We start from the raw sequence: 107,689 nt of genomic DNA, 5'->3' as shown, positions 1-107,689 counted from the left end.
TATTGGGCCCATCTTTGCATGAAAAGTTCCCTTGGTATCTTTAATTTTCTTGAAGAGATCTCTAGTCTTTCCCATTCTGTTGTGTGATACGCCACTCAGTTGTGTAGGCTCTTTGCAACTCCATGGACTGTAACCCGCCAGGCTCCTCTGCCCATGGGGATTCTCCAGGCAAGAATGCTGAAGTGGGTTGCATATCCTCCTCCAAGCCCATTCTATTGTTTTCCTCTATTTCTTTGCATGATCGCTGAGGAAGGCTTTCTTATCTCTCCTTGCTATTCTTTGGAACTCTGCATTCAGATGGATATATCTTTTCTTTTCTCTTTGTCTTTCACTTCTCTTCTTTTCACAGCCTCCTAAGACAACTGTTTTGCCTTTTTTGTATTTCTTTTTCTTGGGGATGGTCTTGATCACTGCCTCCTGTACAATGTCATGAACCTTCATCCATAGTTCTTCATGTCCTCTGTCTATCAGATCTAATCCCTTGAATCGATTTGTCACTTCCACTGTATAAACCATAAGGGATTTGATTTAGGCCGTAAATATAAATATAAATATAAACCACTGAATGGTCTAGTGGTTTTCCCTACTTTCTTCAATTTAAGTCTGAATTTGGCAATAAGGAGTTCATGATCTGAGCCACAGTCAGGTTCCAGTCTTGTTTTTGCTGACTGTATAGAGCTTCTCCATCTTTGGCTGCAAAGAATATAATCAATCTAATTTTGGTATTGACCATCTGGTGATGTCCATATGTAGAGTCTTCTCTTCTGTTGTTGGAAGAGGGTGTTTGCTGTGACCAGTGCATTCTCTTGGCAAAACTCTGTTAGCCTTTACCCTGCTTCATTCTGTACTCCAAGGCCAAATTTGCATGTTACTCCAGGTATCTCTTGACTTCCTATTTTTGCATTCCAGTCCCCTATAATGAAAAGAACAATTTTGGGGGGTGTTAGTTCTAGAAGGTCTTGTAGATTTTCATAGAACCATTCAACTTCAGCTTCTTCAACATTACTGGTTGGGGCATAGACTTGGATTACTGTGATATTGAATGGTTTGCCATGGAAATGAACAGAAATCATTCTGTCATTTTTGAGATGGCACCCAAGTACTGCATTTTGGACTCTTTTGTTGATTATGAGGGCTACTCCATTTCTTCTAAGGGATTCCTGCCCACAGTAGTAGATACAATCATTATCTGAGTTAAATTCACCCATTCCAGTCCACTTTAGTTCACTGATTCCTAAAATGTCAATGTTCACTCTTGCCATCTCCTGTTTGACCTTCCATTTTACCTTGATTCATGGGCCTAACATTCCAGGTTCCTATGCAATATTGTTCTTTGCAGCATCGGACTTTACTTCCATCACCAGTCAAGTCCACAACTGGGTGTTGTTTTTGCTTTGGCTCCGTCTCTTCGTTCTTTCTGGAGTCATTTCTCCCTCTTATCCAGTAGCATATTGGTCACCTACCAACCTGGGGAGTTCATCTTTCAGTGTCATATCTTTTCGCCTTTTCATACTGTTCATGGGGTTCTCAAGGCAGAAATACTGAAGTGGTTTGCCATTCCCTTCTCCAGTGGACCACAATTTGTCAGAACTCTCCACCGTGACCCATCCTTCTGGGGCAGCCCTACATGTCATGGCTCATAGTTTCCTTGAGTTAGACAAGGCTGTGGTCCATGTGATCAGTTTGATTAGTTTTCTGTGATTGTGGTTTTCATTCTGTCTGCCCTCTGATAAGGATAAGAGGCTTCTGGAAGCTTCCTGATGGGAGGGACTGACAATGGGGGAAACTAGGCCTTGTTCTGATGGGCGGGGCATGCTCAGTAAATCTTTAATCCAATTTTCTGTTGGTGGGCGGGGCCGTGTTCCCTCCCTGTTATTTGACCTGAGACCAAACCATGGTGGGGGGAAAGAAGATAATGGCCTCCTTCAAAAGGTCCCATGCAAGCACTGCTGCATTCAGTGCCCCTGACCCTGTGGCAGGCCACCGCTGACCCACACCTCTGCCAGAGACTCCTGGACACTCACAGGCAAGTCTGGGTCAGTCTCTTGTGGGGTCCCTGCTCCTTTCTCCTGGGTCCTGGTGCACACAAGGTGGTGTTTGTACCCTCTGAGAGTCTGTTTCCCCAGTCCTGGGTAAGTTCTGTAATCAGATCCCACTGGCCTCCAAAGTCAAATTCCCTGGGGGTTCTCAGTCCCTTTGCCAGATCCCCAGGTTGGGAAATCTGTTGTGGGTCCTAGAACTTTCCTAACAGTGTGAGAATTTATTTTGTATAACTGTTCTGCAGTTTGTGGGTCTCTGGGGGCTCTGGGTCCTGGTGCACACAAGGTTTTGTTTGAGACCTCTGAGCGTCTCTGGCGGGTATGGGGTTTGATTCTAAATGCGATTTTGCCCCTCCTACCACCTTGCTGGGGCTTAACCTTCGCCCTTGGACATGGAGTGTCTTTTTGCGGTTGCATCCAACATTCTCCTGTCAATGGTTGTTCAGCAGCAAGTTGTAATTTTGGAGTTCTCACAGGAGAAGATGAGCGCATGTACTTCTACTCTGCCGTCTCGTGTGTGCCCTCCATCCTTATAGACAGTTTATTTATTATACACCGTATTTGGATGTGTTTACATTTCAAGAAGTTGGCTCAGAGTTTGGGATTAATATGCAGCCTTATATAATTTTCATAATTTAAAATAATGTGAAATACATTTCCTATGCATGTTCTTGTATTAATACCATAAAGTCTGATTTTCAGAAATGAAATTATTGGAATTAAGTGGTAAATGCCTAGCGATGCATAGGAAGTAAAATCAGAAAGAGAGCTAAATTAGCACTCCTGCCCAGACAAAGAAGTCCGACCAACTTGAGCTCTCCTCTGAAGCAGTTTAGGTTGTCTCAATTGAGGAGTGTAGCTAGCGTCTAGTGGGTGGAAGCCAAGGATGCTGCTGAACACCTGATAGGCACGGAACAGCCCTTGCAGCAGAGAATTACCTGGCCCCCGATGTCAATATAATATAGAGCTCTTACAAAGAAAAATTTTTGCAAGAAAACATTCACAAGTCCTTTTCATAATACAATTACTCAAAATGACTTCAAAGTGGCTCTGCACTTAAAATATCTTCTTTTTAAGTGAGAATAGTAAATTCTACCCTGACATCCAGCTGCAAACTCTAAATCTCCTTCAATGTTGTCATATTCTACTGGCTGAAAAGAGTATGGATTTTAAAACTGAGCTGAAAATTAATAACTTGAGCTCAGTGAAAACAGCTACCCAGCCATGCCCTGGTAGTAATAGATTAAACTGTAAAGCTGTGAGAAATAACTCACATTAGCTTTTATCAGCTGTCTTGCATTCAGCTACATTGGACGTGAAAGAAAATATCTTTGCTTTATGGCTTTATATGCTAAGTCGCTAAGTCATGTCCGACTCTTCGAGATCCCATGGATTTGCAGGCCACCTGGCCCCTCTGTCCGTGAGATTTCCCAGGCAAGAAGACTGGAGTGGGCTGTCACTTTCTCCTCCAGGATTTCTGGACATATTTAGCGCTTTATGGCTCTGTTGTGTTGCCGCAAACCACCACTAGAGGGCGGTAGTATTACCTTCTCTTTCACTCTGGCCACTCGGCCTTTCAGAAGCAGGATAAATTTTGGATACATGTTCTGGACGGAGGAGTAGAGATTCATACTCACGTCTATATGTAAAATACTTCTTGTTCCAGTATTTGCCTCCAAATGTAAAATGAAAACCCATCTGATCTAGGGCCTGATCCCTTAAAATAACAGTTTGCAGACTTTTTACGATCGTCAGAATAAACGGAAGGGCTTATAAAAACCAGATTCTGAGTCATGCTCTTAGAGATTTAACAGGCTTAGTTTAGAATCCGCACTTTCACAAATATTCCATGTGTGCGTTAAACGATTCAACTGTTTCACATACGCATGTGCATGCACACACACACACACATACACAATTCTCCATTTTGTTAACCTAACAGAAGTCTGCAGTAATACATTACATTAAAGACCCTAATTCTTTGCTTCTGCCCTCACCTCTGGATTCCTTTCCCTGAAGGAGGGAGCTGATTTCACCTCCTATGAACCTGGGTAAGATTTGTAACCTGCTTGGCCGATAGAAGGCAGAGAATAATGGTATCTTAATTGCAAGCTTAAGAGGCTTTATGTGGCCACTTGCTCTCCTGCATCTCTGCCATCACATGAGATGATACCTGAGTCAGTCTGATACAGGACAGGAGACAGGAAGGAGGTTGAGCCACCCCAGTCACTTCACCCAAGGGCATCACCAGCCAACACCTAGACCTGTGAGCATATCCAGCCAAGGTCAGCATACCCACCCATCCAAACCCTAGCTGGTCCCGGACGTGTGAACAATGAACACTGATTGTCGTATGCATTGTGGCTGTGGTTGCACGGCAGTAGCTAACTCACCCGCTATCTTGCAAGCATCCCCCGTCAATCAAGGGCTTCCCTGGTGTCTCAGACTGTACAGAATCCGCCTGCAAATGCAGGAGACCCGGGTTCGATCCCTGGGTCAGGAAGATCCCCCGAAGAAAGAAAAGGCAACCCATTCAAGTATTCTTGCCTGGAGAATCTCATGGACAGAGGAGTCTACAGTCCATGGGGGTCACAAAGAGTCAGATACGACTGAGCGACTAAGCACGCATGGACTGTCAATCAAAGCAGGCGACTTTTGGGGAGATCAGAGACAAAGGGAAAGGCTTTGCCTCCTTGCTGTACTTAACTGCTCTTCCCATCACTTTCCCACCAATCAAATGGGCACACCAGGGTCTGCCCTCTCTATTGGGTGGGTGGTCACAAGAATCAAATGGTACAGTTCATACGAAGGCACTTTGTAAGCTGCAGTTCTGGGTTGGTCTGGAAGCACAATGCCCCACATGGTGACACGGCCGGGGTGAACACTGCTGCACCATCTGTTTCATCCTCGTGCCCCTGTATACAGACTGGCCCATGCCTTCCCGCCCTCAGCTCTCCTGGTCTTAGCTTCAGAGTCATCTCATCACTGAGTCCTCACCTAGCCCAGGTTGCTCTCTTTATAATACACTGTTTCCCTCACAGATTATATCCCAATGTGTAGCTTTTTCCTGTTTTCAAACTTCTTGAAAATTTATTTCAATTGGAGGATATTTGCTTTACAATGTGGTGTTGGTTTCTGCTGCCGACTTGTAATTTTACTTATCCTTTTTCTCGTTTATTGTCTGCCCCCCTCCCCCACGACCATGTAGGCTCCATGAGTGCATGGGGCTATCCTGTGTGATACAACCTGTCTCGGTGCCTAGCTCAATGTGTGGCACATGGTACCTGCTCCACAAATATTCAGGGGAGGAGAGACCCTGCGACTAAGTATCATTCTGGCTTTGCAGATTAGGACATGAGGTTTAAAGAGTCTAAGTAGCTGACTCAAGCCTCTTGGCTCCTAATTGCCCAGTCGGGTCGGAACTCTGGTTTACACTCCCTCCCAGGGAGGGTTTGGTTGGTCACAGAAGTCCCAGGCCATGGCCTTCGATGGGGGGCAAGGAAAGCAATGATCAGAACAGAAAAAGGCAAATGAAGGCTCCTGCCCCACGGGTGATGAGTCAGAAACCTCAGCTTCCTAAAGCCAGAGAGGCTCTGTAATTAGTGAGCTCCGGACACCTGGCAGGGCTGCCTCTCCCGCAGGCCATCTGTGCAGGGCTGCACAACGCGATTCCTCCAGCCCCTTCCACCCGGAGCCCAAGCCCAGAAGCTCGAGGGAGAACTGTGCTTAGAGGAGGGAGAGAGGACAGGCTTTCTTGGAAGCTGGAAGCATCTGATCATACACCCAAGTGTGGCTAAACACTTGCTTCTTTTCTTTTTCTCTTTTTTCGGCCATGCAGTGTGGCAGGTAGGATCTCAGCTCCCTGACCAGGATGGAACCTACTCCCTCTGCAGTGGAAGCGGGAGTCTTAACCACTGGACTGCCAGGAAGTTCCCAAAATATATATTTCTAATTTCCTGTTGGATTGGGAGGTCCTACAAGGTCAGCTTGAGAGAGGAAACCCAGTTCAGACAGAGGAGACGGAGGAAATCCAACAAGGGAGAAACAAATCACACGTGTGAATTCCCTTACACCAGTGAGGACATCAGAGTTCACGCTTTCTTGTATTACACATGTCCTCCCCCAATGCAGGGCCTCCCTGGTGCTCAGATGTTAAAGAATGCGCCTGTAATGTAGGAGACCCAGGTTCAATCCCTGGGTCGGGAAGATCCCCTGGAGAAGGAAATGGCAACCCACTCCAGTATTCTTGCCTGGAGAATCCCATGGACAGAGGAGCCTGGCCGGCTACAGTCCATGGGGTTGCAGACACGACTGAGCAACTAGCACACTCTTCCAATGGATCCATATAAGAAAGACGAGATTGGAGGGGTTGAGGTAGGTGAATCATGCCCCTCCCAAAAGATGTCCACTTTCTAGTTCCAGAAGCTGTGATGTATTACTTTACATAGCAAAGGGACTTTGAAGATGTGATTAAGTTAAGAATCTTGAGATGGGAAGTTTATCCTGGCTTATCAGGGCGAGCCCAGTGTGATCACAGGGTCCTAGGAGGTCAGAGAGAAGAGAAGATGCTTTGAAGATGGAGGGAGGGACCATACACCAAGGAACGCAGGTGGATTTAGACACAAAGGGAAGATATGAATTCTTCTCCTGGACCTTCTAGAAGAAATCAGCCCTGCCAACACCCAACGAAACTAATTTGAGACTTCTGACCTGCAGTAATGTGAGATAATAAATTTATGTTGTTTTAAAGCCACTAAGGTTGTGGTGATCTCTTAAAGCAACACCAGGAAACTATGACAGGTTTGAAAGTAAACTACCAGGCAAATACTCCCAGTGGCAGCGAACAGATTCACCTGGTACCTGAAGTCACATCACAAAAGAGGAAGTGATCCTCTTCTGTTCACTTACTGAGTAGATCAAGTAGGTATGGTCCTGATCATTTTTAACACCTGCGCTTCTGTTACTAACCTCTTTTCTTATATATATATATATATATTTTTTTTTTTTTTCCTAATTTGGCATCACTCAGTCTTACTTGTGGCACACAGGACCTTCAATCTTTAGTCACGGTATGTGAACTCCAAGTTGTGGCATGAAATCTAGTTCCCTGACCAGGAATCGAACCTGGCCCCCCTGCATTGGCAGCACAGTCTCAGCCCCTGGACCACCAGGGAAGTCTCTAACCTCCTTTCTTAGTTAAGTAAGAGCAAGGGGACTTCCCTGGTGGCCCAGGGGCTAAGATTCCACACTGCCAATGCAGGGGGCCCTGGTTTGATCCCTGGTCAGGGAACTAGATCCTCCATGCCACAACTCTGACCTGGTTCAGCCAAATAAATAAATATTAAAACTATATATTCTTTAAGAAAAAGAGAAAGAGTGGTCCTCAGACTCAAAACCTTCTACTAACAACCACTTGAAATATGCATTTAATAACATTCTTGGTTTTAATTGTATCTCATTTTTATTGCTCAGTTGTGTCCAACCCCTAGGAGCCCCATGGACTGTGTAGCAGGCTCCTCTGCCCATGGAATTTTCCAGGCAAGAATACTGGAGTGGGTTGCCATTTCCTACTCCAGAAAATCTTCCCAACCCAGGAATCAAACCCACATCTCTTGCATCTCCTGCATTCGCAGATGGATTCTTTACCACTAGTGCCACCTGGGAAGCCCATCTCATTTCTAACTGGGTGACTAATGACAACTGATGTTGGTCTCCAACTTTATGAATTTGGAATAAATTATAAATTTAGTTTTTCTTCTGAATAAATGCATTTATATAAAAGAGAGTTGATTTAAGGGGGAAAAAACGTCCAGTCAATGATAGCACAGAATGTACATACCTACGGGCAAAGAGCATGCAGATGGCATATGGATTAATAACGTTTGGTAAACACTAGCTTAGCTGTGGGACAATAAGGAACTGAGCTTCTGATGGGGTTTAGCAGGCACCAGCCTTTCTGCCTGCCCAGTGTCTGAGTTTCCCTCTTTTGTTGGGGGCATTCCCTTCTTTCTGAGTCTTTGTGGGCTGCAGAACTTACCTCCCACTGTAGAAACGGAAGATGCTTGATAAGCATTTCCCAGCCTCCCTTGCAGCAAGGCCATGGTCACGTGACCCAGTCTTCACCAATCAGATGCACCGTGCCCAGCTCTGAATCTAAAGCAGTCAGGGTAGCACAGATGCTTTCCATAAGATCAAGTTCTCGGTGCAAGCAGCATCATGTTGTGATGACAGCAGTGGTTTCCTTAGAAAACTGAGTTCTGTGGAACCATCCAATGTGGTGTGGGGAGTTGGGGGTGGCTACCTGACTTCCTTTTAATAGATTTATGATTTAACTTTTTTTTTCTATTTATTTTTTAGCCACACGTGCAGCATGTGGGATCTTAGTTACCCAACCAGGGATAGAACCCATCCCCCTCTGCACTGGAAGCATGGAGCCTTAACCACTGAACCACCAGGGAAGTCCTTTCTTTTCTGTTAAGTCAGCCAAAGTCGCTGGTGCTTGCAACTCAGGACCCTGATTAAAACAGAATGTGGGTGGTATAAGCCACAGACACAGTGGTGGAGCAGAGAGCAGCTGGGACCCACTTTCCAGGCTGGGAGGCGGTAGCCCAGGCATTGCTATTGCAAACCATTTGGTTTACACCCAGGTTTGGAAGCTTTCTGTAAAGGGCCAGCTAGTTAGGGTTTCACACTTAGGTCCATATGGTCTCTTCTGCAGTTGCTCAAGTCTGCCTTTGAGAGCAGCCTGGAACAGTATGCAAATTAGTGGGCGTGGCTATGTGCCAATAATACTGTGTTTAGAAAATCAGGTGCTTGCCTGGATTTGGCCCATGAACCATGGTTTAACCCTGGTTTAAACTGTCTATCTATTTCACACCAACCATGTACCCGTGATGTTGTGAGCATCAGAAAAACTTGTATAAACACATCAGGATGCTCCTGCAAGAAAAAGTCAATCTTGGGCCAAAGATGGTTCATTTAACGACAAAAATGGAAGAAAATATGGCTTTATTGAGATTCTTTCTGCCTGAGACCGACAATCTAAATTGGTGGAGAATCCAGTGATTGGGAGATTTACAGGGATAAGCAAGTCAGATTCAAAAGCAGAGGCTGGTAAACTTTATTTGTCAAGGGCCAGATAATAAATATTTTAGGTGTTATAGGTCACATACGGTCTCTTTTTTGCATTTTTTAAATAACTCTTTTTAAAAAATATTTATTTATTTAATTTTGACTGCTCTGGGCATTCGTTGCTGCGCATGGGCTTTCTCTAGCTGCGGCGAGCAGGGGCTCCTCTAGCTGCAGCGAGCTGGGGCTCCTCTAGCTGCGGCGCGTGGGCTTCTCATTGCAGGGGCTTCTCTTGCTGTGGAGCACGGGTTCTTGAGCACACAGGCTTCAGTTAGTTGTGGCACACAGGCTTAGCTGGCCCGCAGCATGTGAAATCTTCCCGGACCAGAAATCGAAGCCTGCATTGGCAGGTAGACTGTTAACCACTGGGACCACAGGGAAGCCCCAAATAACTCTAAAAATGAAAAAGCATTCCACATTTGAGGACCACAGAAAGGCAGGGCTTTGGCCAGCTAGCCGGTAGTTTGCTAAGCCCTGGTCAAGACTAAGGGTCTGTGGTGTGAAGGCAAAAAGCTGGGCAGAAGATAGATGGGGTGATAGGAAAAGATATGTCAGATCCTGTAGCGTTCTTCATCAGACAAAGGATCAGCCTGGGCACATGGCTTGGACTGAAGGCTCGAAGAGACTGAAGCATAAGACTGAGAGGTAGGAATTCTCAGGTCCAAAGATGAAGTCCATCTCATTCATTAAGACCATAAAGCAAAACCACCCTACAATGCTGCTACTGGATCCCTGACTGTCAAAATGTGTGTGATAATAAATTTCTGTTTAAAAAAATCCACATGAGAGCTCTTAGCCTTGCATGGTCAGAGGAACTGAGAGCCTTCAACCCCCAGGGACTACTGAGACCCTTTGTACCCACAAGGAGGAAAGGGCCTCCTCCCCACACCCACCTTAGATAAGGCCTTGGAGGACTGTGGACTGGAGAGATCATCATGCTGAGTGGAACCAGACAACTCCTGCATTGACAAACCCCTGGTCTTACTCCCACCATGGAAGGGAGTTCTTGGAACTGGTAACCAGCATGGAAGCCATGCGTGGACCGCTGGGCACTGATGTTTATCCCGCTCATCCGTTTTCCAAACCGGATCATTTATTGTAGACCTCCTGTTCCTTTCTTCCTATTCCACATTGGGTGCCTTTAGGAGCCTGTGATGACCCTAAGTCATAGAGTCATATGGCCCTCCTGGGCCACAAGGAGCCACACTGGGCCAGATGGATATCAACACATCACCAAGTGACCCTGGAGTGGTTGTGACTTCAGGGTGTGTACCTCCTGGCAAGGGGTATGGTTCATTTCATGAATGTATAACTCTTGACTACTTTTGGCATTCCTTAGGGAAAAGTGAAAGCTCTGGTTTAATTTTTCTTTTTTGGGGGGTTGGGGGGGAGGGAAGAGTGTATTTTTATGATAGTCTTGTTTTCATCATCACCCAACCCTTTAAAGCAGAAGTCTTTTAAATACAAACTGAAGAACGGGACTGGCTACATAACTTGCAGAGACCATCGCAAAAGGAAAATGTGGGGCTGTTTGTCTAAATATCATTAAGAATTTTAAGTCAGTGCTATGCTATGCTAAGTCACTTCAGTCGTGTCCGACTCTGTGCGACCCCATAGACGGCAGCCCACCAGGCTCCCCCGTCCCTGGGATTCTCCAGGCAAGAAGACTGGAGCGGGTTGCCATTTCCTTCTCCAATGCATGAAAGTGAAAAGGGAAAGTGAAGTCACTCAGTCGTGTCCGACTCTTAGCGACCCCATGGACTGCAGCCTACCAGGCTCCTCCGCCCATGGGATTTTCCAGGCAAGAGTACTGGAGTGGGGTGCCATTGCCTTCTCCGATGCTAGCCGATCGTTAACTGAGCGTGGGACCCTTCAAGGTGTGGGGGCTCCTGTGTCACTGTCGGTCATTCATCCAGAAAGCTGGCCCATGAAAGCAGCAGACCGAGTTGAGAAACCCTCCCTTGACCAACTTTCAGCCCCTCCCAGGCTGCTGTACAAGCCACACGTTAGGACCCTGCCACTCAACGTGGCAGCTTCTCTCTCAGGACATTGGCAGCATTGGGAACACTGGAATCTACTGCTCTGGGCAATTTGGTTTTAAACTTTATTTTTCCATGTACAGTTTCAGATTATACAAAACACAGAAAATGGACTACTTTAAAGGCACATTAAGTAGAAAGTATCTAACTACTCTTAAAATCACATTTGTCCCCAAATCAAGATTCAAACTCAACACCTTTCCCTAGCATCTCCCCATCACCACTGCACCCCACCCCCAATATACAAAACTGTCCAACTTGCTGTATTGTAAGTAATCTTTCAACTATTAGCGAGTTTAGTAATTCCCATCCAGGCAGATTTTAAATGAGGCTGCAGCATCTATTCAAGCTACCGCGTTTAGTGTGCTTACATACAGGCTTGGGGGGTTAGGTTTCTTCATCACCAGTGAATACAGAGCACCCTAGGGCTTCATCCTCTCGATTAGGGATGCGCAGAGACACACAACCCATTGCAGAGAATGTGGGGCAGGGCGGGGGGAAAATGTCTCCAATTTTCCTGTATTCACATATGAATATATACATTCACGCAGAGCAACAAATCAAGCATTCTCCAAACTTATTTGAACAAAGACCCAAAGTAATTTTAATGCGAGTAATAAAAATGAGTTAGTCTGTCTTCATTCATAGCCCCTCAATGAAAGAATTACAGTACTTTATAAAAATGTCCTAAAATATGCAAACTACAGTTCCCTCGAATGCAGTTCTCATCAGTAATACATTTGGTCCTAATATTGCCTCTTGGATGTCTTAGCTCATTGTCTCTGTTGTCTTTGAGTAACTGATCATGAGTGCCAAGTGAGGGCTGAAACTACCGATGGGTAAGATGGCTTGGGTACTGTCTTGCTCATGCCATCACCGCTTTTCCATCACTCCAGGGCACATCGTGTCGTAGGGGGAAAGGAAGCTCTGTTGCTTCACAAAACCTTGGCATCACAGATGGATGTGGGCTCTGAATGCTATACAGGAATAGTGGAGAGACCGGCCAGGAAAATCCATGGGTCATATCAGATACCACTCCTGGAGACTTTTGGAAAAGGAAATTCATTCATTGCTTGGGGATGAAGCTTTCTGATTTCTGATTCTAAGGGGTTCTGCTTGTTTCCACTGTGGCTATCAGAGAGTTACAGACAAGCCACCCGAGCAGAAAGCTTGGGGGCACTTACACCCACCTTCCTCCGCAAGGTGTATGTAGCATCCCACCAAGCCCAAGGGTGTACCCTGCTCTCCTACCCCAAACAGGACTAATGAGAGTTTTCCACTGAGGCAGAAAGTGGTCATTTGTCCTGCCTCTGGCTCCATGCTCCCCTGCAACTGTGCTGGTGGCCTCTCTGCAGGGAGCGGGGCCCTGTCTCAGGCAGGATGTCCGGATTGGTCTATGTTTTCAGAGCCTTGCACAGTGCTTGGAACACAGCATTTAGTATTCTGCTGAAACCGAATGGAGTGAACGGGTAAATGGAGAGAAAACCTGATCCTGCATGAAAGAGGTATCCATGGAGACCCTGGATGACTTAAACCAGACATTTCCCCAGCTCCACAGGAAGTGGGCTGATGCTTCATTTAGCAGGAGGTCATTTACACGGCACCAGGGCTGACATGCGAAGACAGCTCCCAGGCACACCTCCTGCAGCAGGCTCACAACACAGGAGGGAAAAGGCAGTGAGGGGCAAAGGGCTTCTCCCACAGTCGCGTCCTGGGGTCCCCGTGCTGCCCGATCCTCTCAGAGCCCTAACGACTTGGAGTCCCCGGCCGCATTTACCAGGACCCTGGCAGGAGCGTCCCATGAGAGGCACCCACTGAAGTGTGAGAACCACAGCAATCTGGGGCCCTCCCGGGGCCTCATTCTCTGTCAGGACCCTGGGCCCCTCCAGGGAAGGAAGGGTTTTCCGGGTGCCAGGCGGACTGCACAGCTCCATCCGCACCACCTGCCTTGGCTGAGCAGAGCAATATTCAGGCTGATCTAAATCCTCCGGGAGCTTTTAAACGCAGGCAGGCACGGTGCGGGTCCCCTCCCATCCCATGGACCTCTCTTCTGAATCCTTGGTTGTGTTCTCAGCAGCCTTCACCGCTGTTTGTAATTCGTTTCCCTAATCGGTTTTTTAATCTGTCTCCTCCATCAGACAATGAGCCCCACGAGGAGACAGGCTGTCTGGACACGGTTTCCCCCGTGCCTGGCACACTCCATCACTTATGTGGACAGATGAATGAATGGCGAACGGTCCTCTATGGCTCCAGAAGTGGGGCTTAGTAGAAGTCAGGCAGCCTTAGAAGGCAGGGCAGGAGGAGAAGGGAGAGGCCTTCTGAGTTAGGGTAGGGAGAAAGCTGTATCCTCCCCTCCCCACCCCTCGCCCCAGGGTGTTTGGCTATCAGGATGCAAGCCCTGGGACTGGACTTTGGGTGGTCCAGATGTGAGCAGCTGTGGAAGAGGCAGTGAAGAATGAGCCACTGATGGAGGCCAAGGTTCGGGCTTTCAGTGCAGTCTAGACCCACCTCCCCATCTCCACACGATGAGATCTTTAACATATATGAGGCAGTTCTGCTCACCCAGCCCTGGGACCGCTGTGGTCCTCAATTTTAAGGCACCTGAGCATCACCAAGGAGCTTGTTACAAATGCAGGTTCCCAGGCTCCATCCCCGAAGACTCTGATTCTGTAGGTCTAGGAAGGGACCCGGAGAGCCTGCATTTTACAAGGTGCCTGGGGGATCACGTGTGAGCCTAAATCAGACCCCCAGATTAAAGCTCACCTTCCTGAAGGCAAGCAGGTGACACTGTCAGCAAACGTGGGTGGCACTTTCTGAAGCCAGTCCATGACAGGAGGGTTGGGGCTCTGGTCTGGATGTAGACAGAACACCGGGGGGCCTATACCCGTTTCTCATGTGGAACTTGGCTAAGCATCCAAGGAAGTTTTCTCCAGTACCCGGACCCCCTCTCCCCACCTTCCACCACTAAACACACAGAGATTCAGTACAGGAAGCTGAGGTGAGGGAGCAGGGCTCAGTGTAGCCCAAACCTAGGGGAAGATGCCCCCAAGACCTGGCTTTTTCCGAGTCTTGTCCATCCCATTACATCCCCGTGGTTATCCTGCTGAACACTTGGATGTGAGCATTGCAAGATTTTTGGCTTTGTCATGTTGAGGCTTTCGGATGGGCAGGAGTTCTGAATTCCAGACTTCATAGTCTATTCTCTGATCTCAAGAACATAAAAACTCTTCTTTTGGCTTTTAAAGGAAACAATGTGTTTGCTAGAAAAACCACACACACAAAAAAACTGATTATATACAAAACGGTTATGTGGATTCTGAACCGCGGCGAAAGCCACCCAGCTCCTGGACTCTATTTGCGCTTCCTCAGTATCAGATACATGAGGCCGCTGATGAAGGTGAAAGCAAAGGCCACCCAGGCGAGGATGAAGGAGTAGCCGAAGCTGCCGCCCGAGGTCTGGGCATACAGTTCTTCGTTCTTCTCGTGAATGTCTTTGCGCCGGTCTGTGTAAATGGAAGCTGCGATCATGACACACAGGCCTGTTGGAAGAAAGCCAGGGCCCAAATAAATCACAGACCACAGTGTGCAACCGGGGACCCGAGGGGACTGTGGTCAGAGCTGAAGACAAATTTCAGGTTTTATTATTAGCAGGCATTTATTTTAGTCTCTTGGAAAGATTACAACTAGTATTTCATGGCAGAATATTGCCCTGTAGCCATTCAGCTGACCATTCTTGCTGGCTGAATCCAGTGTCGTTTGGACAGCCAGCTACCCAGCCCAGAGGGTCATAACTGCTCCAGGACATGGGTCAGCCAGGCAGGAAGTAGTCTGCTTTGCAGGACACATATGGTCTCTATTGCAGCTACTCATCCTGTCCTGTTTACTTGTTATAGTTTATGGTTCTACATATCCCAGTTCTGGCCACAGAAAATTCTACAGTGAAAATTATTACTGTATTATCCTGAAAAGAGGGAGATGAGAGAGGAGAAAGCATTTTTTGATGCTGTATTTTCCCTTGCTTACTGCTTTAGAAACTTTTGGTGGTGGTGGTTTATTAGGTCAGGATGAATGTCAGGAGCTGCAGCAGCCCTTCTGGGGCCATGAGGAGGCCATCACTGACACTCTGAAGATGACAGCACAGAAGGATGGAAAGAGTGGAGGGTTCCTGATGCTACTGCTGAGCTGCCAGAACAACTCTGGCACCTTCCACCTTCAAGCTATTTGTTATATTAAAAAAGTAAAGTTTTTGTGCCTGAAGTCATTGCAAATTGGATTTCTCTCTTAATCGCAGCTGAAAACATCCTTACTGAACCATCAGCATTCACAGATATTAGTGGTACAATGAGGCTAAGTACCCAGATTTTCCTTGCGGGGAGAGCTATGCCTATCTCCTCTCTACCAAGGCAGCAACTCCTACTTACCCTACAGATCCTAGCTCAGGCTTCCCATTTTTAGGACACCTTTCCTGACGCTCTAACTAAATCCAAACTCTGAAGTGCAGAAAACATCCCAGCTCCTGACCCCTCCTTTCCAATTCCTCACCTGCCACTCTCCTCCCACCAGAATACTCATGGTTGGCTGCGAAGGGAGTGTTTATTCTGGGAAGCCCGTCATTTCACTTACAAGCCATGAGCTGGATGATGGAGGTTAAAACAAATCTCTCTCCCTGCTTGAGGCGGAAGAGTTGGAGCAAGAAGATCAGAAAGGCGATGCAGCAGAGGATGGTGGACAGGATCATGGTGGCCTGGACCGCCTGCACCGTGGAGAAGTCTGTGGGAAAAGGGGCAAGAGTACACGGCTAAGGCCCACAGACCACCTGGGCCCCTGAGGAGCATGGTGACAGCCCCAGCGCAAAGATGGAGCCAAGAGGCCACACGGCTTCCATTGGCACAGAATGAGCACATGTGCAGCCAGTGAGTCATCCCGACACCCACTCTGTCCACTTGTGCAACTGACCAGATGATCCCCAATGTCCTTATCTGGAAAACGGTGCAAGAACCACCCACTCTGCAGTCTTCCTAGTCTGGGTATTGCCCCCAGATGCCTGGCTCAATGGCAGGTTTTTGTTTTTTTTTAAAGTACAAACCCTCAGATCCTGAAAGATTCTGGATCAAGAGGTTGGAATGAGATGGGTTGGGTGGGGATTGGGGGTCCTGCACCTTATAAAGACCTCAAAAGGGATTCTTAGACATATGGGGCTCACGGGGCTGAGGGACCTTCTGAAAGTGTCCTATCAATACAAAATACCCTCTAAATATAATAGTGTGAGCCTTGTGGTTGTTATTCAGGAAAAGGAAAGGTGAGGGTCTTTTCAGATTAGCCTTAGTGAGCAGGGCATGAAAGTTTGGGGCTTGGCACCGGGAAGTTTTAGGGGACAAAGGAGCTGGCCTTGGGTGGAGGGCACTGCATGTAGGAAAGACACAAGTGAGGCTGTGAAGAGGTCAAGTGCATACACTGGATTCACCTGTGCGGGCCTCAGTTTCCTCACCTATAACACAGGGACAGTAAGTGATCCACTTCATCAGCAGGGGAAGGTGGAATGCTCGCAGCTGAGTGAGGATTCCAGGCAGTGAGCGCATGCTCGTGCGTGCTCAGTTGCTCATTTGTGTCTGACTCTTTGCGACCCCATGGGCTGAAGCCCTCCAGACTCTTCTTTCCATGGGATTCTCCAAGCAAGAATACTGAAGTGGGCTGCCATTTTTTTTTTCTCCAGGGGATATTCCTGATCCAGCAATCGAACCCACATCTCCTCCACTGGCAGGAGGGTCTTTACCAGTGAGCCACCAAGGATGCCAAAGATTCCAGGCAGTGCTGGCAGAAAGGGAGTCATGTATAAGGGCTGGCTGTTACCACCAGGAGGCAACTGGTGAGGGGCACAGTGCCCAAAGCGGCAAAGGAAAACTTAAGGACAGATCTTTTTTCTTTTTTTTCTTTTTTCAGTTTTGCTGGAAACTGACTGAAGGGAAGCATGATTTTTAACTACTTAATCCACTATTTGGGCTTCCCTGGTGGCTCACTGGTAAAGAACCTGCCTGTCAATGCAGGAGATGTGGGTTTGATTCCTGCATGGGGAAGATCCCCTGGAGGAAAAAAAAAAAAAGTGGCAACTCACTCCAGTATTCTTGCTTGGAGAATCCCATGGACAGAGGAGCCTGGTGGGCTACAGTCCTTGGGGCTGCAAAGAGTGGGACATAACTGAGCGTGCATGCACATGTAGAAAAAAATGAACTGTTTTAAAGCAGGTGTCAGGATGCTTTTTCTATAAAGGCTAGACAGTAAATATTTCAGGCTTTGTGGCTATACAGTCCCTGGTTCATTGTCTTGTTTTATTTGGCTTTTTTCTTGTTTTGGGTTTTTACAACGTATTAAAAATATAAAAAACCACTCTTAGCTTATTGGACTGAATCTGGCTGGTGGTTTGACAACCTGTTATTCTAAAGAAAAATAAAGGAATTCCCTGGTGGTCCAGTGGTTAGGACTCTGCACTTCCACTGCAGAGTTTGATCCCTGGTCGGGGAACTAAGATCCCACAAGCTATGCTGCGTGGTCAAAAAAGATCTTTTTAATTAAAAAAATAAAAATGAAAGGGAATAACTGCACACGGGGAAGTGGAACACAAGCGACAGAAGCTGGGAAATGCTGCTTCAGAGCTGCCAGCTGACCACACGCCCTGGCACGATGAGGCTCCAACAGGGAAGAGCGGCTGTCTCCAGGGTCATGGCTTAGAACGGCAGAGAACAGACCCAGAGGCGGGGCGGCGGGGATGGCGTCAGGGGCTTAGACGGCGGGCTTCTGAGCTCGTCATGTCTCAGCTGGACTCCTAACTCCATCACCCACTCCTGACTTTGTGACCTTGGGTTTCTGCCCTGTGCCTCAGTTTCCCCATCCTGAAACAGGGCCAGGAGACCACTTATGGGAAGGACTTAGCCCAGCGCCTCCCAGTAAACCTTCAGGAAATGACGCCTCCTTTTGGTGGTTTTGCTTTTATTATGCATATTGCCATTGTTGCTGATGGAACGGTAAGACTTTACGCCCCAGTGAGCAAGGTCCCTTTCTCCCTAAGTAGGATTCTAAGAAAAAAACAAACACAAAAGCAGGATGCTTGTTAAGTCTGAATATCAGGTAAACAACAACAATTTATTTTAGTGTTAAGTGTGTTCCATGTAATATTTGGTACTGCTCCTGCTGCTGCTGCTAAGTCGCTTCAGTCGTGTCCGACTCTGTGCGACCCCAGAGACAGCAGCCCACCAGGCTCCCCCGTCCCTGGGATTCTCCAGGCAAGAACACTGGAGTGGGTTGCCATTTCCTTCTCCAATGCATGAAAGTGAAAAGTGAAAGTGAAGTCGCTCAGTCGTGTCTGATTGTAGCGACCCTATGGACTACAGCCCACCAGGCACCTCTGTCCATGGGATTTTCCAGGCAAGAGTATTGGAGTGGGTTGCCATTGCCTTCTCCGAATATTTGGTACTAAATTATCCTAAATTTTTCATTGTTTATCTGAGATATCAAATTCAACTGGCTGTCCAGTGTTTTATCAGCCAAAGTATCACTTTTGTCAGTTCTGCAACAGAAAACTGAACCATTCGCTCCACAGGGAAGAACAGGGCTTGACATGTTTTTAGATGCGATTTTCTGCATTTACAAAACCCTTTATTTTTCTGAGGCTTCCCTGGTGGCTCAATTGGTAAAGAATCCACTTGCAAGGCAGGAGACCCAGGTCTGATCCCTGGGCTGGGAAGATCCTCTGGAGAAGGGAATGGCTACCTGCTCCAGTATCCTTGCCTGGAGAATCCCATGGACAGAGGAGCCTGGTGGGCTACAGTCCATAAGGCTGCAAAGGGTTGGACACAACTGAGCGGCTTTCACTTCACTTCATCTTTCTACTGCAGCTCGTGTGCCGAGGCAGCACGGCAGAGGCATTGCTGTCACCTGCATTAACAGCTGAGGTTATTGACAGTCCGAGCAGCGCTCAGGTGACCTGCCCCAGGGAAGGTCACACAGCTCTTAAAGGAGCCAGCTTTTGGGTTTCTGCCCACCAAGCTGCTGAGATGCGAGGAAGTGACATAAATGTCTCTGAGCTATTTAGAGGAGTGGGGAGAAGATTCTAGATGAGGGCTGGAGCTGAGAAGGGGTGAGGGAGGGAAGCTCTGCTAGGTCAAGAGAGAAGAGAAGGGTGGGGCCCAGTGTCACTGGGGTTGGTGCCCTCTAGCCTCTGGCTCCCCCTGCTTCCTGTCCTCAGCTTATGCTGACCCTGCTCCCCCAGCCCTGGGCAGCAGCCAGGCCCCTCTGCACAGGCTGAGACGGAAGGAGGCAGTGAGGGGTCAGACCATAGGGAAGCCCTTCTCCCGAGGGGTCTTTTTTCACTCAGTGCTCTCCCATCAGCTTCACACTCACCTTGAACAGAGTCATTGAGTTCCGTACAGTTCGTATTGTTGACACACACTTTCCAGATGTCTGCAAAAAACTCCTCTCCTACCCACCAGGCCTGGAACACGACAGGGAAACACAGGGAAAGGGTGTTTGTTCATTATGAAAACAAAGGCCTACAGGGATTCCCTGGTGGATCAGTGGTAAAGAATCCACCTGAAATGCAGGTCTGATTGCTGGGTCAGGAAGATCCCCTGGAGAAGGAAACATCTACCCACTCTAGTATTCTTGCCTGGAGGTCCCATGGACAGAGGGACCTGGAAGGCTACAGTCTGTGAGGTCGCAAAGAGTCAGACACGACTGAAGTGACTGAACATGCATGCACATGGCCAAAAAATAAATGTTAAAAATTTTTTTAAACTAAATTAAATTTAAAAATTAAGAAAAAAAGAGGTTTGGGGTGGGAGTGTCTGTTTCTAACAGGCTCCAAGGTGATGCCCATGCTGCTGGGGTGCTGACAGGGAAGGTCCAGGCTCTCCCAGGACTTGGGTGAGGAGGCAAGGCTCAGCTGGTGATGATAAGAGCAGATGGTGGTAAATTCCCCCGGGACTGCAGGGGCGAAGCTGGAGGGGAGGACAGAAAGGATAATATCTTGGGGGGGAAGCCTGTTACGAATGAAATGATCAAACAAGAGCCTCCTGCCTTCTGTGCAAATGCTTCTGTTTCTCTCTGTGTTCTTGCTGCTCTTTGCACTCAGATGACCTTTCTTCTGGGCTTCTCAGGTGGCACTAGTGGTAAAGAACCCACCTGCCAATGCAGGAGACATAAGGGATGTGGGTTCGATCCCTGGGTTGGGAAGATCCCCTGGAGCAGGGCATGGCAACCCACTCCAGTATTCTTGCCTGGAGAATCCCCATGGACAGAGGAGCCTGACGGACTACAATCCATGGGGTCGCAGAGTCAGACAGGACTGAAGCAACTTAGCACACATGCATGCCCTTCCTTCTGCTTTCCATCCACCCAAAGACTGGAATCTCCCCAACCCACCACCATCCATCCAGGCCACAGTTGGTCACTAAGCTCTCACTACGGGCCCCAGTGACACTGCCAAGCGCAATTCCTAACACATAATAAAGATCGAGTGACTCATCGACTGGTAAAAACGCCCACCTGCGTCTTCTCAGTAAGGCCCATGGTAACAGAAACACCTACAGGATAAGCTGATTCTATGGCTGACGGCTTTTCTGCCCCTAATGTTAGTGTATCCCTTTCACTCTGGGACCTTTGCAGGATCCCAAGGGCTAGATGCAAGAAATAGAAAAAGATTGTAAAAGCATGTTCAAACCATTCGGTTCACACAGAGTGGGCCCTTTGGATAATGGTAGGTTCCCAAGGCTTTAACAATGTGGCCCCTGCCCTGGCCACTCATGACAGCTCTTTCAGAACCCCCAGGAACCCCAACCCAAACCCAATCATTCATCTCCCTTAGGGCATCTAGAACCAGGGGCCTCTGGGATGCTTCAAATCCCAGCTCTGCCACTTCCTGTTCCGTAAATTCCAGCAGACGCCCTAACTGCCCTAAGGCCCAGGTCTCTCATCATAAAATAGGGCCAGGAGAGGAAGGATCTCGTAGACTTGAGATGACATCACAGGAGATGATCAAAGGGCCGAGCGTAGGAGCTCCAGAGTTAGCAGCTTCTAAGTGACAGGTCTTATCCTGGTCCATGTTGCTATTATTTTGATGATGCATTGACAGGAGTCAGTTACATGATTATATGCAGACTGACGTGGAGGCCACTTGTACAATGCCCTTTCTGGCTTTCTGAGCAGAGTTTCTGACTCTAAATATGTCCACAGTCTGAAGCCATCAGAACTGAAGTCAGGCCTTTGGATTAGGATGTGGGCCATAGGGAACATCTGGTTAAAAGCTTCATTTTTCTGCCAGGGGGGATGTTAATCTATGCCAATATGTTATTTATCAAATGCACCCCTGCCATATGGATACTCAAAGAAAAAAATTAAATTTTTCATGGGTACGTGGTCAGAGTGGGGAGTGTTCCACTCTGCTGGGAAGGGCATGCTCAGGTAGGCTTGCAACAAGAATCCTGTTGGTAAGGAGATGTCAGAGGCAAGAGGGGAAAAGGTTATCTGGGATGGGTCACCTGCAGGATCTAGGGCAATGGTCCTCAAGCAAGGGTGACTTTGCTTCCCAGGGACATTTGGCAATGTCTGAAGACATTTTGGGGTGTCACGACTAGGGGAAGGAGTGCTGCTGGAGACCAGGGATGCTGCTAAACACCCTATGTTGTGCGAAGCACCCACAACAAAGAAAGTTGTTGTTCAGTCACTAAGTCATGTCTGACTTTTTCCAGCCCCTTGGACTGTAGCAAGCCAGGCCCCCCTGCCCCCTTCACTGTCTGCCAGAGCTTGCTCAAAATCAGGTCCATTGGGTTGGTGATGTTGTCTAACCGTTTTGTCCTCTACCTCCCCCTTCTTCTGCCTTCAATCTTTCCCAGCAACAGGGTCTTTTCCAAAGAGTAGGTTCTTTGTATCAGGTGGCCAAAGTATTGAAGTTTCAGCTTCAGCATCAGCCCTTCCAATGAATATTCAGGGTCGATTTCATTTAGGATTGACTGGTTTGATCTTCTTGGTGTCCCAAAATAACAACAGTGCTGAGAAAATGACCTGAGGAGAGCTGAATTTAAGCCACATCTGCAAAGGGCTTCCTACAGCTAAGGCATCTGTCGGGGACTCAGAGATGAGTGGAACAAGGTCCCTGCCCATCCAGACTTATATATGGGATGCTTCAAACTCCCACACTTCAGCCAAGAGTCCTCATGCCTGGGCTGAGGAGATAGGTGTTCCATGGTAAGGTGTGAAGTGAAAGTTGCTCAGTCATGGCTGACTTTTATAGTCCAGGGAATTCTCCAGGCCAGAATACTGGAGTGGGTAGCCTTTTACTTTCCTTCTCCAGGGGATCTTCCCAACCCAGGGATCGAACCCAGGTCTCCCACTTGCAGGCGGATTCTTTACCAGCTGAGCCACCAGGGAAGCCCTTGGTAGGGAGGATAACCCCAAATTATAATCACCTTGTGGGAGTTCTCAACTCTGCTTCTATTGACTCTAGGATCCAGTTCTGGGACGGTCAGAAGGAAAGGGAACTTACATTGTCGATGGTGGCGACGAAGAGCAAGGCCGCGGACGTGATGTGGAAGACGATGATGAAGGCCAGAAGCACCAACATTTTCACAGGGCACCGGGGGGCGCAGAGCAGCGTTTAAAGCCCAGAGGAGACGTGCTTAACAGGCTGAAAGAAATTCAAATTTGTCAGTGACAAAGCACTAGGAAAGTGAAAAATTAAACTTTCATGGGATTTTAGAAAAGCTTAAACAGCTCTTCCCATCTTTCATTTGCCTGGAGACTTCACTGGACAAAGTCTGGCATGAAGAGCTGCTCTCTTTTGCATCCAGAGGCCAGACATTCCTCACGGAGGAGGAGGAGTGAGGACCAATTACAATCCCTAATTCAGAAGAGCACTGCAGTCTTCAAAGCAGCACACCGTGGGCACCAGGGCAGGAAGGAGCGCTCTGAGTGTGCTAAAATACTGTTTCCGATCCCCACCCACCAAGCAACGCTGTGGGGGCTTCATAGCACCAGAGTAAGCCCACTGTCTCAGTATTCATTATCACAGTTCCTGCTGCCTTGCCGTGTAACAAAGCAAAAGTGATCAACTAAGGAAACATTTCCTAATGATCTATTTATAAAATTAATCCCAATGTAAGTTGGTGCAGTCACTGTGGGAAACGGTATGGAGGGTCCTTAAAAAGCTAGAGTTGCCATGTGATCCAGCAAGCCCATTCCTGGGCACACGTCTTTGTATCAAAGAGATCCAAAGAGGAAAGCAAAGAAAGAAAACATTCAAAAGAATGCTGTGAATATCAAAGGACAAAAAGCAACGCTTGGGAAAACGGATGAAGTCTTTGAATTTGTAAAAAAATGACCATAATCTTGGTCAAACAACACGAAGATGTCAAGTAAAAATGTCACATCAACTAATCCAGTTGAACGAGTGAATGCTACCAACCCTCCAAATCAATACATGATTCATTCGTCTTTCACTCCAATCATTTGTGACCAGTTACCATTGCTAAAATTTTGTAGAACATAAAATTAATTTTTAGTTTCACTTTTAAAAACACAGTCCAAATCAGACCTTGTTTTCACTATTTTATGATATTACAGCACCAGTTTTCAGTGGGTTGATTTTATTTTTTTAACCCTCTCCTTGTCTCCCTCCAAATACCCCATCCCCAGCCACACACACATCGTGTTCTGAACCATTTGAGAGTAGGTTGCCTATGCCATCTCTTTGAGAGAGATAAGCTTCATCTAAATTATTTCATCTGATTGATGACTGTCATTTATAAATTTAGTGCTACTTCTATTTTGGGTATTACTTTGGAAAAGATGTATGACTTCATAACACACTCTAACGTATTGTCTATAGATTATAAGATAAAGTCAAGAATGTATCTGTTGATACTTTTTGAGTGGACCTGTCTTTATACTTAGAAACATCTCTTAATACAAGGCTTCTCTGGTGGCTCAGGTGGTAAAGAATCTGTCTGCAATGCAGGAGATGTGTGTTCGATCCCTGCACTGGGGAGAGCCCCTGGAGAAGGAAATGGCAACCCACTCCAGTATCCATGGGATTGCAAAGAGTTGGACACGACTGAGCAACTCTCACTCACTCACTCTGTCTATGCCATACTTTATGTCTAAATATTTCAGTGTGCATCTCTGAAATAACAAGGCCATCGCTATACATAATCACAGCATGATAACCCCCCAAATTTTACATTATATAGTACTTTTATCTTATCTACAGTCCATATTCAAATTTATCCAATAATCTCAGTAATGGCCTTAGCTATGTTTTTAGTCCAGGCCAAATCCAAAATAATGTGTTACATTTTGTTGTCATATCTCTTTATGGTTCCTCAGCCTTTCTTGGCCTTCCTAGCACTGATATTAGAGTACTGACCATTTATTTTGTAGAAAGTCTCTTTTTTATTTTTTCTAGAGGCATCAGTTCAGTTCAGTTCAGTCGCTCAGTCATGTCCGACTCTTTGCAACCCCATGAACTGCAGCATACCAGGCCTCCCTGTCTATCACCAACTCCTGGAGTCCACCCAAACCCATGTCCATTGAGTCAGTGATGCCATCCAACCATCTCATCCTCTGTCGTCCCCTTCTCCTCCTGCCCTCAATCTTTCCCAGCATCAGGGTCTTTTCCAATGAGTCAGCTCTTCACATCAGGTGACCAAAGTACTGGAGTTTCAGTTTCAGCGTCAGTCCTTCCAATGAACACCCAGGACTGATCTCCTTTAGGATGGACTGGTTGGATCTCCTTGCAGTCCAAGGGACTCTCAAGAGTCTTCTCCAACACCACAGGTCAAAAGCATCAATTCTTCTGTGCTCAGTTTCTTTATAGTCTAGAGGCATAGAATTTATTGAAACTTAAACAAGAATTTAAATATATTTCTTTTTAAAATTGATGTATAGTTGATTCACAATATTATTTGAGTTTCAAGTATGCAACACAGTGACTTGATATTTTTAGAGATTATAGTCCATTTAAAGTTATAAAATACTGGCTGTATTCCCTGAGCTGTATAATATATCCTTGCAGCATATTTATTTACTATAATTAAATTTATTTATTTTTAACTGAAGGATAATTGCTCTATAATATTGTGTTGGTTTCTGCTAAACATCAACATGAATCAGCCATAGCATTTCATGGCAAATATTTCATGGCAAATAGATGGGGAAACAATGGAAATAGTGACAGAGTTGATTTTCTTGGGCTCCAAAATCACTGCAGATGGTGACTGCAGCCATGAAATTAAAAGACCCTTGCTCCTTGGAAGAAAAGCTATGACCAAACTAGACAGCATATTAAAAAGCAGAGACATTACTCTGGACAAAGGTCCATCTAGTCAAAGCTATGGTTTTTCCAGTAGTCATGTATGGATGTGAGAGTTGGACTATAAAGAAAGCTGAGCACCAAAGAACTGATGCTTTTGAACTGTGGTGTTGGAGAAGACTCTTGAGAGTCCCTTGGACTGCAAGGAGATCCAACCAGTCCATCCTAAAGGAGATCAGTCCTGAATATTCATTGGAAGGACTGATGCTGAAACTGAAACTCGAATACTTTGGCCACCTGATTCGAAGAACTGACTCATTGGGAAAGACCCTGATGCTGGGAAATAATGAAGGCAGGAGGAGAAGGGGACGACCGAGTATGAGATAGTTGGATGGCATCAACAACTCGATGGACATGAGTTTGAGCAAGCTCCAGGAGTTGGTGATGGACAGGGAGGCCTGGCGTGCTGCAGTCCATGGGGTCGCAAAGAGCTGGATAGAACTGAGCAACTGAACTGAACCCATGTCCTCTCCTTCTTGAATGTCCCTATCACCTCTCTCCCCATCCCACCCCTCTAGGTTGTTACAGAGCCCTGGTTTGAATTTCCTGAGTCACACAGCAAATTCCCATTGGCTATCTACTTTATATAGGGTAATATATATGTTTCCATGTTACTCTCTCCATACATTCCACCCTCTCCTTCCTCCCCTCTGCCCCCCGCCCCCGTGTCTATAAGTCTCTTCTCTATGTCTGTGTGTCCATTCAATTCAGTTCAGTTCAGTCGCTCAGTCATGTCCGACTCTTTGTGACCCCATTACTGCCCTGCAAATAGGTTCATCAGTACATGAAAGTCTCCGTTTTTAAATGCTTCCTAATGATTAGATTCAGGGTGGGTTCTTTTGGCAAGAATATTACACACTCATGTGACCATGGTGTGTTCCACCAGGAGGCATAGGATGTCAGGCTGTCCATTATTGGTGATGCTAACTTTGATCAAGAGGTTCAGGGTCACCAGATTTCTCCATTGTGCACTTTTCCTTTGTAATTAAAAAGTAACTTCTGGGGAGGTATTTTTTAAACTGTGATAAAATGCACATGACATTTAGTACATTCACAAGGTTGTACATCCACCACCACTGTCTCCTTCCAGAACACTTCCTCTCCTTGAAAGGAAACCTTGTACCCATTAAGGAGACACTCCCATTCCTCCCTCCACTCGGCCCCCAGCAACCATTAACCTGCTTTCTGCCTATGGATTGGCTGATTCTGGATATTTCATAAAAAATGAAACGACACAAGATTTGCCCTTTTGCGTCTGGCTTCTTTCATTTGGTAGTATTTTCTGGGTTCATCTCTGTTGTAGCACATGTAGGGAGATATTCTGGGTCGACCTTAAGATCCAGTCTTTCATTAAAATGTCACCCCAATAGTTTGAGCATCCACTGATATTTCTGAAGTAGAATCACTTAAAATGGGCTGTTTTTGGATAAATACCATATGATATCACTTATATGTGGAATCTAAAGGACAATGCAAATGAACAGATCTACGAAAAAGAAACAGACTCACGGACATAGAGAACAACCTTGCGGTTGCCAAGGGGTGGGGAGGGAATGATTGGGAGTTTGGGGTTGGCAGATGCACACTATTGTATGTAGAATGGATGAACAACAAGGTCCTGCTGGATAACACAGCGAACTATATCCAGTATCCTGTGATACACCATGATGGAAAAGACGATGAAATACATAAATATATATAACTGAATCACTTTGCTGGATAGCAGAAATTAACACATTGTAAATCAGTCCATGGGGTCGCTAAGAGTCAGACACGACTGAGCGACTTCACTTTCACTTTTCACTTTCTTGCATTGGAGAAGGAAATGGCAACCCACTCCAGTGTTCTTGCCTGGAGAATCCCAGGGACGGGGGAGCCTGGTGGGCTGCCGTCTTTGGGGTCGCACAGAGTCGGACACGACTGAAGCAACTTAGCAGCAGCAGCAGCAAATCAATTATACTTCAATAACATTTTTTAAAAAGAATAAAACAGCCTTTTTCTGACACTAACTCTCCCACTTAGAGAGCTGCACTGCACAAAACCCTCCACCCTTTCTCTGCTCACTCTCACTCACAGGATGCATTATTCCCTCATGAGACTGACCAAGGCTCGTGAGCTCACACCAGGGCCAGCCGCTCTCTGAGACCCAAGACTCATGAACAGTGATCCAGGAGCCAAGTTCCCAGCCGCCATTCTGTGTATGCATCATCATTTGAAAGAACACAGTGAACCAGCTCACGAATTCTTCCAATTCTTTCAAAAAGGACAAATTCCCCTTTGTCCAGGCCTGCGTCATTCTTAGCTGCCATCCTATGCTGCCTTTAAATAGATGCATTTCTGATTCTCACAATAAAAGGGGCGTTACCACACTGAATGCCATGTTCCTTCAATATCAGCTGGAAGGCCAAAATGCCAGCATCACAAGCAGCGCCAGTAATTCCAAGGTGATAATAGCTTTACATATAGTTCAGCTCAGATGGCATAAATACATAAGGACACATAACTAAACCTTTCTGGAACAGGAAAGAAAGACTTTAACTCTTTCCTAAAGTGTGGAATTCAAATGTTATAGGGCAAGACTTTGGATGGTGCATTGACATGGCATTACATAACAGTGAACCACATAGTAAGAAAGTCCCCATTCTAATCCTTCCAAGCCCATCAAGGAAAAAGACGAGGCTTGGTGCTGGACCGTCTCTGTGGTGGTGGTTTAGTCACTAAGTCATGTCCGACTCTTGTAATCCCATGAACTGTAGCCTGCCAGGTTCCTCTGTCCGTGGGATTTTCCAGGCAAGAATACTGGAGTGGGTTGCCATTTCCTTCTCAGGGAATCATCCCAACCCAGGGATCAAACCTGGGTCTCCCGCACTGCAGGCAGATTCTTTACCAACTAAGCTACCACGGGGAAGCCTATCTCTAACACTTAGCAATTTCCCTTTAAACACAAAGAAAAAGCAGACCTTTGGATTGGCCACAGTGCATAGCTAGAATTTAACAATGTTTTTAGATTTTATTATGTTTATTTTTAAAGTTCTTTCTTTTTATAAGAAGTAAAGATGGAGAAGCTCTATACAATCAGCAAAAACAAGACCGGGAGCTGACTGTGGCTCAGATCATGAACTCCTTATTGCCAAATTCAGACTTAAATTGAAGAAAGTAGGGAAAACCACTAGACCATTCAGATATGACCTAAATCAAATTCCTTATGATTATACAGTAGAAATAAGAAATAGATTTAAGGGACTAGATCGGATAGATAGAGTGCCTGATGAACTATGGACAGAGGTTCGTGACATTGTACAGGAGACAGGGATCAAGATCATCCCCATGGAAAAGAAATGCAAAAAAGCAAAATGGCTGTCTGAGGAGGCCTTACAAATAGCTGTGAAAAGAAGGGAAGCAAAAAGCAAAGGAGAAAAGGAAAGATATAAGCATCTGAATGCAGAGTTCCAAAGAATAGCAAGGAGAGATAAGAAAGCCTTCCTCAGTGATCAATGCAAAGAAATAGAGGAAAATAACAGAATGGGAAAGACTAGAGATCTCTTCAAGAAAATTAGAGATACCAAGGGAACATTTCATGCAAAGATGGGCTCGATAAAGGACAAAAATGGTATGGACCTAACAGAAGCAGAAGATATTAAGAAGAGGTGGCAAGAATACACAGAAGAACTGTACAAAAAAGATCTTCACGACCCAGGTAATCATGATGGTGTGATCACTCACCTAGAGCCAGACATCCTGGAATGTGAAGTCAAGTGGGCCTTAGAAAGCATCACTACAAACAAAGCTAGTAGAGGTGATGAAATTCCAGTGAAGCTATTTCAAATCCTGAAAGATGATGCTGTGAAAATGCTGCACTCAATATGCCAGCACATTTGGAAAACTCAGCAGTGGCCACAGGACTGGAAAAGGTCAGTTTTCATTCCAATCCCAAAGAAAGGCAATGCCAAAAAATGCTCAAACTACCACACAATTGCACTCATCTCACATGCTAGTATGGAGAAGGCAATGGCACCCCACTCCAGTACCCTTGCCTGGAAAATCCCAGGGACCGAGGAGCCTGGTAGGCTGCAGTCCATGGGGTCGTGAAGAGTCGGACACGACTGAGCGACTTCACTTTCACTTTTCACTTTCATGCATTGGAGAAGGAAATGGCAACCCACTCCAGTGTTCTTGCCTGGAGAATCCCAGGGACGGGGGAGCCTGGGGGGCTGCCGTCTCTGGGGTCGCACAGAGTTGGACATGACTGAAGCAACTTAGCAGCAGCAGCAGCACATGCTAGTAAAGTAATGCTCAAAATTCTCCAAGCCAGGCTTCAGCAATACATGAACCATGAACTTCCAGATGTTCAAGCTGGTTTTAGGAAAGGCAGAGGAACCAGAGATCATATTGCCAACATCCGCTGGATCATCAGAAAAGCAAGAGAGTTCCAGAAAAACATCTATTTCTGCTTTATTGACTATGCCAAAGCCCTTGACTGTGTGAATCACAATAAACTGTGGAAAATTCTGAAAGAGATGGGAATACCAGACCACCTGATCTGCCTCTTGAGAAACCTGTATGCAGATCAGGAGGCAACAGTTAGAACTGGACATGGAACAACAGACTGGTTCCAAATAGGAAAAGGAGTATGTCAAGGCTGTATATTGTCACCCTGCTTATTTAACTTCTATGCAGAGTACATCATGAGAAATGCTGGGCTGGAAGAAGCACAAGCTGGAATCAAGATATCAATAACCTCAGATATGCAGATGACACCACCCTTATGGCAGAAAGTAAAGAGGAACTAAAAAGCCTCTTGATGAAAGTGAAAGTGGAGAGTGAAAAAGTTGGATTAAAGCTCAACATTCAGAAAACGAGTATCACGGCATCTGGTCCCATCACTTCATGGGAAATAGATGGGGAAACAGTGGAAACAGTGCCAGACTTTCCTTTTTTGAGGCTCCAAAATCACTGCAGATGGTGACTGCAGCCATGAAATGAAAAGACACTTACTCCTTGGAAGGAAAGTTATGACCAACCTAGATAGCATATTAAAAAGCAGAGCTGTTACTTTGCCAAGAAAGGTCTGTCTATTCAAGGCTATGGTTTTTCCAGTGGTCATGTATGGATTGTGAAGAAAGCTGAGTGCTGAAGAATTGATGCTTTTGAACTGTGGTGTTGGAGAAGACTCTTGAGAGTCCCTTGGACTGCAAGGAGATCCAACCAGTCCATCCTAACGGAGATCAGTCCTGGGTGTTCTTTGGAAGGACTGATGCTAAAGCTGAAACTCCAATACTTTGGCCACCTCATGCAAAGAGTTGACTCACTGGAAAAGACTCTGATGCTGGGAGGGATTGGGGGCAGGAGGAGAAGGGGACGACAGAGGATGAGATGGCTGGATGGCATCACTGACTCGATGGACATGAGTTTGAGTGAACTCCGGGAGTTGGTGATGGACAGGGAGGCCTGGTGTGCTGCAATTCATGGGGTCACAAAAAGTCGGACACGACTGAGGGACTGAACTGAACTGAACTGAATAGCATATATAGTAGTGATAGAAAGTGACCTTTTAAAACAACTTTACTGAAGTTTTAGTGAATCATTTAAGAAAAATTATTGGGGCAAATGGATACATGTATATCTATGGCTGAGTCTCTTCGCTGTCCACCTAACATTGTCAGTCACAACACTGTCTATCGGCTATATCCCAACACAAAATTAAACAGTTAAAAAAAAAGTTTTTTAAGAAAAATATTGTGTAGATAAAAGGGCAGGTGGTCTTCAATGTTAGCAAAAATCCTGAAGGTGGTTCTCAAGTGCCTAGTGTCTGAGAAGCACTGCTTTAACACCTGGAAGTGATTTCAGCTGTAATTCCAGACATTAGGAGTAAGCTCCTACAGAGAAGAGCAAGTTTTTACAAGAGGTTAAGTAAGGTCTTGAGACCAGTGTAAGAGAAAAGTCTAGGGGCATACAATGGTGGCTACTGATTGGCTTGAACAGTTAAGAGTCCAGGAAAATTAGGGAGAAGAGAAGTAAATGTCACCTACTTAGTTCTCCCCTGTGATGGTGTCTGGAATTCAGATCCCCAGTGAAAAACAAAACGGGGTAAATCAATGACAAAACTTTCAGACCTAAGGCACGGCTTGGTAACCTCACGAGACCCTTTGGAGGCAACTATTCATACCTAGAGAAAAACCCATCAACCATGAACAGAGACTAAAAAACGACCCTCTGCTCTTACATCTCTATACCAAAATAAGTCCCCCTTCACCACTAGCCCTGACTGAGTCTTCAAGTTCCTTTCCTTTAAGGACACACTCTCCCAGTTTCCTGTGTATCCTTCCAGAAATATTTGTTAGGTGGGAACGCTTATTCCCCACTCCTCTGGTTTCCAGTGTGGAGGGAGCTGCACCAGGGCAACACTCTTGGCCTCAGGTCCCGCCCCCACTCACTCCTTTGATTCTGATTGGAGGGTACATCAGTGTCCCCTTTCCTGGATTGGTGGAGCTCAGCTACTGACAGGCTCCCTCACAAGGCTTTTTCTTTGTCCTTCCCCACACCTCCTCCCTAGATAATAAGTGGGTATGTCTGTCTCCCAGAGCCCCAGTTTCCCTTGGCTTCGGGGTCCAGGGCTCGGGGCGGGGGCGCAGGGTTGTGGAACTGAGAACCCATCCTCCAACCTCATTTTTCCTCCCTTGATAATATCCCTGGAGATCATTTTTTTTCCCGCATATGAGTCCACCTCATTCTTGCAGTGGTTGCCTGGGGTTTTGTTGGGCGGTGATGCCAACATCTACTCCACTGGTTCCCCAATGATGGCTATTTAGGGCATTTCCAGACTTTTTGCTACTCCAAACGACACTGCCGTGAATATCCTTGTACTTACTTCTTGGCGTGCTTGCGTTACTGTTTCCGAGGGTCAGATTCTTAGAAGTAGGGTGTTAGGTCAAAGGAAAGTACATTTATTTTACTTTTAATTTTCAATTCAATTCAAATTTAATTTACTGCAAGCATTACTGGACACTGTGCCAGCCTTGATCTTTAGAGGGTCTTCAAGGAGTATAAAGTACCGGACTAACTGTTCCATGAGGACTGTGTGGGTGGACAAGTTTTTTTGAGTTAATAACATCCCTCAATTCCCCTGGAAGCATAATTCTGGCCTATACAGACCAGCCTCGGCCATATCCACAGCTTTCCCTCCCATGTTTCACTCCTGCTCTGTGTCTCATGGACCCTCTCTGGAGATAACTGAAGAACAGACAGCTCCATGGGCTAGATGTTGGATGAGGGTTGGCCCACCAAACCCAGGGTGGCATCAAATTAATCTTTGCCATTCACAGAAATTTATTTTCCTTTCCAAAAACATCATACTGAATGCTGATCCCTCTTGCCTCCCCTTGTCCTTGTGGGCTTCAGAGCTCTGTCAGCCAGGTCTGGTCTCAGTCCCTTGGAGCAGGGCTCCCTTCCACCATCAGCTGGCTCTCTCTCACACTGTTCAGGTCTCAAGCCAAGCATCCTCTCCCCAGGATCCTGGATCCTGATCACCCAGTAGCCACGCCCCTCCAGTATATATCCCCTTGGTATCCATCCCATCCCCCTGGCTTATTTTCTTTCCTTTTTTAAATTTTTTAAATTATGAAAATATGATAACACATTTACAGGAGACCTGAAAATACAGAACAAAGTTACATATAGTTCCACTATATATTTGTTTGTTCTAAGTAGATAAATTAAGATTTTTAGTTGGAGTTTCAATATCGAACTCTCAGAAATTAATTGAATGAATGTACAGAGAAGTCGAAGAATCTTGTGGACCTGAAAAGCATTACGAACCAATTCAACATTAAGATATATACAATTTTATTCAGAGGATCTTCACTGTCTGAAAGTATCTTATTTGTTCACTCGATTGTTATCCATTGCCCCTCTGTTCCCTGCTGTGCTCGGTGCACAGAAAGCTATTTGCTGTCATTTCTAGGAATGTAGAACTATATAAAAGCCCTGGAAAAACTCAAAGCCGTGGGTCCAGAGGCAGGAATTGCGGCCAGAAAGGGCTGTAACACACTGAGATCCCAAGGCAAGGCAGAGGCAGGAGCAGAACTAGGGAGTGTCCTGGCCCCAACTCCAACTGCCCTTCTGGCCTCAGTGCGAGACCCCTCAGAAAGCGGCCAGCAGTCTCTCAATGGTCAAAGACTATTTCCCCAAAGCCTCTGCCATTTCCAAGCACAAATTTCACCAAGCGGTCCGAAAGATGTTGCTTCTCCTTTTATGATTTCTTCAGGGATTGAGCAGGACAGTCTAGGGGCTACCTGGGTCAGGGCGTGTACCTGTCTGAAAGTGAAAGTGAAGTTGCTCAATCGTGTCCGACTCTTCGTGACTCCATGGACTGTAACCTACCAGGCTCCTCCATCCATGAGATTTCCCAGGCAAGAGTACCAGAGTGGGTTGGGTTGCCATTTTCTTTTCCAGGGGATCTTCCCGACCCAGGGATGGAACCCTGGTCTCTCCTGCACTGCAGGCAGGCAGACGCTTTACCCTCTGAGCCAGTCTAAATGTAAAGGCAGACGTACAGTTGGGAGACTGTACTAGTTGAGTTTCTCAGGTTCCTGTCTAGAAATCAAAGTCCCAATATTTGCCGAACTTCTCTTTTAAAAATATGTTTTGATCTACATAATGTGATAATTAAGGGGGGGAGGATAATAGAACCCAGGGCATATAATGAAAACCACAGTCTCTGCCCCTGCCCCAGTCCTGATCCCCGGAAGCAATCACTTCTGACCTTTTCAGCTGTTTCTTTTCCCAACAGTTCCATATGTCCAAACAATATTCATACACTTCTCTTTCCTGATTCATCTATTACAGACAATACAGACTTCCTGAGTTGTTTCATCATCATCATCCTCCTACTCCACCATCCCGATACAGTCTTGTGCGAGCAGGCTAAGTCGCTTCAGTTGTGTCCAACTCTTTGCTACCCCATGGACTGTAGCCCTCCAGGCTCTTCTGTCCATAGGAATTTTCCAGGCAAGAGTACTGGAGTGGGTTGCCATGCCCTCCTCCAGGGGATCTTCCCAACCCAGGGATCAAACCTGCGTTTCTATGTCTCCTGCTTTGGCAGGCGGGTTCTTTACCACCAGCGCCACTTGGGAAGCCAGTATTTCCATACACCAGTAATTCTCATTTATGCTATGACCATGTAAACGTCATACATTGCAGAGCCAAGTAATGTACTATGCACCTTTTTCTTCTTTTCCCGAGCATTACTAATTGTCTTTTCCCTGCTCCCTCTGTGGCTCCATCTATGTCCCCCATTTCTTCAGTTCTTGTAAACTTCTCATCACTCCAAGACGTCTGCTGCAGAACCCCAGACGCAAAGTAATGCAGGGTTTCAGTTAAGGGCCTGTGATTCGACTCCTCCTTTGCAGGATACTATCTCCAGCAGTCCCTCTCTCCCAGCTCTGTCCTCCTCTGCTCTCCGTCAGGTGCAGCCTCGGCAGCTTTCACCGTCACAGGACAGAGACCAGAAAATCCTCTCTTGTGTCCAGGGCACAGGATGCCAGCATCAAGCTGTGTAGGAGATAAAGCCCCCTGGGGAGGAGGTGGTGCCCAGAGGGGCATCCCACACGAAATGAGACTCCTCATGATTAAAGATCAAGTTGCAGTTTACAATGCGTATCTTGCGTTGGATCTCTGGGTCAACCCTCTGAAGGTGGCAGAGCAAGGTGTCATTATCCCCATCTGACAGATGAAAGACTGAGGCTCACAAAGGCGTCACATGATTCACCAGAGTTCACAGACTCTAACCCCTCTTTTTCCAACTCCAAATGTGGGACGTTCGCCCTGCCACCCGCTTTCCTGTCTCCCGCGCTTCAGGCTTAATGAAAACACAGGCAGCGCCAAGTCATCTGTTTTAAAACATTAATTTCCTTGGCTGTATTGGATCTTTGTTGTGGTACGTGGGCTTCTCTCTAGCTGCAGCGTGAGGGCTGAGCAGTTGCAGTGCACAGGCTTAGTTGCCCCATGGCCCGTGGGGTCTTAGTTCCCTGGCCAAGAATTGAACCCACATCCCCTGCGCTGGATGGCAGATTCTTAACCACTGGCACCAGGGAAGTCCCCCAGGTCATCTTGGTATCCCTCCTTTTGGCTGGATTTCCCACAACCTCTGTATGAGGCAGGAGGGATTTTGGAAGGTAGTGTCTCTCTGCCCTGGCCATCAGCTAAAGTTGAGATGTGACTGTGCTAATCAAGAGAGGGCTTGATTAAAAACCATGCTTAAGTTGTCATTTGTACTAAAAATAGAGTTTATTGCACTCTTAATCCTATTACTTCTTCAGCCCAGCTGAAGTGTGTGCTGTCTTTATTGATCTACTCTGAGATTGGTTTGGACTTTGGATAGAGCTTTTCCTTGAAGGGAATTTATTCAGACACAAGAGAATGGAGTCCGTTCTGTTCTCTAAATTTATCACAGTGTGCCCCCTTCCTACCCAGAAACTCAGGTGGGATATCTCACCTGGATCCCCCACCTTGATTTAGGTGCTGTGTAGGAATCATGGTAAAGTAAGTTCAGACTGAAGGCCTAACTACTCCCCATTCTACAAAATAGCCATAAAAATAATCGCATAAAATAATAGAGAACACAAGATCCTAGAACTTCACATTTTTTTAAGGAAAAAGAATCAGGAGCTGGAATAGAAGGAGCAGCAAATATGCTTCTTTGAGCAGGAGTGAGCGTCCTCTGGGCATCATCCTGGAACGAGGGGGGTGGAGGGGAGGGGCGCCGGGAGCGGGGGTGGGCCCTGGGGGTTCTGCCCCAGCATGCAGTGTGCGTGGGTCAGCGAATTTCAAGCTCTAGAGGCTGACGGTTTAAAAAGAAAAAAGGCTGATGGTTTGGGATAAGGGACGGTACTCCCAGAAATGTCCCTCCAGACCTCAGATAGCAACCAGGATACACCAAGAACTGGCAACTCCTCAATGCTTCCTAAGCAGAGGTGCCCTCCTGCTACACCTTGGACCCGGCTTTGCTTGAAATGTGTTTGGGTCTGTGTGTGTGTGTTCTGTCTCTATGTGTGTGTCTGTGTGTGTGTGTGTGTGTGTGTGTCTGTATTTGTGTCTGTGCATGTGTATTTGTGTGTATGTCTCTGTGTATAGGTGTCTGTGCGTGTCTGTGTATTTGTCTGTGTCTGTGTATGTGTGTCTGTGTGTGTCTATGTGTGTGTCTCTGTGTGTATGTTTCTGTATATGTGTCTGTGTATCTGTCTGTGTGTGTGTTTATGTGGTTCCGTGTCTCTGTGTCTGCACCTCTGTGTGTCTCTGTCTCTGTGTGTGTGTCTGTGTGTGTGTTTATGTGGTTCTGTGCGTCTCTGTGTGTGTCTGTCTCTGTGTCTCTGTGTGTGTCTCTGTGTATTTGTGTCTGTCTCTGTGTGTGTGTCTGTGTGTGTTTATGTGCCTCTGTGTGTCTCTGTGTCTGTGTCTGCGTCTCTGTGTGTGTGCTGCACGTCCAGCACTGGGTGTGGAGAAGGTCCTGCTGCTGACTCCCTGGCCCCCCATTCCCCCCAGAAGCACCATCTTATTTGTCATTTATGGTGGGACATCACCAGCAGGGTCTTTCAGGTGAAGAGAGGCCAAGGGAGCTTCCCCAGGGCGATGTGAGTGTCCCCTCCCCTCCTCTCCTTCACAAAAACACCAGCCCCCCCGCAAGGAGCACAGCCCTGGTTGCTGCGGCTAAAGGAAGCTGCTTTGGCTTCGGTCAAGACGTGCTGGGGAGCCAGAGGGTGGCGCTTCCCGCGGGGTGAGAACACACTGTGAGATGACCACTTGTCCACCTGATTCCAACCCCGCCCTCAGGGGTTCTTCCTACCATTTACGCCACAGCCCATTCTCAGCTGTGCTGCAGCCTTTTTCCAGAATTGTAAGCAAGAGGACAGTCTTGAGGTCTAGAACTTTGCAAAACAAACCTGCGATGTTTGGTGTCTGAGGTCCCCCAGCCCAGCAGGGCTCCGCCCACAGCTCCCGCCCAGCAGGCCGGGGAAGGCCACGCGGCCAGGGGCACCCCTGGGCCCACTCTGAAGCTGGCAGCTCCCCCCTAGGCTGGCTGGAACCCAGCACCCCCAGCCCAGCTCCCCTGGCATTCAGAGGGGATGGCGGCTTTGGCCTGTTTTCAGGAAGGCAGAGGTCAGCTCAGCCTCCTGCCCTCGTATCTGGACACCAGCCAGCCTGGAATCGCCAGGCATCAGAGATGACCCAGGGATGGCGGAAGCCCTTTGTGCCCGGGCGGCCCCGCTTTATGCTCACTGTGGTTGGGGTTTCTGGGCACAAAGCCAACACTTGGCTCTGTCCAAATATGGCAACAGGCCGAGGACATTGGGATTTGGCAGTGCTCCAGGGCAGAAGCCGCTGAGGATGGTTCTGTCTGTGAAGGCCTGAGCCTTTCAATCCACTGGAATAATGATAACCATGGCATTGACAATAACGATAGCCCATATTTATTGCCTGGAATGTGACAGGCACTGTTCTAAGCTCATTTTGTACATTAACTTAGGCATTCTTCACAAAAACAGCTATGATATAGATGCTATAGTTAGGTAAAGAAAATAAGGGTCAGAGAGGTTAAGCACCTTCTAGAAGATTACAAAGCTAGCAGAGGCTGGAGCTTGGATCTGAAGACAGACAATCTGGCTTCAGAGAAACCCTGTCTTGCCCACCCTAAATCTGAATTTCTCTTCCCTTTTGGGATCCAGGTATCCTCCGGCCTGATCAAAAGATCGGTCCAAAGTCCTGGGTCCACACATGGCTTTGGAGGCTGGTCATCATTATCTGCCCTCACTCTGGGACACGCTTTGTCACACACACTGGGGACACGGGAAAGTGAAAGAAAGTGAAGTCGCTAAGTCGTGTCCGACTCTTTGTGACCCTGTGGGCTGTAGCCCTCCAGGCTCCTCTGTCCGTGGGATTCTCCAGGCAAGAATACTGGAATGGGTTGCCATTTCCTTCTCCAGGGGATCTTCCCGACCCAGGGATCGAACCCAGGTCTCCCTCATTGCGGGCAGACGCTTTAACCTCTGAGCCACCAGGGAAGACACGGGACACGGGAAGCAGAGCACAAAGTCACTCATGAGTCCTCCAGGCTGAAGGGCTTCCCTTCACTGCACATGGGATAAATACCTATCAGTAAAGTGACAGCCCCGTCAAAAGGACGGGCAAGGACTAGGATCCACTTTGCAGGCGAGAAGTCAAGTTGAAGGCTTCATCCCCATCATCCAGTTAGCAGATGGCAGAGTCAGGGCTCAAACCCCAGCCTTCGGATCACTAGCCTGTCATCCAATTTTTGGGGGGCGTTGTCTCCTTTTCTGATCAGGGATTGAACCCCAGGTCCCTGGCAGTGAAGCATGGAGACCTAACCCCTGGACTGCCAGGGAATTTCCCCATTGTTTATTTTTTAATTTACATATTTTTAATTGAGGGATAATTGCTTTACGATATTGTGTTGATTTCTGCTATATATCAACATGAATCGGCCGTAGGCGCTCTGTTGTTTTTAAAAGGAGCAGTTAATCAGGCAACCAGCATTCACGGAGTGTCCACCAATTCCCAGGTTCTAGTGACACACAGGTGAGAAAGGCGGGCTCCACAGCTCCTGGGAGCTGCCCGGTACGTAAAGGACGGGACATGTAAACAAATAGGCACGGTATGATGACCTGCGTGCTATGAGAACGCAGAGGAAGGGGTGACTAGCGCTGTGCTAGGGTGGGGGGAGCATCTGAGGCTTCATGGAAGAAGTGACAACTGGGCTGGATCTCAGAGGCCGGGCGGCTTGCCAGGCAGAGCCGTGGGGACAGGGTGTTGCAGGCAAAGGGAACAGGATGCTCCAAGGCACAGAAGTATCACCAGAGTGAGCCTGAGAAGATCTGGGCAGGGCCCCAGGGCTGAGCCAGAACTCCACGCTGGGTGAGAAGCTCGATGGGGCTTGGGAGTTTGAGTGTTACCCTGGAGGCAGTGGGGAGATGGGGCGGGCTTTGAAGTAGGGAAGGAATAAGACCTATCTCTAGAGGAAAAACATTCCACGATCAGAAGGATGGGTGAGGAGGAGGAGAATTGGGGGAGCTGCTGGAGAAGCCCCAGTGAGAAAAGGACCCGGTCCTTGCCCACACTGCTGTATGTAAAATGGATAACCAACAAGGACCTACTCTATGTTATTTAATCGCTAAGTCATGTCTGATTCTTTGCAACCCATGGACTTTAGCCTAACCAGGCTCCTCTATCCATGGGATTTCCCAGGCAAAAATACTGGAGTGGGTTGCTATTTCCTTCTCCAGGGGATCTTCCCAACCTGGGGATCAAAGTCTGGTCTCCTGCATTGCAGGCAGACTCTTTACTGTCTGAGCCACCGTGGAAGTCCTGCAGGGAACTCTGCTCAATGTTATGTGGCAGCCTGGATGGGAGGGGAGCTTGGAGGAGAATGGATACATGTATATGCATGGCTGAGGCCCTTCCTTGTTCACCTAAATCTATCGTAACCCAATACAAAATTAAACGTTTTTAAAAATTAATTTATTAAATTAAAAAGGAAACGGAGAGGGTCCAGATAAAGATAAAAACGTGATGGGTGGTGGGTCAGGCAAAGGATTCTGGGGGCTCAGAGTAGATACGGGCTCTCCTGACGCCCTTGGCTCGGAGCAGGAGGAGCAGTTTGAAGGATGAGGGGAACAGGTCATTGGTGGTAGAAATGTCCAGTTACCAGCCGTGGAGATGCTCCCGGGACAGTTGAAAATATGGGTAGCACCGTCACCCAGAGGAAAATAGGAGCTGGGAAAAGAAATCCCCGCATTGTGGGCTGGATGGGAGACCCAGCCACTAGTAACTGTGAAATAGCACCAGGGAGGAAGGGCTGCGAGAGGGGAGGGGAAGGGGGAAACCCAGAGCGGAGGGTGGGGCCCCAAAACCGAGAGAGTAGAAAAAAGGCATCAGCATGGAAAGTCAGCTCGCTGGCAAACCTGTAACCATTTTAGTGAAGTGAACTAAAGCCCTTCTTTATTTTCCTCCTCTTAGCACCTTCCCAGCCCACTTCAATTGTAGTTGTCATCTGGGGGTTACCTCTCTCCCCGCCACAGTGTCAGGGACCCAGCAGATTCTGCACGTCACTGTTCTCAGCACTTAGAACAGTGCCTCGGTTATAGATGGTGCTCAATAAATGTGCTGAAGGAAGGAAGGAGGCAGGAAAGAAGGAGGGAGAAAGGAGGAGCCAGATTTCAAGGGGCTGTGCTAAGAAGTCAAAAATGTTAACAAACATTGTAAATCAACTACACTTCAACAGAAAAAAACATTGAAAAATAAGTAAATAAAGAAGTGGAGCCAGACTTTTCCTTCTCGTTTGGCCACACAAGAAGAAAGAAGTATTTATCAAGGCTCTGGAGTCCCTTCCCAAAGAGAAAACTCCAGGTCCAGATGGCTTCACTGGTGAATTCTGTCAAACATTAAAGAAAGAATAATAGCAACTCTGGACTTACCTGGTGGCCCAGTGGTAAAGAATCTGCCTGCCAATGCAGGAGATGCGGGTTTGATCCCTGGGTCGGGAAGATCTCTTGAAGAAGGAAATGGCAACCCACTCCAGTATTCTTGCCTGAGAAATCCCATGGACAGAGGAGCCTGGAGGGCTACAGTCCATGGGATTGCAAAAAGTCAGACATGACTTAGCAACTAAATGTCAACAACGTCAATACCAACTCTACACATACATTCTAAAAAAGTCTAAGAGGAGGGAATAGCTCCCAATTCATCCCACGAGGCCTGCAGAGATCATCCTGATCCTCAAACCAGGCAACACATTCCACAACAAGAAAAATACAGACCAAGATTTCTCATGTTCATATGTGCAAAAGGTTTTAACAAAATGTTATTAGCAAATCAAGTCCTCTTATTAAGAAGTGTAATCTATTTCCCCACCCACTGAACCTGGGTGATTTCTTTTATCAACAGAAGGCAGCAAAAGGGCCATTTCTGAGCCCAGGATTCAAGAGACCTCATGTACCTCCTGTCTCGGCTACCACAGGTGTGAGCCCAGCCTGGCCTGATGGTAGGAGACTGCATGGAGCAGAGACGAGCTTTTCTCCAGCAAGGGGCTCCCAAGACCAGCCAGCTCCTAGCTGACCCCCCAGCTGGCCACAGAGATGTGAGAGCCCCACAGAGCCGAGCCAATACTGCCCACCTGCAGAATCGTGAACTGAATAAATGTTTTCTCTTTTAAGACATTATGGCCTCCGAGATATTACAGGCTCAGTTCCAGACCACCTCAATAAAGCAAATATCGCAATAAAGTGAGTCACGTGATTTTTTTTGTTTGTTTCCCAATGCACATAAAAGTTAGATGGGACTTCCCTGGTGGTCCGCAGGTTAAGAATCTGCCTACCAAGGCAGGGGACAGAGGTTTGATCCCTGGTCAGTGAACTAACATCCCACATGCTTCAGGGCAACTAAGCCCGTCCACCATGACTACTGAGCGCGTACTCAGGAGCCCGTGTTCCGAAATAAGAGAAGTCATTGCGAGGAGAAGCCCATGTGCACTGCAATTTGAGAGTAGTCCCTGCTTGCCACAGCTAAAGAAAGCCTGTCAAAGCCTGTGGGTAGCAACGAAGACCCAGCGCAGCCAAAATAAATATTAAAAAACAAAGTTTTTTAAAAAGCTATGTTTACACTACACTGTAGTTTATTAGGTGTGCAATAGCATCGTGCCTAAAAGAAAAACAATGTAGATGCCTTAATTTTAAAATATTCTACTGCAAAAGTTGCTGACCATCATCTGAAATGAAGTTGCTCAGTCGTGTGCGACTCCTTGCAATCCCATGGACTGTAGGCTACCAGGCTCCTCCGTCCATGGAATTTTCCAAGCAAGAGTACTAGAGTGGGTTGCCACTTCCTTCTCCAGGGGATCTTCTCGACCCAGGGATCAAACCCAGATCTCTCACATTGCAGGCAGACGGTCTACTGCCTGAACCACCAGGGAAGCACCCATCATCTGAGACTTTAGCAAATCGTGGTCGTAACATCAAAGATCACAGATTACATAACAAATATTGTAACAATAAAAAGTTTGAAATATTGAGAGAATTATCAAAATGTGACACACACAAAGTGGGCAAACCCTGTTGGGAAAACGGTGTTGACAAACTTGCTCACCATGGGGTGGCCACAAACCTTTAATTTGTTAAAAAAAAAAAAACACAAAAACAAAACTACAGAATCTGCAAAGTGCAATCAAGTGAAGGGCAATGAATTGGGATGTGCCTGTGCATTTCAGGACGGTTTGTTACACAGCAAGAGCTAACTGATACAAGAGAAACACTGTCCTTAGATTCAGGGTTCCTCAAAGACAGAAACCATGCTTTACATATCCCCAGTGCCCAGGGTTACTCAGCAAACACTTGGTGAGTGTCTGCTAATTTGCACAGCTTTGGCAGAAGAGCTAATAACCACCATTCTGCCAATGACTGCTGTCTGACCCCATCAATTAAAGAGCTCCCTGTTGGCTGCTGTCATCCAAGGAGCTCCCTATAATTATGCTACCCAACACACCCTCACCCCAGCCCAGAGCAGGCTGGGACCTGCAGGCACTCAATATGTCATCTGGATTAAGTGGCTGAGGTGAGGCAGGTGTCAGACTCAGGGCGCTTGTCATCCTCACAGCCATCAGGTTAGGGATGCTCTTCCCTTCACAGAGCATCTCGTGTTAGTGACTTCCAAGTAACCCCCAGGAGATCAGTGGTGCTCACTTTAACAGCTTTTCCATCTTTCCTAAACTGTCATTTAAAACTGGGTGAATTCTGCCAGCAAGTTAGGGACTGGGAATCAATGCCTACAACTTGGCCAGATCCAGGGAGCCCCAGGACCAGGAAGCCAGGCCTCTGACTCCAGGTAAGTTAACACACGAAGGGGACAAAGGGGAGAAGATGAGCAGGAAGTAATATGTGCAAAACACAGAAGAGCATAAACAGAGCCAGATTGGACCAAAGTCTAGCAGCCTAACAACCCGGTGCCTCAGTTTTCTCATCTGTACAATGGGAATGACCATGGTACGCCCACCTCCTAGGACCACCGGGAGATAATAAACCGAAAGTGCTTAGAACAGCATCTGGCACCCAACAAGTGCTACGCACATGCACCGATCACAGCCACCACCATGGTCAAGGAGATCCTAGAACTGCCACCCCCAGACCTTTCCCATCCCCAGAGTCAGCATCGTCCCCTCATGCACTGCCATTCTCGGGGGGCAGTCACCCAGGGGAAATAAACCACCCAGCTGTCTCCAGCAGGGAAGAAGTACAAACAGACAACAGGCAGCTCAAGCCGTGTGGACAGGTAGGGGCTCCTCAGGCACCGTCCTCACTGTGCTTGCGTCAATGTCCCTCCAAACCAGTCATTCCAGCACCACGTGCAGCATCTCCGGTATATCCGTGTACCACCTGTGTTACCAGCAGCCTACTCACTTTTTAAACGTACCTCTTTACAAAAGGAAACCTTATATCACAACCAAAATGGAAAGATGGCAATCGATGGGGAAGAAAGAAACATACAATGAACACAGAACATTACTCAGTTCCAGCTAGAAACTGTTGCTGCTCAAAATTCTGAGCCCAAGGCTCGCTTTCTCTTTCTTTGCTGAAGCAACAGGACATTCCATGTGTTTGGGAAGCTCTATTAAAAACATAATAGTACAAAACTGAGGTTTTCTCCTTGGAGGGTTGGGAGGGAATTTAAAAAGGAATGATTTTAAAAGGGCTTCGGGCGACCTGGGTTTGATCCCTGGGTCAAGAAGATCCCTGGAGTGGCAGGGCAACCCACTCCAGTATTCTTGCCTGGAGAATCCCCACGGGCAGAGAAGCCTGGGGGGCTACAGTCCATGAGGTTGAAAAGAGTTGGACATGACTGAGCGACTAAGCACAACACAGCACTGTCTTATTTAATGCTGTGTGTCTAGTCCACCTGAAGCATCTGTGATGGTTGATTTTCTGTGTCAGTTTGGCTGGGCCACAGGGTTTCTGTGAGGGTGTTTTTGGATGAGATGAACATTTAAATCAGTGGGCTTTGAGTAAAGCAGATTGCCCTCCATAATGTGGGTGGGCCTCCTCTGATCAGTTGAAGGTTCAAATAGAACAAAACACTTACACCCACTACCACCACCACCCCCAGCACCCTTTGGAGCTGAACTGCAGCATCAGCTTTCCCCTGGGTGCCCAGCCTCCCAGCCTACCCATTGATGTTGGACTTGCTAGCCTTCATAACTGCATAAGCCAATGCCTTAGAAATAAACCTCTCTCCATATATGTACATGTGGAGAGCGGTGTACACACACACATATACAGTTATTGTTGTTGTTGTTGTGCAGTCACTAAGTCATGTCCAACTCTTTGCAACCCCATGTACACCAGGCTTCCCTGCCTTTCACTATCTCCTGAAGTTTGCTCAAATTCATGTCCACTGAGTCAGTGACGCTATCTCACCATCACATCCTCTGCCACACAAATGTATACACATTCTGTTGGCTCTGTTTCTTGGAGAACCCTGACTAAAATAGCAGCTCTCCTTTAGAATACCTATGCAGCCCATACAGACTCACTAACCTGAGAGCTGGCAGGCCATGTCCTTTAATTAGGTCAGGGAACCTGGTCAGGGAACTAGATCCCACAAGCCATGTGGTGGCCACACACACACAAAACCAGGGTGTGACGCAGCCATTAAATGGAATCCTACTCAGCAATGAAAAAGGAACAAAAGGAAGGGATGCGCTCTGTTAAACATCCAAGATGGGGACAGATGCTGAGCCAGCTGGGGAGTGGTCCCCATGAACTTGGAATCACCCTGTAACATATCGCCACCGGCATGCCCCGGGTTGTCCGGGGAACTGTGAGATTGCCTGGCTGGAAAGAAAGGCAGCCCCCCAGACAACTTGCCCGTCCAGCTGGGCCACCTCTGATGATATGCATCTGCAGCTATGACACCATCCAGCCGTGGAACTGGGAAGTGGACCCCACACAATGAGAATCGCAGACTCATGCAGTCTCAGCTAAGGGTGCTGTGCGGTCATACAGAATCACCCCCGCCCCAGCCTCTGCCTGGATTAGTTTTATAGCAACCAGCCTCCATTTGTATGAGCCCCAGGACTGGAGACCTCACCACTTCCTGACACAGCACCTCAGAACTGAGCCCTACACATTAGAAGTTTTCTCCAAACTCCAGTCATCGGCTCACCTCCTTCCTGAGTACCACTGTAAGATTTTACTTCATATTTGTCATTAAATAAATCCACTCTCTAAGAGAAATATATGTATTTCAAGAAGAAATCTTCTGGCTCCCTGGGAATGGAAAATCAGCATGACCCGCCACATCGATTGATTGTGAAAATTAATAGCCACCCCCACTAAAAAAATTTCACAAGTTCTGGTTCAGTGTTGTTGTCCTCCAAAGGGCTGTGTGGAGACCTGCTCTGTCAGGTTAAAGAAGGAAAGCTAGAATTGAAGAAGCATCTTCCCCCTGATGGAATCCCTGGTGGCCCAGTGGTTAGGACTCTGTACTTTCACTGCAGCAGACCCGGATTCAGTCCCTGGTCAGGGAACTAGACTCTGCAAGCATGCGTCATGACCACACACACAAAGCCAGAGTGTGACATGGCCATAAAATGGAACGCTACTCAGCAATGAAAAGGAACAAAAGGAACTCCTACTACATGTACATCATGGATGATTCACAAAACCTTGTGCTGAGTCAAAGAAGCCAGACACAAAGAGTGCACACTGCCTGTGATATTGTGACTAATAAAAAGAAATATAGCTTTAAAAAAAGAGAGAGAAGAAGGAAAATTACAGTCAGAGACGCATCTTCCCCTTGATGGAATCAGAAGAGCCGAAAGACAACTGGAAAGAGAACAACTTTGTTGCCGAGTGACTTCCCTGGTGGCTCAGACGGTGAAGAATCTCTCTGTAATGCAGGAGACCTGGGTTCCATCCCCGGATTGGGAAAATCCCCTGGAGAAGGGAATGGCAACACACTCCAGTATTCAAGCCTGGAGAATTCCTGCCAGACAAAGGAGCCTGGCAGGCTACAGTCCACGGGGTCACAAAGAGTCAGACACAACTGAGAGACCAGCACACTACAAGATGCGGTATCCAGCAAAACCTAAAATCAGTCCAGGGTCCTGCAGAAAACAGCGCTATGGAGGGCTCTGCCTCCCATGGTTTCCACTTCTCGCACGTGGTCCCCACGTGCCCCTCATTCCTCCCCGCCGTCCGCCCCCTACTCAGCTGGGCCCAGCCCAGCCCAGAACCTTTGGTAGGCCCTTGCTTAAACCCAGGATCCCGGCCCCCTGCAACCTTTTCTAGACCTCTAGGAATTCTGCCAGTGGAAGCTTCTTAGGAGCCAGGACAGGGCTGGGCACAGAACTAAAACTTGGGGAAGCAGAGAGACTCCATCCAGTGCTGTTGGGAGTGTAAAATGCTGCAGCCACTGTGGGAAGTCTAGCTGGTCCTCAATTAAACACAGAGTTACCATATGTGTGCATGTGCTCACTCGTGCCCGAGTCTTTATGAACCCCATAGACGGCAGCCCACCAGGCTCCTCTGTCCACGGCATTTTCCAGGCAAGAACACTGGAGTGGGTTGCCATTACCTCCTCCAGGGGATCTCCCAGGGGATCGAACCTGCGTCTTTTGCGTCTCCTGCATTAGCAGATGGATTCTTTACCACTTCACCACCTGGTTAGCATAGGACCCAGCAATTCCACTCCTGGGTAAATATCCCAGGGAAATGAAAACAGCAGCACAGACAATTATACTCACTATTTTGTGATAGTGATATGTGCTCAGTTGTGTCTGACTCTTCGCGACCCCATAGACTGTAGCCCGCCAGGCTCCTCTGGCCAGGGAATTTTCCAGGCAAGAATACTGGAGTGGGTTGCCATTTCCTCCTCCAGAAGATCTTCCTGACCCAGGGATCGAACCCGAGTCTCTCACATCTCCTGCATCAGCAGGCAGATTCTTTACCACTGAGCCACCAGGGAAGCCCCTTCAATGTGTATTATACTGTAAAGGGAAAGTCAATATCACTTGCCAAGTGACTGACATTTTAGTAATACACGAAAAAAAAAAAGAGAGAGCGTATTACAGTTTGTAACATTGCCTCTACAGAAATCATCTCCAAATGCCTGTGGGCGTGCAGACCGCACTCTGGGAGGGCCGATGATTAAGCCTCTTTCGGGCCCTGGCCTAGAAGAATGTGACCCCATGTCATGCTGACATAGAGGGATGCTGACTGTACCACTTGGGCCTGACCCAAGTGCGGCGGGCAGGCGGGGGGAGCAGCTGCCCTCAGCCCTACCCCATGCCACCCGTCTCCACTCTGCAGCCTCCTGCCCGCTTCTCATCCAAGGCAGGGGGCCTCGCTTCTGCCACTCCTCCCGGGGGTGGGCTGAAAAGCAGGAAAACCAGCGACTCCTGGGGGGACGCCCTCCCCCAGCTATTTACACAGCAGAGACTTACTGAGCGCCTACTGCACCCTTCCCAGTTGGCTCAGTGGTAAAGAACCCGCCTGCCAATGCAGGAGACACAAGAGACATGGGTTCGATCCCTGAGTGGGGAAGATCCCCAGGGGGAGGAAATGGCAAGCCCCTCCAGTATTCTTGACTGGAGAATCCCACGGACAGAGGACCCTGCCGGGCTACAGCTCAGGGGCTCGCAAAGCATCAAATACAACTGAGCACGCACTGCATACTTAGCTCTGTGCTAGAAGGTCCTGGAGAAACCCCAGGGAACTCAAAAGAGCTGGTCCCTCAAACGAAGACCGTCGGAAGTAATGGAAGTGATCGCCGCTTAGAAAGAGGATTCCTTCTCCATTCCACACACACATCTGAAACACAGGAATCAAGATGGCTTTGCCCAGGGCAGAGGTGGGGGTGAGTTCTGTTCTCTGTGACCAGGCTGTTAAAGGCAGAGGACCCTCGTGTGGTCCAGGACCCTCGGGACTGACAAAGTTGACGTGAGAGGAAGAACACAGGCCTCTAAGACATCCATCAACACATCGGCAGCAAAGACACTTTCTTGGCCCAAAGGACCAGGATTTTTTCAAGAGGACTCAGATGTCTGTTAAAAAAGAGGGATGTGATGGGACCCAACCAACCATCCAATGGAACAGGGTCTGCAGAGTCCGAGAGTTTGTTGTTGTTTAGTTGTTAAGTCAAGTCCGACTCTTCGTGACCCCTATGGATTGTAGCCCACCAGGCTCCCCTGTCCATGGAATTCTCCAGGCAAGAATACTGGAGTGGCTTGCCATTTCCCACTCCAGAGGATCTTCCCAACCCAGGGATCAAACCCGAGTCTCTTTCATCTCCTGCACTGCAGGTGGATTCTTAACACACCCTAAATGTACCACATTACCCCCTCCCCAAACTACCACTTGTCTGTTAACAGCATCCAGACAGAAAACCATCACGGCCAGGAGAGGTACACAAAGGGACGTTTCCAGGGGCATGTTCCATGGAGGCTGAATGGCACACGTCCTGGTTACCTTGCCATTGAATTGCCACACAGCCCCCACCTAGTCTATCTACCATTGCCCCCCACCTCTAAAAGCTCCCCACTCCAAACCTGCAAAACTCACACTGCTTACCGAATTCAGGGAAGACTATTTCATTATTCCTGAACTTCACGGACACATATTAGGGCTTCCTAGGTGGCTCAGACAGTAAAGAATCCACCTGCAATGCAGGAGACCCAGGTTCCATCCCTGGGTCAGGAAGATTCCCTGGAAAAGGAAATGGCCACCCACTCCAGGACTCTTGCCTGGGAAATCCCATGGACAGAGGAGCCTTGCAGGCTCCAGTCCATGGGGTCGAAAAAGAGTCAGTCATGACTTAGCAACTGCACCACCACCACCACACTTACGTAACTCTTGAATATATTTTCTCAGAAACAAACAAGACTGGAGTCCCACAGTCCACTCCTTCATCTCCCCGTTCCCATGGGTAGCCACACTGATTGATTCTGATATGTCCTTCCAGTCACTTTCCTTGCATACATGTAACACATATGAGGCCACAGGAACACTGTTACTTTCGGTTTGCTTTTATGTAAATAGCCTATTTTCCCATATATACCTTTGTTACTTATCGACCTTTCTACAGGTACACAGAGATGAACCTCCAAGTTTTTTTTCTCTGAGATCTAAATTTTTAAACAACTTTGATTGAGAATATAATTGATGTACAATATGTTAGTTTCAGGCGTGCTACATTGTGATTTGACATTTGCACACATTATGAAATAGCCATCATGATAAATCTAATGGTTAAATACATTATATCCCAGTGGCTTATTTACTTAGTAACTGGAGGTTTGTACCTCTTAATCCCCTCCACCTATTTTACCCCTCCCACCCCCACCTTGCATCTTGTCTTTTTTTAATTTTTATTTTTATGCTTTCTGGCCACTCTGCATGGGATCTTAGTTCCCCATCCAGGGACAGAATCCTGTATTGGGAGTGCAAGTCTTAACCATTGCACTGCCAAGGGAAGATCCTGAATTTTGCTCTTTTTAACTTCTGTAAAGCGTTAGTTGCTCAGTCTTGTCCGACCCTGTGACCCCCATGGACTGTAGCCCACCAAGCTCCTCTATCCATGGAATTCTCCAGGCAAGAATATTGGAGTGGGCTGTCATGCCCTTCTCCATGGGATCTTTCCGACCCAGAGATCGAATCCAGGTCTCCTGCATTGGAGGCAGATTCTTTACCGTGTGAGCCACCAGGGAAGCCCTAACTTCTGTAAAATACTCCCTAATGTGACCAATGGGTATTTAGTTGCTTCTAGGATGCTTCCACTTTTTCCCTTTCTCTCTTTTTTCTTCCCGGTGTTGCAGTGTGAACATCATCACTTCTGCTTCCCCAGCCAGGTTCATTGGGATGTGGAGGGAAGCCCCCTTCATCTCCACCATCCAGCTCGGCCCCCAGGCCTGCCCTCCTCTCCCACGCTGTGCACTGCAGGCTAACGAGACACGTGCATCTGCACCAGCAAAACTTCTGCCTGCACCCTCTGCCTTTTCTCTCCCTCCTTTCTGCAAACCCAGAGCTATCACTGCCCAGGGGAATTCTAGGGACTCTTCCAAGCCCATCTCCAGTCCGAAAGGCTTAAGGAAACTCTTGCACACCACGACATGGGCTCCCCTGAAACCCCATCTCGCAACTCCGCTCCTGGCACGTACATGCTTGTACCCACCATCTTCTTCGTGGAACTGAAACCTCTTTTGAAGAAAGGGAAATCCCCCTTTGCCTACACGGCTCACTGCCCAGAGTCATGTGCTAACAGCCACCAGGATGAAAGTGGGCAAGCCAGATGCTCCCTCAGCTTTCCTTTGGTTCAGGCAAACCACAAACACCTTTAGCCACTTCCACGAACATCAATATTCCAACTCTTCTGATCCCCGGAACAACCGTCCAAGGCATCGGAGGGCATGATGACCCTCATCAAAGATGCAGAGACTCCTTCGGAAGTTGAGTGGCACATCAAGTCTGAAGCTGAACGCTGGGGCCTCTTTGTAGAAGAGGAGCTTGGGCGGGGAGCTCACAGATATTTCAAGACTGTTGTCAAAGGGATGAACATCTCTGGAGAAGGAAATGGCAACCCACTCCAATATTCTTGCCTGGAAAATTTCATGGATGGAGGAGCCTGACAGGCTCTTTGCCCATGGGGTCACAAAGAGTCAGACAAGGCTGAATGACTAACACTTACACTTTTGCCATCTCCCCAAAGGCAGTCACCAAGATTTTTACCAAACCCAAGGATCATCATTGCTTATTAATGACACCTTTCCATTATTTCAAAAAATGAGTTTACAACATCAACCTCAGTGTTTCACCCTATGCAGTAGTGAAACTATGGGTTTGTGTTCTGTTTGTGTTTTTTTTCCCCCAAATATCAATGGAGAAAAAGACATAATTACTCTTTTTGTTTGTTTCACATTCAGCTATGAACTTCTAAAAATGATCTTGGTTACCACCAGTGATAATACACTTTGGGAAACATTCATTAGAATAAGATGAATGAGACTTTGGGTCACATGTATTCATTGCAAAAATTGTTAACTAACTTCATTTTGGGCTTCCCTGGTGGCTCAGAGGGCAAAGCATCTGCCTGCTCATTTTAAGGAAAAAAAGCTCTCCAGAGAAGTTTGTGATCAAAAGCATCAGAAAGAGAAACCTTCAAAGGGACTTTTCTATTGGACAAACTTACTTGATCTTAGGCTTACAAGCAGTTTGCATTGAGGGACTTAACCAGTCCCTCTCTGCATCCTGCAGGGTGAGAGATGTTTCACACCCAAATTTCTCAGCTCAGTTTTGGCACCAAATATCCAAATATCTAGAGCTTATATCCCTCAGCTCTAGACCTAGGAGTGCTAGGAAGCTTCTAGAAGCTGATGTTGTCTAACCTGTCCAAGGAGGGCAGGAAGTTGGGAGAATCTCTTCACCTTCAGTCCCTTTCTAAATCAACTGAAGCCCAGCTTCCCAAAAAGGTGAGAGTCCTGGGAATTTAACTATTCAGGTCAACAACTCCTTGTTAAGCCCTGGAGATACCATGTGAACAAACCAAGTGTCCTCAGATGGGAAGACGGCTTTTCTCCAGCCCCCAAGTCTTCCTACTTCCTGCCTGAGGATGGATGATATTCCCAGAGCCCAGCAGCTCTGGCTGGGAGTGACCTGAGGCCAGTGGGAACTGACCCATTGCTCTTGGCCCACCTGTCACTGATCAGCACGCGAGCGTGGAAACTCAACATCTTGGATGGATGACACGTGCCATAAGGGTCCCTGGGACCTGGGGGACCATAACGGGACCTGGCCTAGGAACCCACTGGCAACTCCCAGTCATCCAGCTCCTTGGCAATGAGTCCCCAGACCCAGTTCTAGCCCAGGTACTGCTGCCAACCTGCTGAGTGACCTCGAGTGAGTCACTCCTCCTCTCTGAGCATCCCTAGCAGTTACATTGGGACTTTTAAGGCCCTTTGTTGTTGTCATTCAGTCACCAAGTCACGTTCCACTCTTTGTGACCCCACAGACTGCAGCACGCCAGGCTTCCCTGTCCTTCACTGTCTCCCGAAGTTTGCTCAAACTCATGTCCATTGAGTCAGTGATGCCATCCAACCATCTCCTCCTCTGTCACCCCCTTCTCCTTTTGCCTTCAATCTTTCCCAGCATCAGGGTCTTTTCCAGTAAACTGGCTCTTCACATCAGGTGGCCAAAGTAATGGAGCTTCAACTTTAGCATCAGCCCTTCCAATGAATATTCAGGGTTGATTTCCTTTAGGATTGACTGGTTTGATGTCCTTGCAGTCTAAGGGACTCTCCAGCATGTTCTCCAGCACCACAGCTTGAAAACATCAGTTCTTTGGCACTCAGCCTTCTTTACGGTCCAACTCTCATATCCGTACTAAGGCCCTTATGCCCCTGAAACACTCTGATCCTAGCCCACAGAGGCCCAGGGCACTCTCACGCCTCCCAGCCTCTCCCAGGGCTTAGCCGCCTGGAAGAGCCCCAGTGACTGGAGCTGGGACAGCGAGTGCTGCCGTGGTTGCCCAGTTACAGGCCGGTGCTCTTGCTGGGTGGCAGCTCTGCCTTGGGTATTTTTAGACTCCCCCATCGGCCTGTCCCTAACAAGAGCCAGACGCATCTGACAATCCCCAGCCACAGGCCAGTCCTGCCAAAACTGCGCTTTGGGGTCACTCCTGCAGGAAGCCGGGTGAGAAGGGGCGCCTCCTTTTTCCAGCACCCCCACCCCATCCCTGTTCTTCCCTGGATGAGATGACGCCAACATCCAAGGGTCAGGTCCCAGTTCTGTCTAAGGTGCCAGCTGCCCTGGTTCCCCAGCTGCTGCTGCCAATCGCCCAGTAAGAGGTCCCTGGAGCCCACCCCCCTGTCTTGGAGTCCTGCCGTCAGCTTTTAATGGCCTCTCCTGGAAGGACTCTGCTTCCCTCTTTGGGGGGATGGCTGTCACCACCCCATGACTGGAGAACCCACCTCTGCGCCACGTTAGCCCCCGAAGCCAGGGTCAGAGGCCTCATTTGCCCACAAAGCTGGGCAGCAGCCACATGTTGCAACACACACACACACACACACACCAATCTGCTTTCCCCAGGACAGTCCGCTGGACTTCTGCCTTCCAAACAAATCCCGCCAAGCAGCCAGCAATCCACCACCACCCCATCTGGCCTGGAAAGGCATTCCTGTATTTTTGTCTCGACAGACTTCCCTTCCTGGTCACGTCTGACGGAGTTCACTGTGACAAAGAGCCAGCCTCCACTATGCCCCTGTCAACCAGGAAGGCCCCGGAGGGCAGGGGAGTAAGGGCAGGCCTGGGATGAGACATGGGCCCGTTGAGCCTTCCTGGGAATCACCCATGGCTGGAAAATCGAGAGCCTGTGCACACGCACACACGTGCTTTAAGCTCCCGCCCTGAAGATAATATGCACAAGGCAGACAGAAAATCTAGGTGAAACATTCACTTCCACTCTATAAACAAAGGGCTTCAGACAAGACTTGTGTGTGCAGGGGAGTGGCAGGGAGGACAGGATGGTTGTGCCCTGGATCTACAACTGGCTGCCATGGACCTTTGCCAGCCCCTCTGTGTGCTGTGTGTGTTCAGTCTCGTCCAACTCTGTGACCGCATGGACTCCAGGAGTCCACCGGGCTCCTCTGTCCATGGATTGTCCGAGCAGGTACACTGGAGTGGGTTGCCATTTCCTTCTCCAGGGGATCTTCCCGACCCAGGGAGCAAACCCACATTTCCTATGTCTCCTGCATTAGTAGGTGGATTCTTAAGCACTGTACCACCTGGGAAGCCCCTCATAAACTGTGCCCTAACCTGGGGCCTGGAAGGCAGAAGAGGGCTTGGCCTCTCCCCTCTGGGTGGGGCAGTGCAGTATCAGTGCCCACCAGCCTGGCCCTGCCCTCACCCGCCCTCTGGCCCCCACTCTGTGGCTTCCAACGCAGTCACTTGTTCCCAGATTTCGGGTGAATCTCGATTTCCCCACTGGAAGGACAGAGGCAGCTACAGGCTATGTGGCCCACTCCCTGCCTCCCACTCCCCAATTCCCAGCGAGGGTGGAGGACGCTGATCCAAAAACCCTAGGTGGGAAAACAGGTTCTGCACCTTCCTGCCACCCCCATGCCCTCCCTCTGCCTCGGGCTTGGCATCTGCCAAGGGCCCCGTGGGCATCGGGGCCCTGATTTCCCCAGAATGGTCTTCCCCCTGCCTCTCCAAGTCCCACCAGGGCATCTCCAGGTGTCACTATAAGTAGGGACTGGGGAAAACAGACGGAGATCCAAAGTCTGGCTCTTGGCACCTACTAGCCCAAGGACCTTGAGAAACTGACTTAAGGTCTCTGGCCTGGCTCTTCCCACCTGCAGCCTGGGAGCGTGTAGGAGCTGGTGCAGGGTGGTGGGGTGGGTGGGGGGTGGCTTCTGGAGCGTGCCGTGCCCTGCAGAGGCTCTATCAGCTTCGCTTCCCTTCCTCGTCCCTTCCAGACTCCTGGGGAAACCTGGCTTCAGTCCCTTCCTCGCCCTTCTTCCACTTCCTTATACTGAGGCCAAATTCTGGGGAGAGGTAGCCGGCAACCGTGACTGGCCTCCCAGATTTCTAGCTGATTCAGACTGAAGCACAGAGGTGGCTGCAGACTCGGTTTAATTGTGGCAGGATATACAGAACATAACTTTAATCATTTTCACCACTTTTAAGTGTAGAATTCAGTGCCATTAAATACATTTACCATGTCATAGGACCATCACCACTATCTATACCCCAAATCTCTGCATCCTCCCCACCTCTGTACCCATTAAACAAGGACTCCCCATCCCTCTCCCCAGCCCAGCTAACCTCTACTCTACTTTCCGTCCCTATGAACTCGCCTATTCTAAGTGTCTCCTATCAGTGAAGGCATACAATACTGGGGCCGCTGGCTTCTCAAGACCCTCTCCAAGCCCCTTACCTTACTCCTCACCCTGCCTGTCACTTTTTACCTGTTCTCTGCATTTTAGATACAGCTAAGTTCAAAGATCACCCCCAGGACACTTCACATGCACCGCTTAGGAGCCTGGGAGGGGGCACTGACCATTTTCCCAAACTTGAAACGGGGCTGTCATTCTTGTTCCAAAGTCAGAGGTGGGTTCGGTGGCTTGGAGGGAGGGGCTTTGCAATGTGGGGTCTCCCGCAGGTAGAGGTGCCCCCACCTAACCCTCATTCTTGAGGTTCCCGTGTCAGCCCCCAAACAGGGCCTCCCCGGAATGGATTTGGTGGTGGTGGTTTAGTTGCTAAGTTGTGTCCGACTCTTGCGACCCCATGGACTGTAGCCGCCAGGCTCCTCTGTCCATGGGATTCTCCAGGCAAGAATACTGGAGTGTGTTGCCATTTCCTTCTCCAGGGGATCTTCCCAACCCAGGAATCAAATCCAGGTCTCCTGCATTGCAGGCAGATTCTTTACCGGTGGGTTTAGGACCCTGGGTTTGGGAAGAGTGTATAGGCTTTCTATACACGAACGCTAGCCTCCCGTCGCTCTGGACCTATGGGTGGGGCCCTCAATGCTCCTCCCCAGTCCAACCGCAGGGGAGAGGGGACAGAGGCGTCACCCAAGCCCCTCCACCGCCCCAGACCGAAGTCAGCAGCTCCTCGCCGCTGGGGGGCGCCACGGAGCCGCCGCCGCCGCCGGGGGCCAAGAGGGACCCACCGACCCAGCCTGGGTGCAGCAGGTCCCGCGCGCTCCCACGAGGCTGGGGACCCGCGCCAAGGCGCCGGGGACTCTCACACGACGAGAGCGGGGCGGCCCGGGATCCCAGAGCCCTGAGAGTAGAGTTGGCGGGGGCGAGGGGAGTCGCCCTGACTCCTCCCCAAACTTTTCCCGCCCGCCTCGGCGCGAAAGGCGAAGGAAGCAATCCGGGGGTGGAAAGGTGGAATCCGGGATCCAGGGCGGGCCGGGCGCAGGCGGGAAGCCGGCCCGCGTGCGATCTGGCGGAGGAACAGTGGATTTTCCTCAGGGAAGGGGCCCCTCCCTGCCCCCCACCCCAATCGCAGGGATCTCCCTGCGTCGGGTACTTGCAGGGGCTCGCGCCCCGTGCTGCCCCGGATCTCGCTGCCCGGAGCGCCCCCCGCCCCGACCAGCACGCGGCTCCCGGGCGCGCCCCCGACTCACCGGACGCGGGCGGCTGGACCGACCGACGGGCTGGGACGCGAGGCGAGGCCGCCGGGCTGTTTTGAAGCTCTGGGCTGGGACTGCGCGCTCTCCCTCCTCCCTCTCGCTGGCGCCGAGCCTCCTCCCCACGTCCCCCTCCTTCCCCGACCCCGCCTCCCGGGGCGTGATGTCAGGAGCCGGGAGAGCCGAGGGGGAGGGACGGCGGGAGGCTGGTGGGGGACCCGGGAGGGGAAGGCCGGAGCCGGGGAGCGACCCCAGCCCCAGCCCGCCTCCCTGCGCTCCTTTGGGCCAGTTTGGGGCAGAGCTGGTAGCCGGGTGGGGGTGGGGGGGAAGGAAGGAGGGAGTGGATGCTCGAAGGCTCTCTGCACTGCATTCGCCCTTCTCCCTCCACCCCTGCCCGTCTTCTCCCCGTTCTCTTCCCCTCCCGTAATGCTTAAGGACCAGCGTTGTGGAATCGACTCCCTACATTAGCACCCCTTCCCTGGCCCTCTTCTCAACGTAGTGATTTTTTCTTTAATCTTTCCTGCCTCAGTTTCCCCTTCTGAAAATGGAAGTCACAGTAGAACCGCTTTCCTTAGGTTACTGTAAGACTGGAAATGGTCATACCTGAGCGTGCCTGGTACATAGTTAATCTAAACTCAATTAATCTAAGTTCAGTTAATCTAAGCTGCTGGAGATGACAGGGAAGAGAAGGACGTTTTATACACAGTGACGTGTCATACCTCCAGTACACTCAGTTCTGGAGGGTACTTATGGTTGGTTAAGTGCAAGTTCGTCCCTGATGGCTCAGTTGGTAAAGAACCTGCCTGTAATGTAAGAGACCTGGGTTCGATCCCTGGGTGGGGAAGATCCCCTGCAGAAGGAAATGGCAACCCACTGCAGTTATCTTGCCTGGGAAATCCCATGGACAAAGGAGCCCAGCAGGCTATAGTTCATGGGGTCCCAAAAGTGGGACACAACTTAGCAACTAAACCACTACCAATCTAAGCTATACTTGTTTTCATTTTCTGACTAAGAGTCCCTGACCTTGGTGGGAAGTGGCTAGGCAACCAGGGACCCCATCTTAGGACTCCCGCAGAGTCTGCCTCACACAAACCACCACACATGTTTTGAACCCACAGTCCTGGAATTTATTGTCCCTGGAAACGACATCAAAAGACAAACTTCTCTCCAGCTTCAGTTTCCCCATTTGGGACTGAAAGGGTTAATCTGCCCTGGAGGCTCTTGTGGGATAAAGGAAAAGGTCAGAGGGGCCTGACTCCCATCTGTCGGGGAGGTGAGCGGTGGTGGGGAGGGAGGGTTTACTGTTGAAAAAGTTGGAGAAGTTCCAAAACAGGACCACGACAATATTACAGTACGTTTTTAAGCTTTTAATTGAACAAGTTAAGGTTACTTGCACTCACCCCCAAACATAAGGCAATGGACTTGTGCCAATAACAAAAGAATTAGAAACTCTTTTAAGAAATGCTAACTTATTGTGTGATAATTGGTCTGGCTGGGAAACCAAGCTTCATTAAATTTTCTGAAGTTTTTTTTTTTGGCTGTATTAGGTCTTCGTTGCCTCATCCAGACTTTTTCTATGCAATGTGCCGGCTCAGTAGTTGCAGAACAGAGGCTAGGTGCCCCGAGGCATGTGAGATCTTAGTTGCCCCACCAGGGACCCAAATGGTGTACCCTGCATCAGAAGGCAGACTTTCAACCACTGGACCACCGGGGAAGTCCCCTGATGAGTCTTTCTTCAATCCTTTTGGGAAACTGTGCAAGGGGAAACCCTCCTTGGGTCTAGATTAGAGATCCTTAGGCAATTTGAAGCAGCCTTCATCCAAGCCCCATACCGAGGTTCCCCAGCTGGACAAGTGTCTGACATCCCAGATTTCTTTTCGTTTTGAAATTCTGTGACTAATCAAGACTTTCATCTCCCAAGCAAGAGATTCTTTGTGGGGCTGGCAAGGGGCCAGGAAGGTGTCCATGTGAACTGAGGTCCCACATAAAAGGGGAGGAGAGGGGGTCTGGCTGCTGCAGAGGGGGTCTGTGTAGGGCCCACCACCAGCAGGAACAGTGATGCCTGCCTGTCCCGTGGCCACCTGGGGGGACAGAAAAACCCAAAGGTTCTCCCAGAATGGACAGTCCAGGTACAGGCTGGAGAGGTGTGTTTCTGCTGTTTGCTGAGCCCTCACACTGTGCCACAAACTCTATCATGAACATAATACAACAGCCCATAAAGACACTGAGGTTCAGAGGAGCTACCTAAGTAACTCACCCAAAGGCCCTATCCGAGGGATGGAGTGTGAGTTTGAACCCACTCTGACTGTAGCAAACCTCACTCTCCTCCTCCCACTAAATCGCTATTTACAAAACACTCACCATGATTTCCGCCATATCCGCAGGCCAACTGAACCAGTATTCACTTAATATTTTTCTTTCAATCAACTGTTTATCTAACTATATTTATTTTAAAAAAGGAAGCCCTATATTGTATGGTAAACAGGAAACCAATGCCCAACTACCAAAAATAGAAGACAAACTTGCTAATACAAACACTACCCAGAGAAAACAGTGTTAGTACCTTCTAACCAGATACTGTTGCCCAAAAGAGTCTATGAGCCTGAGGTTTAGGATCTGTTAAAAAGGGAGATCAGCAAGTGTAAGACAGGTGGTAGAGTCAAGCTAGCTCAGGAGACTTTGTCTTGTCATCAGAACTTCTGCAAGATCATTGGCAAAGAGGGTACGTTCTCACTCTGTGACTCAAAGCTGGACAATGCCGCCGCCTCCTGTCACCAAAAAACACCTCCCATTTGCCTGCCCGCGGGGCATGCCCCACACAGGGAAGAACCTGGCCAGACACCAAGATGCTTCTCTAGGACCAGAGAAAGGAATGACGGGTTGCATCTTTCACTTGTTTCCAAACCTTCTCCAGAGCCCCACCTGCCTGAGCAATTTACCTGCTACTTGCACCTCTTAGTTTTTTCTCTCTTTAAATATACACCTGGGGACTTCCCTGGCGGTCCAGTGGTTAAGAATCCACCTTCCAATGAGGGGCGTGCCAGTCGGATCCCTGGTTGGGGAACCAAGATCCCACATGCTGTGAGGCAACTCAGCCTGCACGCCACAGCTAGAGAATAGAGAAGCGCAGCTCTGCAACAAAGGGCCCACAAGCTGCAACGAAGACCAAGCACCGCCAAAATAATATGAAAAAGTAAATATTAAATAAATCAATACACACCTGTCTCTCCAGGAAAAGCAGAGGCCGAAACCTACGTCATACCCACTATATCCCCATTCCTGGTGTTTCAGTAGAAAGTCTGAAACTTCAGCATGGTGTAGGGGAGAAGTAAGAGTGTGTTCGATTGAGTTCTGGGTCCCAATTCCTCACCCCACTGTGGAGCAGTATATCCGCACTGTAGCTGTAATCTCCTGGCTAGTAGAGCGTACTAACCCCTTGGCCTTGAGTTAAGCCACGTGACTGGCCTTGGCCAATGATATTAGCAGACTCGACACAGGCAAAGGCTGGGAATGTGTTTGAGCGGTAGGGCTTGCCCTTCTGTGCTTTTGCCATTTGTTTGAGCAGAATAAACTTCCGGTAGTCCACTGGCCCCAGAAAAACGTACATAGGAGCAGAGGCTCCCTGCATGACCTCAGAACTTCCATGTGGGATGCAGAAGTGCTCCAGCCATGCTGCGGACGTGTGAATGAGAAATGGTGTCTGTTCTTGCATGTCACTGGGGCATCATGGTTGTCACTTTCCCAGCTGTAGCTGGTTGATAAAAAGGTCATCTCATGTTGGGAGAGAGAAATGTAAAGAAGGTATGCGAAGGCATGGAAGAACATGGAGAAGTCTAGGGCGTTGGTTCAGGGGTGGAGATAGAAAGTAGTTGAAAACTTAGTGACCTCTTGCGTGTCTTTTCTGGCTTGAGTGTTTTCAGGTTCTGCTACCCATTTGTAAAATATTGATTTATTTATTTTTATTTATCTGGCAGTGCTGGGTCTTAGTTGCAACATGTAGGATCTTTAGTTGCAGCATGCGAACTCTTTAGTTGTAGCATGTGGGATCTAGTTCCCTGACCAGGGATCGAACCCGCATCCCCTGCATTGGGAGCACAGAGTCTTACCCACTGAACCACCAGTGATGTCCAAAGTATTGATATATCTTGATCATAATATATGTCCGTTCTGGATTGATTCTGACCATGAGTCCGTATCAACTTTACTTCCAGAGGCAGGCAGATGGAACAGCCTCTGCAAGGACCATTGCTGGTCTCAGGGAATTGGGAAGAAAAGATGATGAACCACTCACTGGCTATTAAAAGCTTCTACATGCTCACATTTCATTGGCAAAGCAAGTCATGAAGCCAAGCAGCAAAAACATCTCTCACTAGCCATGTTGTCTTGGCAAGTCATTCACCCCTCAGGGTCCAACTCTATCTTTGCATTTGGCTTACAGTGCTAAATGCTTCTCAGTGTAGGAATATAACAAGCACATCCAAAGGCCTAGCAAGCAACACTTTCTCTTGGCTCCTCTTCCAGATATGGAGTAGGGTCCTGCAAACCAAATCCTATCATCAGCACTTCTAGACGGGGCTCAGTTGCCTGCCCTTCTTGCCACAGACAGACATCTGGGAAAAGCCCTGTCATGCCTGCTGTCTAGAGATTCAGGAAATCTGAATTCCCAGAGTATGTAGCTTAGAAACACTGTCTCTGGAGACCATTTCCTCCCTGTCGCCCACCTCTGCACACAGGGTTGGGGGAAGGATGGAGACAATGGTTTCCAGCAGAAAAACAAGCTCTCATGTCCTCCCACTTAAACTTTGGCTCTCTGGGTCTCACTCCTTCTCTTTATCATCAAATTTCCTGCCAGTGCAAGAAGAATCCCCAAGACAAATATTGTCCGTCTGACTGATGGCTGATCACCAAAGACAAGAGCCATAGAATCTCCAAGCCTCTGGAAATGTTACCTATGCCATACTGCTGGGCTTCCCAGGTGGCTCAGTGGTAAAGAATCTACCTGCCAATGCCGGAGACACAGGTTCGATCCCTGGGTGGGGAAGATTTCCTGGAGCAGGAAATGGCTTCACACTCTAGTGTTCTTGCCTGGAAAATTCCACGGATGGAGGAGCCTGGCGGGCTACAGTCCATTTGGTCTCAAATGGTCAGATACAACTTAACGACTGAGCACACCCATGCTGTTTGGGACTTTCACGTCTTTCTTTTTTCCACCATGTAATGAACACAGATGTACTGTGAGCAGAACCTGAGGGCTGAGTCTGAGTTTTTCCCATTATGGAAATGTTTGGCACTGAGATCCAAAAACGTCTGGCTGCTTGACTGCACTTCTAGTTTGCAGCAGGAGTCTTGGCACCACAGGGACAGAGCTTCAGAGTGCTCCCAGGTTTGAATTTGCCTGAAATACAGTCAGAAAGACTAACAGGAAGCATGGGAGTTTGCTCCCACCACCCATGCCGTTACCACCCAAGCGTCGAGTCCAGGATGGCCCAGGGGATGCTCTGGGCAAGTTCGAAAGCAAGTCGCCATGTGTCTCCCAACACACAAGGTGCATAGAGGCCAGTTCTCTTGGCCCATCTTCTGAAAAGACAGAGTGCAGTTGGGCACTGAGAAGGAAAAGGAGAAGAAAACCGTTCCTGTTGTTAATCGTGGCCCAGGCTGTGCTCTTGTTTTCCTGGGAGCTTAAGTACAATCATAAATATTATTCCTGCAGACTATGAGAGCATCCTTTGTACTTTTCTAAATATTTTTAATTTTTTTTTAAAAAACATCCTCTTCTTCCTTTCTGCCAAGCAATTGCTCAGGAAAACAATATTTTTCCAATCATTTGCTTAAAGTGTACTTACTGTGACTCTTCGGTGTGGCAGGCACTGGGAAGACAGCAGGGAACAAGCTGGTCAAAAAACCTTTGCTCCCTGGAACTTACTAACCAGCCCTGGTCAGCTGCACTCACTATTGTGCTTGACGCTGATACGAGTTTTGTTATGCTTTGCTTTCTAAGATTCCTGGCTATGTTTGTGTATGTGGTTTGTCTCTTAGACTGTAAAACCATGGACGCATTCCCCTCAGCTGAGTGACTGTCAACCCAGCCAGGTGACTCCAGCCTCAGGACTGAAGCCGGGCTTACAAGTGCCTAGGAATCTTTGGGTATAGAGAAATTGGGGCGCCTTCTATTTCCAACGGAAGGTACACGCACACACATACATAGGCATACACTTGCACACCACACTCATGGTCCAGCAGTTCAAAATTCAAAGAGTAACAGGACAGGAGGAGACCCAGAAATTCCTGTCCATTTGATGCTTCCAGGCAAGAAGGTATTTAAGCCATTCTGGGCACTTCTTGATCGGCAAGTTCTTATATCTGAATAGTCTGGAATTCCGTCCTTACCTGGGATAGGACTCCTTTTGGACACAGCCCATTTCTGTTTGCCCCCCTGCATGACCACCCCTGAGAGGCTGATGCCCTGGATAAGGCAACTTGGTGTTCAGCCTCTGCCTCCTGCAACCAGCACAGAGGAGGTGCTCAGACACAGGACTTTTCTCCCCTCACACTGTTTATAATCTGTAATTGTATTTGTTAATTTTTTATTTATGTGCTCTCTCACTCATTGTCTTCACTCCCCGATAGAACATGAGGTCTCCAAGAGCAGAGGCCACCTCTTGTCTTGCCCATGGCTTTTTCATTCATGTCTGACACGTCGCAGATGATCAGTTAGGGTCTCTGCTAGTCTTTACAGCACTTTTATGAAAATCAGAAAAAGTGCCCCTTCCAACGTGATGGTTTAAAAAAAAAAAAGGCATCCTTTCGGCACATACAGCTTGGTATAAAGAGGGCCATAATGTATATGTTAGTTGCTCAGTCGGTACTGACTTTGCCCACCAGGCTCCTCTGTCCATGGATTTAGGCAAGAACACTGGAGTGGGTAGCCATTCCCTTCTCCAGGGGATCTTCCTGCTCTAGGGATCAAACCCCAATCTCCTACTTTGCAGGAGGATTCTTTACCATCTGAGCCACCACAGAAGCCCATAAAGAGGTCACCTTCATACAAAGGGGAGAAAAAAATGCTCCTTCCTCCAAGCAGACACAACTCCAAGCCAGGCATATTGGCTTAGTGAACAGTCTATATTTCACCCCTTACCTCTCAGCTAGGAACTCTTGTGCCCAAACTACTGACAAGAGGCAGGAGCACCAGAATCCATAAATATTTGACAAATGAATTAGTGAATGAAATTCAAGTCTTTGGGGATATGTGGGGGTTTTAAGACTTGTCTGCAAATTCTTTAAAATACTCAGTCCATTGAGAGTTCGGGCTCATCTATTCAACCAACAACATGGTGGGAGTGATGCTATGTCACTATCAAGGGTAGGTCATCAATAGCCATGCCGGCTCTGCCTGGTTCTCCCCAATGCAAGGATGAGCAGTGTCCTCAGAGAGCTTACAGTCTGGTGGGGTGGGCTGTCATGGGGACAGCCATATAATTGACCATTTGAACCAAGACACTTTTAAGAGTGGAAAAATAGTTAGTTGCTCGGTCATGCTCAACTCTTTGTGACCCCATGGACTGTAGCCAGACAGGCTCCTCTGTCCATGGGAATTCTCCAGGCAAGAATACTGAAGTGGGTTGCCATTTCATTCTCCAGAGGATCTTACCAACCCAGGGATTGAACCCAGGTCTCCTGCATTGCAGGCAGATTCTTTACCATTTGAGCCACCAGGGAAGACCCTTAAGAGTGAAAGGGATGCTATTTTTTAATTTTTAATTTTATGTTGGAGTATAGCCAATTAACAATGACTTGTGATAGTTTCAGATGAACAGCAAAGGGGCTCAGCCATACATATACATGTATCCATTCTCCCCCAAACGCCCCTCCCATCCAAGGTGCCACATAACATTAAGCAGAGTTCCCTGTGCTATACAGTAGATCCTTGTTGGTTATCCATCTTAAATATGGTAATGGGTACATGTTCATCCCAAACTCCCTAACTAGAGAGGGATGCTATTGATAATTCCAGTGGGACAATAGTCATAAATAAGAACTGTCCTACTGAAAGTAGGGTGCACAAGCACCCTTACTACAGCGAATTAATGAATTAAGCAACCACAAACAAATGTGATGTGTGCTATGAAGGACAAGGAAGATGGTGCTCTTTGAGCCTGCAGTAACAGGATTTTATCCAGACAGAAATATCAGGGAGGGCTTCCCTGAGGAGGTGGTGCTGAAGGGTAGCTAGGAGTTGGCTGGGCAAAAGCTGGGGGAAGAAGCAGCACAATCAAAGGCCCTGTGGGTGGTAATGTGGTAGGTAGGCGGGTCCGAAAGAAGCCAGTGTGGCTGGGAAGGGGGGATGTGAGGATGAGGTTGGAGAAGGCAGTTGGGCTAAGGTAGCTTGAGGACTTCATTCTAGGGGTGATAAGAACAGTTAAAGGTTTTAAGGCAGTAGTGAGGTGGTTTGATTGTTTTTATTTTTTAAGTTTTGCTTATTAATTATCTGGTTGTGGTGGGTCTACATCGCTGCACGCAGGCTTTCTCTAGTTGCCGTGAACAGTGGCTACTCTTTGTTGCGGTGTGGGGGCTTCTCATTGTTTGGGCTTCTCATTTTGGTGGCTTCTCTTGCGGGGGTTCTTAGGTGCACAGGCTTCAATAGTTGCATCACGTGGACTCAGTGGTTGCGGCCCATGGGTTCTAAAGCGCTGGCTCAGTAGTCATGGCACATGGGCTTAGCTGCTCTGAGGCATGTGGGATCTTCCTGGACCAGGGATCAAACTGGTGTCCTTTGCATTGGCAGGCAGATTCTTTACCACTGAGCCAGGAAAGCCCTGGTTGATTGTTGTGTGGAGAAGGTTGGGGGGTGATGAGAGTGGGCTCAGGCGGAGAGATTAAGAGGTGAGAAATGATAGTAACTTGTAACCCAAGATTCTACTCCTACTTTAGAATGATGCTGGGTCTGGGAGAAGAATAACCCAAACGAGGCTCAGAAGTCCCTTCAGGGAGCTGTAAAAAGTAATCTTACATAGAAATCTGAGGGATCTGGGGCTCACTTATAATGGGCACTTCTCTTGAGCCAGTGTAAAGGGCTCGGCTTGGTCCATTGGCATGTCCAAGGGTGCGGATGTTTCCTGAAGAGCTGAAGATGCTTCCTTCAGCTCTTCAGGAAAGACACAGGGACCATCTGGCTCAATTCAGGTATAAAGGAAGGCTCATCGGGCAGCTTCTGTGTGAGCATTGCTTTGTTGGTAGATTCACTGGCAAGAAGAACATCAGAGGGGCAGGGCTGGGACACCTGGTCACATTTGAAGCCTTGTGTATTTACTCTACTTATCTGGCTTGCAAAGGGATTTAAGGTAGCTGACGCTCAAAGACATATACACAATAGAACTGACACAAAAGGAAATAAAAACTACACAGACTGAAAAGGAAGCAGATATATGAGCCCATTGAGTTTGAAAGGAGACAGAATAAACGAATCACCTGGGAGAACCTATGAACCATGAAAATTCCACACCCCCCACTCCCCCTTCTAGAAGTGCCGGAACAGTAGGTCTGATGGTGAAAACCCCAAATCTGCATATTTAACAAGGTCTTTCGCCAATCCCCAACTGCAAAATGTTTCTGATGCTGGCGATGTGTGGACCACAGTTTGAGAAACTCTGCATTAGTCCTTTAACCAAACATGGTCATAGTCACATTGAATGTCGGGTTTCCCAACACCCTAGTCACGTGTGAGTTGACGTCCTTTTGAGAAAGATTTTCTTGGCCGATGGAAGGCCACCTTACCTTCCCTCAGAGGTGGGTCCCAGGAGAGTTGCCCATGTCTCCACTGCTGGACAGCACGGTGTGTGAGTGATCTGGTGGGTGGGGGACAGGTATGGTCACCAAGGCAATGTGGAGCACCCACCACTGAAACATCCAGGTCAGGCGTGTCATACTGCTGGGACGTACATGGTGAACTTGGCATTGAGAGTGGAGACAAGCTGGTACAGCAAGGATTAGGTTTTCCAGCCCTGAAACAGCCTAGCTCCTTGCTGGGAGGGATCCTAGGACCATCCTCGTCCAGCCTTCCCAGGTCTAGACAATCCAGGTCACATAAACTGCCAGCCTGGTGTTCTATGCTCAGCTAAGCTTCTGCACCATCATTAATCCTGAGCGCCTTGGAATTTCTCCTACTTCATTATTAATCCTTCTTGGGTTTCAGTAGCCCCTTCCTTGCCTCTGAGACCTCTCCTCGGGTACTGAGCAATGAGGAAGGGGAAGGGGATGGTGGGCTGGATGGCTGAAGAGGACAGACTTTCCCTGGGTCATTGCTACTTAGGGCATGGTCCACAGACCAGCAGCCTGAGCAGCCTCTGGGAACCTCTGAGAAATGCAGGCTCTTGGGACCTCCCTGGTGGACCAGTGGTTAAGAATCTGCCTGCCAATGCAGGGGACAGGGTTCAATCCCTTGTCCGGGAAGATCCCACGTGCCTTGGAGCAACTAAGGCCCTGTGCCACAACTGCTGAGCTTGTGCTCTAGAGCCAGCGCTCTGCAACAAGAGAAGCCACTGCAATGAGAAGCCCACCCACTGCAACTACAGTAGCCTCCGCTCACCGCAACTAGCGAAAGCCCTCTTACAGCAACAAAGACCCAGAGCAGCCAAAAAAAAAAAAAAAAGGCAGACTCTCAGGCCCCATCCAGACCAGTTGAATCAGAATCTGCATTTTAACAAAATCCCCAGATGAATCATGTGTATGTTAAAGTTCAGAAGCGGTGCTGTCCTTATTTCTTCATCCAACAACTATTTATCTAAGACCTCTCAAGGGCCAGGCTCCATACAGTGCTGGGAGACAAACGATATGGATGGATGAAAATGACATGGTCCTCAACCCAGTAGAAGGTACAATTTGGTGGAGGAGCCATGAGATAAATAAATAAAGAAACAAACATGTAATTTCAAGGTGTGGTAATTGCTATTAAGGAAGTGAAAAAAAAATCAGTGATCACAGTATAAAAAAAAGTTGTAAGACAGTCTAACAACAGATGGGGGGAAGGAGTTGATTCAGACAGAACAGCCATGGGGATCCAAGAAAGGAAGGCCTCTCTGAAGAAGTGTCTTTTGATCCTGGAAAGTGGGTGATCCTTGAGGAAGGAGTTGGAAGATTCTGGAATGAGTGCTCAAATCTTGTCCAGGATCATGTGATGAATTGGAGTGTGGAGTGTCAGAACTCAGAGTGTAAGATTCTCCTAGAAGGAGAAGGCATTGACCACTTATCAATTTTGGTTCATCCCCTCCCCACGCAGCTATAGGGGCCTCCCCAGCTCACCTCAATTCTGCATCACTCTGCAGGCTTAAGCCAAAGCTCCCAGTCTTACTCTTGGCTTCAGGAGTATGAACGTCTACTAGACATTGGTCCTATAGCTTAGAACCAGCCAACTCCAGGATCTCTTTCATGGCAGATCCCACATTTGGGGGCCAGAAAACTTGCAAATGAGCCCTTTGGTAGATTAAGTAAGGAGATGTTTTGTTTTTTTCTGAAAATGATTTCTAAACTTTCCCACTCCCAGGAAGAGTAACCTCTTCTCCAACCACTGGCTTCTGGTGTGTGGCGGGGACCCATAGCATCTGTTGAAGTCTTCACATGAGCCCAGATCCTGAGTCACCCTCCCTCTCCACCAGCAGCGTCAACATCACCTGGGAGCTTGTCAGAGACGCGGCATCTCAGGCCCCGCCCAGACCGAACTGAAGCAGGATCTCCAGAAGATGCACATTAGACTGAGAAGGCTTGCCCTACTCCATGGAGTCACATAGGGGCCGGTCCATGTGGTGGGATCCCAGAGAGAGACGGCTTTTGGTGGTCAAGTTCACGCCGATCAGTAGAGCTAAGTGCCAGTCTGGAGACTCTGAAGATGCTCAGCTATCCTGCAAAAGCCGGAGAGAGCCGACCACTAGGGAACTGGGGCCTGTGGGTTGTCAGGGACCCAGGCTGGTCCTAACAGGTCAGTTTATATTTCCCAAAATGAGATCCATACACCCTGGCAGTCCTGGCAATGGTTTCTTTCATGGGATACTTAGGGATGCAATTAGTAACACTAAATCATGGATTAAGAATGTTGTTCTCAGGGACTTTCCTGGTGGTCCAGTGGTTAAGAATCTGCCTTCCAAGGCAGGGTACGTGGGTTCAGCTCCTGGTAGGGAAACTAAGATCCCACATGCCATGGGGCATGCCCACGTGCCACGGTTGGAGAGCCCCCTTCCCACAACTAGAGAAAGCCTGCACACTGTGATGAAGACCCAGAGCAGCCAAAATAAAATAAATAAAAATTTTAAAGAAGAAGAAGAATGGTGTTCTCTTTCTAAGTCCCATTCAGTCTCTCTGATGACCACAAGGAGAGAGGCTTAGTTGGGTGCTAGGATGCCTAGAGCAGAGCTTGGTGGAGAGAGCTTGGTGGGTATGACAGGCACTCTAAGCTGCCTGGATCCACGTCCAGGCTCTGCATCTCTGTGTCAGTCTGTTTGGACTGAATAAAGGAACACAGATGAGCAGCTCACACAACAGAAATTGTCTCACAATTCTGGAGGCTAGAAGTCCCAAGATCAAGGTGTCAGTGGGGTGAGTCTCTTCTGAGGCTTTTTCCTTGGATTCTTGAGGGACATCTCCTGTGTCCTCACGCAACTGTATGTTGCATGTCCTAACCTCCTCTTCTTCTAAGAAAACCTAATGAGCTCATTTTTACTTGAATTACTCCTCTTAAGACCCAAAGTCCAGTCACATCCCAAGGGGTTAAGACTTCAACAAAACCTAGATGAATTTGGGAAGAATAAAACTTAGCTAGCGGTGGAACGTTCACAATTTTTTCAAATTCTCGTTGTGGACTTTCACAGATTTCTCAGCCTCTCTGTACCTCAGTATGCCCATAAAAGGAGATGATGGTATCCACCTCATAGGCTGTAAAGGGAGCCTAACAAATTAGTTCATATGAGATGCTTAAAACAATAGTTGGCACCAAGTAGGTTCCCCAAGGGCAACAGCCACTATCAGGCATGATACTGGGTTGGCCAAAAAAGTTTGTTTGGGTTTTTCCATAAGATGATGTTATGGAACACATAGGAGATATTCAAAAGCTTCTGTTGTATGTATGTGTCAGGGAGGAGGAAATTTTCCTCTATCCTTCTTGGTTCTTTTTGCTGGTCTAAGAAGTAAACTGACATGAGACAAATTAACATGAGAAAATCAAACAAAAGTAAAAAAAAGAAAAGTAAAAAAAAAAAATGTATATTTAGAAGAGATCCAGGAAAACTGAATTATTCCCCCAAATGGCCAAACCCTCACCTTTAATACCATTTTCATGGGTGTGTATGCTTAGTTGCTCAGTCGTGTCTGACTCTTTGCGGCCCTATGGGCTGTAGCCTGCCAGGGCCCTCTGTCCATGGGATTCTCCAGGCAAGCATACTGAAGTGGGCTGCCATTGCCTCCTCCAAGGGGTCTTCCGTGGGATTGAACCCGCGTCGATTTCCTGGGATCTCCTACGTCTCCCACATTGACAGGAGATTTCTTTAACACTGAGCCACCTGGGAAGCCCAAGATGACCAAAAGCCTCACCTAAGTTCTATGTTCAGCTAAAGACAAAAGCAGATGTTGAGGGTGGGAAAGTCATTTCTGGGAGGTGACCAGGAAATGCACAGTAAACAAAGGTACGGTCGTTATGCAAATTCAAGTCCTTGCTTTCTCCCCAGCTAAGAGTTTGTAGGGGTTTGGTCAGCCTCCTGTTCTAGATGCAGAGAGAGACACCCTTGCAAACGGAAATTCCCCTCCTAATGTAAATGTTCCTGACAAAAGGGTAACCCTACTCAGTTTTCAGAGTTTTCCAGAAAATAACCAGCTTAAAATAATTAATATGTCAAAGAGACATATTTTAGGGCGGCAAATTCTTATTGTTGTTGTTTAGTCACTAAGTTGTGTCCGACTCTTTTGTGACCCCATGGACTCTAGCCCACCAGGCTCCTCTGTCCATGGGATTCTCCAGGCAAGAATACTGGAGAGGGTTGCCATTCCGTTCGCCAGGGGATCTTCCCAACCCAGGGATTAAACTCAAGACTCCTGCATTGGCAGGTGAGTTCTTTACCACTGAGCCACCAGGGAAACCCAGAAAATTCTACCCCCCTGCAAATGGCAGTGTCGTCTAGCCTAGCAGCTTCTGGGCTCCTGGAAAGATGCCAGGGAATCTCAGGGCTTCTTGAGTTGAGGGTCCTAAACCCAGAGTCAGTGCTGATGGGGCTTGAGACGAGCTGTCTTCCTACAGAGCCTGCCCATCTCCAGGGTGGGGGTGTCGCAGTTCACTGGTTGGCACCCTTGCCAGCCCACACCCTATCCTCACCCAACCAGTCGGACCACACCGCCCACATGCCAGCCGATGCGTTTGGACGGGCATCGGGCAGGACCCAGCCTGTCGGCTGCCTGTCCTCCCATCCTCCCGCTTCCCAGGTGCCTCCAGTCCAGGTGTTCAAAGGTTCCTCAGGCCACACGTGTTTCTTGCAAAGAAGAGAAGCAAAGAGTCATTCCTGGAAGCTTGGGGAGAGGAGAAAGGGAGGCTTACAGATGGGGATTCCCTGCCCTCGGGGAGACTCTGTATACAATTGTGTGAAGTGCCCCAAAGCCCAAGCGAGGTTGTAAAACTCTGCTCCACCAGGGAAGGAAGAGCAGGTTGAATGAGTCCTGAATGGTCACCTCTTCTGCTGGGCACCAGGTTTCCTGGTCGAAGACAGTCCAAAGAATTCCCCCACCCTCTTGCTCCTCGAAGTGTTATTCCCTGTGAGGATTCCCTGGCGTTAGACTTATTCCGTTGTCCCCTTCATTCAAATGCAATTTATTTGTAAACTTTAAAATTTTTAATTGTGTTTTTGAAATTTATTTTTGATTTTTACAGTAGTGTGTTGGCTTCTGCTATACAACAACATGAATCAGCCATAGGTATATATACATATGCCCCCTCCGTCTTGAACCACCCTCTACCCTATCCCACCCTTCTGGGTTGTCACGGGGCACCGCTTTGAGCTCCCTGTGTTATAGGGAAACTTCCCATTAGCTATCTATTTTACATACAGCAATGTATATGTTTCAATGCTACTCTCTCAATTTGTTCCACCCTCCCTTTCCCCTGAGTGTCCAAAGTCTGTTCTCTAGTCTGCATTTCTATTCCTGCTCTGTAAATAGGTTTACCATTTTCCCACCTTCTGTATATATGCAGGGAAATTGCTGGTCGCTAAGTTGTGTCCGACTCTGCAACGCCATGGACTGTAGCTCTCCAGGCTCCTCTGTCCATGAGATTCTCCAGGCAAGAACACTGGAATGGGTTGCCATTTCCTTCTCCGGGGGATCTTCCTGACCCAGGGATCAAACCCAAGTCTCCTGCATTGCAGGCAGATTCTTTGCCATCTGACCCACCAGGAGAGTGTTAATATTTATTTATTGAGCACCAACCAAGTGCCCGGGCTCTGTCAAGCCCAGGGAGGCAGTGGGAAGTGAGATACTCAATCAGAGAAGGGCTCTCAGGGGGTTGACATCAAGTGAGGGGAGGCAGAGAGAAATAAGCCAACAAGTAAATCGGTGAAACCACTTGAGCTGCGATGATGGATGCATGAAGCAATACAATGAGAGCATGTGGTAGACACTGGCCAGCTGCGTGGGTCAGGGCTCAGCGGGAGATCTTGGCAGGCCTCTCCGAGGACACCTCTGATGGAGGCTGAAATGATGAGAAGAAGCCAGTTGTGCAAAGGAAGGTCTGGAGCTGAATGTTTCAAGTAGAGGGAACAGCAAGCCACAAATGTCCTGGGGCGGGAAGAAGTGTGCCTGGTCTGGGGAATAGAAAGGTGATGGTGTTGCAGGAAAGTGGCAAGTGATGGGGAAGTGGTAAGAAATGAGGTCAGGTGGGGAGGCAAAGATTCCTGAGGACAGTGAGTGTGGCGGGGGGCTCCCCAGCTAGGAGGATGCGCATGCTTTGGGCAGAGCCTGGAAAGGGTATGCCTTCCTCCTTCCCTCCTGCTCCCCCAAGCTGGGACTCTGCCAGTTTGGAGAGAGGATTCCATTGGCTTTAGTTGGGTCACACGCCCACCAGGCGGCCAGGGGCAGGCAGGGCACCTTGTTGGACAGCCGCCTCCCCTGCCCCGCCAGGGTGTGCCTCCCAAAAGAGAATGGGTGCTCCCTGCAGAAGAAGGGGACCCGGACACCAGGCAAGTGGAAACTGCAGGTGTGCACGGCACTCCACCTCCGGGTTCTGACCTAGATCCTCAGGCCTAGCCCTGCTGCCTGCATCCCACTCACTGTCATCTCCACCCCCTACCACCATCCTCTTTGCACTTTGGAAATGGAAAAACTGAGTCTGGGGTGGCAGGAAACACAGGGGCTTCTGAGCCACTCCACCCTAGGATTCTGCTGCTTCTTTTAGGGGATCCTTTATTCCCGTGCCTCCTGCTAGCTGCAGCTTGATTACACCCATGTGGGAGTTTGTTTGCTCAGTCGCTGTGTCCGACTCTTTGTGACCCCATGGACTGCAGCACACCAGGTTATCCTGCCCTTCAGTGGGAGTGGCCACAGGCAACAAAATGGACTTTCTCTGTCTTGTGTAACCTATCTAAGCAATTTGCATCACGCCTCATGTTTCCCCATAGATGAGGCAGCATAGAGAGGTGGCCGTGCCTGGGTTTGGCAGCCATGTGGCCTCGGGCATGCCACCTAACTGCTCTGTGCCTACATTTTCTCATCTATAAAATGTGAATAATATTTGACTGCCTACTTCCTAGAGTTGCTGAAAGATCGGGTTCACACACTAAAGCGTGTAGAACCACATACATCCTTGGCATGTATTCCATTGAGGATGGTGATGCATTCTTTCTAGACCCCTAGGCACTGTGAAAATCTGCATTAATTTCTTTCATTCGTTCATCCAGCCAACACTTACTGAGTACTTGCTGGGCCCAGGAACCCAGAGCAAACAGGCCAGACAAGGTTCCTGTCCTTGAGGAACTTAACTTTCTGGGGGTAGAGATAAACCATGAAGAAAAAAACCCCAAATCAATAAAGAAGAGTTATTTTAATAGTGATACGTGTTGGAAAGAAATGAAACAGGATGACGGAGAGAGCACTGTGATGGCTGTTTTAAGCAGGCTGATCTGGGAAGGCCTCTCTGAAGGGTGACAGGTGGAAGATAAGAACCACGAGCCACAGGAATAAAGAGCAAGTGAAAAGGCCCGGGGAGGAAAAGCAGAAGTGTTGGGACCGGAATGAGCAAGGGTGGGGATGGCAGGTAGAGAGATCAGAGAGCCGGGGACCACAGTGAGCAGCTCTCACGGGTTGTGGTAGGAGTTTACTTGTTGACGGTGGTGATTTAGTCACTAAGTCGTGTCCGATTCTTGCGACCCTATGGGCTGTAGCCCACCAGGCTCCTCTGTCCATGGGACTTCCCAGGCAAGAAAACTGGAGTGGATTGCCATTTCCTTCTCCAGGGGATCTTCCCGACCCAGGAATCGAACCCAGGTCTCCTGCATTGCAGGCAGATTCTTTACCGACTGAGTTGGGGCAACATGAAACCTATGAAAAGTTTCAGCAGGGGAATGATAGATCCCACCCACGTTTTCTGAAGACCACTGTAGCCCCCTGCCAGGAAAACAAAATGAAGGGGGCTAGGTTGGAAGGGGAGGCTTCCCAGGTGGCGCTAGTGGCAAAGAATCTGCCTGTCAGTGCAGGAGAGGTAAGAGATGCAGGTTCGATCCCTGGGTCAGGAAGATCCCCTGGAGAAGGGCATGTCAACCCTCTCAGTACTCTTGCCTGGAGAATCCCAGGAACAGAGGAGCCTGGCAGGCTACAGTGCATAGGGTCTCAAAGAGTCAGACACTATTGAAGGGACTTAGCACGCACTCACGGGTTGGAAGAGGAGAGAGTAGTTGTGGGACTTTTGATGAGGATCCATCCCCAGGTCCCTGCAGAGTGGTTAGATGGTTACCTGGGCAACCGCCATCCCAGAGCACTGCTCACCGGCCAGCAGGCTGGTCCTTGTTTGCAAGACTGCGGTATTCCAAGTCTGAAAGAGAATTCCTGCGTCCTGGGTGCCCTGGGCAGACAGCGAGCACTGCGACAGCCCTGCCTGCATCTCCAGTCCAGGATCAGCCCGGGGTCCGTCAGCCCTGCCAGCGCCACATCCTCTGGTCCTTCCCACCTCCGGGGAGTGCCCCGGGCAGAAATCCGGCCCTGCCCACACTGGACGTGCTGTGATAACCTCCCCAAAGGGGAAGCTGTTTGTTTGGAAGGAAATGGTGCAGAAAGAGGCAGTGGCTACCTTGAAAATAGGGCCAGGGCCTGCTTCACGGCCAAGCTGGAGCGTGAGGGCTGAGATTCCAGTGGCTGAGGAATCGGAGAGGAGGGGGTGGCGGGCCGAGGAGGTCTGGTTCAGCCAGGCACCTGCTCCTCCTTGCCCCAGGGAGCCCCCAAGAGTTTTCGTTATTGCCATCTTTGGAGCAACTGAGCTCAGCAACCAGAGACATGATGGCTTTTTTTTTAATTAATTTATTTTTTAATTGAAGGATAATTGCTTTACAATACTGTGTTGGTTTCCTGCCAAACATCAACATGAATCAGCCATAGGTATACATATATCCTCTCCCTCTTGAACCTCCTTCCACCTCCTACTCCATCCCACCCCATAGGTTGTCACAGAGCCCTAGTTTGAGCTCCCTGAGTCATACAGCAAATTCCCACTGGCTATCTATTTTACATACTTTCATTGTTATTCAGTAGCTAAAAAGTGTAGTGTTAGTTGTTCAGTCACGTACGACTCTTGGCGACCCAACGGACAAAGCCCACCAGGCTTCTCTTGCCAGGATTGTCCAGGCAAGAATATCGGAGTAGGTTGCCATGCCCTTCTCAAGGGGATCTTTCCAAACCCAGGGATGGAACCCCAGCCTCTTGAACCCCTGCATTGGCAGGCAGGTTCTTTACCACTAGCACCACCTGGGAAGGTGTTCAGTAGCTAAGTTGTGTCCAGCTCTTTGTGACCCCATAAGCTGCAGCACACCAGGCTTTCCTGTCCCACGCTATCTCCTGGAGTTTGTGCAAACTCATGTCTTTTGAGTCAGTCATGCGATCGAACCATCTCGTCCTCTGTCACATACGATCGTGTGTATGTTTCCATGCTACTCTCTCCATCTGTCCTCCCTTCTCCTTCCCTCCCTGTGTCCCCAAGTCTGTCATCTATGTCTGCATCTCCATTGCTGCCCTGAAAATACCATCAGTACCATCTTTCTAGATTCCATATATATGGTCAATATATGGTATTTGTTTTTCTCTTTCTGCCTTACTTCACTCTATACTACACTCTAGGTTCATCCACCTCGTTAGAACTGACTCAACTCATGATGGCTTTTTTTTTGTTTGTTTGTTTGTTTTTTTAACTTGACAATACTGTATTGGTTTAGCCACATATCAAAATGAATCCGCCACAGGTATACGCGTGTTCCCCACCCTGAACCCTCCTCCCTCCTCCCTCCCCATACCACCCCTCTGGGTCATCCCAGTGCACCAGCCCCAAGCATCCAGTATTGTGCATCGAACCTGGACTGCCGACTCGTTTCATATATGATATTATACATGTTTCAATGCCATTCTTCCAAATCATCCCACCCTCTCCCTCTCCCACAGAGTCCAAAAGACTGTTCTATACATCAGTGTCTCTTTTGCTGTCTCGTATACAGGGTTATTGTTACCATCTTTCTAAATTCCATATATATGTGTTAGTATACTGTATTGGTGCTTTTCTTTCTGGCTTACTTCACTCTGTATAATAGGCTCCAGTTTCATCCACCTCATTAGAACTGGTTCAAATGTATTCTTTTTAATGGCTGAGTAATACTCCATTGTGTATATGTACCATAGCTCTCTTATCCATTCATCTGCTGATGGACATCTAGGTTGCTTCCTTGTCCTGGCTATTATAAACAGTGCTGCGATGAACATTGGGGTACACGTGTCTCTTTCAGTTCTGGTTTCCTCAGTGTGTATGCCCAGCAGTGGGATTGCTGGATCATAAGGCAGTTCTATTTCCAGTTTTTTAAGGAATCTTCACACTGTTCTCCATAGTGGCTGTACTAGTTTGCATTCCCACCAACAGTGTAAGAGGGTTCCCTTTTCTGCACACCCTCTCCAGCATTTATTGCTTGTAGACTTTTGGATCGCAGCCATTCTGACTGGCATGAAATGGTACCTCATAGTGGTTTTGATTTGCATTTCTCTGATAATGAGTGATGTTGAGCATCTTTTCATGTGTTTGTTAGCCATCTGTATGTCTTCTTTGGAGAAATGTCTATTTAGTTCTTTGGCCCATTTTTTGATTGTGTCATTTATTTTTCTGGAATTGAGCTGCAGGAGTTGCTTGTATATTTTTGAGATTAGTTCTTTGTCAGTTGCTTCATTTGCTATTATTTTTCTCCCATTCTGAAGGCTGTCTTTTCACCTTGCTAATAGTTTCCTTTGTTGTGCAGAAGCTTTTAAGTTTAATTAGGTCCCATTTGTTTATTTTTGCTTTTATTTCCAATATTCTGGGAGGTGGGTCATAGAGGATCCTGCTGTGATGTATGTCGGAGAGTGTTTTGCCTAAGTTCTCCTCTAGGAGTTTTATAGTTTCTGGTCTTACATTTAGATCTTTAATCCATTTTGAGTTTATTTTTGTGTATGGTGTTAGAAAGTGTTCTAGTTTCATTCTTTTACAAGTGGTTGACCAGTTTTCCCAGCACCACTTGTTAAAGAGATTGTCTTTAATCCATTGTATATTCTTGCCTCCTTTGTCAAAGATAAGGTGTCCATATGTGCGTGGATTTATCTCTGGGCTTTCTATTTTGTTCCATTGATCTATATTTCTGTCTTTGTGCCAGTACCATACTGTCTTGATTCATGATGGCTTTTTAACCCTTGATCCTGTGAAGGGGGTTCAGGAGGAAGGTCACGACCCCAGGGAGGGGAGGAGTCTTTGGGGCTGACCCAGAACTCAGGTTTCCCCTCCCTCTCCCTGATTCCTCCTTCAATCTGACATTTTCTCATCTCCATCCCACCTGGTGGAAAGGTGGAACAAGACAGAAAGTTGGAAATTAAAATCGTCTGCCTGCACTAGGGTGATTTCCCTAGGGTGATTTTAAAAGTTGCTGCTGTCAGGATCCTGCCTCCAGCAAATTCAGCTAAGACCCCCACCCCACCCCAAGGGGTCTTTTAGGGGGGAAAAAAATCTCCCCAGGGGATTCTAATGTGCTGCCATGGTTGAGAACCTCCATTTTAGAAAGTTTCCGATTCTGTGCTTCTCAGCACTGGCTGATCCTCTCAATCTCCTGGGCAAGTTTTTCTAGTAAACCTGTGTCTGGGTCCCATCCCAGACCCATTAAGCTAGGATCAAGCAGGATAGGGAGCAGGCACTATATTTTTTTTAAAGCTTCTCCAGGGAACTTGAAAGGGCAGTGAGGGTGGAGAGCCTCTGATAGCCCAGTCTCCCTGGTGTACAGACAGGGGAACCAAGGACCAGAGAAAGGTGACTGGCCCAAGGTCAGACAGTCATGCTCAGTCGTTCAGTCGTGTCGGACTCTTTTCGATCCCGTGGACTGTAACCCACCAGGCTCCTCTGTCCGTGGAATTTTCCAAGCAAGGATACTGGAATGGTCTGCCATTTCCTACTCCAGGGGATCTTCCCAACTAAAGGATCGAACTCGCATCTCTTGCATCTCCTGCATTGGCAGGCAGAGTCTTTACCACTAGCGCCACCAGGCAAAAGCAGAGCTCAAAATGAAGTTCTGTGGTTCCCAGGCTAGCCCGGGTTCCTGGACAGGGAAGTCTCAGATGAGGTCTACATGGTATACCTGGAACTAGATGCTGGCGGAGGTAAGCAGAACTGAAAGACCGGCCCCCATGGACCCTTGCCCTGGTATAATCCCCCCACTTCAAGTGTGTGGGAATCTGTGAATATGATGAGCTAGGACTCCTATGGTTCTGTGACCTTGTTGTTTAGTTGCTAAGTCATGTCCGACTCTTTTGCAACTCCGTGGACTGTAGCCTGCCAGGCTCCTCTGTCCATGGGATTTCCCAGGCAAGAATACTCAAGTGGGTTGCCATTTCCTTCTCCAGGAGATCTTCCCGACCCAGGAACTGAACCCACGTCTCCTGCATCGGCAGGCGGATTCTTTACTGCTGAGTCACCAGCTGCTGCTGCTAAGTCACTTCAGTTGTGGCGGACTCTGTGCGACCCCATAGATAGCAGCCCACCAGGCTCCCCCATCCCTGGGATTCTCCAGGCAAGGACACTGGAGTGGGTTGCCATTTCCTTCTCCAATGCATGAAAGTGAAAAGTGAAAGTGAAGTCACTCAGTCGTGTCCGACTCTTAGCAATCCGAGAGAAGCCCTCTATTACCTAACAAAAGGAATTTATCAGTGGACCTTGAGTTTCTCAAAAGGTTGATTACCCAGGTGGGATTAATCTCATCACACCAGCCCTTTAAAAGCCGGGAGTTTGGCCTGTGGCAGAACAGGAAATCAAGAGATTTCGAAAGGACCCAGTATAGTGTGGCTGGTTTTGAAAATGCTGGCACGTGAGCAGGAATGTGGGGGGATTGGGGGCAGATCAGCTGTCCTGTTGACAGCCAGCAAGAACGTCGACCTTTCAGGCAAACCCCACGAGGAACTGAATCCTGCCAACAACCAAAACAAGCTGGACAGCAGTCTGCCCGGGGTCCTCCACTCAAAAGCTGACACCCCCGATTTCGGCCTCGCCTGCACCAAAGCAGGGAACCCAGCCCCGCCATGCCTGGATTTCTGACCTGCAGAACTGGGAGCTAATACGTGCGTGGTTACTGCTTCAAAGTTTGTGGGAACGTGTCATGCCAAGGGAGAAGCCAATTCACTCGTTCCAGCTGGAGAAGGAGCTGTGGAGTCCTAACGCTCACAACCAGGCTCTCCCAAAGGCCCTGGAAACTCTGAGAAGAGCGTGAGGAGGAGGTGGGAAGTCTGCGGCGGAAAAGGCCAGGCAGACAGAGCGGCCAGGGCGACGCCGCCGCAGGTCCGCAGAGAGCATGCGCAGTCCTGCCACTGCTCCACCCAGGTTCAGCGCATCCCAGAACTCACGGTGGCACGTGCTGGGAGACGACGCTCACGAACGCCTGATCTGCAGGTAGGAGGGGATTGCATGGGGGTTGGGACAGATCAATATCGTTGTATAGATCCCACCCAGGCCTGGGCAAGACCTGGGGGCCCTGGGGATGTAACCGGTTCAGGTAGGATCTCGACTTCTCTTGCATTTTGAAGGCGGGAGAGGGTAGGTGGGGGGTGCTCCCTTGCCCTGCCTGCAGTCCTCCAGACAGTGATGGCTCGCCCCCTACCTAGGCTGTGAGCAAGCAGTGAGGCCAGGCTGACCTTGAACTGGGCAGGGCCAAGCCTCCAGCACTCAGCTCCTCCTTCCTCTCCTCCGCTCTGTCCTTCTCTCTTTCCTTGAGGGTTTCTAGGATGACTCCTTGTGCCTGATTTAAGCTGTGTACAATCCTACCACCTGTGAGTGGCATATTGTCTCTCATTTAATATACCGCACCCCCAAACTCGCCTTTTTCGCTCCCTGTCACATTGTCCTGTTTTATTTCCACCTGAAATGGCCTGGTTCATCTGCTGGTTGGTTCATTGTCAGTGGCGCCCCCAGATTTCATCCGAGCCCTGCCTACTCCCCACCCTGCGGGGAAGCTCTGATGGTCCTGATGTTCTCAGGGAGCTGAGCCCGGAGAGACAAAGGGAAGGAGCATGCTGCTTGTGGTCCTGCTGGCTCCCAGGGAAAGAATTTCCTGCTCTGCTGTTCTGGCAGCTGGGTGCTTGTCAAATTTGCAGTGAGGGACCAGTTTGATAGCTTGTTTTTGACTAGGGATTCATCATGGACCGATACTTTTATCTTATTGTTCAGTTGCTAAGCCGTGTCCACCTCTTTGCGACTGTGGACTGCAGGACACCAGTCTTCTCTGTCCTCCATTATCTCCCAGAGTTTGCTCAAATTCATGTGCATTGAGCTACTGATGCTCTCTAACCATCTTTCTGCCACCCCCTTCTCCTTTTGCCTTCAATCTTTCTTTATCCGCATCAGGGGTTTTTCCAATGAGTCATCTCTTCGCATCAGGTAGCCAAAGCTTCAGTATCCGTCCTTCCAATGAATGTTCAAGGTTGATTTCCTTTAGGATGGACTGGTTTGATCTCCTTGTTGTCCAAGGGACTCTCAAGAGTTTTCTCCAGCACCACAATTCAAATGCATCAATTCTTAGGTGCTCGGCGCTCTTTATGGTCCAACTCTCACATCCATACCTGACCGCTAGAAAAACCACAGCTTTGAGTATACTTTCTTAACATGTGACAATAAGCTTCAGATGCCTGCAGGTCACAGCAGTGGCTGTAAAGATGTCTAAACCTTCACTCCCCAAGTTGGGCTCAGCTTTTCAAGGGCAGTGGGACACTTTTTGGACCACACTCTGAGCTGCATAGCTCTGGACACACCAAGGATGGGTGGGTAGCTGTTGGCTATTCTAAGGCCCCAGAGACCCACCCAGGGGCTGGGGCTTTGGATGATGGGGGTGCCAGTCAGGTATATATGTATACAATCTGTGTCCCTGACAGAAGAGATCCTGGTTGGGAACCAGGAGGAAACCTCAGGAACAAGGAGGTTGGGGATGGGGAGGACTCTCCCAGGCCAGAATCTAACTCCAGGGTCCTCCCACAATTCAAGGGAAACCTCTTCAGGGCTGGGGGCAGGGGGAGAAAGCAGTTCTGCCCAGCTCTGCACTTGTCAGCACCATACCACCTTGGCCTGGAGTCCTTCCACTTCTCTCAAGATGTTTGTTTTATACCTTCTGGCTCAGATTCCAGCCTGGGAGGAATGCACAGGGCTGAGGGACTGCTGGCCCCGCTGCCTGGCCTGCCAGGGTGGGGTGGGGAGAGATGCAGTCCGGACCCAGCCTCCTCGGGGATGGCAGCTCCGAGGGCCCCGCCCTGCCCCTCCCTGAGTTCTCCAGAAGTGGGAGAGGTAGATCGAAACTCTCCCCTCTCCTCGGAGAGGAGGCTGACCCACACACCCAAAGGGCTGGCTGCCACAGTTTCTGGACAGGGAACTCAGGAATGCGCCCCCCACCGCAACCCCCACGTCTTGCACACAGTAGGCACTTGGAGTATTTGCGAAGGTCACTGCAGCTGAGCTGGGGTGGAACCCTGCCCGACATCCCCTCCCTGCCCTCAGCCCCTGGTGACACATTGTTACGATTCCACCAGGTCTGGAATGTTCCTGTTTACCATCAGTGTCAACCTGGCTCCAAGTTCAGCCAGCTCCTAGAGGCCTGCCCTCTCGGTTGGGGAGGGATGGGAGGACGTGGGGCTGAGTGATGGGAGCTGGCCACATGGGGAGCCCCAGGCCACCATGGTCCTCTGTGTTGGAGACCCCAGCTCAGGCATGTGGTCACTCTGGGCCCTGGAATCAAGTTACCTGAGAGATGTCAGCCAGTGGGAGTTCTGTGGGTCCTCGTTGCTAACATCCCAGGCTGCCAGCCCCTCTCTCGTTGCCCTTTTCATCAGGATATGAGGAATGATGGGTCTTTTCCCAGGAACCTGCCCCCTCCTCCTGTGCCTTTGATCACCCAAGTCTCTGCATCAGATGTGACCTCTCCCGCCTCCCACCTCCATGTGTCCAAACCCTTCCTGTAGGTATGAGAGCTCAGCTCTGTAGCTAGATGGCTTGGATTTGAGTCAGACCTCTACCATTGTTAGCTGTGTTGCCTTGGGCGAGTCACTCGACCTCTCTGTGCCTCTGTTGTCTCATCTGTAAAGTGGAATATTATGGATATTTCTCATATCCATGGCTGCCCATGATCTTCCACTCATATTCTGTCTCTGGAGAAGTATCCCTGGTAATGAGCTGCAGTCACTGATGTACAAACAGACCTCAGTTTTGCAAACCAAACAGACGGAACCCTCCTCAGTCTCATGGCTCTGTGTATCTAGGACCCAAGCCCTGGACCACAAGCCAGATGCAGCCATGTAAGACCTCTGTGCAAATAGGGGGTGATCAACTCAGGCACGATCTGGTTTAAGTTTTCATAGTGGCGATGACAGCTGGATCCCTGGGGATTCAACGGCAGGGCTCATGTGTCTGCAGGAGTTCTGCCATCAGAGCAGTTGCCTGTTTGTTAAAGTACCTCCCCCCATAGTATGTGTTATCTGTAACCATCTACCACACAAATCCAGTTTTGTTTCCCACCTCAAATACAGAGAGCAACCTAATTTTTCTTTCTTTTGTCAACACTTGGTTGACATAACCATACAGATTTTGTACACTTTATTGAAGTGAAGTTGATTTTGGTGGCTCAGTGGTAAAGAATTCGTTTGCAATGCAGGAGACGTGGGTTCAATCCCTGGGTTGGAAAGATCCCCTGGAGAAGGAAATGGCTACCCACTCCAGTGTTCTTGCCTAGAAAATCCCACGGACAGAGGAGCCTGGTGAGCAGGCTACAGTCAGTGGGTCTCAGAGAGTCAGACACGCCTGAGCATGCACACGTGCACTTGAATGCACGCACCTGTACTGTGATGAACAGTGACCCCCCAACTCAGATCTACCTGAAACCTCAGAATGTAACCTTATTAGGAAATAGGGTCCTTGCAACTGTTACTAGTTAGTATTTAAGATGAGGTCACATCAAAGTAAGGTGGGTGCCAGTCCAATGGCTGGTGTCCTTATAGGAAAAGGGACAGTTTGGACACATGCATGGGGGTAGGAGGGGAGGCCATGTGATGACAAAAGCAGATTGGAGTGATGCAGCTGCAAGTTGAGGAACGGCAACGATGCTGGCCACCCTCCTGGGGCTAGGAACAGAGCCTTGAAGAAATCATCCCTGCCAACACCTCCATTTCTGACTTCCAGAACTCCAGAAGTGTGGGAGAGTAAGTTGCTGTCACTGTAAGCCATCCAGATTGTGGTGACTCGTTACAGCAGCCCAAGAAGGCTAATAGGGTTCCTTTTTCATCTGTATGGTTATAAGCAGGAAGGAGGGGACGAGAGAAAGAGTGCTGGGGGCATTTTTCTGACTTGGGCTCTGTAGGCAGATGAAGAAGAGTCACCCATTTCTTCTTCCCATGGTGATTTGTAATTGAAAGGTGACTATGAGTCTGAGTGAACTCCGGGAGTTGGTGATGGACAGGGAGGCCTGGTGTGCTGAGATTCATGGGGTCGCAAAGAGTCGGACATGAATGAGCGACTGAACTGAACTGAGGCTATAGTTAGGGAATTTTGATAAAAGATGCAGGAGCCTTCTGAAAGAGAGATAATTGAGACACTGTCTGGTGGAAGTAAAATGGGAGTCATATACCCAATTTTATTTTCTAGTATCTGTATTTTTAAAGAAATAGAGAAACAGATGAATGTAATCTTACCTCATTATTGACTAAGGGATTTTTTTGCAGAAACTAATGCCTATGTGTGGCGATTTCTTATGTGATATTGATATTATCTCTGGTCAATAACATTTGGGTAACAAAAGACATATTAATACATCTCTGGTCAATAAAGTGTCAAGAAGATTGCCTTTAACCTGGTATCTCAAATATTACCATTGCAGCACACGCTTAAGATAAAACGGATATTTTACATCCCACCCACCCCCTTTTTTTGTATTTTATCTTCAAACCCTGGAACATATTTCACACTTAGAGCATCTCAGTTTGTACTGGCCACACTGCAGGTGTTCAGTGGCCGCCTCTGGCCTGTGGCCCCGTTATTAGACAGTGCAGCTACCATCCCATCTTGTTAAATTCAAAGCTGTTCAAACCTGCTGGGACAGACTGGCTAGTTTGACCCATGCTGGGTGTCCAGGAAGCAACAGTTAGAACTGGACATAGAACAACAGACTGGTTCCAAATAGGAAAAGGAGTACATCAAGGCTGTATATTGTGACCGTGCTTCTTTAACATATGCAGAGTACATCATGAGAAATGCTGGGCTGGATGAAGCACAAGCTGGAATCAAGATTGCTGGGAGAAATATCAATAACCTCAGATATGCAGATGACACCACCCTTATGGCAGAAAGTGAAGAAGAACTAAAGAATCTCTTGATGAAAGTGAAAGAGGAGAGTGAAAAAGGTGGCTTAAAGCTCAACATTCAGAAATGGAAGATCATGGCATCTGGTCCCATCACTTCATGGCAAATAGATGGAGAAACAGTGTCAGACTTTATTTTTTTGGGCTCCAAAATCACTGCAGATGGTGACTGCAGCCATGAAGTTGAAAGACACTTGCTCCTTGGAAGAAAAGTTATGACCAACCTAGACAGCATATTAAAAAGCAGAGACATTACTTTGCCAAGAAAGGTCTGTCTAGTCAAGGCTATGGTTTTTCCAGTGGTCATGTATGGATGTGAGTTGGACTATAAAGAAATCTGAGCACCAAAGAACTGATGCTTTTGAACTGTGGCGTTGGAGAAGACTCTGGAAAGTCCCTTAGACTGTAAGGAGATCCAACCAGTCCATCCTAAAGGAAATCAGTCCTGAATATTCATTGGAAGGACTGATTTTTGAAGCTGAAACTCCAATACCTTGGCCATCTGATGTGAAGAGCTAACTCATTTGAAAAGGCCCTGATGCTGGGAAAGATTGAAGGCAGGAGAAGGGGATGACATAGGATGAGAGGTTGGATGGCATCACCAACTCAATGGGCATGAGTTTGAATAAGCTCCGGGAGTTGGTGATGGACAAGGAGGCCTGGCGTGCTGCAGTGCATGGGGTTGCAAAGAGTGGGACACGACTGAGTGACTGAACTGAACTGGGTGTCCAGGAGGAGAATGAGTCCAGGTCCCTCTGAGACATAAAAGAGTCTTCATTCCTTTTATTAAAAACCCAGCACCACTGCCTTCAGGGCCTCTGATGAGCTCTGAGCCTCCATTTCCTCATCATGAGATGGGGCTAATTGCAGCATCTCAGGATGTTTACACAGGGATGAGAATTAGGTAAAATGTGGGTCCTGAATGCTAAAGAACAGAACAAATGTTTCTTTGTGGTGGGATTTATGCCTGATCATGCAGAGCAGCCAGAACAAGAGAAGCGTTAAGGAGAGGTGGTCCTGTGAGGTCTTCATTCTCCCTTGCTGCTGATGGCGAAACCACATGCCTGATGCCACAGGCCCTCATCCACAGAGGTTTCTCTCCTGGAGACAAAAGATGGTCACGTGCTGGCACCTTGATGCCGAGGGCTGATGTGGACCTTTGGGGAGCACATTGTGTGTGAGAGTCCTGCCCTACCTCTTGGGGAGCTGGCAACATGGGATCCGTTGGCTCACACGCCCGCTTTGATTCCTTGTTGTAAATGCAGTGTGTTCTGTCCAGGCGGGGGCGGGGGGGATGCGGTGAATGGGAGCATTCCCTGCCCATTGATTTTCTAGGCAATAACAAATACCCCAGCTGCCAGGGGGGCGGGCTGGTAAGTGTGGCTCCTTATCTGTAAGCCTTTGTACATGATCACATACTGGTCCTTTGTGTCATGAGAGGGCTGTAGCCAGGCCCTCTCCTCTAAAAACCCATCCCATCCCAAAGCGTGTTTCATCCAAACCTGCACACCAAGCCAGGCAACAGTTTCCATGCAGACCTGGCACCTTGGGCTGGAAGTGGGAGGTGGGGCAGGTAGAGAGAGGGAAGACGGGGAGGGGCTGAAGTTTCTTTAAAGCCCGAAAATGCAGGTGTGCGAGCCTGGACTAGGCGGTCCAGGAGGAGAAGCCCCAGGCACAGTCCTGGTGTTCAGAAGACATTTTCATTGAATAAGCTGAAGGCAGATTTGTCCTGATCACTCAGGATAAAACCTGAGCCTTTGGACTCCCATTTGGTAGCGTGTCATCCGGTATTGTTGACGCCCAAGGACTAAAGCAGCATTTCTCTAAATATGGTCCCGGGATCACCAGTGAGGGAATCCGCACTATGTGTGGTGATGGTGGTGGGGATGCTTGTGAGAACATTGATTTCTGGACCTCGGGGAAGACTTACTGAATCAGAACCTCTGGGGAAGGGGCTGAGGAATCTGCATTGTAATTACTTCCCCAGGTGTTATTTATGGACGATGACATCTTACATACAAAAATGTATAGATTCTGTTTTTATTTGGCCCCTATTTATAGATTCTATGCAACCATTTTTTAAATTTACTTAATTTTTAATTGAAGGATAATTGCTTTACAATGTTGTGCTGGCTTCTACTTCACAACAACACGAATCAGCTTTCTGTGTGTGTGTGTGTGTGTGTGTGTGTGTGTATCCCTTCCATCTTGAGCCTCCCTCCCACTCCCGTACCTCTATCCCGTCCCTCCAGGTCATCACAGAGCACCATTTATGTAACTTTTAAATTGAAGTATATTTGATTTGCAATATTAACATTAGTTTCAGATGTACAATAATAGTGGGTACAATTCAATATTTTTATAGAATATACTGCATACAATATTATAAAACACTGACTTTATTTCCTGTGCTGTATATTACATTGTCAGTTATTTTATGCCCAGTAGTTTCTGCCTCTTTTAATCCCCTTCTCCTCCGCCACACCTCTCCCCTCTGGTGACCACTAATTTGTTCTCTTTACCTGTGAGTCCACAGAATTGAAAAAGAGTTGGACACAACTTAGTGGCTAAACAACAAAAGCCTGAGTCTACTTCTGTTTTGTTACTCTCATTTGTTTTACCTTTTAGATTCCACATCCCTGGTGGCTCAGACATTAAAGCGTTTGCCTACAATGCAGGAGACCTGGGTTTAACCCCTGGGTCAGGAAGATCCTCTGGAGAAGGAAATGGCAACCCACTCCTGTATTCTTGCCTGGAAAATCCCATGGACGGAGGAGCCTGGTGGGCTACAGTCCATGGGGTGGCAAAGAGTCGGACATGACTGAGCGACTTCACTTTCTTTAGATTCCACAGATTAGTAAAAACATACAGTATTTGCCTTCCTCTGTCTGACATCTTTCACTAATATACCCTACGTGGGAATGTGGGCCCAGGGTGCCAGCACTTCCAGTTTTCCAAGAGGGAGCCAGGAGCCAGATTTTTCAAGAAATTCCTCCACTGAAATAACTGCATCTCAATTTTAGAGCTTTGTGTAGAAAAAATGGAGACACTAGTTTGCATCCTTTAAGTTTTAGGAAGCATTTGGCCCAAAATTGATGGTAGAACTGTTTCCAAGCTGTGGGGAGATTTCTTCATCGACACTCAGCAAAACGCTGCCTTTCTCTTTTATTTGAGCAGTTCACTTTGATTTGGGGCAAGTGATTTAGCCACTTCGTGCCTCAGTCTCCTAGTTTTTAAAACAGAGATAATAGTTCTACCTCAAGGGTTGCTGTGAACATTAAATGAATTAACATTGTAAAGTGTGCATGAAGTAAGTGCTTGGTAAATACTTACTCTGTTATTACTACTGTCGTTGTTATTAGCAGCTTTGAAGGGGGAACTTCTGTGTCACAGGATGTAGCCAGTTTCGCCCACCCCAAGTCCCTCGGTTTTCCACCCACTGCCCCCAGAGGTTTAGCCAGAGGAGACCCTTCTTCCTGACCCACCACCACCGGTTGCATGTGGAGGGAACTCAGAAAGACACACACGTTCCTTGTCAAGACAGAGATGACCACCAGCTTTCAGTGTGGCTGGGAGACAGCCTTCCCAGACTCTGTGCCAAAAACCATATTTGGAAAGCGATTGCTCAATACTAATGATGGGAAGCTGAACCATTCAGGGTGGTTCTCACTGAACAGTAGGTGAGAAGGGACCCTGGGTTCCCAGAGGAAGGGAAGAAAGGACTGTGAGTGAGTGAGAGACATGGCAGGGACCAGAGAGCGGGCAGAGATGAGGTGTGGCATGTGGTGGGCTGAGTGACAGCTTGGCCTGGAGCCCACTCACCGTTGCGATTGTTGTTATTGTTCAATTGCTAAGTCGTGTCCAACTCTCTGTGACCATGGACTGCAGCACGCCAGGCTTCCCTGTCCTTCACTGTCTCCTGGAGTTTGCTCAAACTCATGTCCATTGAGCCAATGATGCAATTCAATCATCGCATCCTCTGTCACCCCTTCTCCTCTTACCCTCAATATTTCCCAGCATCCAGGTCTTTTTCAATGAGTCGGCTCTTCACATCAGGTGGCCAAAGTAGTAGAGCTTCAGCTTCAGCATCAGTCCTTCCAATGAATATTCAGGATTGATTTCCTTTAGGATTGACTGGTTTGATCTCCTTGCTGTCCAAGGGACTCTTAAGAAACCTCTCTAGCATCACAATTCAAAAGAATCAGTTCTTTGGTGCACAGCCTCCTTTATGGTCCAACTCTCACATCCGTACTGGAATGTGGATGGAAACCCTATGAACTGTATGAAAAGGCAAAAAGATATGACACCATTGTGATGAATATTGTAAAATCACCCTCCACTCCCTTGCTTGACATCATTCAATAACTCCTGGAACGCTAGGTTAAGTCCATGTTCCTTAGCGTCCAGGACCTTCCTGGAATTCCCTCTCCTTTCTCTTGCCACTTCTGTCCCCTGAATTTGAACTTGATGCTTAGAGCCCCCATCACTAGACACCCCATCTCAGGCACACCAGCTTGCACCTGCTATTTTCTCTGCTTGGAAAGCTCTTCTCCAACCTCTTTATCTCCTTACTGTGCCTCCTCCAGGAAGTCTTCCTGACCCTCCCAGTGGGGTCAGCACCCTTCTATGATCAGGAGGCAAATTCTGTTCCCTTGGCCATTTGAGCCATCTAGGCCATCAGCTGGAGAAGGCAATGGCACCCCACTCCAGTACGATTGCCTGGAAACTCCCATGGACGGAGGAGCCTGGTAGGCTGCAGACCATGGGGACGCGAAGAGTCGGACATGACTGAGTGACTTCACTTTCACTTTTCCCTTTCATGCATTGGAGAAGGAAATGGCAACCCACTCCAGTGCTCTTGCCTGGAGAATCCCAGGGACGGGGGAGCCTGGTGGGCCGCCATCTATGGGGTCGCACAGAGTCGGACACGACTGAAGCGACTTAGCAGCAGCAGTAGCAGGCCATCAGCACTCCATGGGCTGCTGTCAGGGTAGACCTTGGGGGCATCCTTCATCTTCTGCTCCCCAATGATCCCCTCTCCCCATCCCCCACCCAACCCTCTACCAAAGGTTATCTGAGGTTCTCTGTTGTGTGCCAGGCCCATGAGGATTACAAGAGAAAGGCCTGTGTCTCACTGGGGAAGGGTCCACCCAGTACCCCAGAGTGGGCTTGCCTGATGCAAGCCAGGCAACCCAGAACCAGTGTGAAGTTTGCTGAATAATTTATGCCAGTTCTTCTTGCCTTTTTGAGGAATGTTACAAGCTAAATTGTGCCCCCCATCTCCCAAATTCATATGTTGAAATCCTAAGCCCCAGTGCCTCAAAGCATGACTGTATTTGGAGGCAGGGGTCTGGGAAGGGGTGATTAAGTTAAAATGAGGTCATATGGGTGGACCCTAATTCCAACATGACTAGTGTCCTTATGAGAAGAGGAAGGGAGGATACAGACACTACAGAGGGAAGACCATGTGAAGACATACGGAGAAGGTGGCCACCTGCAAGCCAAGGAGAGAGACCTCTGATGAAATCAACCCTGCCAACACCTCAATCTTGGACTTCCAGCCTCCAGAACTGTAAGATAAATTTCTCTTTAAGCCAGTCAGTCTGTGATATTGAATACTTTGTTATGGAAGTTCAAACCAACTAACACAGGGGGTTCACAGTTGTGTTTCTGCCTTCATAAAATGGAGATAACAATGGAGACACATCATAATGTTGGGAGGATTGAGTGATTTAAATGCATGTAAAGCAGAAATGGACAAATGCTGTGAAAGTGTTAGTTGCTCAGTTGTGTCCTTGTGAGCCCGTGGACTGTAGCCTGCCAGGCTCTTCTGTCCATGGAATTCTCCAGGCAAGAATACTGGAGCAGGTAGTCATGCCCTTCTCCAGGAGATCTTCCCAACCTAGGGATCGGCCCAGGTCTCTCTCATTGCAGGCAGATTCTTTACCTTTTGAGTTAGTTGCTGTTTACTGTAGCTATTATCATTGTCATCAGCTGGGACAGACAGGACTTAGCAGTGAGAAATAAGAGGATACCACCGCCAGGAGGAATCAAAGGATCCCTGAATTTTAAAAAACTGGAAAGGCCACTTGGTGTCCCCATCCTTGTTTGATGAATAAGGAAACCCAAAGAGGGCAAGGGACTTTGGTCTCGTGGTAATGGGAGAGCCTCAGGGCTGAAACAGAACCTCCAGGCTATGCCATCCTGCTGGTTGTGGGTTTTAATTATTAAGAAAATTCATGCAAGTTCTTGGTTGCCTGGCTTGCGTCAGGCAAGCCCACACTGGGGTGCTGGGTGACCCTTCCCTGATGAGATGCAGGCCCTTGAGGAGGAAGCTGTCTGGCCACTGGGGTGAAGGAAACAGCTGCTCCCAGATTCATGTACACTAAGATACTTACTCCAAGGCCTCTCTAGGCATCCAGGCAGCCACGCGCTCCCCTCCTGTGGGAGCTTTGCCCAGGATCTGGGGCTGAGCGGAGATCATGAGGGCCCCTCCCTCTAGACAGTGTCTAGGAGCCGGGAGAAAAAGGGACCTCATGGGCTGACTTTGAGCTGGTCCAAGCCACAAGGATGCAGAAGGCAGGCGGGGCCCAGTCCTTCCTCTGGCCAATCGCTGTCCCCGTGAGCCAACAGTGTGCCATGCTGGCCTCCTGTTTGGGTGAGCGGAGTCCTGAAATGCAGGAGTGAGGGCTGCTTTCTAAGCCACCTCCAGACAGACATCTACTGCCTGCCAGCCAGGCGCTGAGCGGTGGCCCCAGAAACCCCTCCATGACTAGGAGACTCAGGCTGAAGGAACCCTCAAGTCCCCAGCTCTGAAGTCATCCAAATGTGATATCAGCATGTAATCAACGGTAAACAATTTAGTGAAATGTTTTACATTCTGTTTTTTTGCACTAAGTCCTGGAGATGCAGTGTGTATTCTACATTTCAGCATTTCTTGGTTGGACTCGCTCCCTCCATGCTCCGAGGCCACGTGAGGCTGGCAGCTGTAGGACCAGACAGTGCAGCTCTCAACCCTGGAGTTTTTTCTTAGGCTGAATTCAAATCCAGCACCCTACCAGTTACACATGTTGGCTTTTGTTTTGTCCACTGTCTGTACAGTCTTATCAGCTATTGGGTAATAATTAGTAACTTCAAATCAACAACTTTGTTATGCTCTCAATACTGTGCCAGGCTTTGCAGGTGGCACTCGTGGTAAAGAACCCGCCTGCCAATCAATGCAGGAGACGTAAGTGATGCGTTCGATTCCTGGGTTGGGAAAATCCCCTGGAGCAGGGCATGGCAACCCACTCTAGTATTCTTGCCAGGAGAATCCCGTAGACAGAGGAGCCAGGTGGACTTCACTCCATGGGGTTGCAAAGAGTTAGACTCGACTGAAGCGACTTAGCATGCAACTCTGTGCCAGCCAGTGAGGTGAATACCTTACATGGATTCTATTAAAACCCAAATAGCGGGGTCGGATAGAGTGGGAGACTGCATAGCACTGGAACTCCACTCAGTGCTCTATGGTGAACTAATGGGAAGGAACTCCAAAAAAGAAGGGATTTATGTATGTAAGTGTGGCTGGATTCATTTTGCTCTACAGGAGAAACTAATACAACATTGTAAAGCAGCTATATTCCAATAAAAATATGAAAATAAAAAGTATTTTTAAAAAAAGAAAATAAAGGTGATAAGATTTCACATTAAATAAAACCCTCACAGGGGAACTGCCTGGTGGTCCCATGGTTAGGACTCTGAATTTTCACTACTGAGGGCACAGGTTCAATCCCTGGTCAGGAAACTAAGATCCCACAGGCCACAAGGGTGAGGCCAGAAAAAACAAATAAATGACACCCCACACAGCCCTAGTGTTAGTTTTCAAATGAAGACAGGAAATCAAAAAGGTCACACAGACAGCAAATGAGAAAACCAGGACGTGGCCCCAAGTCTGGGGCTCATTCTCTCAGCCTCTGACACTGTGATTGATGCCAACCATTTGTGACGATTGAGCACGTGACATGTGGCTGTCCCGAACGGAGGTGCACCGTACAAGCAACCCTCAGAGATGTTAGATGTTGCAGGTTCAGTTTCAGACCATCGCAATAAAGCAAATATTACAATAAAGCAAACATTGCAGTAAAGCAAATATCCCAGTAAAGCAGGTCACGTGAATTTTTGGTTTCCCAGTGCACAGAAAAGTCAGGCTTACAGTAAACTGTCGTCTGTAAAGTGAGCCGTGGCATATGCCTAAATGTACATACCTTCATTTGAAAATACTTTATTGCTTAAAAAAAATGTCAAGCATCATCTGGAGCCTTCAGTGACCTGTAGGAGTAACATCCAAGGTCACCCATCACAGATCACCGTAATAAATATAATTGAAAGGAAAAAGCCATGTGAGACGTACCAAAATGTGACACAGACACATGAAGTGAGCAAACTGTTGGAAAAAATGCCACCAAATTTGCTTACCAGAAGGTTGCCACAAACCTTCACTCTGAAAAGAAACAAAACCAACGACCAAAAAAGCAATAACTGTGCAAAGCACAATAAAAGGAAGCCCAATAAAACAAGGTATGCCTGTAAGTGTAAAATACACACCAGATTTCCAAGATAAAAGTCGAAACAAAAACCAATAAATAATTTTTATCTTGATCATGTGTCGAAGTGATTCTTTTGGTTAAGCACAATACATGACTAAAGTAATTTCACCTGTTTCTGCTTTTTTTAAAAGCGGCCGTTGAAAGTTTTAAATGTCATGTGTGGCTGGCATTACGTTTTATTGGGCCATGCTGCTCTCGCCCATTTCCTTCTGGGCTAAATAGTCTCCCTGCCTTCAACCATTCACACATGACGTCATTTCTAATCCCTTCCCGGAGGTGCTGCTAGAAGCGAACTTCAGGGCTTTTAGAAGCAAACAATGTCCGGCTGACTGTTCTTCTATTTGCTTGTTCACATCCTTTGGCCAGTTTGAGTTTGAGTGGTTTTATCCTTTTGTTCCATTGAGGGACCTCTTTGTAACTAGAGGTCATTTGTTGCAACTGACCTACTTGTTGCAGAGTTGCAAATATTTTTTCCTGGTCATTATCAGTCTTTCAACTTTTTCTATGGTATCTTTGACCATAGATTCTGTTTTTATGTAGCCAATCTGCCAATCTCCTTCAGGGGTTTCTGGGTTTTGTGTCACATGAAGGAGGAGCTCACCCACTGCCAAGTGTCTGAAAAAGTATTATCTTGCATTTTCTTCCACTACATTAATTTTTTTTTTTTTTTTTTTTTGGCCACAGCATGGCATGTGGGATCCAGGGACCGAACCTGCATTCCCTACATCAGAAGCATGGGATCCCAACCATGGGACCACTAAAGTCCCTATATTCACTTTTTAATCCTTTTTTCTTTCATCTAACCGAAATCTATTTCCATAAGTAGATATGATTTAATTTTCCCCTGAATGTGTAGCCAACTGTCCCATTTAGTGAATAATTCATTCTTTCCCCACCACTTTGAAATACCATTAAAAACCAATCATCTTTAGACTCTGTTTTCCCTCTGTTGGCTGGCAAGTCAGCCACCAGCATGTACAAATTTATATCTTACCAGCTCCAGAAGCTCAGTACACAGAGGTCTCCCCTCTTCCAGCTGTCCCAGCGAACCCCCAAGGCGGACTCTCAGTGGACTGCTTGAACCGGCATGGTGGCAGGGAGTATGCTAACTGGCCAAGGCTGACCCACCTGGCTCCTTCTGGAGCACAAGGGTGTGGTCACTTGAGAAAGTGGGGAGGGTGGTTCCTCAAAGGGAAATTGGAATGCTGGTCAAAGAAATCGATGTCTCCCATAGCGTGTACCCTCCAAGCCTGTCCCTGGGTCCCCCAAAGCCACAGTCCCCTCAAAAGGCCAGCTAGGTTTATGTCCGCCCCAGGAATTCAGATCTGCCCTTGCATGGGGATTCCCGCTGGCCTGGAAAATCAGCCCGGGGAGGTGGGTGAGGACGGTCCTGCCTTCCGCTGCCCCAGGACGCTGGGCCAGATTTCCTCCCCTGCCAAAGGAGGCAGAGCTTTGGGGCTAGAGGGGAGAGGAGAAAGGAAGGATGGCCGCAGGGCGTAGCTGCTGTTTACAAACAGAAACCGCTCCTTCCTGCCCGCCCTTGAGAGTGGGGCTGTCTGGGCTGGCTGGAGCAATAGAGCTCTTACAGGGAGGGCCCCCAGAATGGCTCTTCTGGCCTCCCTCCAAAGGCCATCAGGAGACAGCCTGGGAATCCAGAGATTAGGCTCTTCTGTGAAGAGGTTTTGCAACACAAGCCAGCATGTTGACCTCGGGGAGCTGACGCCCGTATTTCTGCATAAGGTGCCCCAGCCCTCGCACCTCACGCCACAAGGCGGCACTGCAAGCCCCTCCCTCTCACTCTAAGCCTGCGGGGGAGGGGGTGTGACTTGGGGTGGAGTCAACAAGTGAAGCAATGCAGGAGACCCCGGTTCCACTCCTGGGTCCGGAAGATCCGCTAGAGAAGGGACAGGCTACCCACTCCAGTATTCCCTGGTGGCTCAGCAGGTAAAGAATCCGCCTGCCGTGCGGGAGACCTGGGTTCGATCCCTGAGTTGGGAAGATCCCCTGGAGAAGGGAAAGGCTACCCACTCCAGTATTCTGGCCTGGGGAATTCCCTGGACAGTATAGTCCATGGGGTCACAAAGAGTCATGAGGCTGGAACCCCAGTTCCCTTTTGGTGGTTCCCCGTCTCAATCAGCCCTTCTAGAGCCCCCAACACACACTGCCCCCATAATAATAATACACTAAAATAAGAGTAAATGCAAACACCACAGCAAAAAAGCACAAACGTCTCTTTAAAAAACTTGGCTCCATTGTTTGACACGGAATAGAACAACTAAAGGAAAGCAAGCTGCTTGCAACACAGAACAAGGAATGGCTGGGTTCAAAGCTCAGTTCTGCCACTCGCTGTGATCTGGGGAACCGTACACATTTTGTGCCTTTGTCAACATCTCTGTAAAATGTGGCTGAGGACGGTCCCCACCACACCCCATAAAATTGTTATGAGGATTCAAGAAACAACATCAATAAATGCCCAATAACAGTAGCAACCAGGTGATGGTGGCAAGTGGCTCTGGGAAATGAGTGGCAGCCACGTTGCAAGTGAGGGGAGGGAGAAATTGGGAAAACTCTCTGAAGTAGCATAGTGCTATTTGAAAGAAGACTTAGGTTAGTTGTCATGGATATTGTAAAACCTCGAGGGCGACCACTGAAAAATTTTTTAGTATATTTGATAGGCTAAGAGGAGAAAAAAATGAAATCATAAAATATTTTAAAACAGATGGCAGAAAAATAGGGGAAGAGTAAAAAAAGAATTAAGTGCACTGAATACATTTACAAACATGGTAGATATCAATCCAATTCTGTCATTATATTAAATGTGAATGGTATAAATATACCAATTAAAAAACAGAGGCTGTCAGAATGGCTGTCAGAAAGACAAGACTCAACCACATGTATACAAGAAACCGACTTTAAATCTGAACAAATGGGAGTTCTAGCAGAAGGTAAAGGGCTGTGGAGTCGAACTGCCCAGGTTTGATTGATAGCTGTTTCTTTAACCTCATTGAGACTCAGTTTTCTCTTCTGTAAAATGGGATCATAATAGTTATGATTGTGTACAGATGTTTTGAGCATTCGACGAGCTGATTCATATAAAGCATTTAGAGCAGTGACTGATGGGGCTTCCCTGGCAGTCCAGTAGTTGAAACTCTGTGCTTCCACTTGGGGAACATGGGTTTGATCCCTGGTCAGGGAACTAGAATCTCACATGTCACGTGGTGTGGTCAAATGTTAAAAAAAAAAAAAAGGATAGTGACTGGCACACAGTACTGTTAAGAGCATGGTGGTTTTGCTGCTGCTGTTATTATTATTATCAAGTGTAGCTTCAGGACAAGTTCCAGCCAGCTTTTCGCTTCCAAGCTTCCCCTAAATAGAAACTCTACAACCATCATTTTTTCCTTGAGTTTTAGGTCAAGATCACCTGCATAATTTCCAGGGTCTAGTGCAAAATGAAAGTGCAGGACCCCCTACTCAAAATATTTAAGAATCCCACATTGGTCCTGGCAGGGCATTAAATCGAGTGCAGGGTCCTTTTGTGTGACAGGCCAGGTCTCATGCCTATGAAGCTGGCTCTGCTGAAGATCCACAGACCGAGGGGGCAAGGTCAGAATCCAGGAGGCCAGCCATGCCTCCCCTCCCGCTCCCGGCCCCAACCTGCTCCACCTGACAGGTCAGAAACTCGGGGACCTCCTGCCTGTGGGCACACCTCACTCCTCCCACCCGACCCGTGGAACCTTGGCCCAGATGTGTGCCTTGCCAAAGAAATACCTTGCTGCCTGCTTCCTTTTGAAATCCTGAACCCAGGATTCCGAGGGGGCCTCCTTTCTGTGAACCCACTGGAGCAATTGGGAAGGAGAATATACTGGGGGTAGCTAACACTGATTCAGCTTTGCTCAGGGGTGGGCTGAGCATTCCTGGTTTCAGGGGGATGCCTGCTCCTAGGAGCCCCGGGCAGGAACAAGTCCCAGCCTGTCCACGTGCTCCCCACCTTCCAGTCACCCAGTTGGCCATGTACATGCACCACCCCGTCCCCCAGGGGAGGAGGGAGGCTGGCAGAGACTTCAGGGCTTTTTGCCTCTCAGGGGCTCTGTTTACCTAGCCAAAGTCCAGGGGCTCCAGCTGTCTCTGGACCCTCTCTCCCCTGTCCTAAAGGTCACCACTCACAAGCCCTTGACCTCTGGGGCCCTTGGAGCTGCTCCCAGGGAGACAGGGTGCAGGCAGGGCAGGGGAGCAGGGAGCCCGGCTGGTTGGCACAGGCAGTGGCGTAAGTGACAGCTCCAGGGTGCCCAGCCACCCGGGCGATTCCCTGCGAGCGTGGGCAGCCGGCGAACAAGCCTTCAGTGTCCGTGCAGCCCACCCGGCTCCGAAACACATCCTCTCTGTTTTCTGGGGGTGGGGCCTGATCGTAACCCCTCAGGGCCCAGTGACTGCAGGATACCCGTCATCTCCCACCCCTATTTTATATCCCCATCCATCCTCTCCTTCATCAAGAGGGAGGGACTCCCCGAAGACCTGGGTGCAAGCCAGGTTTTTTTTTTTTTAATCTCAAAGATCTTGTCCATCCCAGCCTGGGCAGGGCCTGGGAAAAGCCTCTGGCTCCATCCATCCTCTCTTTCCATTCCCTACCCCCTCAGAAATGAACGTCGCAGGCGTTCTGCCAAGCTCAAAATCCTGAAATGCAAGCCACCGCCTCGTGGGTGCCCAAGAAGAGTCGGGGTGGGGCTGGCTCCCTCGGTGGCACCAAACCCCTCCTCCCCTTACACTTTCCACTTTGGCATCAGACATAGGGCCCCTCCCCCGAGACCCACACCCTGACTCTAGGGCGTGCATGCGTGCTAGGTCACTTCAGTCGTGTCTTTGCGACCCCATGGACTGTAGCCCACGAGGCTCCTCTGTCCATGGGATTTTTTAGGCAAGAGTACTGGAGTGGGTTGCCATGCCTTCCTCCAAGGGCAGGGGCGGGGGTCCTTCCTGATTCAGGGATCAAACCCATGTCTCCTGTGTCTCCTGCCTTGGCACGCAGGTTCTTTACCATTAGCGCCATCTGGGAAGCCCACTCTAGGGCAGTGAGGAAGTTTTCAGGACCCCAGATCCAGAGAGTGGTATGAGAGGCAGGTGTGCTCGCATGTAGAGATGGGGTGGGGTGGGGGGACAGACTATTTGAAATCCAGGACCCCCAGGTGGAGTGGAGGTATGGAGGATGGATCTCTTTCAATTCAGACCTTAACATTTGGTGGGAGTTGAGGGGGAGGAAAGGGAGAGCAAGTGGGTGCAGGGCAGGAAATCAAGGTGCTATCTCTGCCCCAACAGCTACCAGATTGCATGAGCTAACTTGCGGAATCTCAGAACAGGGATGCCAAAACTGCGTATCTTAATTGTGTTTATTATTATTGCTGCTGTTCCTGTTGTTACCCTGTCTTCTTTCTGGGGCTTCAGTTCCCCACAGGGGTGCACGGTGTCTCTGTCTCTACCTGTGCTGGGGAGGGGAAGTTGCCTTCCCAGAGAAAAGAGTGGGTTTAGCTGCCCCAGGACCGTCCCCAGGACACTTCTGTCCTCTGCTCAGAGCTCACAGGCCAGGCAGGGTTGGGTTTGTTCCCAGCTTGGGTTTGTTCATATCCTGTTCACTCTCTCATCAGGGACACATCAGTCCATCTTGGGATTCTCCTAGTGTTCTGCTCTTGTGTAGGAAGGGTAATAAATACACTTGGAATTGAATTAAATTTAGTCACTGGAACTAATTCTATTCATTCTATCGACATCCATGCATTTAAGAAATGAGGCCTGTCATGTGCCAGATGCTGTGCTGGAGTTAAGGGTGCAAAAATAAAGAGGATGGTGCCCACCTTTGGGGACTCAGAACTGAGTGGGAGTAGGCACAAACCTATCAGCCCCCCACCTACAGTAATGGAAAGGATCCCCCAAGGGGCTCATTAAACAGTGCCCAGAACCCCTTGCTGGGCTTTCTGACTCTAAGGCTGAGAAGAGCCCAGGAATCTGCATTTTACAAAAGGACTTCCCTGGTGATCCAGTGGCTAAGACTTCACATTCCCAACTCAGGGGGCCCAGGTTCAATCCCTGGTCAGGGAACTAGATCCTGCATGCCGCAACTAAGAGTTCACATGCCACAACTAAGACCTGGTGTAGCCAAATAAATAAATAAGAACTTCACAAGGGAGTTTGGAAAGGCTGGCCTAAGGAATAGGATGTATACCCAGAGCTGAGAAGGAAAGGAAGCTGCAAGGACCCATCAGGGACAGCAAGCTAGCCCTTCCTGGGGGACCGACTGGGAGCTGTGAACTAAACACAAGGCCATTCACTGGGTGGAGAAGGGACTCATGTTCCTGGAGCCAGAACAGCATGAGCAAAGGTCCTGTGGTGAAAAAGTGAAAGACCAGGGTGGATGGAGCACAGGAGGAAGGGGACCTGGAGAGGCGGATCAGCGTTAAAGTTGGGGTGGGGGATACCCTAGGAGTCTGGGGAGCCCTGGAAGGGTTTTGTGCAAGAGGGGCTGACATGATTGATGCTTTGAAAAAATTTTCATTTTTCAGATGAACTTATGGTTGCCAGAGGAAGGGATAGTTTGGGATGGACAGGTACACACTGCTACTTTTAAAATGGATCACCGTCAAAGGACCTTCACTGTACCACAGGGAACTCTGCTCAATGTTCTGTGCCAGCCTGGATGGGAGGGGAGTCTGGGGGAGAATGGATACATGTATATGTGTTGCTGAGTCCCTTCTCTGTCCACCTGAAACTATCACAACATTGTTAACCAGCTATACCCCATACCCCAATACAAGGGCTTCCCAGGTGGCGCTAATGGTAAAGAACCTGCCTGCCAATGCAAGAGACATAGAGACATGGGTTCGATCCCCTGGGTTGGGAAGATCCCTGGGAGGAGGGCATGGGAACCCACTCCAGGATTCTTGGCTGGAAAATTCCATGGACAGAGAAGCCTGGAGGGTTACAGTCCAGAGGGTCACAAAGAGTCCGACACGACTGAAGGGACTTAGCACGCACCCCAATACAAAATAAAAAGTTCAAAAAAAAAAAACCCAAGCTTTTTCATTCCCCAGATGCACACACGGAGCCTTGCAGGTCCATCCAGCTACTGGCAAGATCAGGCTTCTCTCCCAGCTGCCACCTCCGTGGGGCCCTGCAGAGGGAGGAGCATGGAGCACACGTAGTCTGGAGTCCCACCTCGCTAGACGGGAGGCTCCGGACTCGGTGTCGGCTTTCATGGGCTGTGCCCACCTCTGTGTCCCCCGGGGGTTGCCCAGCAGCTCCAGAGGGAGAGGGAAGCTGTTTTCCAGTCTCGCTGCCAAGATCCACCTCTGGTTCCCCTGCCCCGCCCTCAGACGGCAGTGCCAGGACCGATTCTCCCCTCGCTGCCATTCCACCCACCTCCTCTGCCTCTGGAGTCACCTGCCAAGGTGCTAACAGATGGGGGGACAAGCCAGTGCCGCAGAACAGACGTTCACGCCCTCAGGAGACTCTCCTCCGAACCCCCAGACCTGAGCGAGCCCCTTCTCCCACCACCCACATGCCCTGAAGTCTGGCTGGCCGAGAGGAAAGGGGGCGTCCTCAGCCCCTCCTCAGACCCTCAGCGTTTGCTGGGTAGGAGGCTGGAGGGGAGGTGGGCAGTGCCTACAGGGGTTGGGCCGCCAAGCACGATTGGCACGGAGTTGACGGGATGCCCGGACATCCACTCAGGGGCGTGGGGGTCAGGGCACGGCTCAGGGGGCGGGGCTACACAGCGGGCCTCATTTGCATACAACCCTGAGGGGCGGGGCCAGGCCGCTGGCGTAATTCTTGACGCCATCTCCCCAACCTCCGCTGCGCCCGGGCGCACTGCCCCCGTTACCCCTGGGGGACGCTCTTACCCACCCACCCAGTGTCTTTATCTCCTCTTTTGCATAGATTTAAAGCTCCTGGACCAGTTCCTGGAATCCAGGGAGGGTGGACGGGAGGGGAGAAAAGACATCCATTCTCCGAACGGATGAAAAAAGCTCCTGAGAAGATTTCTGGGAAAAGTTGAAGCCACTGGGGTTTATGAGGAACCAAGATGGGGAAGGGGGTTCCCAAGTGGCGCTAGTGATAAACAACTCGCCTGCCAATGCAGGAGACTAGGAGAGGCGGGTTCCATCCCTGGGTTGGGAAGATCCCCTAGAGAAGGGAATGGCAACCCATTCCAGTATTCTTGTCTGGAGAATCCCATGGACAGAGGAGCCTGGCAGGCTATGGTTCGTAGGATCGCAGAGTCAGACTCGACTGAAGCAACTGAGCACGCACTCAGGATTGGGGAGGTGGAGTGGGACTATACAGGCTTTTTCTGCACTGTTCCTTTCCACAGGTGATCCACGCCTCCTGGGGCCTCAAAAGTTCTCCTTTTGTTCTGGGTCAGCTTCAGGACCCCAGTCACCAAGCTCACAACATGATTTTCTAAGTCGGTGTGTGGATCAGCAAGTCCTGGGCTGGCCAGGCCTCTGAAGAGTCCCCCCTGGCCTGCAATTCTCTGACTAGTGGGGGTCCTTAACAGATACTGAGAAAGCAGGAGTCCCCCTAACTAACCCAACCAGCAAGGCGCCTCTGCTATGCACCAGTCTCTGTGGCCTGCATTTCATAGACATTACTCCAGACAACTGGCTAAGCCCCCACGAATAGAAACTATTCTTGTTATTCCCATTTTACAGATGAGGAAACTGAGGCTTGGGGCCGTTACATGAGTTGTGCATAATCACCCAGAGAATGAACTGCAGTGCCTGAATATATTTAAAGCTCCTGGACCAGTTCTTGGTGTTCTGTGGTTCCCTGTCAGGATGGTCCTGCTTTGGAACAGGAGGCTGCACACCCATTGGAAAGGTCAGTTCTCTGACTCACATCCTCCCCTGATGGGTCTCACTCATCTGAGACCACCAACAGCTGGGGTTGAGCTGTGGGCACTGCAGAGACGCCCTCCAACACACACACACACACACACAAACACACACACACTCTCTCACACTTTGCCAGGCTCAAACCCACTGGACTTGTGGCAGAGGAGGGGCTGTTCCAGGAGCCCCTTGGCCACCCTCACCAGGCTGTCCTGGGCTCTGCCCCCTGTGGGTGCCCACACCCTGGCCTGCCCGCGGAGGAGCGCCAGGAATCCCAAGCAGCATAGTTGGGTGGGGAGGAGGGAAGGACCAGCCATCCCTGGGACACAGAAAACTCCTCCCAGGAGCCCATTTGTAGTTACAAGGGACCCAAGAAGGTGTAGCCAGAGGCTCAAAGCCCAGCCCAATATAGAGACCAAGAATTTTCTGTGAGTTTTCAAGGGAGGAATTGAAGGACTCCACATAGTTCCTTAGGAATTTTAATCATGTGCCTTGAACCTGCTTCCTTTCCTGCCCCGCCCCCCTCAGCCTATGTGAGGGGACACTTGTCAAGGGTGCCCCAGGAACCACAGAAGCAAACAGCCAGGACTTTGTGTGTTGGTGACGCACTGACATTTCTGGTCAAGGCAAAAAATGCAGCCGCCTCCCTCCCAGAGCCTAACAGCCTGACACTGGCTGGGGAAGGATGAAGGGAGGGGAGCCCCCTGGGGCCAGTGCCAGTTCATCCTAACTGTACTTCTGTGGGCACCCCATAACGTGTGGTCGGAAGCCTGGACTCAGCCTGATTGCCTGGTTATGGATCCTGGCTCCACCATCTCTGTAAATTTGGATGACTTCCTAAACTGCCCTGTGCCTCAGTTTTGTTATCTGTAAAATGGGGACAGGCACAGCAGTGACTTCAAAGGATGAATGTGGGATTACCTGAGATAAGAGGGTAGCACTGGGCATCTCACAAGCGTTCAAGATGTTATCTTCAATTATTATTATTATTGCTATTTGTTAGCAGAGAACAGATAAATGCTGTCCCACCATGTCAGCTGCTTGGTGAGTAGGGCTCTGGGGTCCTCTGTCCATTAGACTACCCTGCAGTGATTGCCAGTGGCCTTGCCAGACCCCTCTTGGACTCCAGGTCCACTTAAAGTAGTAACTTTTCTTTTATTTGGGAGGCTGGGGTCAGCAGTTCAGACCCTAAAGTCACATACCTAGACTCATGTCCTGTCTCAGCCATTTATTCACTGTGTGAGATTCTTAACCTCTCTGGGCCTTGATTTCCACTTCCATAAAATGACAAGGTAAATAGAACCCATGTTCCAGGGCTTAGTTCCCTGACCAGGGACTGAACCCACACCCCCTACAATGGACGTGCAGAGTCTTAACCACTGGATCACCAGGGAAGTCCCTGAAGCTCACTTTTAAAAACCTCATATGACTCTTCAGTGAAACAGAAGTGTTTTCCCCTGGGTTGTTTGACTGAAGACTGTGGCTTGAAGTTCTGTGAAGGCAGGTGGAGTCCCTGCTAGAGCCACAATGCCCAGCACAGGTGTTGACACATGCCAGGTGTTCCGTGAATATGTCAAATGAAGACGTGAATGAATGAATGAAAGCTTACATGGAGTGACCCAGTGTTCAAGGGTAGCCCTTCTATGCATCTTACTAATCCACAGTCACCTTCAGTCCCAGACCAGATGGCACAACTCTCGGCCCTTCAGTCATCGAGCAAAGACAGGCTCGGTGTACCCTCTTAGCTCTCCCTAACCTGGGGGGAGACAGGCTCGGTGTACCCTCTTAGCTCTCCCTAACCTGGGGGGAGACAGGCTCGGTGTACCCTCTTAGCTCTCCCTAACCTGGGGGGAAAAGTGGGTTCTGCAACAGGCCTGGGAGTTCTGAAGAGGACAGAGCACCGGCTCCAGCTCTAACTGACTGTGTGACTATGAGCAAATCACTGTGCCTCTCTGGGCTTTCTCTTCTGAAAAATAAGGGCTTGAAAGTATCACCTCCCGAGGCCCTCGTGAGCCCTATCTATTCCTTCATCCATTCACTCAAGAAACATCTGGTGATTCTAAAGGTTAAAACCAAAACAGAGGGTCGCCTCTGAATCATTCTTGTTAACCAGAAAATGAAAAAGCCCCAGGACCTTTGCATTCCTAGAGCATTGTTTTTGAGGTTTTCCTGTACTTTTCCTGGCTTTGGTTTTGCTGAATTTGTGAAATGAAATTGGGAAAGAGAATACAACAGCATTCAAATTAGTGAGTATCCTGGCCCCCAACAGCTCCAGCCTTGATATCTCAGACCCTATGTCCCTTCTTTTATTTTTTTGTAATTTTAATTTTCTTTTTTTGTTTTTTTACCCCTTCTTTTGAAGCACCCCTATTGGGAAATAGATAGATAGCAAGGTCAGAGAGTGACTTTTGGTGTCAAACATGATAATAAATTCTGAACAATTCACCCAGGAAGAAACCTGGGGGTGTAGGAAATCAACCAGACAGAAGACAAGCAGCCTGGTCCCCACTGCATATCTGCCTTGTCTGTATCATGTGACCCCACCTGAAGTGTGACCCCCTTCTCCTCTCCAGCCCCTGGGCCTCAATTTTCTGGATCAGAGGATCTTTCAGGAGCCTCAGCAAAGCAAAATACCAAAATCAGCTGCCTAAAGGGTCAGCGAGCAAGCTGTGTGAGTGAAGCAGGACCGGTGTGAGACAAGAGGGAATGGTAGGGACTGTGGTAGAATGAAGGCTGCAAGCTCCGTATATCAGCTTCAGGGAGAGTGTGCAGACAGGGTAGCCAGATAATCCCCTTTAATACAAGCCAAATGTGTGTGTGCACGTGTGTGTGTGTGTGTGTGTGTGTGTGTGTGTGTGTGTGTAGAATGTATTATTTAGTCATTGGCAATTAATTCAATACATTTTTGAAAGCTTCCTGATCATTGAGACTCGGGTCCATGCCCATCAGCCTTCGATCTTCAACCCTGTCTCTCTTCTGTGGCTTCTCACGTTGTCCCTGAAGCCTGCTGGATCTCTGCACCACAGGTCTGGTCTCAGAAATGCTAAAATGCTGGGTAAGGCCATGGAGACACAAAAGGCTACAAGTGTGAACCTATACATGCGCGCGCACACACACACACACACACACACACATACACATATGCACTGCTTAGGGAGTGGTCTGTTCCTTGGAGCCAGCTGGACAGGATCCTCCTGAACCCACTGGAAAGCAAGTGAACTGAGAGATCCTCCAGTTTCTCCCAGTTTGCTCCCAGGCCTGGCACAGAGCCAGCTCTTGGTCGTGTCTCTAGGATTTCCTGCCTGGGCTGCAGCAAGGAAGACACCCAGTGACCTGTGGTCACCATGCCAGCCTCTGAGAGCCACAGTGGGAAACACCTCACGGGTCCCTAAGCTGTAAAAGCAGATAGGAGACTTACCTTCCCACAGCAAAATGCAACTACATCCTTTTTCTTCTAAAATTCAGAAGTCATCCCTTCTGTCCAAGATGAATGTACATGCATTTTTATGTACTTGTTTGGTTATTTACAATTCACCCAATCAAGTACTGCACGTGCATGCGTGCTCAGTCGTGGCCGACTCTGTGCGACCCAGGGAACTCTTGTGTCTCCCACATTGGGAGGCAGATTCTTCACCACTATGTAAAAGAATCCGCCTGCCCAGGTGGCGCAGTGGTAAAGAATCTGCCTGCCAATGCAGGAGATGCTGGGTCAGGAAGATCCCCTGGAATAGGAAATGGCTATCCACTCCAGTATTCTTGCCTGTGAAATTCCATGAACAGGGGAGCCTGGTGGGCTGCAGTCCATGTGGTCGCAGAGAGTCAAACATGACTGAGTGACTGAGCATGCAAATACAATAAACTATTTATGGAACACCCACTTTTACAGCAACTGGGGTGCAGAGCTGACTAAAAGCTCAGGGTGTCCCCAGTTCTCTCCACTTCACTTTCTGACCCCGTTGCTCTGCCAAAACACCTTTTCTCACAGTTCATCCAAAGACCCCTGGGCACTAAACCCAATGATCTTTTTATTTTCTTATTTAAAAAAAATTCCTAATGATGAGCACATCCAGTATCATTAGGGAAATGCAAATCAAACAAATCTCACAGATACCATCTCACTCCCATTAAGATGGCTAATATTAAAAAAAAAAAAAACAGAAAATAAGTTTTGACAAGGATAGTCCCACCAGCCCTTGTTAGTGGGACTAGTATGATGGCTCTTCAAAAAATTAAAAATAGAATTGTGTTATCTAACAATTCCTATTCTGAGTATATACTCAAAATAATTGAAAGTAGAGTCTCAAAGAGATATTTGTATATCTGTGTTCACTGAAGCATTATTCATAATAGCTAAAACATGGAAGCAAACCAAGGGTCCATTGATAGGTGAATGGATAAGCAAAATTCAGTACAAGGGAATATTGTTTAGATTTAAAAATGGAAGAAGTTTTGCAATATACTACAACCTGGGTGAACCTTGAGGACATTATGCTAAGTGAAATGAGCCAGTCACAAAAAGACAAATACTGTGTAGTTCCACTTATATATAAGAGTTACTTAGAGTAGTCAAAATCATAGAGACAGAAGTAGAATGGGTTGGCAAGGGGAATTAGGGAGAGTTACTGTTTAATGGATACAGACTTTTAGTTTTATAAGATAAAAAGAATTATGGAGATGGATGGTGGTGATAGCTCAGTTTAGTTCAGTTCAGTCGCTCAGCTGTGTCCAACTCTTTGCGACCCCATGGACTGTAGCACGCCAGGCCTCCTTGTCCATCACCAACTCCTGGACTTTACTCAAACTCAAGTCCATTGAGTCAGTGATGCCATCCAACCATCTCATCCTCTGTCATCCCCTTCTTCTCCCACCTTCAACCTTTCCCAGCATCATGGTCTTTTCTAATGAGTCAGTTCTTCACATAAGGTGGCCAAAGTATTAGAGTTTCAGCTTCAGCATCAGTCCTTCCAATGAGTATTCAGGACTGGTTTCCTTTAAGATGGACTGGCTGGCTCTCCTTGCAGTCCAAGGGACTCTCAAAGAGTCTTCTCCAATACCACAGTTCAAAAGCATCGATTCTTCGGTGCTCAGCTTTCTTTATAGTCCAACTCTCACATCCATACATGACTACTGGAAAAACCATAGTTTTGACTAGATGGACCTTTGTTGGCAAAGTAATGTCTCTGCTTTTTAATATGCTGTCTGCTGCTGCTAAGTCACTTCAGTAGTGTCCGACTCTGTGCGACCCCATAGACGGCAGCCCACCAGGCTCCCCCGTGTCTGGGATTCTCCAGGCAAGAACACTGGAGTGGGTTGCCATTTCCTTCTCCAATGCATGAAAGTGAAAAGGGAAAGTGAAGTCACTCAGTCGTGTCCGACTCTT

General features: G+C 48.5%; 1 protein-coding gene and 2 long non-coding RNA genes across 7 annotated transcripts; all 3 read right to left on the bottom strand.

Annotated features, from left to right (window-relative positions):
* Positions 1 to 9,030: 9,030 nt before the first annotated feature.
* Positions 9,031 to 11,005, bottom strand: LOC147345440 (uncharacterized). 2 transcript variants are annotated; one of them, XR_015154756.1, is made up of 2 exons: positions 10,061 to 11,005; positions 9,031 to 9,561 (listed from the first exon to the last, which is right to left on the bottom strand). It is a non-coding gene; the product is annotated as an uncharacterized LOC147345440 (long non-coding RNA). The 2 variants fall into 2 exon arrangements; XR_015154755.1 differs by having other exon boundaries at positions 9,031 to 9,505.
* A 252-nt stretch (positions 11,006 to 11,257) lies between these two features.
* On the bottom strand, positions 11,258 to 60,167 carry EMP2 (epithelial membrane protein 2). Of its 4 annotated transcripts, XM_086375800.1 has the most exons (6): positions 56,745 to 56,781; positions 41,048 to 41,194; positions 22,740 to 22,880; positions 19,601 to 19,691; positions 15,830 to 15,976; positions 11,258 to 14,745 (listed from the first exon to the last, which is right to left on the bottom strand). In XM_086375800.1, the coding sequence occupies exons 3-6, from the start codon at positions 22,815 to 22,817 to the stop codon at positions 14,558 to 14,560; spliced, it is 504 nt and encodes a 167-aa protein (XP_086231926.1). In that variant the 5' UTR covers positions 22,818 to 22,880; positions 41,048 to 41,194; positions 56,745 to 56,781; the 3' UTR covers positions 11,258 to 14,557. The 4 variants fall into 4 exon arrangements, with proteins under 4 accessions (XP_086231926.1, XP_086231927.1, XP_086231925.1 ...); XM_086375801.1 differs by lacking the exons at positions 41,048 to 41,194; positions 56,745 to 56,781 and adding an exon at positions 59,968 to 60,167; XM_086375799.1 differs by lacking the exon at positions 41,048 to 41,194.
* Positions 60,168 to 87,129: 26,962 nt separating this feature from the next.
* LOC147345438 (uncharacterized) lies at positions 87,130 to 95,105 on the bottom strand. The gene is made up of 2 exons (XR_015154754.1): positions 94,431 to 95,105; positions 87,130 to 89,129 (listed from the first exon to the last, which is right to left on the bottom strand). It is a non-coding gene; the product is annotated as an uncharacterized LOC147345438 (long non-coding RNA).
* Between the last annotated feature and the right edge of the window lie 12,584 nt (positions 95,106 to 107,689).

The sequence above is a fragment of the Bos grunniens genome, chromosome 25, assembly GCF_055505025.1.
Source record: "Bos grunniens cultivar Pamir isolate PY7600 chromosome 25, Bosgru_T2T1.0, whole genome shotgun sequence".
In the NCBI taxonomy this organism is placed as follows: domain Eukaryota; kingdom Metazoa; phylum Chordata; class Mammalia; order Artiodactyla; family Bovidae; genus Bos; species Bos grunniens.
Note: the sequence above shows the minus strand (reverse complement) of the source record. Positions and strands in the feature narration are given on the sequence as shown.

What these genes read in the sequence shown, in the direction of transcription:
- EMP2 (XM_086375801.1), bottom strand. Translation starts at nt 22,817, where the DNA reads ATGTTGGTGCTTCTGGCCTTCATCATCGTCTTCCACATCACGTCCGCG. An exon ending in ACTCAATGACTCTGTTCAAG is followed by an intron (nt 15,977 to 19,600) that starts GTGAGTGTGAAG and finishes CTTTTCCCACAG; the next exon opens with ACTTCTCCACGGTGCAGGCG. An exon ending in CATCATCCAGCTCATGGCTT is followed by an intron (nt 14,746 to 15,829) that starts GTAAGTGAAATG and finishes TTCTTCCAACAG; the next exon opens with GCCTGTGTGTCATGATCGCA.